Source organism: Typopeltis vanoorti, chromosome 24, assembly GCF_054136105.1.
Source record: "Typopeltis vanoorti isolate ZY-2024b chromosome 24, IOZ_Tvanoo_1.0, whole genome shotgun sequence".
In the NCBI taxonomy this organism is placed as follows: Eukaryota; Metazoa; Arthropoda; class Arachnida; order Uropygi; family Thelyphonidae; genus Typopeltis; species Typopeltis vanoorti.
The window spans coordinates 35,620,910-35,765,088 of NC_143572.1; the positions used below are offsets into that span (position 1 = coordinate 35,620,910).

The 144,179-nt window shown below is 36.3% G+C and overlaps 2 protein-coding genes across 3 annotated transcripts in view; one reads left to right on the forward strand and one right to left on the reverse strand.

Moving 5' to 3' along the window:
- The first annotated feature begins 978 nt into the window (after nucleotides 1–978).
- On the forward strand, nucleotides 979–73,312 carry LOC150093102 (uncharacterized). The gene is made up of 5 exons (XM_090413878.1): nucleotides 979–1,185; nucleotides 12,320–12,444; nucleotides 27,802–27,893; nucleotides 43,788–43,877; nucleotides 73,055–73,312. Exons 1-5 carry the CDS (start codon nucleotides 1,024–1,026, stop codon nucleotides 73,198–73,200), a joined length of 615 nt encoding a protein of 204 aa, XP_090270004.1. The 5' UTR covers nucleotides 979–1,023; the 3' UTR covers nucleotides 73,201–73,312.
- A 22,973-nt stretch (nucleotides 73,313–96,285) lies between these two features.
- Nucleotides 96,286–144,179, reverse strand: part of LOC150093103 (ras-related protein Rap-2c-like) — a 76,942-nt gene continuing 29,048 nt past the window's right edge. The window contains exons 2-4 of one of the 2 annotated variants that reach the window (XM_090413582.1): nucleotides 137,474–137,589; nucleotides 114,713–115,284; nucleotides 96,286–97,325 (exon numbers count right to left, since the gene is read on the reverse strand). In XM_090413582.1, the coding sequence (XP_090269708.1) occupies nucleotides 114,719–115,264 (546 nt within the window). In that variant the 5' untranslated portion in view covers nucleotides 115,265–115,284; nucleotides 137,474–137,589 and the 3' untranslated portion in view covers nucleotides 96,286–97,325; nucleotides 114,713–114,718. Of the gene's footprint in view, nucleotides 97,326–114,712; nucleotides 115,285–137,469; nucleotides 137,590–144,179 lie in introns of both variants that reach the window. The other variant, XM_090413581.1, reaches the window with a different exon arrangement.

Below are 144,179 nucleotides of genomic sequence, written 5' to 3' on the forward strand. Positions count from 1 at the left end.
TCTAGTAATAAATTAACGGAACTCAAATTATAAGACTCACGGGTGTTTTGTTGTCTGTTCAGTTCATCGTCCGATTCTGCCTCCAGCATAATCAGTTGAGTCGTGGGTGGTGGCGTTTCTTTGTTCTCTCTACAGTTTAGGCACTTCCATTCTTCTCGTTTGGCATTGGATTTGCGTTGCCAGGTTGTTTCAGAAAGTCCGGAACATGTAAAGTGAAGATTCCTATGGCATTTCCTGCAGGTTATGTAACATCCGTCGGACGGCAATTCCTTCTGACACTTGTTGCACTTCATGACTCTTCTTTCTTCCTCTGGACAGCTGCAAAGATGGCGACGTCCTTTGTTCTGTACTCGTTAGCAACTGCGATGTACGCTTCAATTTTTTTAGCACACTCAGATTTTGGATTCCACTTGGCCGATTTCGATGAATTATATGTCACTGTCTTCAGCGTGACAAGTAGAGTTTCTTTATGACACTTTTAAATTAAAAACAGGAGTTAGAACCACATGAAAACTATAAAAACGGGACGAGCGATACGACCATGCAACCGTTCGTATGCCTACACAGCGCCCTCTCTATATATTAATATAATAATAATAATAATAATAATAATAATAATAATAATAATAATAATAATAATAATTAAATTATTGTATTGTATCATTTTAAAATTATAACAGTAAAAAAAAAGATAAGATATTTTGACGTCGATAGTAATCTGTGGCTTACGAAATTTCAGAAGCAATCCATTTTGATCTGAGTAATAATAAAATTCTTTCTTACTTACTTATTTATAGTTTTCAAACTCAATGATTTTCCCCAGATTTTATATATTTATTATTATGGAAAATGTCGACATTTTTTTTTCAATTTATGAATATATTTTCCTGTACTGTCGAGAAAACCCGATCTTTTCTCTCTTCATAAAGTAACGTATGCTGTGAACTTCGCACCTATAACGTTATGCGTCTCATGAGCTGCTGCTTACATTTTAAATTTTACTCGGATTACTTACTGTTCGTCATGTCTGATACCACTTCTTTGAAAATTAGTCGAAAAGGACCATATGTTGCAGTTTTGTCTGTTTTGGTGATTATCAGTTATTTGCAGTTTACAAATTCTTCTTTTGGTAGGTTTACATGTCTTCATCCTCCAGCTGGAATGGAGAAATTTCAATACTCGCAAGTATAAACATTTTTTTTTTCAATGCATTGTAGTTAACTGTTAAGGTTTTATAGGATTAATTATGCAATGAGAACGTAGAAATGACGTCATATTAAAGCTATTAAAACGGTCGAGGTAATAATTTAGTAACAGCTTGTTAAAAGCTGTTACTAAATTAAGAAAGAAATTTTAAGAAATGTTAAGAAATTTTAAAATGCTATAATGAATTACTATTTATTTGCTTGCATAAGTTGATTTCATTAATTATAAGCACGGTTAGTTCGTTGTTTGCTATTGACGTCTGACGGGTATATTTTTTATAAGCTAGCTTATTTACAGTTGGAAGATAGCGTAGCTGAGACGATCTGTGTTAGGAGTGAACGTATGACGGTTGTGGATTTTCTTCTCGGTAGAACGTGTTAATCAAATATGAGAAACTCTGGTTTTGTAGTGTAGCTGCTAGATTAACTAGTAGAGACGTGATTAAAGTTATTAAATTGCGGATTATACTGTGTTTAAGAACAGCAGCACAGGTAAGTGGACTGTAATTGCAACGAGGGCGATTCGTTAGGCCTAACAGCCGCTAGAATCGCCATTGCTAGCAAATCTATTTCAGATCCATATACTTGCTTTAATACGCAGATCGTTAATGATGAATGTGTTAGATTTGGACGCCATCACAGATTCTCTGGATGAAGAGCCAGCGCTTATTCTTGTAAATAAACTTCAAAGGAAGTTTAAGCTCAAATGGCCATCAAACATGATAGATCCCGACATCATTATAGACTCTCTCTCTCTCTCTCTCTCTAGATAAAGGGCTGGCATTCAGCTTCATAAAGAAACTCCTTAAGAAGTTCGAGCTTGAATGGCCCGGCTTCCTAAATTTTTTACTCTTTACCCGAGACTGATGAAGATCAAAATGAAGACGCTCCTCAAATGGAGGAAAATTAAATCTAGTAATCTCGGACTCTACTCATTCAGATCAAGGAGAGACGCACGCTCGCAAAAAAGCGCAAAGCTCTCGCCTCGGAGTAAGCAAACGAAAATTGCATGGATGAAGATGCCCCCAACACAGATTCCTCTAACTCCACCAATGAAAAGGTGCCTCGAGTCATCCTTAGGGAAAAGCAGAGATGGACAGCCTTAAGAACCACCATGGCCAACCTGCAGATAAATTACTCCACTGTCAAGAACACAGAGGAGGGCATCAAAATTCAACCCGCTACAGTGACTGACTATAGACGTTTAACCAAGGAGATAGATGTAAGAGGTATACAATACAATACCATACCTCACACTTACCTCGGAGAAAAATTTAAAAGTGGTACTCCGAGGAGTATCAGAAGACACTGAAATAGCTGCTGACCTCAACATGCAAGATCTGCCTCCCATAAAGGTCAGTAGAATGTACAGATCAAGCAAGACTTCTATGCCTCTGGTATTGGTGGAAATACACAATATCTATAAAAATATTTATAACTTGCAGAAAATCTGTGGGCTTAAGGTCTCACCGGAGCCACTTAGGAAGAGGGCCTCTTATGGGCAGTGCCATAGATGACAAAAATTTGGTCATGCCCAGAAGTTGTGCAAAGCTCAATACAGATGTTTAAAATGTGGTGACACCCATCCCACACACACCTGCTCCAAGCCAAAAAAGCATCCCGGCTAAGTGCGCTAATTGTGGTGGCCCCCAACCCTGCAAATTACAGAGGGTGCATTTGCAACCCAAAAAAACAGGCAAACTGAGTTAATCAGTCAATCTACCTCATTATCAGAAAGGAGAGCCCCCAGAAACTCAAGTTCATCAGGCTCCTATTGGTTTGAACAAGATGACAGGTGTTCACCCACCATCGACTGATCTCCCCAAGAAAATAAATCTTCAACACCAAACAAGAACATATATTGACGTGTCTAACCTCCAAAAGAGGTCCATGATCAGAATATGCCAAATCCACATTCAAATATAACAGCCCTCATCACCTCTTCTCTTGTAAATATGTTACAGGATTTCAGTAACGCAAATCCATCACTAAGCACTACAAAAGGTTTCATGCAGCAAACACAGTCCATTTTATCTGCACTCTCCAATGCATAGGGAAAAATTCACCCCAAATTCTCTAACCATTATTGCATGAATGCCAACGGCCTTAAAAACAAAATACTAGAAGTGCAGGAATTCAATGCCAGATATAATCTGGATATATTATTAATTAATGAAACTCACCTGAGACCTGCTGACAATACTAAATTTAAAGGATATCATCTTTACAGGAATGATAAGCTGGATTATAGAGGTGGTGGTACAGCCATCCTCATCAAAAATCACATCAACCATCATGCTGTAGCCATTCCTACAACCACTAATCTCGAAGTCACAGGTATCAATGTCATCACAAACTCTGTCGGAAACATAAAAATCTATGCTGCTGACCACAGATCTGGATGCTATCCTCGGAGTTAAACTACCGGTTATTATCGACGGAGATTTAAACGCAAAACATCACGCCTGGAGTAGTAGGTCTATAAATAGGAATGGCCGCATCCTCTTTAACTACACAATCTCAAACTGCGCAGCTGTGGCTGGCCCCTCAGTGCCAACTCACCACAGTCCGACTGGCTCATCCGACGTCTTGGATATAGCTGTCCTTCAGAATGTCAACCTGCAGTACACCCTGGAATCATTGAATGAATTATCATCAGACCACAATCCTATTATGCTCCAAATGGGTTATCAGAGGGGACTTCCTCCTTCGCCTCACAACATCTTCATTCCCTGGGAAAACTATCCAAAATGCTTCCAAACTACATTGATCCCGTTCCTCATATTAATTCTAAGGAAGAAATTGATTTTGCAGTCAATAAACTTACTGAATCTATATAGAGACCGAGGTATTTTGCATGTGTTACTGGTTTGATTTCGGAACATTGGCAGGTATTTTTATTGTTAATGCAGCGGTATGTGTGACACTGTATCGATAGTGATGCGGGGCGTATGATTCTTGGGTTGTGTATTGTCAACATCTGTGTTTTGGTGCCGTTGATTAAATTGCGTTTTGGTGGAAGTATGTTGTGATTTCATTTAGGTCTTGTTGTGCTTTGCAGAGAGCTGTGTTAATGTCTGGGTGGATTGCTAGTAATGCAATGTCATCTGCGTATTGAAATATATGACTTCTTATGGATATGTTATGAACATCGTTAATGTATATGTTGAATAGAGTGGGTGATGATATGGCATCTTGAGGTACACCGTGTTTTATTTGTATACTCCGACTGTGACATGTACCCTATTTTTGTTACTTGTGTTCTGTTTGAGAGGTAGTTCTTGAACTATGTATGCAGTGTTCCTCTTATACCTATTGAGTATAGTTTGGTGAGTAGTATGTCATGTTCAAGTGTATCAAATGCTTTGGTTAGGTCCAGCAGTATAAGGACGGTATACTTGTTTTTGTCGAGAGCTTTGTTTATTGTGTCGGCGATGTCTTCTAATAAAGTAATGGTGCTTTTTGTTTTCTGAAAGCCGTATTGGTTTTGTGAGATGATGTTGTACTTCTGTAAATAGTTCTGTAGTCTGGTGTGTATTATTTTTTCTAGAATTTTTGAGATGACTGGTAGTGTAGCTATTGGTCTGTAGTTTTGAGTATCGTTTTTTTGCATTGTTTGTATATTGGCGTAATTACTGAAGTTTTTAGTTAATAATGCCTGTGTCGAATATTATGTTCACAAGTTTCAAAAGTATTGGATTTATTTTTAAAAGTGTGTTATAAGGTCTGTGAATCTTATTTTGTCTATTCCTGGAGTGGTTTTTGGTTTTAGTTGTAGGATTGCTTCTTTCAGTTCCTGTTTTGTTACGGGTGGAAAATACATCGTTTATTGTTGACTTTGTGTCGGTAGTTTTTTGTTGATCGTTGGTAGTTTGTCTTTTTTGAGTTGTGTGATGTTGTTTGTGAAAGCATGGTTGAATGAGTCTGCTAATTCTTCTTGGTTTGTGTCCTGACCGAAGCTTTTTGCAATAAAATCTTGTGCTGAAGTTTTCTTTTTTCGAGTTACTATTTCGTTGAGTGTAGGCCATGTTTGCTTAATGTTGTCTTTATATTCCATGAATTTTTGGAAATAGTAGCGTCTTTTTGCCCTACGAATTTTTGTTGTTAGTTGATTTCTTGTGTTTTTGTGTGTATTACTGGGTGACTTTTTAAGTTTTTTCCATAGATTTTCTTTTATAGTAACAGTATTTAGTATGTACAGACAATCCATTTATCCATGGATTGTTGTCTGTTTGTCGCCTCGTTTGTGCAGGTTTTGTTGCTTTTTTGTATATTTCTGTGAACTTTAGTTGAAAATTCTCGTATAATGTTACAGGATCATTTATTTTAAGTAGGAAATTCCAGTCTGCATTTTTTACTTGGTTATCGTCAATGCTCTTTAATATGATCGTGTTTTGTCGACTTTTGTGGTGGTGGGAGGGGGGGGGGGGAAGAAAACGTAATAAAACGAAGTTGAGACAAAGTAGTGATCGGCAATTTTGACGTTAATTACTGATGATGTACTGTATATGTATGGATGGGAGCCGGTATGTCGATATGATCAATGCATGATTTTGTTGGTGAGTTATTGAGTATTTCTTCTCTTGTTGGGGAGTTAATGGTAGGGTTTATGTTGTAATGACTTAGTATATCTAGATATGTGTTAGTGGTTGAAGAAGCGTGGTCAAGCGTATTTATGTTAATGTCTCCTATTAGGATGAGCCTGTGTGTTGTACGGGGTTCGATGCCGCTTAGCCATGTTTCTAACTCGTGAAGAAAACTGAGTGGATTATTATCTGGAGATCTGTATACTGTGTTTATTGTGTATTTGATATTATTGTGGCTATTTGTAATTTCCAAAATTAGTGTTTCCGCATGTTCGAAGTGAGTTAGTTTTTCAGTGGCAGCGTATTTTTCCTTGATAAATGCCACCTCCTCTTTTGTTTGGTCTACATAAGTTGTAGGTTTGATAATTATTTATGTTGTATGCGTAAATTTCTGTGTCGTTTATTGCAACTTCGGTCAGTATTAGCGCATCTATGTTTATCATGGTATAACTGAGCTGTGTTATAAATGTAAGCCAGTGCATTTTTATACTTATGTCTGCGTGTATGATAGTGAAGTTGGTATTGGTGGAAATGTTGTCTGACCATTTCTTCAAAGAGTCAAAGATCTTCTGACTGGATATTATTATTATTATTATTATTAGTGACACCTACCAAGGAGTCCGAAGACTCATCGCAGGAGGACACCTACTATACAACACTCCGTCTCCACTACTACACCGAACTTTTACTACCAATCACCTACATCAACGCCACCTACTGCCCACAACCACCACCACAGCTAGTATTTTTGTCTGTAAATTGCGTGTGTTCTAAAGGATATGTTCGCCTATGTTTGAGATCTCCATTATATAGTTTTTAAATGAGTTCTAATCTCATTCTTAAGGATGTGAAAAGTGGTGTTTTATATTGGTAGGCTGTGTAAGTCGGATTCACTTGTAATTATGTATACTCGAGTGTTTTCATTCTTTCTCATAAATATCTGGGAATTCTTTGTCCACAGGAACTTGTAGTTTTTCTCTGTTTTTGTCTTCCTTGCTTGGTATAAAAGATTTTTGAAGTATGGAGTCCAGCGTTCTGTTATATAGCTTGGTGTTGGGCATTTCTTATCAGTTAGGATCGTTGTTGTCGGCCTTGTTTTCTTGCTTGCTGTAATAATGGAGTCTCTCAGACTTCTGTTGGTAAAACGAGCGATGATTGGTGGCGGTCTCTCTTTGTTTTTTTGTAGACCTCGGTTAATAGGGGTGATATCTGTAGTTGCGATTTGAATTCCAATTTTGCTGCCGATCAGTTGCATTATGTTGCTTAAGTCTTCTGTATTTTCTTTCATTATTATTCCCTCAATTTGAAGTTCTTTTTTTCTTTCTTTTTGTAGCATGTGCTCCATTTGACACTTGAGTGTGTTTACTTCTTTCCCGCAATTCTTGATTTTTGCGCTGGAGTGTTTCTTGCGTTTCTATCGCTACCGCTAATTTCGTTTTTATTTCTCACACGGTTCCTAACATTTCTTCAGAGGTCTCGTTATTGAACTGTATGTAATGTTCATAGTCCTCAAATTTTTTTGTTAATTTGTTCCATGTGTGTATTTAACAAGTCTTCCACCATGAGTTTAAATGAATCAAAGTTATCTGTAATTTTAGGATCTGGAAGCGGCTTACCTTGATGCGCGTCGTTACTTTTCTTTGGTGTCTGTGTTCTTTGTTCTTCATTTTCTCACGGCACTGTTGACATCGCCATTCGGTACGTTTCACGGCTCCTTTTGCTTTCCACGTGTTTTCTGAGATCCCTGAACAGTGGAAGTGTTGTTTTTTGTTACATCCGGAACAATGCGGCCCGTCCCCTTCATCGCTTAATGGCTTATTACAGTTGTTACAGCTCATTTTGCTTGAACTTCGCTGTCTCGGTGACCTTTAGCCTTTCTTCCCGTTAGCAACTATGCGAATAATAATAATAACAATAATAATAATAATAATATTGTTTATTTGTTTATTTAGTTGTTAGATATGATCAAGAAGTAAGGTTCTCAAGTATTATATTTATTATTATTATTATTATTATTATTCGTGACACCTTCAAGGAGTCCGAAGACTCATCGTGGGAGGACATCTATTGTACAACTCTCCGTCTCTGCCACTACACCGAACCTCTTCTACCAATCATCTACATCAGCGCCATTTACTGCCTACCACCACCACCACAGCTAGTATTTTTTGTCTGTAAATTGCGTGTGTTGTGAAGGGCTGATTTGTCTGTATGCGGGATGAAAAACCCAAGTTTCCCGAAGGGAAAACCCTGCTACCTCCGTATGAGATTGGCTAACTCACCTTCGATTGAAAAAGTCCATATAAAGATTCCTCCCGTCATGACGAGACTCGGGCTTAGGCCTTTTCCAATTGAAGGGCGCAACGTACCGTCGTTCTTCCAATTGCGCTACTTGTTGAAATATTCTTAGCCCATTAACGGTACTATAGCGATATGTTTACCTTTCTTGAGAGAGATTATATATGATATTTATCAGCTGATGGCCATTATACAAAATATCCTATAAGTTCAGTTTCACAGAATTCTCTGCTCTTTGACAGAATACAGAAAACTGTAAACTGACCATTGTCTCTAGCAAGACAATGCACCGTGTCATAAGGCTGCTACTGTAACTGTGTGGTTTGTGGGCATGACGTCACCACAATTAACTGGCCTGCACCTGAAACACTAAAACGATGTTTCAGTTCATCTGTGGGATGAACTAAAACATAGCATGAGGTGAAGGGACGCTCGCCCCACAACGGTCAAGAACTGCATTACATGCCTACAGAAGAATGGTCCAAAATTCCCATTGATCGCTATCGTACGATTGTGAAAAGTATGTTCCGTAATACTGCTGCAGTCATCGCAGCGAAAGGAGGTTCTTCATTTTATTAAGGTGAGCGCCATGACTCTGTGTTCCGCACACTATGGTTTCCGTTGACTTCTTTCCAAGTAGTATATATATATGCATTGCTATTAGCAGAATCTAGCATATATGCAATGAATGTGTAGACCATAATATCCAACCATACAACAAAAAAAGAGATTATTTACAAAAACTGTTCATAGTGTTGCCCATTCGAATTAATTCATTTAGCATTTTTCTATTCTGGAAACTGTCCAATTACTTCTGGGCCATCATGTATACGAATACGATGCTATCATATCAACTTTTAACTATTGACATAGTAACAATAACAACAGCACAGCAATGTAACGGTGCATGCTTAGTAATGGGATGGCAACGACGATTAAGTTAAGCCTACTTAAACAACTCGTATTGTGTGCGAGTAAATACGGATTCTCTGGTTACTTTATTTTGCAGGAGAAAAAATGGAGGAGTTAAAAACCTGGTTTTTAACTCCTCCATTAAGCTGATTAAGGGGATATTAAATCCCACATAGTTTTAAAACCGAATAAGAAACTCAAAGATTGGAATCAGAGAGTTTCTTGCCGAATATAGTAAACTATAAAGTATCAATAATAACAATAAATATAACAATAAACTATAAAGCAAAGTCGGTAAATTCTGATCGCTATTCTTAGGTATTTTCCATAATGTAAAAACACATTTCCTAGGAAATGTATGCTGTTATTACATTATGGTGGGGAGGTCACTACCCAGACCGGTTTCAGCCTTTTTTGAGGCTTCATCAGTGAGTTGCTAGACCTAATCATTTAGGTCTTTGATTGGCTATCGGTGGAGATTGAACTGCCCATTCAGTCTCCAAAAGCTAGATAGGGTATAAAGGCCTCGCCTACTCCCTATAAGGGAATAAAAGGTGTTAGCTGATTTTTTTGATCTCCTACGCACCATCAACATCTCTCCCCTTCAATTTCTCATGCCATAGCACTGCTGAAAGTTGACTTCTCAGCTTGTCATAATCACCAACCTTGTAATTCCACATATACCCCTTCTTAACAGAATATCAGCGCATCTTACAATCTTCCAGTTCAAGGCCACATGACCGCTTTCCCCAAGTGGAGACAGTAAAGTAAACTTTCCCCAAGTATATTACAGTCATTTAAAAATGTCAGTTCCTTTGTCTCAGGAGAACTTGCACAACACAATTTACTCCACTTGATTCTATCAGTTACATTGGGGGTATGACTGTATAAAAAAGGCACGTTTCCTATGAGACTGATGGCACTTAACGGTGAAGTCTTGATGATCACTTGAACTTGAGACATTAGACAAACCAGATGTATCATCATATATTACACTAAAATTTCGATGTTTATACGAGTCAAGTAAAACAGGCGAAACAGATGACACATCAGAAGATGCGAAATGGACTGCATAATCCTTCGTTTCTAGCTTGACATCAGATTCAAGAGGTGATACCATAGACACCCAAGATGATAAAGATGTTAAGTAATCTGGATCGACATCCCTAGTAACTACAGAAGAAATGGTTGACTCAGATGACATATCAAAACTAGAAAATAAAGGATTGATGTCATCACTACCCAAGATTTTGATTGGCAGGTGAGAATTAACTGTAGCATCAGAAATTGAATGGAAAAATACACTGGTATGCACAAATTCACCTGAATTGATGAAAGGATTGTTGTCATCACTACCCAAGATTTTGATTGTCAGGTGGGAATTAACTGAAGAAATCAGAAACTGAAAGGGACAATATTGGTATGCACACATTCACCTGGTTTTTAACTCCTCCATTTTTTTAAGAGGAAATATAGGCTGCAATATTTGCAGATTCTCAGTTAGTTGCTTAAGTATGTGTTTATATTTTTGTGTGGGATATTGTTATTTGGTATAATTGGTTTGTAATTGATATAAGATTGTATGAGTATAGAATTGTTGCCGTTAAGCCTAATCTTACTATTGTGGTAGTGATTTTGTTAAGCCTACTCTTGCTATTGTGATCGCATTGTTATTGTTAAGCCTAATCTTGCCATTCTCACAGCATGTGTACTGGGTGTTAAATTGAAAACTATTGATTATTATATAATACTGAGATGATTATTTGAAGCAACGCATGTAAATTTTGTTAGGTATTTTTATTGTTTAATGGTGTCTGTGTAATGATGTGTTTAATGAAGCGTTTTGGAGATTCCTGCAGTTTTTTAGATAGTTAGGGGTATGGTACGTTAAAGAATCCTAATTTTCCGGTTAAAGAATCCTAATATGCGTATTTTATTTTAATCCTAGTTCAGAACTCAATATGATAACAAGATCACCGAAAATTTGCTTGAAAGGACACAATCACAAATCTAATATATTAACTGCTTTTGATAAATAACTTGCTAGTTAAAGTTTGGTGTGGATGTAACATTATCTTGTTAGGAAATTACCCTTAAGGCTCACAAAGTAGTTTCATCTGCAAGCAGCTCTCTTCTATACAGCTTATTTTTAGAGAACTCAGGTAATCATCCTGTTGTAGCATTTAGTGATATGAAGTTTAATGACTTCAGGTTAATGGTTCAATATATAGCAGGGTTTTTCTCCCAGAAACTCGGGTTTTTAATCCCCTCATACAGACAAATTGGCGCTTCAGAACACACGTAATTTACAGACAAAAAATACTAGTTGTTGTGGTGGTGAAGGCGGGCGGTAGATGGCGTTGATGGAGATGATTCGTAGTAGAGGTTCGGTGTAGTGGTTGAGGCAGTTGTATAGTAGGTGTCCTCCCACGATGAGTCTTCGGACTCCTTGGAGGTATCAGGAATAATAATAATAATAATAATATGTACCATGGAGAAATTAATATTTCAAGGGATATGCTTCCATCATTGTTAAAGGCTGTGGAGTTGCTAAAAATTAAAGATTTTTTGGAAGTTGCTAGTAAGTGCCATGATTCTGTGGAGGGCACACAGCAGGGAGCTTCAGGTAATAATTGTCAGGAAGCAGGGAAACCGAACATGCATAGTCATATTGTGTCTGGCCAAAGAAAACGGCATTCAAAGAAGGAAACACAGATAAGTAAGAGCCAACAAGGGGAATCGTCAAAAAGACCTGTGATGGACTTAGATCTGAACGTTACAAAGAGTCAAATTGCCAAAAACTGATATAGGCAATGTAAGGCAGACGTTGTTAGAGGTTAAGCATCTTGAAACGTTGGTTTCTATCCCACTTAGTAAAATTAAACTGGGTAAATATTTATAAACAACATTTGACAACTCAAGTGGCAGTGTTATAGATGACTTGGTATCATTATGTTAGCCTAGGCCCTAGTGGCTGTGCGCTTCGCAACCATATGCCTGGGTAAGGAGTGTCCTAGGCTCGAATCCCGTTGGAGACATGAGGAGCTGAAGGATCTTCCTCAGCCATAGCCAAGTTAGCCGGTCTTGGGCGTGGACAGTAGGGTTTCCCCCCAGTTTATTCTGGGTTTTTCATCCTGGAAACAGGTAAACCGGACCCGTGAATACACAGGATATAGGAAAGTAATGGGAAACCACCTTGCTCATAGTCACTTCCCTAGTATGGTAGCATAGCTGCCCCTACCATCCGTAAGGATGAAAAGGAAATCATTCCATTCCATGATTATGGTATACTAATCCAGCATTTTTTTTTTCTTCTAGTTCACCAGAACTTGGTTTGAAGTACAAAATTTTCAGCCTTTCTTTGAGATGATGAATTGTTCTACTGTTCAGATTAATCAAGATGGATCAAATTTGAGTGCAATAGTGAAAGGCATGGATTATCTGTAAGCATTTGTATAAAATATATTTCATTAAGTTTAATTTTAAAAAAGTAAATTCAGATTGTCGGTTACTTCTAGGGACGAATATTCAAGGTGTGCTACGTGTGTGATGCGCATCCACGGAATAGCAATATCAGCGATATATTTTTGCATTTATTCCCGTTAAAAACTCCCCGTTAAATTGTTTCCTGGCTTCGCATGATTCCTACAATTAAACACAATATACCAGAGCCTCATGAAGAGGACACTTTTCGACTCGTAAACATTGTATCACATTCATGTTTATAGCCGGGTGTGCAGTCAAAAATACACACACCTTTCAGCCCGTTGAACAGACGTACAGATGGCACTTCTTCAAGTGAAATGTCATCCCCTAGAAGGAGGTTGGCAACCATGTCACGGAACCTTTTTCTTTCTTTTGCTTCCGTTTCTCCATGATCGACTATAGGATAGAGGATAGTAACGTGAGGCCCCGATCTCTTCCATGTCTGCAATAGCCAGCTAACTTGGCTCATTCAGATTGCACAGCTGGTCAAATTCTTAGCGCTCCAGTGGTCTTAAACCGCCCAGAAGGCGATGAAGGGCAAACAATAGCATATCACCTAGAAATCAGTGGCTGTAATTGGTTATTGTGTTAACCAATCCAAATGAACGTTGTCATTTGTCATGAGTTGCTTTTTTTTTTTTTTTTCTGAGTTTCATCTGTTTTGCGTGCATGAAGTGCGAACTGGCGCTTTCAAGACACCGATATAGACAAGTAATTTTCTATAAATAATTTATAACTTTTTGCCCATATTTATAATGGGAAACAGTGTTGACGATTTACCAAATGCCCCGTTTTCTGCCATAGTTTTCGCGGCTTGTATGATTTTAGTCGAAGGAAGTTGGAACTTGTGTATAAATAAGTAAAACGAATTATTTCAGCCTTTCTTTGGCTTTGGTTCAATCCGGAGAAATAATAATTTCCCAATTGAATCCTTTATTCCAATTTCGGTGCGTATTATATGACTGTATTTAAAATCGTATCAAAATTCAAATTATTCGTGTCTTACTCTATCATCCAAAAGTAATGTCGTTTTTTTTTATATATTGTAGTTGTTCAAACGTGTCTCAGCTTGTCTAAACATAAATTTTTAAAGCTTTACAGGTACGGCTATGCTGAGGTGGCCTCATTCTAAGGAATTCTATCTTGCAAGAACATCATACATAAGTTATTGCTTAAATAACGTAATAAGTCACTGAAGAGCACATTAGACACATCGTGCTTTATGAATTCCAAAAAGGCAACAATACTCTAGAACTGTGAAAATGTGCAAGAAGTGTATGGCGATAATGTTTTGAATGTGCGAAAGTGTCAGCGATGGTTCCAAAAATTTAGACAAGGGGGACTTCAGCTTGAAATACTCCCGTCAATCTGGGCGCCCTGTCTCTCTCGATAATGATATGCTGGAAGCCACTATTGCAACAAATGGTAATGCAACTGTTGAAGATTTAGCAAAAGATCTTAATTCATCTTTAGCGACCATTCATTGCCATTTGTAAGAACATGGAATACGTGTAAACTCGGCAAGTGGGTTCTTCACGAACTGACGAACAACAATCGAAGACAGCGCGTCAACATCTGCACTGCTCTTCATTCTCAAGAGATTCAATCTCCATGTTTCAGTCTTGTAGTCACTGGTGACGAAAAGCGAATACTTTACAAGAATGTCAAGTGCGGAAGGTAGTGGGGTCATTCAAGGGAACAGACTAAAACTGAACTAAAACAAGACTTTCACCCTCAGAAGGTTTTGTTAAGCGTTTGGTGGGATATGGCTGGCATTATACACTTTTAACTCTTGCCACAAAACCAAACAATCACAACTAAAGTATACTGTTAACAACTCGATCGACTGAATGAAAAACTGATAGGAAAGAGGTATTCTCTGGTCAATCGAAAGGGTGTTGTTTTTCACTATGATAACGTACACCCTCATAGTGCAAGAATCATCTCTACCAAGATTGAGGAACTCGGCTGGGAAATGACCTTGCACCTTCAGATTACCACTTTTTCGAAGTTTGCAACATTTCATTAATGAAAAACAATACGATAATCAGAGGCACTGAAATTGAGCCACTGCGACTTCTTTGCCTCCAAACCTCCTGAATTCTATAGAAATGGCATTATGAAGCTTTGACAACGTTGGAAGAGCATTATTGATTCAAATGGAGAATATATACTTGATTAAATTAGCAAGTGATTTATATTTTATATCGTTTCAAAACTTAACTAGAAACGACATTATTTTTGGGATGACAATCTCACCACGAAGCGTAAACCCTTCTTTGTGCTTCTCACATAAACGATGGGCGTGAAGCATAGATATTACTCATTTAACCTTTATCCTTTGAAATTATATTTGAAATTATATCAATTGATAAATTAAAGTATTCAAAGTTATCCTACAATTACTTGCATTGGACCAATTAAGATCAACGCTGATGCGCTATTCACTCTGAAAACTTTCATATCAGTTTTACCGAATGAATGCATTAATAACAATGCTTTCATTCGGTAAAACTGATATGAATTTTGAAGCGCAGGGTTGCATAAGCCACACGACAGCACACTCAACCAAAATGGGCAAGCGACGCCGCTGATTACTTTAATTTGAGAACCGATCCTTCTCTAGCAGTTGATATTTGATATTTAAATACATTATATTATTGCTTGTTGCTTTTATTACAAGTCCTCATAATGCAAATTTTAGGTGGGGAACTTGTAGGACCGTTTGGTTATTGTTATTATTTATTAGAATTGTGTTGTCATTGTTCTTTTTATTAATGCAATTTACTTCAAACTTTTACTCATAACATTTATTTCAAATATTTATTTGCACTTTAATTATAAAAAAAGTATACAGACAAGTTTATTTATAATAAATTCCCAATTTCTCAGATTTCTTGCGAAAATGGGTATCTCTTTCCTACATCTCGTCACCGATTTCAGGAAATGGTGGCATCCTGGAACAATTACTAACAATAAGCTAGTTACGTGATTTTTTTTTTCTTTTCAAAATACGCAATGTAATCAATGAAGAATACACAGCTGTTACGACAGAATCCAAGCTGTAATGATTTCACGCATTTTTTTTCGTGATTTCTAGAACCTTCCCATTCTTCACATCACAATTATAAAAAAAGAAGGGAAGGAAATGAAAAACATCATATTAACTTTATTCATATTTTGTAGCATTAATAAGTAAACGTTTTCACTTTAACTTATTAAGGCTACAAAATATAAATTTATTCGGATGGTTGTTATTATTATTATTATTATTATTATTATTATTATTATTATTATTACATCGAGTCATACTCATCGATGAGAGAGAGAGAGAGAGAGAGAGAGAGAGAGAGAGAGAGAGAGAGAGAGAGAGAGAGAGAGAGAGAGAGAGAGAGATTATGCAGTATTCCATCTGCTGTTATCAAAATTCAAATCCTTACATTTAGCAACGTTAAAACTAGTATCCCAATTTTCTTCCCACATTTCTAGCTTATTCAGATCCTCCTGAAGTGCCACTACATCAACACCACTTTCAATAACCTTTCCCAGCCTCACGTCATCCACATACAATTGAATATCTCTTTGAATTTCAGTGACAGTGTCATTGATATAAAGGTTGAAAAAGTAGTGGACCCAGCACAGAGCCCTGTGGAACTCCACTAGTAACTTTCCTTTTCCCCGGATATTGCTCCTCCATACACAACCCTTCAATATCTATCAGATAACCAATTGCCAATCCACTCCACCAACTTAATATTCAAATCCATACGTTGAAGCTTAAATATCAGTTTATCATGTAGTACCCTATCAAATGCCTTTGCAAAATCTGCAAAAAAATTCATACAGTGTATGAATATTTCTCACCAGCGACTGTTGTTACTTTATTATAAAAGTTAACAAGATTACTGAAACAAGAACGCCCTTTAACAAATCCATGCTGATCTTCATAGGTTAATATTATTTTCATCTGCCCAGTTTTGTATATGAGCTCTTGCCAATTTTTCTAAAACCTTAACAACCAGAACCACCACAAACTGGTCTATATTTTGATGCTTCCATTCTACCACCACCCTTATTTAATGGCACTATCTTACCCTTCTTCCGGTCCCCAGAGACGTTTCTAGTTGCAAGGCTTTCATTAAATAGCCAAATCAAGGGAGCACTTAGTTCTTTAGCGCACTGCCTTTAGACTCGCGGCGAAATTTCATCCACTCGCAGAGCCTTGTTGATATCCAGAGTACTTATTATTGTAATTTATCGTAAATATATACTTCACTTACTTCTAATCTGTCAACCCTCTCCATCCTCTTTGGCATAAGACTCACATCCCCAGAATGAAATACTCTAATTAAGTAATAGCTCTACAATATCATTTACCTGGATCAATTAGGCCGCCTTCTTCATTTAGCAAGACCATCCGTCCACAGTTATTCCTTCCTTTGCTAGCCACATAACGAAAAATTTCCTTAGAGTTGTTCCTTGAATGAAGTGCTAGCCTCCTCCCATATTCTAATTATTCCTTCCTGACTATACTAGTCACATTTCTTACAAAGACATTGTATTCTTCATGCAACTGTTCACCACCACCTCTCATTCTATACTTTTTCTATAAACGCTTTTTAATCTGCAATTCTTTTTTAATCTCAGTGGTCATCCATTTTACTCCAAGTTTTTAAAATTTTTTTTTCACGCGTGGTATACACTTTGCTATTACTGTTAATAAATGGTTCTTAACTTCCATGCACCATTAACCTCTTTATCCTCCATCCATAGCACTGCCCCAAGTTGATTTCTATGACTATTAAAATCACCTGCCTTATAATTCTTTAAGACTTTCGCATGCCTGTGCACTCCCCAGATCAATACCACATGGTCACTTTCACCAAGAGGTGGCAAATATGATATTTCAGTCACCATCAAATCCTTTGACGCTTCAAGATTCGTGATTACCGCATTCCCCCCCCCCCCAACATGCTGTTTAAGACATTTGTTCCTCAAGAATTCCAAAAATTGAGTTTTCTTAATACCAAAGGTTACTTCCTTTGTCCAATTTATATTTCCATAATTGAAATCACCCATAACAATCACCTGCTTTCCACTCACCAAGCCAAATTGTCTGAACATTTCATGTGCATTCCTCTCTGTTCCTTGGCCTATAGCAACATCCAACTATATATCTGATCCTGCCAGTCTCTAATTCACACCATTCATCCTTAAAGTCATGCGCATTATATCCATGCTGGTTCTCTATTCTTAGAGGGTGCATCTCATCAGCTACCATAAGCAACACTCCTCTATCCCCGTTTCTCCCTCCTATCTTGCCGGAAAATAGTATATCCTTCTACCTCTGTTCCTGTCAAGACATCATCCTCTGTTAACCATGTTTCACTAATATCTGATTTAGGAGAGATTGCATTAATCAGTACTATTAATTCAATCCCTTTATTCCTATGTTCCTGACATTAGTATATAGAAAGAGGAACTTTTCCGTCCTCGCTCTCTATAAGCGTCAGATATCATTACTCTTGGCCCCTTATCTCTTTAATCATCTTCCCCACATGAGGCTCTACGTCCTGCTTCCAACCCTACCAATTCTAGTTTCCCTGTCCAAACACTTCCACTTGCTCAGAGATCAGCAACCTCTCCAAAAGCTTGTGTCCCTCCCTATTCAGATGAAACTCATCATTTGCACATATCGTTTTTCTACCATTAAATGCACTCCAAATATATATTCTAAACCTCTTTTCCTCATTCTTGGAATCATATCGTTCATTATCACTGCTCTTCTACTTAACTCTGCATTGTCAAAGCGAGGAAGTGCACTCACTATCCTATCCCTCACACTTTTCTGCTGCGCAGTCTCTAACACTGCTCTCAGATTCTTTGCCACCCAATTAACGCTGTCCCTCAAGTCATTAGTACTAACCATTGCTATCATCTCCTCCACATTCTGTTCTTTCTTCAATGCTAAAGTCGCCCTCTCCATTGTTCCGCCAGGAAAGCACTCTTCGAACATGTTATAATATATGGCGAATCATGGAATCGTCATATATCATACCTGTCATGGCTTCATTACTACTCGCACTAGCATCTTCTTTCACTCTCTCTTTTCCCATACTCTGTCGTATTACTCTCGCACTTTCATTCCTTCTCCTTGTTACTCTTTCCCTTTTTTCCGCACTTAGACGGCATCCTCACATTATCTCTCTCTCTTTCTAATGTTCTTTCATTCTCTCGACTTACTGTCACTTCCATTTTCTCTCCCTTGCTCTCACATCACCTGATTCTCTTTTTCTCTCTCTCTTTGACTCATTCTTGTTCTTGTCGCAGTAACTAAACTATACCCATGAGTCCTACTGTTTCTATTCATTGTCTTCAATTCAGCTCTCATATATTTCCCTTCCTTTCTGACTACATCCATTTCTCTTTCGAGTCGTCGCAATTGAGACATTGCAGGGCTAAAAATAAATGGTAGGTCATTTTCACAGGATTGTAGATCTGCAGCAAAAGTATGACATTTAGCACTATCAGTATTAAATGAATATATAACTGAAGCAACACTCCGCTTCAGCCTAGTCAGTGGAACTGAGAGTAGAACTGATTGGTTATTGAGTGCAGAGGCTTCTTGCTTCTCTTTACAAGCATCAGACTCCTTCCAAACACCTTTTAGTAGCACCTCTAACTGAGGCTTCTGTAAATCTAACCAATCATTACTTGAACTAGGAATAGCAGGCGATCCAGATACGCCGATATCATTTACCGAAGAGCTACTATCGTCACGTGAAAAACGAACAGGTGATATAGGAAGCTGTCCAAATGATATCAGAGTGCTTTGATGCATTCTATCAGAAGCTATACCATTTGTTGTCATAGAACAAGGAACTAATGCCTGGTTATCTTGATAAGGCTCTGCCGCACTATGATGAGACTGAGCATCTAACAATCCAACAGTAGGAGGGGGCGGATAACTGCATGTAACTGAAATAAACATATGACAGCGAAGAGGATTATCGGAATATATCGGCACATTTTCTGTTGTCACCGATATAGACATCAAGTCTGGTGTTGATAACTTTTGTTTTTGCATCCAGTAGAAGGCAAAGCTTGAAAACTTGAAGTTTGATTTTGCTGCATTACTTTCTCCTTTATAATATCCGAAACACCCCGTTCTTCATTCATGACGTCTTTTAAATCTTTCACCCTCAAATACTTAGCTGTTTTCAGGAGTGTAAAAAGTTGGTCCTGTGAAATCTTTACCTCTCCACTGTGCATGAAGTCTACAATCGTTTTCAGATCGATGTATTTCGTGCCACTGAGGAGAACAGTAGAATGTTTACAAGAATATTTCATAAATAAGCTGTGAAAGAAAGGACTACATGCAAATGGCACCATTTTGCGAGCTTTAAACTCAATCCATCACATGTTAATATCCATCTACTAGAACTTCATTAAGCCGATTAAAGGCGATCTCACTACACAGTACAAAATTTATCCAAAACAGTTGTAAGTATTCAATATCGAACACATATTTATAAATCATAACTGAAATACTCTTAATATAATCAGACAAGCATATTCCATTATTTCCTCTGTAATTTTTATCACACCAAAATAAACTCATTTATGCAAACAATCGATGTTGATCAGTTTGACATATACGACAACGTTGATATTTTTAAGCTTAGCAAAGCAACTAATTCAGATTGTTGAAACTAATTAAGAAATTTCACCAAATTAATTTAAAAGTACTCACATCTCAGCACAATGCTTATAATATTCACACGTAACAAATATAAACAAACTGACACTGACTTCTGCATATAAGAAGTTATATGCAGAAGTAAAACCATTACCATGATAACCAAAAATTATCACATATATAAATGTTCAACAGGCCTGTATAACTCAGTGGAAGTGGCGCTTGCGTCCTCTGTGCTTGGTCGCTCGAAATGAGACTTAGGTTCAAGTCTAGTCGCCGACTGGAGGAACTTTTGCTAACCCTATTTTCGACTGAATTAGTCGATCTCTGGCACGGGCAAGCGGGTTTTTCCTCCCGTAAAGTCGAGTTTTTCGTCCCTTAAACTCAAGAAAATCGACCGTAGTACCCACATTTTTTCCGACTAAGTTTATACCGAAGAACAGTATTTGTATCTCATTCGTCGAATGTGAAAGGAATCAATCCTCTGTTTCGCAAACCGAATGCCACATATTCATTTCAATGGATGTCAGACATTTTTAGATTTATTATTTTCTATATTTATTTTTCAGCTCAAAAAAACCAGCTAACGCCTTTTTTTTTTATTCCCGTATACTGTATATAGGGAGTAGGCAAGGCCGTTTAGCCCGTAGAACTCACATTATTTCAGACATTAAATACGCGTGTTAGGATTAGGGACCACGAGATGGCGGCACTTGTTGAGCCATTTCTCTTCACTGCATGCTGCTTAATTAGTGATAGCCTTGGGCTAGCTATCTCTGAATGGGTACCAGTGGAGATTGAACTACCCACTCAGTCTCCAAAAGTTAGATAGGGCTAAACGGCCTCGCCTATTCCCTATATACGGGAATAAAAAATGTAAAAAAAATAAAAAAGGCATTAGCTGATATTTATTTTTGCCAAACTTAATTTAATAACCACTTAAATAAAATATAATAATAAATTTATTATTTGTTTTCTGTCACTGCTTGCATGACTACTGGGGGATACCTATAATTAGTGATAGACATGGGCCAGCTATCTCTGATTGGCTATCGGTGGAGATTGAACTGCCTACTCAGTCTCTAAAAGCTAGATAGGGTATAAAGGCCTCACCTACTCCCTATAAGGGAATGAAAGGTGTTAGCTGATTTTTTTTTTTAGAAATGTTCAACCACATTCTTCGAAACCATTTTAACTTAGCCATAATAATTTTTCCCCCCCAAGGAAATTATTTTATATAGGGTTATTTTATGTGATGTGATTTATGCCGATCGTTATTCCCTCTATTCCCCAGTAGTCATGCGAGCAGTGACAGAATACAAATAATAAATATATTATTATATTTTATTTAAGTGGTTATTAAATTAAGTTCGGCAAAAATAAATATAGAAAATAATAAAATCTACAAATGTGTGACATCCATTGGAACGATATGTGGCATTCGGTTTGCGAAACAGAGGATTGATTCCTTTCACATTCGACGAATGTGAACTACAAATACTGTTCTTCAATATAAACATAATATTTGCATTGAATTTGCTTCCAAAAATGTCGCTGCACGATAAGGTAAAGTGCGCAAAGTTGAATATATCGCATTTGGTATCAAACAAACAGAGCCTCCATACCTCAGTCGATTTCAACGAAGCTCTCTGATTGGAAAGACTTGGGTTCGAATCTCATTAGGACGCGAAGAGCCTTTATCAGAACTTTTTAGTGAAGGTGAGTAAGTTAGCCGAGCTCATACGTGGATAAAAGATTTTCATCCAGCAGCCAAACAAGCCGGCTAAGAGAACACACAATGTACATATAAAATATTATTTAGGCACGAAACATATCTTATCCTAAAATTCCGGTCACGAAAGTCAATCTGGACAGATTGTAGACTAGGCGGTCCATACGTACCGTTGTGAACGAGACAGTAACGTTTTTTTTTTTTTTCATATTTCTTGGACGTCTCGTCGTTTTAATAAAATGTCAGTTTTGTCCCGTTTTTAATAAAAATTATAAATATACTTGAATATTGGTCAATCATAAATTATTATTCATAACCTATAATCGTATATCAATATCATGGGTACCAGTAATTTGCATAACCATGGAGTTGCATTGTTCGTTACTAAATATTAATAACTGTAGTGATTTATTCAGAGAAAATAAAAAAACACGTGTTTTCAACACTTGTGCGTCTCAGACGCGGGCGTCTGTTCTGCTGTAGCGTAAGTTTAAGTCTTATTTTAAAAAGTTTTATTCCTTATTTTTTAAAGCTTTAAGTCTGTCCTTGCAATGTCAAAGTGGCGAAACTGCAGTTTTAATGACAATCTCCAGAAAGAATTCAAATTTATTAAACTGGACAAGCTGTGTAGTGATGGAACAAAGGTGGTATGCCAACACTGTAATGTCTATTTTTCCGTTGCTCATGGAGGCATAAGTGACATATTAACCAACATCTATGTAGCCAAAAACATAAGGATGCTGAAAAGATAGTGATAGAGAAAGCGATAAAATTGCAGCAAGTGAAGTTCCTGTTGCTTATCATACTGTGCGTCACAGTCAAAGTTTTCGCACAAATGACTGCTTGTCGGCATTGATAAATAAAATTTATGAACCAAAATTTTATTCAGCACGTACTAAATCAGAATATTTCAAAGTAGCCATGATGAAAATTTTGTAAACAATTTAGAGTCCAAAAAAAGTGAAGTGTTTGTAACTACTGATGTCAAAAAACAACTGAAAATGTTAATAGATTCAGGAGAAATTAATGAGGCTAAGTTTTTTGAGGTTGTTGTGAATTTCTATGAAACCAGCTAGACTATGTCAACAAGTAGAAGCGCAGTTTAGGAAACACTGAGAAGTTCAAGTAGGTGTTACTGAGGAAGACACCTGAATGAAAAGAAATACAGGAGAGCCGGAACGAGGAACTCATCACAGAAACAGAAGAAACTCGTGTATTCGGTCAGTGGACCCTCATAATATCTATACTTGTGAGGCAATTCGATACATGGATAAAGAAAATATTCCTGTATCTGATAGATGGGTACAGATTTTTTCTGAAATGAGCGAAAAACGCCTAGTTTCAAGACTTTTGTAATATTGTAGAGTTTATTCTTTGTCTTCAGGAAGTATAGCACCTGTTGAGAGAATATTTTCTGTTATGAACAGCATGTGGTCAAAGGAGAAATCTAGATTAAGTGTTGAGACAATGAGGGCTATGTTAGTTGTAAGACAAAATTGTGTCATGGGGTGTGAGAAGTTTTGACAAGGTGTCGAAAAACCGAAATTTGCTGCGTAAAATCATTACAACGGAGAAATATTAATTTCACGATCGTGGTGAAATACAGTCCTTTCCCCCCCCCCCCCCTCTGTGTCTACCTAAATTTTTGTATGGATTCTGTCACTGAAGAATAATGGTAAGTTCAATATGTTTATGTTATGTTATGTCGGAATACAGAATATTATTACATAACTCCCGTCCCGTTTTTGTCTCAAGGAAATATGGTGAAAGAAGGCCTAGAAAAAGAAGCTTTTTCTAGGCCTGTTTTCATCCGATTTAAAGTTAGTCGATTGTTGGCATAGGGAAAATAGGTTTCTTTTTCTAAACAAAACAAAACAAAAAAAAAACAACAACTGTTGTTTGGAGTGTAATGGATAGTAGATGGCGTTGATGTAGTTGTGGTAATAGTAGAATAATTAAGTAGTAATGGAGACAGTTAGATGCGTGTAGGGGAGTGCTTGGAGGTGTCACGTAATAATAATACACAGGAAGAGTACAATATATAAAGGTTGGTCGATTGGTAGAGCCTCTGCTACTAATAGCTCAGTTAAGTAAGTTTGAGCGCGGTTAGTAGTTGGGAGGGGATACAAAAATCCCAAGTATGCAAACAATTAAGTTTGCATACTTGGGATTAGGAGTTAAAATAACCAAGTTTATAAAATTACTTGGTTATCCTAATATACAATATCCCCAAGTTAAAAAATTTATTACATCTATATCTCCTCCAGAGATTTTTATTAAAAATAAAAACACCTTGCAGCAACTTCTATAGGTAAAGATGATAAGGCTCCGTATTACTAAAACCTTGGTATTTAGGGTCTAGCTATTCACTGAGGAGACCTCAAGAAAGGTTGAAACCGATCTGGGTAGTGACCCCACCCATAATGCATTGCATTATACATCTTCTAGTGAGATGTGCTTTACATTATGGGAAAATACTAAGAATAGTGATCAGAGCTTTACCCACCTTTACAATGAGTTGCCCTGGTGTTGTAACATCTTTAGACTTGAACTTTGTTTCAGGCGCAAACTTAATTGTTTGCATACTTGGGATTAGGAGTTAAAATAACCAAGTTTATAAAATTACTTGGTTATCCTAATATATATATATATATATATATATATATATATATATATATATATATATATATATACACGAGGGTGTCTAGAAAGTTCTGATAAACACCTAGCACAATAATGATATTAAAGCAACTGATATAATCACAAAAGAAAGAACATACGATGATATAATAATATAAGAACATAAGTCCTTCATAACTCTGCTACTAGTATGGTCCTCTTTATAGCTATATCAGTTGTTCTAATATCATTTTGTTCTAGTAGTTTATCAGAACTTTCCAGATCCCCTTCGTGTATATATATATATATATAAGGTTATGATATATATATAAAAATAATCCTTTTCCCACCCACGGTACGAATGTATTATAGGTTTACATTATAGGTTTGTGTCACATTGAAATAAATAAATAAATACTAGTTAGAAGAGCTCTTGTTATCCAGCACATCAGGGAATGCACTGAACCTTAGCGATGGTGAGAGATGGTAAAAGGTTGCCAACTGATTTCAAAAGACAGTACTAAAAGAGTGATGCTTACTCCGTTTGGACAATGGAAAGAAGTTATGATATTTATTGCTATTTCTGTTTGTATGCGTTTGATGTCATGATATCTTCGTGCTGCATTCACAAAATCCAGTATTTAGATTAAAATTTGAAATTAGCCGTTCGGCCACTATGCCATTACAGCAGGGAACCATTATGGGTTAATGTAGATAAATGGGGGAGAGACCTCCACATAACTTATAAGGAATATAGGGAACCGAGGACTCTTGACGCAATGTTCCATCCCTAATTCCTTTTGATGCGCCTCCTTAGTAAGTATGCATTTGATATTGACTGAAATTGCATGTACGTTATGATAATACAACGTAATCAGTAATGTTTCGAACGATAAAATATAATCATCATCATCACGAACCATGGACTCACTACCGGTTGATGTCTAATGCCTGTTTCACTATCTTCTTCCACCTTTCTTTGTCCAGTGCACAGTGTCGCAGTTTTTGTACACCCATTCCACACCAGTCTTTTATATCGTCTATCCATTCTCTGTATGGTCTACCTCTTCTGTTTAAACCATCCAAAATACCAAACATAAATGTCTTTATCTTCCGGTCCTCACTCATTCTACAGATGTGTCCAAATAATTGCAACTTCCGTTTTATAATCTTCTGCATTAGATTCTGTTTTGGTTGTATCTTCTGATAGAGCTCTTCATTGGTGATTTTCTGTACCCATCCTATTTTTAGGATCTTCCTGTAACAAGTTCTTTCAAATGCCAAAATTCTTTTTCTTGATTCCTTATTTATTACCCAAGTTTCAGATCCGTACAGTGCACCGCTGAAGATGCATGTTTCCAATACTTTTAGTTTTGTTTGCAGACTGATCACTTTACTTTTCCAGATGTTATCCATGACCTTCAGATTTGTTCTTCCCTTTGCAATCCTGATCTTTATTTCTTTTTTACAGTCCAAGTCATATGTCAGTTTACTTCCCAAATATGTGGATTGTTCTACATTTTGTATATCAGTTCCATCCACTTGTATCTTTTGTTTCATGTTCTTCTCACCAAATATCATTGTCTTTGTTTTTTCAAAGTTCATAACAAGTCCAAATCTCTTCCCTTCCTCATTTAACAGTTTCAGTGTTTTTTGTAGTTCTCTTTCGTCTTCTTCAATAATACCAATGTCATCTGCAAATTCCTTTGGCACCTTCTTTCATTTTATCCATTGCTCTTTCTAAATGTGCGATGAAAATGCTTGGTGATATTGGGTCTCCTTATCTAGTACCTCTGCTTGTTTTAAACCATTTCCCCAAATCATCACCTGTTCTAACTGCTGCAACTGCATTCTGATAAAAATCTTTTAATATAGCTATTAGTTTTTTATCAATTCCATAGGATTCCAGAACTGCTAATGTCACTTTCTGGTCAATACTGTCAAATGCTTTCTGAAAATCAACAAAGCAAGTATATATGTTTTTGTTTTTTCTCTTAGCTTTCTCTGCTATTAACTTCATTGTCAAAATCTGTTGAATTGTAGTTCTATCCTTCCTAAATCCTGCTTGCTCGTCTGCAAGGTATGCTTCCAATTGTGTTCTCAATCTTTCTTTCAATATGACATCATCACTTTATCAAGGTGACTTATCAAGGCAATTGTTCTATAATTTTTACATTCTTGCTTATTTCCTTTCTTGTATAATGTTACTAATATTGATTTCACCCACTCCTCTGGCATTTTCCCTTCTTTCCATACCGTATTACATAGTTGGTGCATTTCTGTAACCATACTTTCACCACCATATTTAATCATTTCTCCAGTAATGTTATCGTTACCAGGACTCTTGTTGTGTTTTAGCCGTCCTATTGCTTTTTCTACCTCTCCTCTTAAAATGTCTATATCATGCTCATTACCTGGTGTTGATATCTGCTTCAATTCTTCAGTCAGTTTCCCAACGCTATCTGAATCTAGTTTTTCTTCATATAACTCACTACAGTATCTTGTAGTAAAATATAATACCAAATTTTATTTTCAACAGAATTTTTAGTCTCTCAGAGTATCAGATGTGCTAGTGGATTGTTGTTATTTACAATTACCGAAGCAGCCAATGCTATGAGACCAGTGTATTATGGTATGTTAACTGCATGTACATTTATGGTTGGTTTGCTTGTTTTACGGGAAGAAAAGTCGCCTATGTAAGATCGACTAACTTTACCTTCAGTTCTTCCTAGGTCGTTCTAACCCTAAATGAATCATTGGTACCAACTGATTTAGGAAGATTCTCTGTGGGAAAGAATATTTTTTAAGTATGAATCCATATAAGGCACTTTTATTCTCATTTTTCTCTATGCACATGGTGCTTCATTTAAAATGTACCCCTTGCTAGCCCAACGTTTACCCATCAATGGCAAAATACAAAAGAAAATAAAGCAGGTTGCACGTCGCAGTATTAATAGATGTGGAAATGATTCACAGGAGTCATATCGGGGGAAAATGAACGCTGTCTTTTATATTTTGAAGGTAAACCTGCCTTCCCACGGCTCTCTCATCATTAATAACCAATAATGTCATATAATTATGTCGAATTATACAACATATACTAAAAAACGCACTTTCTAGTACTGTAGTGCTGTGTTCATGTTTCTAGAGTGTAATAATGTTTCTAGAGTGTATAACTATTTTCTAAAGTTTATAACTACTTTACATAAATATGAGAGTAACAAAAATTACAACGCAATATTTACAATTATTTATATTATTTAGAAGTGTTCCAAGAGAACATAAATGTGAAGTTAAGTTCGCAGAAGATGACAAGCCATCAGAAATGAATTTCATTTTGAATGACCATGAAATCTGTAAGTAAGCAAAATGTTTACAAATTTTTTAATTTTTTGAAATATTCTATCACTTGTAGTTTTATTTATTATTATTGCAATTGTTTATCATACCACTTCATAAAATTCTTCATTGTTTATACACTCAAGTTCAATGATTCAACTCAATTTCCATTTTCCACGCAAAAGATTTTTCCCATCATTCCCTTACTTAATGCAATTTTATACCAAATAACAGCGTCCTGGTTCTTTCACCTCTTACTTTATTCTCCCCCCCCCAATATCTATCTAATTAAGCCTCTCTCAATCAATCCATTATATCAGTCTTTCTTTTCCAGTTTATTAACCTCCACAGATTCCATTCCCTCTATCATAGTTGACACATCTCAATCCAGACCTTATTTGCATACTCTGAGATTTATCCAATGAAGCAACATCCTTTTTCTCTTCATTTGTTAATGTTCCTATTACCACAATCCTCTGAGTTCAACTTCTTGTATATTATTACTTCAAAGTTTTTTGCCCTCCGTCTAATCAGTATTCATTCTGTTTTGAGCAACTTTTTGACTCTCTTCGGAATCCGGCTGTTCTCATTAATCAATAGTGTAAAGCCACTGTTAATTCATTACTTTAAAATGGATGGATTTCGCTATATGCGAAACCTCATTCAGTTCCACTTCTTTATGACGTTTTTCATTTATTAATATTCCAAATCTAGAGCCTCGAATTATTTCGCATGAATCTCTCGATTTTGAAGCCATCCAAAAAAATCAATAAAATCGTCTTCACTAATATGAATTGGAATGTGGATGGTGGTGAAACTCAATAAATAGCACCACCTACTCAGATTTCCCCACCTTTTCGTTGCCCACCATATTTAAACCACAAACGAGTCATTGGTGACTGAATGTGGGCGGTATAACTCTAATATTACTAACTGAGGAAATACTGTTAGAAATGCCCATCAAAAAGTTAGAAGTAGGTACTCACTGTCGAACTCATCGAACGACAGATCAGTAACCTGTCCCTGGGAATTTTTAATGAATTTAAAGTCTCAGCAAAAGGAATGTCAGACGGATTATAGTTCTGTAGGCTGGTTGTTAAGATCTAAGGTCTTAAACTCGGTCTTTTATAGGCCGAGTTTAAGACCTTAGATCTTTTAGATGAAAAGACCTATTTGAAAAGGCATCATTAGATGAAAAGAGCCTTATCAGTTCTTCGTCCTGGACAGGATTCGAACCCGTCTTTCAACCTGGCTGTTCATGTCGATGCCGACTGAGGGAGCTATTTTTTGGAAACCCACTGTGGACTGAATATATATGAGTCTTTAGGGGGCCGATTTTTGTCTATCTTCGCTTCTTGGACAGGATTCGAACTCGTCTTTCAACCTGAAAAACATTGTCGATGCCGACTGATGGAGCTATGTTTTGGAAACCCACTGTGGACTGAATATATATGAGTCTTTAGGGGGCCGATTTTTGTCTACTACATCAGTACTTGCTTATTAAAGTCCCAAATTGGCTTGAAAAATTACCAAATTTAGTCTCCAGAGAATAAAAAAAAAAAAAAAAAAAAACTCGACAGGCTCACCTCCTTTTGTAGGTTAGATTTATATAAAATATGGCGATATTAAATATAAGAAGTATTTTGATATGCCTTGTAATAATTTTCAAGGAATATCGAGGTAGGTGTTACAAAGCAGAAGCTGAAAGGCACAAAAGAAACAACTATATACAGATTTATATTGAGTTGAACAAAGAAGAAAGTTAAATAAACCATAAAGAAAAAAAAATCGCATAATGTAATTATTGAACAAAAGTTTATTAGAATACTGAAAATATTAAAATATCACATATAACAATAATTGGCACGTAGTGGTACATCTAAAGAGGAGAAAGAAAAAAAAATTCTATCAAGAACTGCGGAAGCAATTGATTAATCATCAATAGACATTGCTTGTTACCAGGGGAGAGATCGATCTGAATGCAAGAATTAGGCAATATAAAGATTAAATCAAATATAGGTAAATTCAAAGAGATCATGTATGCTTGAAATTGAAATACATACAGACTGCGATTTTGTGATAGCGAACTCCCTTTGAGGGATGAAAATGAGGATGTATTTAAATTTACATGGTCAATCAATTATATAAACTACTTATCGATTATATCATTATTACCACACAGATACACAGACAACTCCAAGGAATATGTAGACATCGAGGGAGGGCCTAAGTGTTATGTCAAACATCAACTAGCATTCGTACATTTATGTCTGTTATACTTAGCTTTAAATTCATTGGCCAATATGGCATTCACAACAGACTGGTAACCTATTTTATTCGGTCACTACTCCCCCAAGCAAAAAATTTCATCCTCATGTTCTTGCTAACCATACTCTTTCTCAATTTCCAGGGATAACCCCCTCGTTCCCCTCCACACACACACACACACACTAATCTTGTAATGAAAAATTTCCTCTGTATTAATCCTTTAAAAACCTGTAAGCAATTTGCATGTCTCCGTCATATCATCTATATTCTCCCTACCAGTTAGTTTCTGTAACCTACAAATCTTCAACCTATCATCATAAGTAGCACTCCGTAGACCTACCACTATCTTGGTCATTGATCTCTAGAAACTCTCCACTTGTTCCCCATCCCAAGGAAATCCAGGCTATCACATTTGTGTACAGTAGTCAAGATGGGTGGGGGAATAATCAAGGCCTTATAAACAAGTATAACAGCCTTTTTTCATCGCTGCTTGTCAGAGTTCTTCATTAATCCGGTGATCTATTTTAGCCACTTTTGCAATATGCTCTCTGAAATTAAACTCCCTATCCACTAACATCCCTTCCCTTAAGTCCTTAGCTTCATAATTCCCTGAAGTACTGTTCCATCAATGTATACCAGTTGGTAACCTTTTCACCGCCAAATGCATAACCTTATATTTTGTCACATTAAAACAACCATTCTCCTTTGTCCGCACTGACACTCTATTTAAATCACTTAAAGATTTCATCATAGTCTTTATTGATTATTATTCTACCTAATTTTGCATCATCAACAAACAAGTGAATATTTTCCCTCAAATAATTTCCTATATCATTAATGTGCAAATTAAATATCAGTGGCCCAAGTACAGAGTCATTCTGTATGCTACTAGTTGCAGACCTTTTATTGGACTCTACTCCTGAATAAACCACTGTCTGATATCTCTTCATGAACCACCCTCTTATCCACATCACAACTTCATATCCATCCGTATTTGCTGCACAAAATTCTGCAACAGAATTCCATGCCGTATGCTGTCAAGAACCTTTTCAAAGTTCAGCAGCATCACTCAGCTGCTACTTGATTATAAAAAGTGAGTAGGTTGCTTAGGCATGACCTACCTTTCACAGAACAATGCTGCCCTCCATATACATGTAGTATTTGATTCATATCCACACATTCTCAGATTCTTTTAAAATTCTTGAAATTAATATTGAACATTAGGGCATATCAAAGCTTTGAATTGACCTCTGATCATTATATGATGAGAGGTCAGTGAATTCATTACATGATAATGGCAAGAAAATTCTGTTTGAATCAAGGTAGCTAGAAAGTAAAGTGACACAGACATGCTAACACAGTTACAAAATTACTTTATTACAAAATCACTATTTGTCAAAAACATGTAAATGAAAAAATAGACGCAACAGACAAATCACATGACACAAAGGAGGAAGAATTGGAAAATCTAAAACGAATTTTAACAAAAGCAGCAACAGAAATTTAGGAAAGAAAATGCAAACAGATATGGAAAGGAGATCTGTATTAATGGTATAGAGAGATTAAAAAAATAATAAAAATGAAAGCGCTAAATAAACAGAAATAGTTAAAATGGAACAATCAAAAGAGCTTTTACAAAAAGAAAAGCAATAAAAAATAGTCGGAATATTTTATAACAAAATTAGAAATAGATCTATCAAAGCGACAATCGAAAACAAAAAATCGACTAACATCTTTCATTTCGCAATGAGAGTAGGCGAGTCCAATTAGTGAACGGCTATCCTCCACTCTTAGCCAATTACAAAATAGCTAGCTGAAGCTGATGACTATTAGTGATTTTAATTGGCATCCCGGGGAGCACGACAGACAATTGCCGCCATATCGCGGTCCCTAACCCTAATACTATATATTATTGATTGAATGAGAGGAGTTCTATGGTCGATTTTCTTGAGGTTCATGAGATGAAAAACGAGTTTCCAGGAGAAAAAACCACTACCACATGCCGGAGATTGACTAACTTGGGAACCAGTCGAAGAAAAGCACTGAGGAGAGTATAATGGGATGCCCAAAGAAAGACTTAGAACAGTCTTTCTTTGGACATCCTAACGCTATGGATGCAAACACTATTTCTCCAGGCCTACAAATAAAAAAATAAAAGAAAATGTAGACAGTATCAGAATGTGTAAATCCTTCAAAATTTATGAAATAATAGATAAATAAATCTCCCAAAGGAAGTAAATATCACCAGTAGTGATAAATGGAAACGGCAATTTGTAGCCAGTATGGACAAAAGAAACATGAAAATATTGCAGGAAGTTGCCTCATCTAATGGTTTTAATCATGACTAATATATCACTGAAATTAATATAATAATTCTACATTTTAGTAAGGGTTTAAAACCTGCTTTATTCTAGCAGGAAAAGTCCTTTAGTCAGTAATCAATTGAATCTATTCTAGAAGGAAGACCCTCTAATGTAGATTTCATTACCATAAGACAGTGCAAGCATACTTTTCGAAAGTTATGGAGACAATGAACATAATGGTAATGTTAAAATACATATGAAAAGAAGAATGCTCGAGAAAGAAATATTTTATATTAGAACATTACAAACACATGGTGACAGTCATTCTCTTTAGGAATTAGCTTCAGCTTTTGGAAGCTGATTGACCATTAGTGTTACTCTTCCTCATAAGGCACAACAAAGGGGAATTTCTAAATAGTATGCTAAATGAAAAGTGACACACACAGTAAACAACTCAAACATTGGACTATTAAAGTAGAATTCTTAAAATTGTTTAACATTTTAGAATATCCGAAACAAATCTCAAGTTCTTGGGGGGAAACATCTCAGTTCTTAATTTTCCGAAATCGATAAGCAGGCAGTCTTGGAAAAGAGAATGTGACAGTCAACTGTATCCATATCATATTCCATAACTGTAATCGATATGTTATTGTCTGAAATAGTATGTGTTCAATAGTTGGTTTTTCTGAGAAACCAAAAATACGCAGTCCTAGATAATCCAAAACATACACAAGAATTACGAACATGACATGACAACAGTTATCTGCTATTTCCTTGTCCTCTTTCATTTATTCACATCAATTAGAAATGTATTCAATTTGCTGTGATGAGGAAGAATAGATACTGACTGCAAAACAGGTTCCAAAAGTTAAGGCTAATTCATAAAGAGCATAACTGTCATCATTTCATGTTCCAAAATTCTAACAGGTTTATTACTTAAGTTCAGAGGGTGATTTTTCGGAGTTGCACTAAAATCAATGTTTTCGAGTTTTTTTAGGAAGGAGGAAAAATAAAAAAAAAATCCTCTGAAAACTCTGCGTTGCCAATGTGATGAAAGACATCTTTATGGCACTAGACTCTATTTCCCAATTATAGGAACTTTTGTAGTGATGTTCCAATTACTTGATCACTGGTGCAGGAAAAATCTGATCAAAAATGTTTGGAATATTTTAAAGTGAAAAATCGACATCAAAATGCCCATGTCATCGAATTATGTGAAGCAATCATGGAAAGCTGGAGTGAGATTTTGCCAACCAACTGTCAAAAGCTTATTGAGTCCATGCCATGAAGGATGAAAGCCATCATTCGGGCTAAAGGAGGAACTACAAAATACTGAGTTTGGTGATCCGATACATATCTCCCAATCAAAGAATGGTGACATACTTTTTTTCTTCAGTGTTTGATTTTTCATTCATCTAATTTCTGATTAAAACTAAAATATTTTTTGTAATAAATTTTATGTCATTTTTCCCCTCTGGGTTTTAATCATGCAACTGAGAAAATTTGATCTTAGAAAACAGTGTATGCCACAGGAATTAGGAATGTGAAATGACAACAGTTTTCTGCTGTTTTCCTATAGCTCTTTTCATTTTATCATTCTAGCTAGAAATGCACCCAACCATCTGTTATAATGAAAGATGGAGGCTGGCTATCAACTAATTTTTAAGAGTGAAGGCTGAAAGAGTGCTTTCTATACCGTTTGGATAAAGAAATGCATTTGATGATTTACCATTATTTTTGAATAACAATAAATCCTCCATAGTATCAAGATTACTTGTTGATTTCGAAGGAGCAAGGATTGTTCTATTCACTTTACTACCGTAAAGAGGCAAAATGACATCCTTATCTTTGCATGTGAAAGTTCCTTACAGCATTGTAATTATCTTTTGAGTTGTACTTGCAATCTTTGATACATGGCTGGCCCCGAACTTCAGCTTGCTTTCTACTAACACTCCAAGATCCCTAGCGTGATCCGTTTCTTCTGGCATAATCCCGCCAATATAATATATGAAATGGATAACTAATCACCCAAAGTGCATGACTTTACATTTACTGACATCCATTTTCCCATGCCCACAATTCCAGCCTATTCAAATCAGAATTGAAATCATTCTGATTTGAATGAGATACGAGGGTGGTCTGATACGTTTTCTGCCTCGACCATAGCTGGCAATATTATTGCCAAGATTTTCTTTTTCTAAGTTGGTATATCTGTCATAAGCATCCCTGTGAAACTACACTACACGATAGAATGACTTGCAATTCTATCGTGTAGTGTAGTTTGTTTTATACAGCTATCTAAGCAAAAGTGCTGTCTTTATCCCTTGAAATGGATAAAATTGAGTAGCGTGCGGTTATGAAATTCTTTGTAAAAGAAGTTTAATGCAAAATGAAATTCATTCTAAGTTTATAAAAGTTTATGGGCAATCTTCTCATTCGTTTTCGACAATTAAGAAATGGGCTACCGAGTTTAAATGTGGCCGTACCAGCCTTGAAGATGATCCACGTGAAGGACACGCAAAAAGTGTCCAGAAATCATTGATCAAGTGCACAATAAGAATTGGACGACCGGCGAGTCAAAGTGCGTGAAATTGCTGAGACTATAGGCATTTCAAATCAAAAGAACGTGTAGGATATATTTTGCATGACAAATTGCAAATGAAAAAGCTTTGCGCAAAATGAGTGCCGCACTTGCTCACAGCAAATCAAAAACGCACTCACATGAAAATCTCTGAACAGTGCTTGGAGCGTTTTAACAAGAAAAAAAACTGATCTTGTGCATCGATGTATTACTATGGATCAGATTTGGATTCACCATTACACACCAGAATCCAAACAGCAGTCAAAACAGTGGACAGATGCCGGTTGTTCTGCGCCAAAGTCGGTGTTTTGGGATGCTAAAGGCATTTTTTAAATTAATTTTCTTGAAAAGGGTAAAACAATAACCGGGGAATATTATTCCGATCTTTTAACCAGACTAGACGAAAAAATTCGTGAGAAAATACCCGGATTAGAGGGAAAAAATCATCTTTCACCAGGACAATGCATCTGCCCACAAAGGTGTTTTGGCAATGGAAAAATTAAGGGTTATGCACTATGAATTGTTGGTACATCCAGCCTATTCCTCAGATTTGACTCCCTCTGATTTCTGTCTCTTTTCACAACTAAAAATCTTCCTCGCTGGTCAGCGTTTTTCTTCGAATCAAGAGATGACTGCAGGCTGTAGAGGAGTATTTTGCAGATCTTACTGAGAACCACTACAGGGACGGGATAATGGCACTCGAATAAATGTATTAGTCTTAAGGGAGGAGGTTATGTTGATAAATAAAAATAATTTTGAAATTATAAATTCGTTTTTTCATTGTTAGGCCAAGAACCTTTCAGAGCACCCTCGTGTATAGCCAATGTCCATCTCATTCTGTGGTAAAATATTCAATGTCTGATATGTCAAGGTCAGTTGGCAAGTGTAATTTACTTTCAGTGGATACTGAAGTATCCATTTGTTTTGTGGGAATGTCTGATGGTTTCTCTTTAAGAGATATCATTGCCATCATTTTTTTTTTTTCACCAGTGGGAAAAGACCCAGCTTACAGAAAAAAAAAATCATCTTTCATCAGGACAATGCATCTACCCACAAAGGTGTTTTGGCAATGGAAAAATTAAGAGATCTGCACTATGAATTGTAGGAACATTCACCCTATTCCCCAGATTTGACTCCCTCTGACTTTTCTCTTTCCACAACTAAAAATCTTCCTCGCTGGTCAGCGTTTTTCTTCGAATCAAGAGGAAGATGGATGATCAGTGGGTTCTTATCGAATATAACGATTTTTGGAGTTGTCTCTGGAGTAAGACAGTAAGGCATGTGATTGAAGTGCTCAACAGAGAAGCACTCTGGATCATAAAGTGCAGGTATAGTGAAATTATCAGATGATTTAATAGACATACGAATTCGAGTTGCTGTTGGCATTTTCTTGATTGTTACCTTTTCAGAAAAATAGAATCTCAGAAAACTTGTGGTAGTGGCTAACTTTGTTTTTGCATCCTGATATTTTTTGTTCGGCTTTCATTTTGTCTCTTTCACCTTTCCACTTCTGACATGCATGAGAGTAAGCTGGATGAACTCCCTGAGTGACGCATTTAGCTGTTTTTTGCAGAACGAGATTTATCATGCTCTTTATTACCACATCGAGCATAGGTGGTAGAACCATACCAGGCAGTTTAGGAAGGCCCATATTTCTGATATTTAAAGCATCTTAGTGGATTATCGATGTATACTCTAACAAGACATTGAGATACCCTGCTTTTACAGCTGCTGGAGGCTTAGATGTATCAAAAGTAAGGAAGATCACCTGATTCCTGGTTGGAATTAGGTGACCAGCCCTACATATCAGGATGCTCCACACACCTGTCATTCCGTGATCTTTAAGTTCTGAACATATCTCATCAGGAACATCAAGGAGATCCCATTCTGATCACTACTCTATAGGAATTAAGGGATTTATGATGCATTACTGATTGGTATTCTACCCACTGATGTTGTTCCCAGTAGTTTCTGAGAATGTTGCTAACACAATCTTTCCACAAGGATATTACCAGAACATAATTTCTTAACAGGTTTGGGAAGTCTTGCCAGTCTTTCTAAACCCTTTTAATTAAAGAAGGGTGACATTTTCCCTACTGGCTTTTTACCTATTGCATATTGCATGATTAAAACACTGGTCGTAAAATGCTTTATCTATGGTATCCGTATTTGATTAGGACTTTGTTCTGGCCCCTAAAACATGTGAAGATGATGAGTTCATGCTCCAAGTGTTTTGTTGTGCCAGAGCTCTTCACCCACCACAGAGCCACACATTACGCCCACTAACCGGCAAGCAATGACTGTGCTTGAGAAACACCAGGGCTACCACAGATGCTGTACTGGCACAACAGCAATCCTTGGATCTTAACCCCCACACGGGGTGAGAGACTTGCTGCAATAATACTGTTCACAGTAACAGGCAAGCCCACTAGTCAATTGAGCCTGGCCAGACCATCCAGGACTGCCAGTCTGTCCAAATTAGAGGATCAAGTAGTGTAAGACTACCAGAACATCCCCTTTCCAGATGTTCACGGGTCGCACCGCACAGCAAACATGGCGGCAGGGCGTTGGATTCCAGTGCTGGTGGTCTGGAAAAATTATAATAAAAAAGACTCAGGAAAAAAAGTAAAGAAAAAGAGGAAGAAAAAAGAAAGTACCATCGCTGGGAGATCCCCTCCATCACAAACAAGTGCCTACAATGAAAAGCCTAGAGGAGAACATGGATTTAGACAACTAAATGGAGAAGGTTGATCCGCTGCAGTGCCACGAACGTCAGAAATATGGCCATGCTCAAAAATTATGCAGAGCTGATTACAGGAGTTTGAAATATGGAGAGAACCACGCTACTAACACCTGTGGCAAGCCTACGACTATACCACAAAATGTGCCAACTGCAGCAGCCCTCATCCTGCAAATTACAAAGAATATCGCTACTACACAAAAAACGAATTGGCAGTAAGAAATAATCAAGCTTGCTCTTAACCTCGGACAATTAAATGGAGCAGAATTTCCTCAAACTCAAACGAAATTAAAAAATCAAGAAGATACATATCAAATGAACAAAACGTGCTCCGAAGCTGCACGCTCATGAAAACAACATACCAGGATCAAACACATCCTAACCTAATTGTTATTACTGCCTCTCTCGTTACCATGCTTCATGATTTCAGTAAATCAATCCTATCACTAACTTCTACAGAAAGATTCCTTCAAAAAACTATGAATAGAAACAAATTTCTTCCAAACTCCTTTCTAATTGGTGCTTGGAATGCCAACGGCCTCTCCAACAACACTATTGAACTACAAGAATTTTCACTAAGATACAATTAAGATATTATACTAATAAATAAAACTCGCGTTCTGCGGACAATCCGAAAATTATATCTGCTCTACAGAAATGACAAACTTGAAGCAGTGACACTGCCATTTTTGTTAAAAACTACATTAAACACAATTCAATAACCAACTACAGATTTAGAGATTACAGGCATTGAAGCCTATACCAACACAACTGGTAACCTCAAAATCTATGCTGCTTACAACTCACCAACCAAAACGTTACTGTTGGCTTTATTGTTTATGCCGTTCTAGGCATCAGGGAATCCATCATCATCGCTGTAGATCTGAATTCTAAACACACAGCCTGGAATAGCAAAACCACCAACAAAAACGGTCACATACTCTGTACAGGATGGTCGAAAATGTACCTACCAATTTTAATGCTGTATTATTCTTGAACGAGGAGGCATACGAATTAAGGTCTACATCTTATGCCATTTACGAGTATATTACATGTTTAATGTTTACTTTCAACCTCGACGATCTTCCAGAATCGTATCACAAAATTGTACATCACTTTGTGGAGGATGTCTATTGAAATAGCCAAGATTTCGATCAAGATAGATGACTTTAGCTCCTCGAAAGCCTTTGGATTGTTCTGATTCTTTGTCGCTGAGATGGCCCCATAAAAAATCCAAAGGATTAAGGTCTGGTGAGTAAGGTGACCAGTCAATTTCCGCTTCTGGTACTGCTTTGGATCCAAAGCAATGACATTACCACGGAAATGTTCATTCAGAAGCTGGAAAATGGATTCTGTGCGATGGCGTCGAGCACCGTCTTGCATAAACAAGTGGCCAGAGCCATAGAAACCCTGAAGAAAGGAATGAAATTTGATTTCAAGCAAGTTTTGATATCTCAGTGCAGATATGGTCCCCGGAAAAACAGGTCCAAAAGTGCCACCTTTTGACAAGGCATACCACAGTCATGTTCTGGGTGAAGACTTGTAGCCGAAACATGCGGATATTTTCTGATCCCCATATTCGCCAGTTCTACCTGTTCACGAACCCATCAAGCTAAAAGTGTGCATCTGAAAACCAGATGAGATCAGGGTCAATTTCTTGGTTCTCAATTCTTCTGATCATTGCATTAGCAAAGTCCAATCTTGCTGCCATGTTCACCTCTGTGAGCGGCTGTTGGGTCTAGATTTTATGGAGAAACAAATGAAGATCTCCCTTGAGAATTCACTGGAGACTGATGCGGTCGATTCCTAACACCTGAGACTCTCCTGTAGACTTTTTCGGGCTTCATTCAAATGTTTTCCTAACTTTTTCAAATGTTTCTTTCAGTCCTTGTTGTTGAAAATTGGATTTAAACTTGGTAGGTACATTTTGGCCCACCCTGTAAGCACACAGGGTCAAACTGCATTACAGTGGCTGGTCCCACTGAGCTTACTCATCACGGTCCCCTTGGCAATTTGGATGTTTTAGGTATTGCTGTCCTACAGAACGTCAAACATCAATACCAATTACTAACTTTGAACGAGTAGTCATCAGATCACAACCTATCTTACTCAAATTAGGCAATCAAGAACAACTACCCGGCATCCAACATAAAATCAAAGGGAGAGATTGACAAAGCAATAGAAAGCCTCACTAATCAAATCAACAAAGCACTAGCAGCAGTCACCAAAAGTTCAACTATTTACAAGCTAAACAGTCTTCCAGAAGATATTACAAACAAAATTAGAGAGATGAATAAAGCAAAGAAAAGATATCATAACACATGTGATAAAAAAACTCCTCCACAAGATAAAAAACTGCTCAACAAATTGAACAGTTCAGTTAGAGAAGCTCTCAAAATTCACAGAAACCAGCAGTGGGAAAATAAATTATCTCTTAGTCCTGAAGATCATTCTATCTGGAAATTTAAAAAAAATCTCAGAAACAAACACATATCTGTACCCCCTATGCAATCTGATCAGGGTTTAGCACACATTGATGCTGGAAAAAGCAGAATCTATAGTAAAGTAATCTGGAAAAACAGTGCAGTCCAGCAAACGAAAATTTAAACATCAGTCAACTTCACAAGCTGCATCACATTAAATGCACATTAAAACAACCTAACAAAAATTCAAATCTGATTATTCCTACTTCACTAGCAGAAATAATTAACATCAAGTAATGCAACAATTAAAAAGCTCCAGGTCGGGATGGCATCACAATCAGTCATCAAATTGCTACCGCGCAAAGCTATAGTGCATCTTATCAATATCATGAATGCAATCCTAAGAAGACAATATTTCCCTCCTTCATGGAAAATTTCTGACATTCACAAGCCAGGAAAAGATCCACACCTGCTATCAAATCTAGGAAAAATTGCCAAAAAAATTATCCCTTCCAGACTTCAAGATTCAACAGACAGACAGATTAAATATCATACAATGTGAACAATTTGGCTTTCGAAGAGGAAGAAGGTTCACTAATGCTAGAAGCATTATTGGTGAGCAAAGGTGATGCATTTTTAACATTGGTAAATGACATTTAACCAAAAATTATTGATATTAGTGAGATCTGGCTAACAGAACAGGATGCCATGTGTGTCCACAGAAAATTTTCCGGGGGGGGGGGACGGGCAAAGCTTGGAGACAAATAATTACATCAATAAATTTTTATTAATTTTTTTTTTCACAAGTAGATCCCAAGGAAGGGGCAAGTGCCCCATTTGTCCCCTCTGCAGGATACCCTTACAGGAAGAATATGTATAATGAGTACTGTACATGTTGAAAGTTTATTTTTCACTTGGTTAGACTATAATAAATTTAGTTTAATCCTTTATCCAAGTGAGAGCAAACAAAGTTTGCACCTGAAAATATCTTCAGGACTGAACATGGTGTTGTATTATCTTACCTGGGTAAGTAGTACAACACCAGGCAACTCGTAGCAAAGGTGGAGCAAGCTACCAACACTTCTATCACAGTATCTCACATAATGCAAAACCCATCTCCTTGTGGATATGTATAATGTTATGCATTAAGGGATTGGCCACTACCCAGGCTAGTTTCGACCTTTATTGAGGTCTCTTCAGTGTTAGCCAGGCCCAGAGTTGGAGATACCAGGCAGAAGCGATAGCAAGGTCATCTTTACCTATAGGAGTTCCCAAAAGGTTTGCCACCTTTTTTTTTTTTTAAATTACTCTGGATTTAGAGAAAGATGTTGAAAGTTTATTTTTCACTTGGTTAGACTATAATAAATTTAGTTTAATCCTTTATCCAAGTGAGAGCAAACAAAGTTTGCGCCTGAAAATATCTTCAGGACTGAATATGGTGTTGTACTATCTTACCTGGGTAAGTAAGACAACACCAGGCAACTCGTAGCAAAGGTGGAGCAAGCTACCAACACTCCTATCCCAGTATCTCACATAATGCAAAACACATCTCCTTGCAGATATGTATAATGTTATGCATTAAGGGATTGGCCACTACCCAGACTAGTTTTGACCTCTATTGAGGTCTCTTCAGTGGGAAATCCAGAGTAATTTTAAAAAAAGGTGGCAAACCTTTTGGCAACTCCTATAGGTAAAGATGACCTTGCTATTGCTTCTGCCTGGTATCTCCAACTCTGGGCCTGGCTCCCACTGAAGAGACCTCAATAAAGGTCGAAACTAGTCTGGGTAGTGGCCAATCCCTTAATGCATAACATTGTTTTGCATTATGTGAGATACTGGGATAGGATCGTTGGTATCTTGCTCCACCTTTGCTACGAGTTGCCTGGTGTTGTACTACTTACCCGGGTATGATAGTACAACACCATATTCAGTCCTGAAGATATTTTCAGGCGCAAACTTTGTTTGCTCTCACTTGGATAAAGGATTAAACTAAATTTATTAGAGTACTGTACAGTGTATTCAGGAAGGATAGAGTAGAGAAGCTCATGACTGCAGAGGGATTAAATCCAAACAGAGTAGAAATCCCAAATGATTGCATATTGGTAGCATGATTAACCTGCCTTGGTTAATCACACTACCACCTGAAGCTGTTTGCTGTGAGGTAGAGGTTAACAGAACAAAATACACATTTACTGTTACAGGCCAGGCTCTTCTAAAGAGGACTGTGAACCATAAGAAATAAATCTTATGAATACAAAAAGAGCTATTATTATGGGAAATTTCAGTTATGAGGATGTAGAATGGAGTTATGAGAAAAACATACTAGACAAGAGAAAAAACTTATAAGTTACTGCTCAATAACCGTCATAAGCAGCACATAATGCAAGAACCTGGGAAGCAACATACTGGATTTAGTAATAGCATCTTAAATCTTTATATAAATGAGTAACTTTCTACCCATCCACAGTACTACAGTGTTGAACAACTTCTTGTGTGTAGGATAGCATTTTATGGCAATCCTATAAGGAATCACATTACGACATCAAACTCAGAAGGTGGAGATCTTTTACTTTAGAAGTGAAATCTGAGGTATGCTATATATATATATAAGTATGATGGAGGTTTGTCTATCATATTGCCAAGTAGATCAGATAAAAATTCCGAAAGCTTATAAAGTAGAGCAAACTAGTATAAATCAACTTCTGGCAAAACAGTATGCTTATTTTATGTATTTTTGAAAGTCCATATATCTTAGACGCTGACATGAAGTATTTAACCTTTTGATATTGTCAGCATCCAAAGAATAAACCTTGTCTAGCAACTGATTTAGCTCATTCACTTGTTCAGTGGTCTCTCATGATTCCCTCAGAAGTCTGACAGTTATCTGTTTAATTCCTATCATTGTGGCATTTCCTTTGTTTGCTCTTGCGATAGCAATGTTCCAGTTTTTTCTTAATAAGTGCAAAGCTCTTAAAAATCGGATTATGGAATGTGAAGTGATAATTTATTATTATGGGACACCTTCGAGGAGTCCAAGGACTTAATGGCGGTGGGCTGGGCCCTCCACTCCACTACATAATTCTCCAACTAAACACAACTCACAATCGCTACTACTGAATCCTGCAGCTTAAACACAATAACACGACTACTGTCACCATTAATGCCAAAACAGTATGAGTTGAAGGTGAGTTAGCCTATCCATACAAGATAGGCTAACTCACTTTCAACTGAAAAAATATAGAGAACAGGTACCACCAAAATGCCACTTTCTGTTTCACAGTTCAACAATAATTTAAGTACCAAATATAAGTGTTTTATTAGGAGGGGGGGGATATTAATACTCCAGTTATATGTTGTGTATATTCAGTTCATAATGTCTTTTAATTACATTAATATTAATAAGCAAATTAACTGCAATAAATACTTATTAATATTACACATCTATTAACTGGTCAAAATTATGTGCTATTACACCAAAACTATAAACTATGCTGAACATTTGTAAAAATGCAGTACTATGCTTATATAATTTTTCTTCAAGATTTAAAAACTTTGATTATGTGTGTTGTGGAATACAGAAAAGTAACATTTTTCAGGGAAGAAGTTTCAGTTTTTTGTTATTGATACTGACTACTTAACTTATGCTATTGTGTGGGCATGTTCAGAGTCCACAGATATCCATAATGGTAAGTCAAAAAATTTACTTAACAATAAAATTTTAGTTACTTACAGATTGCATTATACTGTTGTCTGAACTTTGCTTATTAATACTACTATCAGTGGTGGCTCATGGCTTGAAATCGTGTAGGTGCTGCAACTTTCGAAATATACATACACACTGTAAGTACAGTGTATACATGTTTGGATAAAATATCAAAATTATGGTAAAAATTTTAAAAAAAATTAAACATGAAAAAATATTGTTTATTATCGATAAAATTATACAGTTTGGTATAATTCAAAATGCCTTAAAAATAAAATCCATTATCATAACACCAATAATGTTCTAAAATAAAAACTATAACAAATGTTCTTGTTGAGAGGCTTATACGCTGGTTAAACATGATAACTAATATTTAAGGAATTGACAGCGTATACTAGAGATATAAATTAAATAAACTTTAATATATACTTTCCGATATTTCGGCAAACGTCACGTTGCCATCTTCTTGGGAACTTACTACAAAGACACGTGCACACAAGTACTAATAACAGCAAATGAGACTGAAGCTAGGAAGCTAATGTTTTCCTAAAGTCCTGATGGTGCCCCCTGGCGGGCTATATTGGTAGTTCTTGGCCTTTAGGCTGAAGTTCTTCTGATAAAAGTTTCCCAAATTTGGGGCAGTCTCATGCATCCAAATTTTGAGGTTTGGCATGTTCCTAAGGGCCGAGGCTGATTCCATGAATAGTCTTTCATACTTGAACTTGCTGCGGTGTATTACTGTGGCTTTCTTCCATCTTATTCTGTGGCGAGTATCCAGAGCGTGGTCTGCAAGCCCAGAGTGGCTGTACTGGTGAAATCGGATGTAATCCTTGTGTTCTGAGATTCTGATATTTGCTGTCCTGCCTATTTGGCCAAAGTAGGACAATTTACAGCTGCAAGGGACCTGGTATACACCAGGTAGGTCTAGGGGAAGTGGTTGGTCTTTAGTGGAGCGGATAAGGGATGCCAGTTTTCTATGTGGTCTGTAACAAGTGGACATGTTTTTTTAAGATTTTATTGAATTTTTCCGAGGTGCCTCGGATGTAGGGAATGGTGATGGATTTAGAGTAATCTTTTTTGTGAGGGGGAGAGGGTGGTGGGTTGTGGATAACTGGGTTAAGTATTTTTTGGAGGGGATAGCCATTGGCTGAGAAAGTGTCACGGATGTGATTTAGTTCAGTGGTTAGGGCTTGATCATTTGAACAGATTATTTTTGCCCTGTTGAATAATGTCTCAAAAACCCTATAACTCTAGACCCCCCTGCATATATGGGCTCCCAAAAATACACAAAGAAAATGTGCCATTACGTCCCATAGTGGATGGCATTGATTCCCCCACCTACAAACTAGCCAAGCATTTAGCCAAGGCGCTCTCACACTATACTGGCAATACATCATCACACATAAAAAACTCAGCCCACTTCAAAGCCAGTATAGAAAACTTTACACTCCAACATAATGACATAATGGTCAGTTTTGATGTCTCCTCCCTATTCACGAATGTCCCCCTCAAAGAAACCTTAGAGCTAATCCAAGCAAAATTTCCTCCCGATATCTCAGCCCTATTTCAGTTCACAATGAACTCAGGCTATTTCGTTTGGCAGGAAAAATTCTACAAACAGATAGAGGGGACAGCCATGGGTTCACCACTTTCCCCACCCTTGGCCAACTTCTTCATGGAGACGTTTGAAGAGAAAGCCTTAAACTCAGCCCCACAAAAACCTACCATATGGCTTCGCTATGTTGATGATGTTTTCGCTATTTGGCCACATGGCCCGGATTCACTCATCTCCTTCCTAACACACTTAAACAACCAACACCCTAGAATCAAGTTCACCCTGAAAAAAGAGGTAAACAATAACCTCCCTTTCCTAGACACACTAGTCACCCGCCAACCTGATGGAACCTTGGTTTTCTCAGTTTATAGAAAACCCACCCATATAGGCAGATACATTCACCAACAATCCCATCACCCCCCCCCTCACAACAATATGGTGTTATTAAGACATTATTCAACAGGGCAAAAATAATCTGTTCAAATGATCAAGCCCTAACCACTGAACTAAATCACATCCGTGACACTTTCTCAGCCAATGGCTACCCCCTCCAAAAAATACTTAACCCAGTTATCCACAACCCACCACCCCCTCCCCCTCACAAAAAAGATTACTCTAAATCCATCACCATTCCCTACATCCGAGGCACCTCGGAAAAAATCAATAAAATCTTAAAAAAACACGACTTGTCCACTTGTTACAGACCACATAGAAAACTGGCATCCCTTATCCGCTCCACTAAAGACCAACCACTTCCCCTAGAGTCCCTTGCAGCTGTAAATTGTCCTACTTTGGCCAAACAGGCAGGACAGCAAATATCAGAATCTCAGAACACAAGGATTACATCCGATTTCACCAGTACAGCCACTCTGGGCTTGCAGACCACGCTCTGGATACTCGCCACAGAATAAGATGGAAGAAAGCCACAGTAATACACCGCAGCAAGTTCAAGTATGAAAGACTATTCATGGAATCAGCCTCGGCCCTTAGGAACATGCCAAACCTCAACAAATTTGGATGCATGAGACTGCCCCAAATTTGGGAAACTTTTATCAGAAGAACTTCAGCCCAAAGGCCAAGAACTACCAATATAGCCCGCCAGGGGGCACCATCAGGACTTTAGGAAAAATTAGCTTCCTAGCTTCAGTCTCATTTGCTGTTATTAGTACTTGTGTGCACGTGTCTTTGTAGTAAGTTCCCAAGAAGATGGCAACGTGACGTTTGCCAAAATATCGGAAAGTATATATTAAAGTTTATTTAATTTATATCTCTAGTATACGCTGTCAATTCCTTAAATATTAGTTATCATATAACAAATGTTATGTCTTTAATTGTAATGTCCAAATATTTAAAGAGACGGAATAAACATGATAAGCACTACAAACACTCTACTACTGGTGCAAACTGCATATAAAGAACAGTGGAACTGCACAACGGACAGTGCCACATTACGCTCATAGCTTGAATCGCACCATGACATGCACATGCTTGCACGCATAGCAATATGACACTGTGGTAAACACAGTGCTGCTAGCTTCCTTCACCCTCCTACGTGCTGCAAGATGGATTTTTATTATTTTTTATACAAAATAAGAGAATTGTATAGGATTGTTGATGATAAAATTAAATATTACAAGCAAATATAAATAAATTAATAAATATATTTATTTATCAAGAATTGGAGGTGCTGCAGTACTGCAATGCCTATGCACGAGCCGCCCCCTGACTACTATGGTATGATATTAATGCCAGTTCATCAAAATTAAATAAATTGCAAATACTTATTCAATTCTGAATAAAATTATTTTGCAATTTCTAATCAATCTAACTGCAGTTTGTTAAATATTTTGATGTTGCAAATGCTCTTTTAGGGAGACTTCACTTGCAATTTGATTAAAGCATTTTTAATGTAGCTTTATCTTGTGAGTGGCTATTTTATTTCTTACTGAGATCATCAAGGATAAAAGGAATAAAAACACTTAGAAATACCACAGGTTTGAATGGAATTATTAGTGACTATTTCACTGACTAATGCATTTTGCAAGATGATATCTCCATTCATCCTCTGAATAGAGATATCATTCATATATCACTCCATTTTGTGGAGTAATATATTAAAAATACAAGATATGTAATGTGGTTAGTGTATCCACTCTCCAACCAAAAGGCTGCGGGTTCAAATCCTACATGGGCATGGATGTTTGTGAAAATACTAGTGGTGGGCAGTAGATGTCATTGGTGTCGTTGTGGTTCATTGTAGTTGGTGGAGTGAGTGGTGGAGACAGAGAGTTGTAGACGAAGGACTCATTGAGGAAGGGTGCCCTCCCTCAATGAGTCCTTGAACTCCCTGGAGGTGTCATGTAATAATAATAACATAACCAAGCGATATGATAAAAATATTGCTTGGTTTACTTAATGCTGAACACAATTATGTATTTTGTTATTTCTAACTAGATTAGCAGACTAAAAAACCACAGGTTTGAATTACAAAAAATGACATCCCATATTCAGTATTTGCAATATGGATTTACTATAAGTCACTTGAAGTATGGAAAACTCATTATCTTTTGTAAAATTGAATACCATAAAATGAAATAAAAATCACAAAATAAAACAAAAAATCTTGCTCTAGCATAAATATTTGTGAATGTTTTAGATAGACGACTTTCATCACCTGGTGTTTAACCACCACTTTGCTAATCTTGGAGGCTGAAACGACTTGACGATCTAATCTGCTGTCTACCCATAGTGCTAAAGGTTTATAACCTTTCATGGGTGAGAATGTTATAAAAAAAATAAATTTATTAAATATTAAACTTACTTGGGAAAAAATAAACTTAAAACTAAATTTTTTAATGCATATAATTTCCAAAGCAGGATAACATGATATCTGAAGGAGACTATTCTTAACAGCTACTTTCAATCTTTTCATGTAAATATGGCTTCTCATCACTGCTCAGTTTCTATAAACTTGAAAGGAGCTTCATTTCCATTAAAAGAGTACGGGAATAATTATTAAATAAGATCAGATTAAGAACAGTTATTCCCAAATTCACATTAGTAGTTGAGTCCAAATATTCCTTGAAGCCATGGTAACATATGCATTGGACTGTATGCTAGTTACTGTAGACAAAATCAAGGATTAAGATCAACGTTCTCTCTCTCTCTCTCTAAGCTGTGCACATGCACACGTTAAAAAAAAAAAAGTGCACATGCCTAGTAACTGCATGCACAAACCTTTTCCTTTCATAAGTTCAAATTTACAGGCAATAATTTTTGAATGTGGACTCATCTGGATGGGAGAGAGGTGGAAGCACAGGTGAGCAGAAGTTACATCTGTTGGTTTTTGTGAGGGGCCCAGAAGGCACGGCTACCATTTGGAAAAGAGATGAGTTTTCTGCTAGTGGCTTTTATGAAGTTGGATTTGCTGATAATTGTTTTACATTTATTTCATGCTTCCACATAGGCTGAGTATGAAGCTTGGGTTCTTGATGCAAGCCACTTGTGGTAAGCAAGTTTTTTGCCTTCTCCTGGACTCAACTCCTCTATAAACCACTCTTACAAAGTACAAGCAAGAAGGGTGATTAGTATGGTAAGAAAACCCAAATCAGATTATGAGAGAAAATTAGCTAAGCAGGCCAAAGCAAATCCAAAAGAATTTTTTTTTGTTTGTTTTGTAGGAAGAGAAAAATGACTGTGAAAAGATAACTTTAATCAATGCTAATGGCAAGAAGGTGACAGAGGCAAAAGAGATAGTTGAGTTACTGAGTGAACACTTTGCAAAGGTGTAGTATCATCCAGGTGGAGATTTTGTAGTTGCTATGTGACAGAGACTCATGTCAAAATTGAGATAGATCAACAGCAATGGTAAGCTGTATTCCATGAGTGAAGAGGACACAATTTGGAGTAAAGTGGATGACAAACAATATTAAACAAGAACTGCATGCAAAAAACAGGCCATGGAAGAGATACAAGGAGACAGGTGAAGAGAAGATGCATGAAGAATATAAGACACAGGCTAAGAGAGTGACTAGTATGGTAAGGAAAGCAAAACTGGAATATGAGAAAAGATTGGCCCTTAGATCCAAGGAAAATCCTAGGGAATTTTTTAGCTATGTGGAAGAATGACATTGTGGAATAAAATTGGGACTGATGCAGAGGACATAGTGGAATTGTTCAATGAACACTTTATTGGAGTATTTCATCCTGGAGGAGTCAATTTGAATACTAGAGGGACAAGGCAGGTTCGAGGTTTAGAGGTACAGGAGGAGAGTGTGTTTCAGATACTGAGTACTCTGGATGTCAGTAAAGCTTTGGGACTGGATGGTATTTCACCATGAGTTTTGAGAGAATGGTCTAAGGAACTGACAGTGTCTTTGACCTGGCTTTTCAATGAAAGTTTGGCTGTGGGAAAGGTGTCCATGGAATAGAAGGAAGGTAAGATAGTGCCATTGTAAGGGCGGTAGCAGACTGGAAGTGTCTAATTATAGGCCAGCTTGTGTTTCATCAGTAGTTAGTAAGATCTTGGAGAAAGTAGCGAGGGACCGTATACAGCATTGGGCAGATGAGGGTAATGTTATCTGTGAGAGTCAACATGGATTTGTGAAGGGGCGCTCTTGTTTTAGCAATATGCTAGCCTTTTATGATAAAGTTACAAGAGCATTAGATGAGGGGAAAGGCATATACTGCCATTTTCCTAGACTTAGCAAAGGAATTTGACAGGGTGCCACATGAGAAGCTGATATTTAAGTTGCAGCACATGGGTCTGGATGTGATTGGTCAACTGGATTCAGGATTGACTGTCCGATAGGTATCAGAGAGTTGTGTATGGTGGAGCAATATCAAAGAGGCAGAAGGTTACAAGTGGGGTTCCACAGGGCTGAGTACTGGGACCTATATTGTTTAACATTTATATCAATCACATTGTCTGTGGATTGCAAGGGGATATTCAGTTGTTTGCAGATAATGCAAAGCTGGGAAGGGTTATTAGTAATAGTGCAGATGTGATAGCCCTGCAAGAGGATTTGAATAAGCTAGATAGATGGGCAAATGAATGGGGTATCAATTTAATGCAGCAAAATGTAAGGTCTTGAGGTTTGGGATGCTGCATACTCTATGGGAGGAGTTAAACTGGAGGAAGTAGGGGAGACAAGAGATCTGGGGTTGATGATTGATAGAAACCTGAAATTTAGGGGACATATTGGAAAGGTAGTGAAGGTAACACAGAGGATTGCTGCAATAATGAGGAAGGACACTGACCTGCAGAAATAAAATGGTTATCATTCCATTGTATAAGACTCTGATTAGACCACACTTAGACTATTCTTCTCAGATCTGGTCCCCAGGATTTGAAGGGGATAAATTAACTGTGGAAAGGGTACAAAGGCAGATAAAGATGGTGTCAGGACTGTACAATGTTAGTTATGAGGATTGGCTGAAGGAGTGTAGACTGCAGAGTCTGGCAAATAGGAGAAGGAGAGGTGATATGATTGAGACTTTTAAACTGTTGAGAGGTGGTTACAGGGTTGACACTGGGGAGTTCTTTTTTGCTTGGTTGAACAGCGAGGAGTCATGACAAGGGGCCATCCCTGGAAGTTACGAAAGGAAACTGTGAGAAAGAGGGTGAGGAGTGGTTTCTTTGCATGGAGGGTGGTTAAACCATGGAATGCATTGCCTGATGGAGTGGTGAGAGCAAGAACGGTCAATGCGTTTAAGGAGTGGTATAATAGACTTTGTGTTTCCTAGTAGGGACCTCCCTCGATGAGTCTTGATAGACTTATGTTTCTTAGAAAGGACCTCCCACGATGAGTTTTTTTAACTCCATGGAGGTCTGAATAATAATAATAATGAACAGAGGTGCTTAATATATTGAAAAATATCAATTAGAATACAGCAGTGGTACTGGATAGTATGTCAGCCTGTGTACTACATGAATGTGCAAGAGAACTGGCATTGTCTCCGATGAAGTTGTTCAATCTACATCTCAGCTCTCATGAGGTTCCAAAGGAGTGGAAAGAGGGTAAAGACAGATCTATTACACAAAGTTATATCCAATAGAAATATTAATTAGAGACCAATTAATATTTCAGGAATAGTGTTTAACCATTATTCCTGAAATACTGGAAAGTAAATTAAAGGTAAAATCCAACAGCCGATGAATAGGGATATGATATTCTATAGTGGACAGAACAATTTGTTAACTGTAGATCTTGCCTTAGTAATTTATTCACATTTTATAACAGAGTGACAGCAAAGTTAAATAAGGGAAATGGTTACACTGTGATACTGCTGGAATTTGCAAAGTATTACAAAAGTTGGAGTATAACCATTTCCTAGAAGCTTGATAGAGACACCAAAAAGTTGTATGTGGTGGAGTACATTTTGGAGAATGAGTGTGAAGTACAATGTCCAGTACTCTTTAATTTAATTTGTATATGAATGATAGGGCAAGATTTTTTCTTTTTTTGGGGGGGGGGGATAATCAGTTGTTTTGATGATGCAAAACTGGGGAGAGCAATAGTTCATAAAGGTGAGGTAGATATCCTGCAGGATGATTTAAATAAATTGGCATTGTGGGTGAAGGATAATAATAATTCATTTAATGTTGCAAAATGTAAGGTTATGCACTTTACGAGGGGTGGTCTGAAAAGTTCTCGGCCTCAACCATAGATGGCAATACTATCCGCAAGATTTTTTTTTCTAAGTTGGTACATCTGTCATAAGCATCTATGTAAAATTGCAAGTCATTCTATCAAGTAGTTTGCTTTATACAGCTGTCTGAAGCAAAAGTGTTGTCTGTATCCCTCAAAATGGATAAAATTGAGTATCGTGCAGTTATAAAATTCTTTGTAAAAGAAGGTTTAACGCCAAAAGAAATTCATTAGAAGTTCATAAAATTTATGGGCACTCTTCTCCTTCATTTTCTACAATTAAGAAATGGGCTGCTGAGTTTTAAATGTGGCTGTACCAGTTTTGAAGATGATCCACATGAAGGACGTCCAAAAAGTGTAACAACACTAGAAATCATTGATCAAGTGCACGATATGGTACTGGATGACCGACGAGTCAAAGGGCGTGAAATTGCCAAGACTATAGGCATTTCAAAAGAATGTGTAGGATACATTTTGCATGAAGAATTGCCGTGCTTGCTCACAGCAGATCCAAAAAGCACTTGCATGAAAATCTTTGAACAGCGCTTGGAGCATTTTAACAAGAATAAATCTAATTTTGTGCATCAATTTCTTACTATGGATGAGACTTGGATTCACCATCACACACCAGAATCCAAACAGTGGACAGAAGCTGGTTGTTCAGCGCCAAAGAAGACAAAGTTGGTTCCATCAGCAGGAAAGGTCATGGCATCGGTATTTTGGGATGCATTTTGTTTATTAGTTATCTTGAAAAGGGAATATTATTCCGATCTTTTAACCAGACTAGGTGAAAAAAATTGTGAAAAAAGACCAGGTTTGCAGAAGAAAAAAAAATCATCTTTCATCAGGACAATGCACCTGCCCACAAAGGTGTTTTGGCAATGAGAAAATTAAGGGATTTGCACTATGAATTGTTGGAACATCCACCCTATTTCCCAGATCTGGCTCCTTCTGACTTTTATCTCTTCCCAAAACTAAAACTCTTCCTCGCTGGTCAGCATTTTTCTTTGAATTAAGAAGTGATAGCAGCTGTAGAGGGGTATTTTGCAGATCTTACTGATAACCACTACAGGGACAGGATAATGGCGCTGGAACTTCGCTGGAATAAATGAGATTATATCGAGAAATAAAAATAATTTTGAAATTATAAATTAGTTTTTTCATTGTTAGGCTGAAAACTTTTCAGACCACCCTCGTAAGTTGAAAAGGTTACATACTGTGAATTGCATTTATGGTACTGGATTCAATTCCTGTCTATGACATGAAGAACCTTTATCTGGTCTCTTTCAACTAAAAGTGAGTTAGCCATGTCTCATATGGAGGTAGAGGGTTTTTCCACTCAGAAACTCTGGTTTTTCATCCCTCAGAACAGCCAAACCAACCCCATGAGCACACACGGATCTACAGTCATTAAAAAATATATATACTTAATCCCTCATTAGGAGGGCTCAAACTGCCCACCCCAAAGGAATGGGGAGAAACCACATACAACTATTATTATTATTGCAGGATATTTATGAGGCTAGGGATCTGGAGATGATAATTGGCAAAATAACTCAGATTACTTGGATATCGAAGCATACACTGACAAGTACAGATGGGGAGGTTATTATCCCTCTTTATAAGGCCATAATTTGGCCATATGTTCACAACTGTGCACAGATTTGGTCACCTGTTTAAATGATTCTTGAGGATCAGGAGGTGGAAGAGGGATTCAGAGATGAGTGACCAAGTTGGTGACAGGTCAGTGGAATGCTCCCTATTAGGATAGGTTAAAGGTGTGTGGGTTGCAAAGTTTAGTTGATAGGCAGAAAAGAGGGGACATGATAGAAACTTATAAGATATTAAAGGGATTTTATAAAATTGATGTAGAGGAAATTTTTCATTATGTGACAAATAAAGAGAGAACTAGGGTTCATCCATGGAAGCTATGTAAGAGTATGGTTAGTAAACTCATTCATCACTCTCCATGCAAAAAATTTAGTGGCACACTAAATTTTTTGCATGGAGAGTGATGAATGAGTGGAACAGATTGCCAGAATTAGTTGTGAGTGAAAGTAACTGAGTTTAAGGAGAGGTATTATGGGTTTTGTGTGAGACCCACACATGGGTTTTCTCACAACTAATGTGGGTCTCCCACAATGAGTCTCTGGTGATAATAATAATAATACCTGCTCCGTCATCTCCTTTCTGACCTTCCTAAAAATGTAATACCATTTATGCTGGATTCCATTTACAACATCTGACTCTGATAGCCAGATTTCACTTATGCCACTGATCTTAGATCACAATATATTCAAAGCAACAACAAATTCAAAGCAACAAACTTAACGTTTGTTCTTTTGTTTTGGCATTTGTGTATAGATATAAGTTATAAGTTATCATTTGGCTTTTTCTTATACTTATATCTTATAATCCGATAGGCCTAGTCGGGCAATTTTCTCTTTTCCTTCCCTAGATACACTCAAAAAGTCCAAACCCAAAAAGTATTTTTCAGCCCTTTCATCAGATACATAACCATGCTCAATGACAATCGTATACCATAGCTAACTAACATACATTCTCACTATTCCTCCCATGATGATCTTTCCCTGACTCTCTGCAATAGGTCTCACACCCCATTAAGTAATTTCTCCAGGCTCCTGATGACAAATCCATTCAAGTGCAGGCCATCTTCTTATACAAGTCATTTCTACCATCAAACTCACTCCACATCCAAAAACTCATACCCATTTCTTCTACACAGCTTGTACATTGAATCATTTGCTATCACAGCCTTCCTTCATAACCCAGTACCTGATGTGTCTTGGTAATAATCCAACAATTTTTCACCCTCTCACTTTTCTTCCAATATCTTCATTTATACTAAATTTGATGCTTCTTAAATCATTAGTTCCAACAAGCACTACCATCTCTTTTACTTTACTTTCCTGTTTCTCTATTACATTTGTCATATGGCTGGCCTGGTTGGCCAAATGGTTAACGTATCCACTCCCCAGCCAAAAGGTTGCAGGTTCGAATCCCACCATGGGCATGGATGTTTGTGATTTTCTGTGAAAATACTAGTTAGTGATGGTGATCGGCAGTAGATGGCATTGGTTTAGATGATGAAGGTAGTTGCAGTTGGTGGAGATGGAGAGTTGTGGAGTAGGTGACCTCCCTCGATGAGTCATTGAACTCCCTGGAGGTGCAACGTAATAATAAATCTAAATAATAATAATATCTTTCATTTTTGTCCCTAGGAAGCTTGAAATAGTGATTGTCTGCAATATGGTATGGTGATTAGATCATGAAAAATTTCATGATCTAATCACCATACCATATTACCTCCCCCGCCTTATATTCTAAATTGACTCACCTTGTTGCTATTATTATTATCACCAACTTCAATGCTTTCTTGCCTCTTCTTGTTCTAATTTTTCTTATCCTGTCTAAGTTTCTTTAAATGTTTCTTGACTTTTTTAATTCTCTGGTTGATTGCCTAATAATATGTTTTAATGGGGATATTTCAAATGTTAAGTTATCCTCACTTAACCTCAATGTACCCTCATTTATGTACTTTGCAATGCTTCTGTTCAGAGAGACAAAGGTTCTCTTCACCAGCATTTACATTAACTTGTGCTTTTGACAACAATTTGTTTTGATAATTTTTGGTACCATTTTTAAGACCATCTTGAACTAATAATATTTATACAATTATATTACTAAATGCACTAAATACAATAAATTAATTCCAAAACTACAATATACTAAAGATACACCACTTAATCTAAAAAACATTCGATAAATAAATAAATTGGCAACCTAAATGGGAGCTCTGTTATGATACATCTACATTCAAGATGCCTTGAACCAATGCAGTGCAGGGGCCAGTATGAAAACAGAGATAGATGAACTGGAGGTGCTTATGATATTGCAGAATCATATCATAATGCAAATATAGGCATGGGTATTGGTCCATGCATTACGAAAATGTGCAAAGAAATTGGCAAAACCTCAGATAGGCTGTTCAGTTTAAGTCTCAGCTCTGGCAAGGTCAAGGAAAGTGGAAAGAAAGTAAAATACTTCTATTGCATAAAAGAGGCTCCAAGACAGAAGTAGAAAATTATAGATTGATCAAAATCACAGAAGTGGTTGTTAAGATATAAAATAAGTTTGTCAAAGCCAGAAATTGAGGAATGAGAGGACAGAGATATTTTAGGAAGCAGGAGAGAGGAAGTTGGATAAAGAAAATGGCACCACTGAATTTTATGGATAAGAGAGCTTGGCTGATAGACAGGGAACATAGGGAGGATAAGAAAATGAAGCAGCAAATTAAGAAACAACAAAGCATGGAATCTGGTAAGTTAGTGCATAACAAAAATCAGGTAAGTAATATTGATTGTAAAAATCATACCAGAAATGACGTTTTGATACAGTGACTATCATAAAACATGCTATTGATGAGCAGGTTATAACTTTAAGTTTTCCCAGAGCAAAAATTAAAAATATAACACATACAATTGAAAAAAAGAAAAGAAACGCAAATGAGATTGTAATTCTAGTAGGTACAAATGACTTAACTAGCGATAAGTTCAGTATGAGATAGGATATGAAGTGTTATTGGAAAAAGCGAGAGTGCAGAGTGAGAACATGAAAATCGTAAGTATATTACCTAAATACAATAGAAATGAATTAAAAAGAGCTATGATCGCAATGATTTGATACATAGGCTGTGTAGGAGGACTACATGTGAGTTTTTAGATGTGTGGAGTAACTCTGTGGGAAAAATAGATTTGAATAAAAGGGATGGTCTGCACTTGAATGGATTTTGTATCAGGAGTCTTGAGAAATTATTAATTGGTAATGAGACCAAACACAGAGTCAGGGAAACTAAATTATGATGGGATGAATGGTGACAAATCTCTGTGTAAGAGTGATAATGTTATATAGCTGTGTTGATGATGAGAATGGGTATTATCATGAAAACAGTTATAAGGAAAGAACAATTTTGTTTGTCTGGTTTGAACTTATCAAACATGTGCAAGAATATCTGCATGAGTATGGCACTAGATGAGAACACAGATCTGCAAGTTGTACAACTGTGTCATGCAGACTACACAGAAGAGTATACAAAAAAGCATGTAAGAAACTTATATCTGTACATGAATGCCAGGAGTGAATAACTTGAATCCAATTAGAGTTGAGATCTAAGACTGCAATACTAAATAAGTTTTTCATATAGCAGTGGGTTTGAAGCCATCTGGTGTGCAGCTGAGTACACCTGAGCTCTGGTGTGTTCAGGTGTGCACACCAGAGCAACCAGTCTGTAACAACACCCCATATGTTGTATTGGGGTGTTGTTACAGACTGGTTACTAGTCATAAAAAAATGCATTACCAAATAAAGATGGGTGTAAAACAAGTAATCATAATGGGGAGACTTGAATTATCTGAACATTGATTGGGTAGTAGTAAAATCTCATGAGAAGAATGAAACTCAATTTATTGAGTTGTTGCAAGACAACTTTCTCAAGCAGCATATGACAGAAGGAACTCATGGTCAAAGAGTGTTAGATCTGATTATAATGTTGGAGGTGATTTTTTTTAAAGATGCAAATATTCTTCTCTGGTGGTTGACAACCATCATGTAGTACTCATTTTAAGTGGCTAAGTTTATGAATGTTCTATTCAGAAAAGGTTATATGCTGAACTACAAAGCAAGTAATTATGACGAATTGAGGTTCTGCACCATGGTATCAGTTGTTGGATGGCAAGGATATCAAACAGTACAAGAGAGAAGTTTAAAAAATATTTAAATAATGCAATATCAAAATGTGTCCCTAGAGGTCAAAGAATAAACAGGAGTGAAATGGATGTATAATCTTTATTAAGCAAGAGATTTGTAAGAAAAATATTATGTCAGTTATGAAAATTATAAGGAGCAGGCCAGAAAGGTCACAAGTATTGTGTGGAAAGCTGAGTTTGAAAAGAAACTGGCTCTGAAAGCTAAACACAACCGAAGAGAATTCTATCATTATGTGCAAGTAAAAGAAACAATGAATATAAAAGAATAACTCTACTGGATGCAGATGGTATACAGGTGATAGATGCAGAAGAGATTGTTCAACTAATCAATTGGCCATTCTACTAAAAGCTATCAACCTGGTGTATGCAACATTGCACTCACTGCTACCTCTTCAGTGGATGAAGAAACTCAAGTGTATGAAAAGAAGGTACTAGATCTGTTGCACAAACTGAATAACAAGATACATCAGAACAGAGGAGCAATATAGAAGAAAGTGTAATGAAGTGAAAAAAGCAGTCAGAATGGATAAGATGAAATGGTTAGAAGCTCAATGCAATAATATAGAGCAGTACTATGGAGAGCACAAAACTAGGAAGGCGTACAAAATGATTAGAACCATTAATAGAAGGTGATAACCAAAACAGACCACAATTAAAGATGAAAAAGGCAGTGTATTGATGAATAAAGATAAAATTGTACAATGGTGGACAAGATACTGTGGTGAGCTATATGAAGAAAAACTAGATTTAGATGGAGGTGGGAAACTGATTGAAGAATTGAGGCAGATATCACCACTAAGTAATGAGTATGACATTGACATTTTAAGAGGAGAGGCAAAAAAAGCAATAGGATGGCTAAAACACAACAAGAATCCTGGTAATGATAACATCGCTGGAGAAATGATGTTGTTAAATATGGTGGCAAAAGTATGCTTACAGAAATGCACCAACTATGTAATATGGTATGGAAGGAAGAGAAAATGCCAGAGGAGTGGATGAAATCAATATTAGTGACATTATACAAGAAAAGAAATAAGTCAAGTCATCTTGGTAAGGTGATGATGATATTGACAGGAAGATTGAGAACACAATTGGAAGCATACCTTGCAAACAAGAATTTAGGAAAGATAGAGTACAATTCAACAGATTTTGACAATGCAGTTAATAGCAGAAAAAGTTAGGAGAAAAACAAAAACATATATGCTTGCTTTGTTGATTTTCAGAAGGCATTTGACAGCATCAACCAGAAAGTGACATTAGCAGTGCTAGAATCCTATGGAATTGACAGAAAACTAATAGCTATATTAAAAGATGTTTATAAGAATGTAATGGCAGCAGTTAGAATAGGTTGAGGATTTGGGAAAATGGTTTAGAACGAGGGAAGGTACTAGACAGGGGAACCCAATATCAACCACGCATTTTCATCGCACATTTAGAAAGAGCAGTGAACAAAATGAAGGAAGATACAAAAGGAATATCAGTACATAGGATGAGAATTAACAATCTGAGATTTGCAGATAACATTGTTATTGCTAAAGAAAACGAAAGAGAACTAGAAAAAATACTGAAACTGTTAAATGAGGAAGGGAAGAGATTTCGACTTATGAACTTGGAAAAAACAAAGACAATGGTATTTGGTGAGAAGAACATGAAACAAAAGATACAAGTGGATGGAACTGATATAGAAAATGTAGAACAATTCACATATTTGGGGAGTAAAATGACATGACTTGGACTGTAAAAAAGAAATAAAGATCAGGATTGTAAAGGAAAGAACAAATCTGAAGGTCATGGATAACATCTGGAAAAGTAAAGCGATCAGCCTGCAAACGAAATTAGAATGAGTACTAGAAACATGCCTTCAGCGATGTACTGTATGGATCTGAAATGTGGGTTCAGAATAAAGATTAATCTCATAATCTGAAATAAGGATTCAAGAAAAGAATTTTGGCATTTGAAAGAACTTGTGACAGGAAGATTCTAAGAATAGGATGGGTAAAGAAAATCACAAATGAAGAGCTCTATTGGAAGATACAACCAAAGGAGAACTGAATGCAGAAAATTATACAATGGCAACTGCAATTATTTGGACATATCTGCAGAATGAGTGAGGATCGGAAGATAAAGACATTCATGTTTGGTATTATGGATGGCATAAACAGAAGAGGTAGACATTACAGAGAATGGATAGACGACATAACTAGGGAGGCACTGGTGTGGATGCCTCCTTCACATCTTCTTCCACTTTTCTTTGTCCAGTGCACAGTGTCGCAGTTTCTGTAAGAAGGCATCGGACACCAACAGGCAGCATGCCCATGGTTCGTGATGATGAATAGGGAGTGATTGAATATCAGTACAGATACTAAAAGAGTGTTTAGCTGAATTGGCTATTACTTGATCAGGCTGTCTCAGAACAGGAAAGATTCAGCAGCAGTGGAAAGAACATAAAGAACACCATTGCACAAGGGTGGTGCAAAAACTGATGTATCCAACTATCAACCTATCAGTATCTCTGGAGTGGTGGTGAAGATTTTGTTGAAGTTTGTTAAGGCTCACATAAAGAAATGAGTTGACAGAGAATCTATACTTTGCAATGAACAGCATGGGTTTACTAAAGGAAGGTCATGTTTGAGCAACTTGCTCATATCTTATAATAATAATACTGCTGTTACATTAGACAAGGGGAATGGATACATCATGATACTTTTTGGATTTTGCTCAGGCTTTTGACAGAATACAGCACGTAAGACTGTTGCATAAACTGGAAAATATGAGACTTGATTATAAAATATTGGCATGGATAAGAGGATGAGATGGCTGACTGACATATTTTAAAAAATGGTATATGGGGAGCTGTGAATCTGCAAGATTTAAGCAAACAGTGGTGTACCACAAGGATCAGTCCTTGGTCCATTGTTATTCAATCTTTACATTAATGACATTGGGAAGGATTTGATAGGCGACATACAGCTATTTGTCGATGATGCAAAGATGGGCAAGGTAATCAAATGTGGCTGATATGCAGAACTTGAAGAATGATTTAAATAGGCTGGAACCGTGAACACGCGAAAATGGTTACCACTTTGATGTTAGTATATGCAAAGTCATGCACTTTAGTGTGATGAGTTATCCAATGTCATATTATATTGGTGGGACATACTAGAAAAACTGATCAGACTAGCGATTTTGGAGTTTCAGATAGGAAGTTGAAGTTTTTGGCAAAGAGTGCATGTTCAGCTCAGAGGATAATTGCCATGTCGAAACAAACCTTGACACCTAGAGATCCATGGTGTCAAACATTGATACTGATGTGGTTAAAGTGCTGGAGATGCTAATGAAAACCAGGCACCAGAACTGGGTTGGCAACAATGGTATTATCTTTGATGGACAGCATGGATTTGTTAAAGAGAGTTTGTATTTTAGTAATCTACTCACTACTTATTACAATAAGGAGACAGCTGTGTTGGATGAGAAAAATGGATATGCAGTGGTATACTTAGATATTGTAAAGACTTTTGACAGATTACCACATCATAAGTTGATAATCAAACTAGAGCAAACAGGGTTGAATATTAGCTAGTGCAACAGATTGAAGATTAGCTATCTGATAGGTATCAGCAAACTGTGTATCCCCATACACAATATCCCTTAACTTAAGAGGAAAGTTACTGGTGGTGTGCCTCAGGGGTATGTTTTAGGGCCATTGCTGTTTAACATGTATGTTAATAATATTAAGGTATGTTTGAATGGGATATTCAAGTGTTTGCAGATGATGCAAAATTGGGAACTATGAGAAGTAGAGCAGATGTTGTGGCCTTACAATAAGACTTGAATAGACTGAGGTAATGGACACAGGGGTGGGGATGCCAGTTCAATGTTGCAAAATGTAAGGTTTTAAAATTCGCAAACATACAGGGTGGCCATAAAATAACTTTCCCTCTTTGGAGGCATCTGCAGCTAAAACCCATAAACGGAATGAGACCAAATTTTATATTGAGACTTTTGACGGCATGGGGAGATGATTTCCATGAAAAAAAAGATTTAGTACAAAGTCACCGATAGGGTAAATTTTGGAGCTGGCCGAGCCAAAAACAAGCAGATAATTTTGTCATTCCTGCATTGCAGCAAAGACAATGTTTGGACTCCATAATTTTCATGCAGGATAGAGCACGGCCACACATTGAACGTTCAGTACAGCGGCTTTTACGCCAAAATTTCAGTAATGAGCAGTCAGTTCTTACCGACAGCATGGCCGCCTCGATCCCCGGACATCACTCCATGTAACTTTTGGCTGTGGGGGTATTTGAAATCTGTTATGTATGTTAGTGGCGTTCCCAACTTGCATGTCTTGAAAGAGAACATAAAACAGGCTGTTATGAATATCCAATCCAACTCCTTACGCTCAGCTGTAGAGCATGTTGCAGACCGGATGCAATTTGTTATACACAAGAAAAGTCAGCACATTGAAAATCGTGTATGTGGTCCAGGGGACCCTGATTTTGATGAATAAAACATTATTTCCTGTGAGTTCAATCCCTACATTAATTTCTGTGTGTATTAATCTCTCACAAGTTGTTGTTTTAGTTTAATTATTATTATTCTTATCATCATTGTAACGTGCCATATATCCAGCTGGAATGAGTGACGCGGCTGTTGCTTATACCGTCGAAATGTTATTATTCCATTTTATCTGCCTTTAATGTAATTATCCACTTGTTTTCGAGTTTCTGCCAGCACCAAAATTTCCCCTATCAGTGACTTTTGGTACTTTTTTTTTTTTTTTTGTGGAAATCATCTCCCCATACCTTCAAAAGTCTCAATATAAAATTTGATCTCATTCTGTTTATTGGTTTTAGCTAAAGATGCCTCCAAAGAGGGAAAGTTATTTTATGGCCACCCTATAGATGGAATGGGGTGTAGTATTTACTCTTGGTGGGGATATATTGTTGGAGATGGAGAAAATAAGAGATCTTGGAGAGATTGTGGATAAGGATCTAAAATTTAGAGGACACTTTGCAAAATTGTGAGGACAACACAACGAATTCGGGTAATTATGCAGAAAACATTGACTTATAGAGGCAAGGAGATTCTGGTTCCCTGCATAAGGTCTTGATTAGGCCACATATGGACTATTGTACACAGATTTGGTCACCTGGTTTTCCAAAGGATAAAGAGATTTTGGAAAGGGTCCAGAAGTGATTGATTAAGGCAGTTTCTTGTCTCTGGAGTGTTAAGTATGAAAAAAGGTTGAGAAGATGCAATTTGCAAAGTCTAGTGGATATGAGGAAGAGGAGTGATGTCATAGAGACATACAAGTTGGTGAGGAGTTGTTTTATAGGATTAATGTTGAAGAGGTTTTTCATAAAATGGTGGGAGAAGAAGAGGTCATTCCTGGAAGCTGTATAAACAGAGTGTGAGCAAGGAAGTGAAAAGTAATGCATGAAATATGAATGCAATACCTAAGTTTGTGATGTCTGCAGAGAATTTGAATGTATTTAAGGCACAGTATGATGAGCGGTGTGTATGACAAAAGGATCTTCTGAGATGAGTTTTTGACTCCAAGGGGATCTTGGAATAATAATAAGAAAGTCATTTTGCCTCTTTATAAGAACCTTGATAAGACCCCACTTGGCTTATTGTGCACGTGGTCTCCTAGTTTCTGTGGTGATTCTGATACTGTAGAGAGAGAAAGTGAAAAGGAGAATGTTAGAAGTGATATCAAGATTGTGGAATACTGATTATGTGCAATACTAATTATGAAGATAGACTGATAATTTGTAGACTGTTTTTTGGATTTAATGGTGCAAGGACATCTATGGCCATGCTGCACCAGGACATATGTAATAAATAAGGCATACAGAGGTCTAAAAACTATATATAAAAATCAAAATAATAATAATCATAAATGAAACATTTTTTAAAATTATACCAGGTAATAAACAAGTAAATCATCATAAAATCTGAGTAGAAAAAGAAATGTAAAAGATGGGTATAAAAGATGCAAAAAGAACTATAAAAGAAAGTATTAAAATTCATACAACATACATAAAAGGTTTTTAAAAGCATATTTACAATAAGTTAAACTAACAAGTAACATAATTAATATGAGATATCACAGATTAATACTCTGTAAAAATTTAAAAACCAGGGTAATGGTCGATGAGTCTGAAAAAATCTGCCCGAGTGTATGGGCTCAGATGTTATAAAAGTAGCTAAAATAATGACTGCACTTGTTAGTGAAATAAGGGCAGTCGATTAAAATATGAGTTGTGGACAGTCCGGTATCACAAAACTCCCATGTAGACGTCATCACCCCCTCGATAGGAAGGAAGGAACACATAATATGACTACGACCTATGCAGAGCTGAGCAAGAACAATTTCCTCTGTTTGAACCCTGTGCAAGCTAGATTACTATAATTTAATTTCAGACTTAAGTTGGTATAGCTTATTAGTAGTCTCTCTATTCCAAGACAGTTGTCACTGGGACAGAAGTTTTTGTATGTTAATCTGAGTATGGTGCAGATGGTGGATGTTTGAGGAATGAGTTGACTTAGCTGCTGTATCTGCAGCCTTGTTTCTCTTAATCCCAGCATGGCTTGGAATCAAACAGAAAGTACATCAAAGTGTAGATTCCATAACTGGAAGAGGAGGTTGGATTAGGGAGAGCACTTGATGTTTCTGAAGTGCTAGACTTCTTACTGCCTCAAGAGAACTTTGTGAGTCTGAATATATTATGCACCTTTGGTAGTGATGCAATCCACACTGAAAAGGATTGAACATTCTGTGCACAAGAAAGCTTGGGGGTATTTTTCAAAGATGCCCACTACAACAAACCTGACTGTTTTCAAATGTGCCTGAGCTCGAGCCAGATACAACCAAAAGGAATCCTTGATCCAATATACATCCATCATAAGAACAACCGATACTAAAGAAGTCTGGGACAAAATCTGGAAAGTGAAGGGCAGATATGCCACGCACTGGCTCTCTATCCTTGAACACAATGGTTGCAGTTGCTGATCCAACAGCAATTGCTGACACACTCTGCAAAACTATTCTTACTATTCCCTCCCCCTTGCCCAATAAAAGCAAAGCAGAAAAACAGCAAATCTACTTTTCTTCAAATGGCACTGAACACAATAGGTCATTCACAAAACAAAAAATGAAAGCTGCTTTGCTTAAGTGCCATCTGACTGCTATTGGACCTGACAATATCTGTTACAAGATGATAAGACATTTGTCACCATCATCCATGAATCAGCTGTTGCACTTTTACAACAGAATTTTTTGAGAGAGAACATTTCTAGATACTTGGCAAAAGGCAATTATAATTGCCTTCCCTAATCCAGGGAATGATCCAAAATTCCTAAATAACTACTATCCTATTGCTCTGATCAGTAGTTTGTGCAAGATTCTGAAAAAAATGGTTACCTCCTGTCTTTTGTGGTTTCTAGAGAGACTTTTTTTTTCTCCAGAACACAAACTTATGATCATCTAGTCCAACTGGAGGCATCCATTAAGGATAGCTTCCTAAAACACAAGCATCTAGTATCAGTTTCCTTTAATATGGCATATACTGCTGCTTGGAGATTTGGAAAGATTGACAGAAAGACTTACACAATTTTGGTTTTAGAGCAAACTCTCTCTTTTTATCAAAAACTTCTTATCTGACTGAATCTTCCAAGTCCGAGTGGGAACTGCCCTTTCCTGACCCTATAACCAAGAGAAGGGAGTCTCACACGGTTCTGTTTCAAGTGTCACTTTTTGCAATTAAGGTCAACTCGATAACAGAACAACTTCCTCCATCAGTAAGTAACGCCTTACATATGGATGACTTTACCATCTTCTATCATTTGTGTAATATGACGGTCAGAGAAAGACAGCTGCAGCAAGCCATTGACCACCTCAAAATGGGCACTTGCAAATGGGTCCAGATTCTCATAGCAGAAAACAATTATGTGAATTTGCCACAGATTTGGTCTTCAATCTGACCTAGAAATCTGACTAGGACAATACCTGATCCCAGTTACACCAGAAGACAAACCCTGAAAAGTGAAGGGCAGATATGCCACCCACTGGCTCTCTATCCTTGAACACAATAGTTGCACATTTTCAGGATCATTTCCTGGATTAGGAAAGGCAATTATAATTGCATTTTGCCAGGTATCTCGAAAGTCAAGTTCTTGGAGGCTAGTATTTGACTTCAAACTCACTTTCCTCCTTCACGTACGTCAGTTACGAGACAAGTACTGGAAAGGATTGAACACTGAGCTTCTCTGGCTGCTGTGCAATCGTCATTCCACTATGGTTTAGGGAAACATGGAACTGTTCAGATGTTTTAGGAATTGTATTTGTGGCTATTTGTATAATGCACCGTCACATGATTCACTACATCACTGATGGAAGAAGAGCTGACTGTTGTAGAATCAAATTCTGCTAATGATGAGAAGGCAAGCCAGTTAGCTTGCTCAATTTTCTGTGCACGGTTGCCCATGTAGAAAAGTAGATATTACAGGAAAGTAATCCCAAATAAATTTTCGTTAGTTTCCCACTTGAAGAGTGGGAAAAAGGAGTTATTGCTTCCTATGTTTAGGAAGGAGAGATTGTGGGGATGGTAACTGCAGTATGACAGCATCAAGGTCATCTTGAGAGAGCTCTGCAGCAGAAGGAACGTAGATGTAGATACTGTTAACAGAATTCTAAATGAGAGTTAGATAACAACTGCTTCTATGTTTGTATTGAGTGAGACTTGCTGGAAGTGGGTATGGTTGTCCATGAGAATAGAGATCCCTCCATCCTCTGTTCTTACAAATGAAAGTATTTTGTAATATTGGATAGTCTCTCAGCTTTAGGTATGTTTTATACAATAAGAAGCATATTGGTTTATACTTTGAAAGAGGGCCTTAATGTCATTGATGTTTAGATGCAATCCGTGACAATTGACTTGTAGGAATGTTTTCATTATTTCTTTTTTGGTGATATCATCTGGCTTCCTATGTTAAGTAGTTTTGCTTTCATTAGCCTTGGATTTTTTTTCTTTTTAGAGAATCGAGGATGAGCAGAATTCATTATTTTCTCTTCATCAGGAAAAATATCCAAAGCATCATCATACTGTACTAATTCAAGAACAATACGATGTCCTAATCTTAATTGGACAGACTGTATGCCTATTTTTAAGTTTTGGAAAGTGATTGCTGTAAATTGATGTTTAGAATTATTTTTTATATTTTTATTTATTATTTTTAAATTAATTAATTATACATCTATTCCCACGTCTCTGAACTCTAAGTGTTTCCTCTTACTGGACAGCTGTGACCAAGATACGTGATATCGCACATGCCGTATGATTCATTTCTGTATTCATATTCAGAATTTAAATGTTGTCACCCATTTTTCTGTCTTCTCCTTGAAAGAAGCTAATGATATACTGAGCAAAATATATAGTAGTAATAGATTATTTTAGTTTTTTCTTACATTTGCGAAGCCATTATTAAAAAATATATAGTAGGTCTAACATGCATGTCTCTATTAAACAATTAATAGATGAAGAATAAGAATCAAAAGAGCCAGTACCATCACTGTTAGGTCACCTCCATTACAAACAGGTGCCTCACAAGGAGGGGAATTTGCAGACTGCAGACACACTAGCAAACAAGAAAGAGAGGGGTGATATGATTGAATTTTACAAAATTATTAAACGGTCATACAGGATACCGACAGATGAAATTTTTCATTTTATGTTGGATGGAAAAAGGATGATAGGGCATCCCCTTGAACAGTACCGTCAACAGGGTGTAGCATAGAGACAGACTGCAGCATGGCTTAATAAGGACACTCATCAGCCATATTGCAGTTGCTGCCACACGCTATGCTAACATGAATTGTTAGCGTAGCAAGTGTGGAAAGAAGTTTTTTGAAGCTTAAACTGATTAAAAATTATTTGCGAACAGCAATGACCCAAGAAAGATTGGTTGGTCTAGCAACTATATCAATACAGGTGGATATAGCATACAATTTAAATTTAGAAGAACTTATAAACAGTTTTATTGTACGATATCCTCGTAGAACAAATATTTAATTAACATTATTATGTAATCGTTTTGCATTAATGTTTCTCTTGTAATAAAAACAAAATAGCAATTGGAGATTTTCTTATATTTTCGTCTTATAATCCATCAGGGGGGGGGGGATATTTAATTGTTTGCCTCAGGACACGATCTAATCTGGCAACAGCCCTACCCTTTGAAGTTGAGAATGCTGTTACGAATGGGGTGAGAGTGAGAGTTTTCTCTCATAGAATGGTGTGTGTGATTGGAATGGATTGCCATTGGATGTTGCGTGTAAACAGTATGAATAAATTCAAGAACAAGTATGACAGCTGGTACAGGTAGTATGTGGCCTACCTTGATAAGTCCCTAACTTCCTGGAGGTCTCTCTTAATAAAGCATGTGACTTATTTTAAGTAATCTTATATTTAAAAAAAAAAAAAAAATTGGAGAGAAACTGAGATATAATTAAGCAAATTAATTCTCTTCCTCTGTTGCTATATAATAATAATGCTAAATGAAAATTATTTAACGTGTATTATTTTACATTAAATAATACTGATATCTTAGTTAGCTTTGATATCACCTCACTGTTCACCAATATTCCCTTAAATGACACCTTATCACTTACGAAAAAAGTTTTTCCTCTCGAGTTTACTGATCTCTTTTCTATTGTTATCCATTCTGGATATTTCTCTTGGAAGCACAAAACTCAAACAGATATAGGGTATCTCTATGGGTTCTCCCCCTTTTGCCAATTTTTTATGGAATTTTTTGAAAAACAAGTTCTCAATTCTGTCCCTCGCAAACCTTCTATCTGGTTAAGTTATGTTGGTGATGATGATTCTTCAATTGGCCTCATGGCCCAGACACATCAGATTCTTTCCTCTCTCACATTAATAGTCTTCACTCTAGAATCCAGTTTACAATGGAAAAAGAAACTAATAATAGTTTAGCCTTTCTAGACATCTTGGTAACACACCTATGAGGGGGGGGGGGGCCTCTGTAAAGTTCTGATGAACACCTAGAACAAAAATGATATTAAAGCAACTGATATAGCACAAGAAAGAACATACTAGTAGTAGTAGAGTTATGAAGGTACTTATGTTATTATATGCTTATATCCTCATATGTTCTTTCTTGTGGTTATATATCAGTTGTTTTAATATCATTTTTTGTTCTAGATGTTTATCGGAACTTTATAGATCCCCTCCCCCCCATACCTACCCAATGGTGACCTGTTCTTTTTGGTATACAGGAAGCTCACCCACACAGGCACATACATTCAAACTTTCTCGTCTCCTCACTCTCTCAGCAATATGGTATCATTAAAACACTAACCAATAGAGCCTATAACCTTTGTTCTAGTGAGGTCTCTCATACAGCAGAACTTAATCATATATACAACACACATCTTATCTAATACTTACAGTTCCCAGAGTATCAAGAAAATAACCACACCTTCCTCAATCTTCAACCTTCTCTTCAAAAGATTTTAGTAATGCTATCACCATTCCATATGTCCGAGGCAATTCAGAAAAAAGAGCCAGAATCTTAAAGAAATACAATCTTTGCATATTTTCGAGCCCTACTAGAAGCTTGCTAAGTTTATATTGAAGTTTTATATTGAAGCCTTTCTACTGAAGATCATCTACCTCCTCTCTCTGTGCTGGAGTATATAAAGTGCCCTGTTCCTGCAAGTTGGTCTGCTATGAACAGACAGGAGGATCAGCCAACATCTACTTGGAGGAACACAGGAACACAAAAAATGCATCTGCAGTCATGACTATGGTCAATCAGACCTTGCAGACCATGCTTTAGATACAGTTCATAGAATTAATTAGAAAAAGATCACCATGCTCCATTGCAGTAATTTAGAACAAAAAGACTATTTTTGGAATCTGCAGCAGCTCTCAAAAATCATCTTAATCTAAATAAATATGACTGCATAAAACTTCCCAAAATATGGGAAACACTAATACTTCAAGATCTCAGTCTACATCCTAGGCTGCCAACAGGTGCCCACAGAGGGCATCCCCACTTAGTTAGGCCTCTAGTCTTTTGTCTGCATATTTCACTTAGTTTTGTGTTGCCTTTATGTGTGTGTCTTACAAGTCTCATATTGTAATCTCTGACGATGCCTCAGTGACTGAAATGAACTATTGGAAGAATTAAATAGCATTAAATAATTTCTTAGCGCTGTTTTACTTGTAACATGAATTCCTCCCAGCACTTAAGCATTAACACATGGAGAAATGTATACATTCTACTCTACAGTGATTTTTCATGTGATATATGCATAATGAAGATTCTCTGTAGTAAAATATATTTGGAAGTAAAGGAGAAATAGAATTCTTGGGAATTAGAAATGTTCAAGCAAACTGTAAAATAAGAGCTCTATGTCAAGGTTGATTCATTATAGATGTTTCCCGAAAGGTAAACCTATAATAAAAGTTTTATATTGAAGCCTGCTGATGTAAGTAAGGCATGTTTATCCTATTTGTTTTCAAGTTTTAAAAAAAAAAAAATTCCTCTTTGAAAATGGATGCTTGATCAAATTAAAGCTTTGAAGATTTGAACTGAGTGCATGTATATATGATTGTAGTGGAGAACCAATATTTTGTAATCTTTAATTAATTAACAAAGGATTTTTCCTTTGTTTGTTAAATTTGAAAATTTTTAAATTACTTTTTATGGAAATAATTATACTTGTATAATTTAAATTTTTTATTAATTAAACAATGCTATTTTTCTGAATACTACAGTTTATTTTTGAGACTAAGATAAGCGAATGTAATAAATGAGATTTAAGATTTTGAGGGAGAAATATTCTTTTTCTTAAGATAAATAAATTTAGATGCCAGAAAGAAACCAATTACTGATAGTAAGAGCCTTTTAGGAGCAGTAAAAATAAATAAATAAATAAAATAAAATAAAATATATATAGTTCACCCATAGATGCAAGACCCCTCGACACTTCTGCTTCTGCACATGGCAGAAGGAGAATCCATTCTGATAATAGGGTAATCAATCCGGCTTGTGGGATGAGTTTGTTTATTATTACAATGAATAAACATGAATATTCTAGTTTTTAAAGTGGCAACTATTTTGCTTGTATAACAGTTGAAAAATTTTATGTATAAAGCAATGATTTCGCATGATGGTGATGAATTCGTACACTGTCTTATTCCTTTCTACCCTTCAACAAGAATTGACTCTCCTTGGCACTGTGCCAGCTAAGGTTCTATCAACTTGCCAGCCTGGTTGGCTGAGTGGTTAGCATATCTGCTCTCCAGCCAAAAGGCTGTGGGTTCGAATCCTGCCGTCGACATGGATTTTTGTGATTGTCTGTAAAAAATACTAGTGATGGTGGTGGATAGTAGATGGCATTGGTGTAGATGATGCAGTTGGTGGATGAGGTTGAGTGGTGGAGACAGAGAGTTGTATAGTAGGTGCCCTCCCTCGATGAGTCTTGGACTCCCTGGAGGTGTCATATAATAATAACTGTGGGTGGACTATATATTAAAAAAAAAATACAGAATGGGTGAGAATGACATTTGGATCGGTGCACTATGATCCCCACTCATTTGATCCACCGTGCCTTGTACTTTGGAGTTCAGAGAAGGAGAGATGAGGGCTACAATTCTGGGGTACTTCAGAAAAGTGGAAGGGACAAGCTTAGGATGCATGTTGATGAGAACTGACTTTCAAATGATGTACTGCACAGCTAGTGAATGCAATATGGATAAGGAAGTGATAATTGCATTATACGCATTGCAGAGCTTAGCTAACTTTTATACTTGGTACTTCCTTAAAATGGTATTAATTCCCCCCCCCACACACACACACATATACCTTCCAGAATAAGTCCAAATGAACAGATTTGAAATGAAAGTTAACTATTAGCATGCGTTTTTTTTTTTTTTTGAATAATATACAGCTAAATAAACTTTTCAAATATAAAGCATTGCTGCAAAGAATGGGCTTCTTTTATGTTATCAATAAACTTAAATTTTAAAAATACATTTTAAGTGTTTATAAGAACATATTGTAATTTCCTTTCTAAAACTGCTGAAACTATTATGAGTATGAATTCTATAATTCTGTAGGACAAATGAACTCTAAACTGAACAAAAAAAATTATTTTTTAAAAAAGTGTTTCATGTCATCAATATGCACTCCACCCCAAACCTCCATTCATGTTCCCACTTTAGAAATGGAAGAACCATGTGTCAGACCACATCTGGATTACTATTCAGATTTAGGTAAAATCTGCACAATATTTTGAAGAAATGAGGAATTGCTGGAGAGAGTTCAGAGAATGGTAATGAAGGTAATATCAGATATGAGGAGAGGATGTAATCTTGTGTTTACTGAGTAGAAAGAAAAGTAAGATACCAAAGACCAACTTTTGAGCAGTTTACCAAATAACAGATACACATTGCTGAATCTTTCAAAGAGTGAAAAAGAAAGGTGTGGGAATATGAACAAATGGCCACACTCAGAAGTTGTATAAGTTGTATGTATGGTAAGAAGGTAATGAGGAGTAGATATTTTGCACAAAGAGTGATAAGTGAGTGGATGCACTGCCTGAGCAAGTGACCAGGACTTAGATGATGAATGAATTTAAAGTCTGATATAATAGAAACTGTAGCAGTTTGGTACAGTCCTCATGCAATGAGTATTTTGACTATGGAAAGTCTAGCTGTAATAATAAGTATAACTTTACTGTATTGTTGTATCTCAAACAATAATTCTTACTGTATCCAAAGGTTGCTAAAATCTGAGCTGATCTTAGATTTATTTCACACTTCTGAACATGAAATAGTAATTATTCTATTGCAATATTTCACTTGAACATATACAAGTCATTAACATTTTAGCATAATTTTCCATTCCTTTACTTTTTATTATCTGATCTTATTTTTATCAAAATGGGAAAACAGAGGAATCGCTTTAATAGTTAACAGGAAACTCACAAGCAGACAGGGAAGTGGCAGCTCTGTGGTATAAGGCCTTGGTCAGATCACATTATTTTATAGTTACTTCACATATCTTAATTTCTTAAAATTTTTCCACCACAATAATTAATACTGCATTTTAATAAATTTCTTTTGCATTTCAGAAACTGTCATTATCTATTCACGATTACCAACTGTGGGTGATCTATTGATGAAAAGGCTTAACAAGATGCTTCATGACTTGGGCCTCATTCATGAAGAATTACCTCCAGTAATGACTCAGCAAGAAGGCTGCCCTATTGTTGTTTAAGACACTACAATGAATGAAAGCTGTTGCAGATGTTTTGTATATAAACAAATGTTTGTAGAAACATACTGTTTTAAAATATAAGGACATAAACAGATATTTATATTACACTATATCATATATCCACTGATTCTCTAAATCATTTCATAGACAAATATCTCTCTAGAAGCTAGATGACAAATGGAAATTCAATCAACTTCAGTATAAACCAAAATTAACAGCCCTATCAAAAGTTAACATCAAATTATTCCAATAAAATTTCCTGATATAAAGACTAGAAATCAGGTGCATGATTTCTAACATTAACAGACAAACAATGCAATTTACTTAATAAATAAGTATATAAAAGAAACAATATTATTTATTGACAATATCTTTCAAGCAACAACAAAAACATACAACTACTTTTAACACCTGGCAGATGCAAACAAAATTCTTGCCATGGAAGCACAGAAGTATAACATCTTGATACTATGAATGGTATGTCACCTGATAGTTCTTTGACAAACATAAATTTGTACTTTAATAAAAATTTGACAATGTGTCAAATTAATAAAGTATACTATATATGGCATGCAAAAGTTATAGCATGCATTTATTTTTTTATGATGATTCACACTCAAAATGATAGGTCAATTTGAGTCTTGAAAAACAGAAAGATAGATGGAGTGGTAATTAAAATGAAAAGCAAACAATGCAATGCACATGGGAATGGATATATTGTGATTTAACTAGCCTTTGCAAAGCATTTGATAAGAATGCAGCATGGAGGGTTATTGTGATGCAAGGTTGAAGATGTGGTTGCAGCAGCACAAGGTGATGGAATGTATAAAGATGAGGATGAGACAGGTAGGAATGGAAATCAGAGTAAGGATTAGGAGAATGGGAGTGGTCTGAAGAAAGAAGTGTGGTATATCAACTAGAACAGAGAATGCTGGTGGTAATAGAATGGCCTCAAAGACACAGGAATTATTATGTTTGTATACAAATGTAAGGAGTATTTGAAACAAGAGAGCTGAGTTTGATGCGCTGACTTATTACATGATAATTGGAATAAGTTAGATGGCTGTCTGAGGAAGATGTGATGTCGGAAATAGAAATGGAAGGATATATAATATTCTGGAAGGATAGGAAGATGAAAAGAGGGAAAGTGCTATTAATGGTTGCAGAGGGAATTGTGTCTACAAAGTGTGGAAGTTGATAATACATGCAAAGATTTTGAATCTGTGTCGTGTGAAGTTGAAATCTTCATGCTAGTATATCTGATAGGTTGCTGGGAATGTAGAAAATACCGATTGTCAAATGTTTAAGCAAATTGGTTGGGAATGCAAAAAGAAGATGATCCTGATGGGAGACTTTAATTACAGGAATATACAATGGAAGGAGGCGATAGTGTATGGGAACAAGGAGAGTGAGCTTGTTGAATTTCTGCGAGATAAATATCTCAAGCAGCATGTTACTGAAGCAACTAGAGGCTTTTATGTTTTGGATTTAGTGATAACCTCACAGGATGTAGTTGTTAATGAGGTATTAAAAACTGCCACCAGTTGGTGACAGCAATCATGAGGTACTTGTTTGGGAATTGGTGAAACAAGAAAAGGTTACTGCCAAAACAGATATAGGTGGATGGGAAGCTCTATTGTCAATTAGCATTAATACATTGGGTAGATGAGCTGAGCAGAAAAGATGTTGACAGTGCATGGAAAATCACAAGGCGGTATCTTCTGAGACAAGCAATGTATAACTACATACCAAAGGTTAAGTGAGTAAACAGAGTAAGAGTGAAATGGATGAAGGCGAAATCAAGCAACTTGTGTTGGAAAAGAAAATGCTATGGAAGGGGTACAAGACAGCTGGTGGTGATCAGATCCCTGAAGACAGAAGATTGGCTGGTCAAGCAAATTAACTCAAGGGAATCTTTCTGCTATATGGCAAGTAAGAGAAAGAATAATTATGGCAGGTTGACACTGGTGGATAGTCATGGCAGCAGGATGGCTGTTGCAAGGGATATAGTGCAATTATTGAACGAGCAGTTTATCAATGTATATCATACTGGTGTAAATGATGCCATGCAATATATAGAAGGGAAGCAAGTATTTGAATTGGAACCGAAAGAATCAGAGGTGTATCAGGTGTTGATTGGGTTAGATGTTAATAAGGCTGTGGGAATGGGACATATCATCATGTATTTTTAAGGAATGTGCACAGCAGTTAGCTAATGCCCTTGACCTAGTTATTTAATGCATCTTGCAGGGGGGGTAGGATTCCTAAGGAGTGAAAAGAAGGCAAAATGCAAAATAGTACCATTCCACAAGCATGGTTCTAGGACAGAAGTTTCCAATTATAAATCAGTCTGTATAACTGCAGTTGTGGTCAAGGTGTTGGAGCGTTTGGTTAGGAATAGAATACAGGATTGGGTTAATGGACAAAGCATTAATTTCTATATATTATGATGGCCAGCATGGATTTGTAAAGGGTAGGTCTCGTTATAGCAATTTACTTGCATTTTATGATATATGAACTCTCCCTTAGATAAAGGAGAGTTCATATACAGATATTTTTGCACTTTGCAAAAGCATTTGATAGATTACCACATGATAAGTTGGTGTACAAGCTGCAGAGTTCGGAAATAGATAGTATATTTGGTGAATCAGAGATTGGCTCTCTGAACGATACCAGCAGGTTATGTATGATGGAGTAGTGTCTCAAAAAAGGAGAGTAACCAGTGGCATGCTCGAGGGTTCTGTTCTTGGGCCCCCTGCTGTTTAACTTGTTTTTAAATGATATATCATGTGGACTGACTGGTGATCTTCAGTTGTTTGTTGATGATGTAAAGTTGGGGAGAATATAAAGTAGCACTGCTGATGTTAATTCCCTTCAGGAAGATTTCAATAGACTTTTGATTTGAACAAAGGAGTGGGGTTGTAGTTTTAATATTAATAAGTGCAATTGTTGCATTTTGGAGTGCAGAAATATAAGGCTGTGTACTATATTGATGGTACAGCACTACAGGAGGTGGATGAGATTTGGAAGTGATGGTTGACAGCAAACTGAAGTTTAGAGCACATATTGCAAGTGTTGCAAAGACTGCACATCGCAGTGCTGTGATAAGAAGTACTCTAACATATACAAATAAGGAAGTGGCTGTGCCACTGTATAAAGGACTAGTCAGACGCACAGGCTTTGACTATTGTGCTCAAATTTGATCACCTGGTTTTCACTGTGATGTGGAAGCATTAGAGAGGGTTCATAGATGAGTGACAACGACAATATCAGCACTTTGGAATTCTGGCAATGGAGAGAGAGAGAGAGATTGAAGAAATGTGGGTTGCAGAGTCTGGTGGATAGGAGGCAAAGAGGTGATATGATAGAGACATTTCAGTTAGAAGATTTTATTGGATTAATCCAGATGGGATTATAAAAAGAGTAGAAGGTGAGAGGGGGAAAACCATCCCTGGTAGTTATGTAAGAGTGTGGTGAAGAGGGATATGAGGAGTAGATTTTTTATATAGAGAATTGTCTGTGAATGAAATGCATTACCAGATGTATTGTTAATGCAAGGTGTGTTAAGGATTTTAAGATTTGGTATGATAAATGTTGTCAGTTGAATGAACCTGCCATGATGAGTCTGCTGACTCAATGGAGAATGTAATAATAATAATAAACTAGTATTAAGGATAAGAGGATAGTCAATAGTTATCAGTAGTAGTAGTGTATGGAGAACTTGAGAGACTGAAAGTGATTGAGTTACAAGAGGATGGGCAAGACAAATTTGATTACTGCTGTTCAGTTTCTATGATGATGATGATTTTGGAAAAGGCTTGAAGGATGAGGAGTAAGATGAATTAGTTAGAATTATGGTCAAAGCAACTAAGGCTATGCAGCAGGTGTAATTTGTCTGAAACAGAACACACACACACACACAGTAAATGATGTGTTCTTCTGGACAGTGTGCCTGTGTTGCAAGGTGAAAAATCCAGTTTTTCTGGGTGGGAGTATCTAATCAATGCTATGTTGGATAGGGTGATGCAGAACATTTTCTGATATTCATACTCTACAAAAGTTGTTGAAGAGAATAGTGATAATGGATTTTCTTCTGTCAGAATGCAAAGTTATGCAAATTCTGATGGTAATCATATTATTATTATTATGTGACACCTCCAGGGAGTCCAAAGACTCATTGAGGGAGAGTGTGCCAACAACATCGAACGATTGATTCCCCTTCCAATTAATAGAGATTTGCACAAGAATCAAGTAATACTCAAGATCTCAAATTGACTGCAGACAATGAGTCAAAGTTCAGGAGCCATACTGCAAACGCAGTAAAAACAACACAGCAGACAATATGACATCCATACTGACAAAGATGAAATGTAAGGCTAAAAAGCTGCATCACTTTACAATGCCCTGATCCAAATGCATGGACTACAGTGCTTCAAATATGTCCCTAGGTTCTGAGTTGTTTGGGAAACAATAGAAAGGGCAAACAGAGATAATCAGGATATCACTAATATTGCATGCTGAGTATGAGGAAAGATTAAGTGAATGCAAATTATAGACTGGCAAACAGGCAAAGGGAAGGTGAAATGATACAGAAGTTGATTAATGGAATTTATATATACAAGGTGCTATCAAAAAGAAACTGGAGTAGGTTAATGAATTCTTTACAACTAATCTAATTTAAATTTGGAATCAAACCCCTCCATGCAGCGATCCCACTGTTTTGCCATGTTCCAAATGCTTCCAGGAAGGTATTTTGTTGAAGCGCATCAATTGCGATTCATCTTGAATCTCCTTAATGGTGTCAAACTACTGCCCCTTCAGTTTCAATTTCATATTTGGAAACAAAAAGAATTTACAAAGGGCTAAATCTGGCGAGTAAGGAGCATGTGGTATGACTGCCATGCTGTTGGTTGCCAAAAACTCCCCCACTTTTAAGGTGCTGTGGGAGGGAGCATTGTTGTGGTGGGGGTTCCAGTTGCGGCTTCACCACAGTTCTGGTCTTTTGCCATTAACATCTTCTCTCAACGCCTTAAAACATTGCAGTAGAATCCTGCATTGATTGTCTAACCAAGTGGGACAAATTCTTGGTGCACAATCTTAATGTTGAAATAGATGATCAACATGTTCTTTATTGCACTCCTGACTTGCCACATTTTCTGGGGGGACTCTTCCACTGTGACAATTGCTGTTTTGTCTCTGGATCATAGCCATAAACCATAGTCTTGTACCCTATGATGAAGGTTGGGTCATCGATGGCATTTGACAAATATCTTGACATCGAAAGTTTATTTTTCACTTGGTTAAACTATAATAAATTTAGTTTAATCCTTTATCCAAGTGTGAGCAAACAAAGTTTGTGTCTGAAAGTATCTTCAGGACTGGGGTAAGGTGGTACAACACCTTAGGTATAGGTAGAGATGACCTTGCTAATGCTTCTGTTTGGTATCTCCACTTGGGCCTGGCTCCCACTGAGGAGACCTCAATAAAGGTTGAAACTAGTCTGGGTAGTGGCCCTTCCCTTAATGCATAACATTATACATATTCGCAAGGAGATGTGTTTTGCATTATGGGAGATACTGAGATAGGAGTGATGTTAGCTTGCTCCACCTTTGCAGCAAGTTGCCCGGTGTTGTACCACCGTACCCCCAGTCCTGAAGGTACTTTCAGGCGCATACTTTGTTTGCTCACACTTGGATAAAGGATTAAACTAAATTTATTATAGTCTAACCAAGTGAAAAATAAACTTTCAACATCTTTCTCTAAATCCAGAGTAATTTAATAAAAAGGTGGCACACTGTTTGGCAACTCCTATAGGAAGAGATGACCTTGCTAATGCTTCTGTTTGGTATCTCCACTTGGGCCTGGCTCCCACTGAAGAGACCTCAATAAAGGTTGAAACGAGTCTGGGTAGTGGCCCTTTCCTTAATGCATAACATTATACATATCCGCAAGGAGATGTGTTTTGCATTATGGGAGATACTGAGTTAGGAGTGATGTTAGCTTGCTCCACCTTTGCAACGAGTTGCCCGTTGTTGTACCACCTTACCCCAGTCCTGAAGATACTTTCAGGCACAAACTTTGTTTGCTCACACTTGGATAAAGGATTAAACTAAATTTATTAAAGATCTTGACAGACATTCACATAGTCAGAAGTTGAGAAATAAGGAACAAACTTGGCAGCGACATTATGCATGTTCATATCTCTTGTCTCTCTGGATGGTGATGCATTGATCTGCATGGATGATCTGATGAATTTTTTAGACATTTTCGTGGGTTATGCTGGTAGACAGTCAGCTTCTCATATTCCTCCAAGGTGGTTCTATCCTTCTTAAAATACGAGTGCTACTCAAAACAATGAGTTTGGCTTATGACTTTGTTTTCATATGGCTTATAAAGTAATTCAGGAGTCTCTGTGGCAGATTTCCCCAGTTTTACACAAAATATTACATTTGCCCTTTGTTCTAATTTTGTGTTCATGGCGAAATTGGAGAATGGCAGAAACACATGATAAGAATGTTGAGTGTTACAAGAGTTCCAGTGCACACAACTAATGCCACATGGCAGACTGACTCAACAATCTCTATGCCACTGACACCTGATGGTGTGAGACTAACTCGATCTGTCGCCAAGTATCTGGCACAGGTGTGCACTGCACACCCAGAAAATTTATGAAGAAATAATTTGAACAGGTATTTATTTGAAATAGTTGTGAACTATTACAAATATTGAGGCATTCATAGCGTGAGTGTAAATCAGTATAAATAATCTTCAAAGAATACACTTCCAAGTATAAGCAAATAAAGTTTGTGTATGTGCAGTATCTTCACGACTAGGCTACTTATACATAGTGGCTAATGAGTTCATATCAACTGCTTTAGTATCCCATAATGCAAAGCGGATGTCCTTTAAGGCATATATGATGCTATGCATTATGAGGAAGGCCACTACCCTGATGAGTTTGACCTTTATTGCAGCACTGTTAAACTGTGGGGTGGGGGAATCTCTCCAAAAACTCTGCATGATCTACAAGATCATGCTAAATCTCACTGAGTGACCTTAAAGGATCGCTACTAAACTCATCACTCCTGACTGGAATCCCTCCAGAATAAGAAAATCAGAAGTGGCTCCACTCCTCAGGAAGCAAACCTTAAATGTGATCAGTGAGAGCCAGATCCAAAACAGACACCGAATTTGAATTAATGCACAAGTCAAATATTTCCCATATACAAAGAGCAAAAAAGTATAGTTGTGAAGATACTTATATGCAACTCTAAATTATCCTTATCTAAGTGTAAGCAAACAAAGTTTGCTTACATTTAGATAATCCTTTAGATAAAGGATTAACCATGCTACTGATCAAGGTTATCTATCGAAAGTTTATTTTTCACTTGGTCAGACTATAATAAATTTAGTTTAATCCTTTATCCAAGTGTGTGCAAACAAAGTTTGTGCCTGAAAGTATCTTCAGGACTGGGGTAAAGTGGTACAACACCGGGAGACTCCTTGCAAAGGTGGAGCAAGCTAACTTTCAGGCACAAACTTTGTTTGCACACACTTGGATAAAGGATTAAACTAAATTTATTATAGTCTGACCAAGTGAAAAATAAACTTTCAACATCTTTCTCTAAATCCAGAGTAATTTAAGAAAAAGGTGACACACCGTTTGGCAGCTCCTATGGGACGAGATGATTTTGCTAATGCTTCTGCCTTGGTATCTCCACTTGGGCCTGGCTCCCACTGAGGAGACCTCAATAAAGGTTGAAACTAGTCTGGTAGTGGCCCTTTCCTTAATGCATAACATTATACATATCTGCAAGGAGATGTGTTTTGCATTATGGAAATACTGAGATAGGAGTGTTGGTATCTTGCTCCACCTTTGCAAGGAGTCACCTGGTGTTGTACCACTTTACCCCAGTCCTGAAGATACTTTCAGGCGCAAACTTTGTTTGCACACACTTGGATAAAGGATTAAATTAAATTTATTATTAAGGTTATCTATCATGGATGCAAAGTGCATATTAAAATTGTAATACCATTGATATTACATTGAAATATATGATGGATACGAAGCATATGAGGATGCGTATTTTATCCATAATGGCTGGTTAGGTGGTTAAACAAGAATGTAATTTCTTGGCAAATTTATTTTATAACCAAGTGAAAAAATTTCTACAACCATCTTTCTGATTCACAGAATTTTAATAATAATGTGATACATCCTTGCACTACTTGTATATGGAACATATACAAGTTCTGCATTAATTCAAACCTTGGTATCTCCTGTGGGTCTGGCTTCCACTGACCTTGTAAGGGTCAAAACAATTCTAGGCAGTGGCCCTTCTCTTAATGCACAGTATTATACATGTCTGAAAGGAGGTGCATTAACACTGGACATATATTAAGAGACAGTACAGTGATTACCTACACAGAGCTTATGCAGCACAAACAAGTGGATGCATTCACACAATGAAATTTGTGCAAGGGTTATAGGATAAGCTCTCAAGTGCACAGGTAACTTAGATGTACTCAGTAATGCAAAATATTTTGTGTACATCTTCAACCTGAGAATATGAGGTCAAGTTAGAAATTGTTACAGACATAAAACCATGTCTGTGTCTTCCAAATTTACACAGCATTTACATCTCAGAAACAAAGAACTGAACAGATGTATAAATAGAATGGAGTTTTTTTTATATAAATGTAATGATTTTTTAATAATACTGCCTTACTGCAGCACATGGCACACCCATCATGTGCTAATGGCAAAGTAGGATGACTGGGTGCAGACCTCCATATAGCCTTTTAAGCAATGCAGATGACCAAGCAGAGCTTCTAACCTAATGTGCAATCTTTACCTTCTTGTGATGCACATACTGTTAGTAAGTGTCTACCTGGATATTGAAAAAATGAGGATGTGGTTTTGGATTTAGCCAACCAAACTGTCTTTTTTACTGACAAACTATAACTATAAACTACAATTATAACATGATGGAACATCATAGAGCCTCCATAGCTCAGTCGGTATAGATGAAGCCCTTTAGTCAGAAAGACATGGGTTCGATTCCCGTCCATGATGTGAGGACCTTTATCTGGTCTCTTTCGACTAAAGGTAAGTTAGCTGGTTTCATACAGAGGTAGAGGGTTAATTCACCTGGAAACTCAAGTTTTTCGTCCCTCAGAACAGGCAAACTGGCCTGTGCAATTGGATCTACAGTCATGAATATACTTAATCCCTCATTAGAAGGGCTCAACCAGTTCTAAGGGATGGAGGAGGGACAGGGGAAACATATGAATAAATAAATGGTACAATATAACAGAATTTCATGCTGCCTGGAATATTATCCATCAACCCCCCCCCCCCCTCATTGTTTTCATCAGGGAACCAGGTGAACAGCAAAAAGTCAGCTACTGGAACTAATCTCAACTCAACAGAGTTCAAGATTGGCCTCATCAAAAGAAACAGAACTAGCAGAAGACAGATAAAAAAAATAAATAAAATAAAATAAAAAAATGGAAACCTAATTTTCACCTTTCCTCTTCATTCTGTTTAAGTGCACATACTACCTTAAATTAACCTAGATAACACATTCTTGAATATCAACATTGTCAAGTTCTTCCTTCATAATATCTTAATTTTTAATATGATTCTGCTACTGTTGCCATCTATTTAGGCATCTAATTTTCTCAGAACACTCATATCTGTGGTCTCTAAACTTTGATTAATATAGATCTTTATCTATAGCTTTTCTCATTAGCTCTCCACCATACCAGCTCTTTGCTTTTTCTATTGTCTATATCTGAATTTAATTTGCCATCTTCACAAAAACTGTGCCTAAATAGCTGAAAGATTTTTCTTGTTTTATAAGTTCTCCACTCAGAACATAGATGAAGTTTCGTATGGTCCTGCCTTTTTTCACAATTTTAGCTCTTTTTATTGCTGATTTCCTTGAAGTATGGAGTAATTACTTCGAAAAATTGCTAAACGAAACAAGTAGTGATGACAGCACAGTGGTAAAAAACACTGACCAGGCATATCAGGAATACATGTCCATACTTGATCAGGAATACATGTCCATACTTGAAGTAGAAAAACCATCAAAAGCCTGAAAGTTGGAAAGGCAGCAGGAATAGATGATATTTGACCCGAAATTCTCAAGTATGGAGGTATAAAAGTCTTACAGTGGCTGCACTGCATAGTTCAGAAAGCCTGGACAGAGGGACGAATTCCAGATGATTGGAGTAGAGCTCTCATAGTACCCATATATAAAAAGGGAAATAAAACTGAATGTGAGAATTACAGAGTTCTTTCATTAGTGAGTGTTCCTGGTAAGATATATGCAAGTATACTTGAGAAACGGTTGAGAAGGATTACCCGAGAAGCTTCGTGAAGAACAAGCTGGATTCCAGCCAAATAGAAGCTGTCAGGATCAGATTTTCACTTTACGACAGATAGTTGAGAAATCATGGGAATATAACAAAGATCTGTATTTAAGTTTTGTAGATCTAGAAAAGGCATATGACAAGGTACCAAGAGAGATGCTATTCAAAATGCTACAGTTGTTTGGTGTCAGTGGAGCATTATATCAAACAATACTTAGTCTTTATTTGAGTTGTAAGTCACAGTTAGAATTGAAGGAAGTACAGGAAGGTGGTTTAATGTGAATTAAATCTGGGATCAGACAAGGATGTACATTATCCCCCACTGTTATTCATTATCTATATGGATCACATTATGAATGAAAGTAGTATTAAACCTGATATCAAAATTGGAGATGTTAATCTCAGCTCTTTGCTTTATGCAGATGATGCTATACTTCTAAATAAATCTGCTACAAGTCTATTAGATTCCCTGACAAAATTGAATAACTGTTGTAATACATATGGTATGAAAGTCATCATTAAAAAGACAAAGTCAATGAAAACAGGCAGAAACATTGAAACTATCAACTGCACTGTGAATGGAGAACCTATAGAACAAGTGAAACATTTCAGCTACTTGGGCATGATTTTTAGTGAAGATGGTAAATTAAATATGGAAATATACATCAGAATCAACAAAGATGGTATGGTAGGAAGTCAACTGAATAAATTTATATGGAATAAGAGAGAAATTAGCCAAACACAAAATAAACTGTATACAAGACAGTGTTCAAACCAATTTTAACTTATGGATCGAAGAGCTGGGTTAGAAGTAAAACACCAGATACGAGTCCTGAGAAAGATTAGGGACATAAATAGATGACATCAATGGCAATATTATATTAATAACGAGGATATTAGGAAAGAATTTGACACTGTCAGCATCCATGAATGCATTAGCAGAGCTAATCTCAGGTGGTATGGTCACTTAAACAGAATGGGAGAGGAAAGATTAGCAAAACAAGTGTTCTCTGCTAGGTAGGCAGGAAAAAGACCCAGAGGGAAACACACTGGAGATGTTATAGGTGGACTGATACAGTAAAAAGTGCCTTAGAAGACAGAAATATAAGATCTGATAATATTGAAGTCTTGACAGATAACAGATGGATTTGGAGGAAAATTGTAGATAGGAAGTTAGTAATGATGTAAATTTTTCATGTAGTACTATCATATCCTGTACACCCCTTGAGAGTGTATATTAGGAATTTGTTGATGATGATTTATTACTGTTGGAAGTTTTTTTTCCACTTGGTTAGACTATAATAAATTTAGTTTAATCCTTTATCCAAGTGTAAGCAAACAAAGTTTGCACCTGAAGTATCTTCAGGACTGAGGCAACTCATGGTAAAGGTGGACTAAGTTCTCATCACTTGTCGTAGTATCTCCCATAATGCAAAGCATATCTCCTTGCAGACATGTATAATGCTATGCATTAAGGGATTGGTCTTATGGATCTGGCTCCCAGTGACGAGACCTCAATAAAGGTTGAAACCAGTCTGGGTAGTGGCCCTTCCCTTAATGCATAGCATTATACATGTCTGCAAGAAGATGTGCTTTGCATTATGAGAGATACAAAGTCAAGTGATGAGAGCTTAGTCCACCTTTACCACAGTCCTGAAGATACTTCAGGTGCAAACTTTGTTTGCTTACACTTGGATAAAGGATTAAACTAAATTTATTATGATTTATTGCTGATTTTCATGGCATATTTGTTAAAGCTGTTATTCAATTGTCAGAAATTCTAGAGAGATGTACTAAATGTGTTTAGGAGTATATCATCTGCATACAGTAAAGAGCTATAAGTTTGATATCTCCAATTCTAATATCAGGTTTAATGCCACTTTCTTTCATAATGTGATCTGCATACATGATGAATAAGAGTGCAGATAATGTACATTCTTGTCATACATGTGATTTGACATCAAACTATCTTTCTGTATTTCCTTCAATTCTAACTGCTAACTTACAACTTAAATATAGACTATATATTGTTCTGTATAATGTTCCATTTACCCCATAGAAATGTAGGGTTTTCAAAAGCTCCTCTAGGTGCCTTGCTGTATGCCTTTCCCAGATAAACAAAACTTAAGTGCAGATCCCTATTACATTCCCATGATTTCTTAATTATATTTCATAAAGCACAGGTCAGATCTTAACAACCTCTATTTGACCTGAACCCAATTTGTTCTTCTCCAATTTTTCTTCTACAGTTTTTCTTAGCCTTTCCAAGACCGAGTGGTTAGTGCATCTGCTCTCCAACCAACGGCTGTAGATTTGAATCCCACTGTTCACATGGATGTTTCTGATTGTGTTTAGGTGTGAGATGAATTTCATCATCTCACACCTAAATTTTCACACCAGTATTTTCACCTGGTGTGAAAATACTGCCCTGCTTATTGGAGGCCTGAAGTGGTTCAAAAAAGTTCCATGTATGATCTCTGCAGCAGGGTTTCTGGACTATGTAAAATATAAGTTACAAAAATATAAAATAAATAAAAATGGAAAAAAATCCTTAGCCCATCCACAGTACAAATGCATTATGCTTACAAATAAACCTTTCTTGGGTGAGAGCCACATTAAAAATTAAAAAAAAAAATAAAAATAGTATGCTTGCATAAATCTTACCTGGAATACATAGTATAGAAATTCCTCTGTAATTCTCAAACTCAGCATTCCCCTTTTTATAAATCGGTACTAAGAGAGCTTGACTAATTATCTGGACTTTGACTTTCTGACCACATCTCAGAATTAGCCAGGGTAGCCAATGCAAAACTTTTATACCTTAATAAGTGAACATTTCTGGTCAAATATCATCTGCTCCAGCTGCCTTCCCACATTTCAAGTTTTTGATGGCTTTTTCTACCTTATGTATTAATATGTACTCCTGTTTACATTTGCTTGAAAATTTTCTACTACTGTTCTGTTACTGATTTTAACTCTTTCAAAGTAATTATGCTATATATCTAAGATATCCTTATCTTCAGTTTTTATGTCACCTTTATTATCTTTGATTCCTTTTAGAGTACTCTTTCCACCATTTCTAAGTTTTTTCAATAATCTCTACAATACTTTGCCACTTTCCTGATATTTATTTTCTATTCTTACTGAAGTCTTGCCATGACTTTTGTTTAGCTACTTTCAAACATAGCTTAGCTCTTACATTTTTCTCTGTATTCTTTTAAGACATCTACCCACCTTATTTTCTAGGGACTTTTGATATGCTTTCATCTTTTTCAGAGCTGCTTCTTTAACTTGTGTCTACTTTGGTGTTATTTTTCTGTCTCCTCGCAGACAACTCCATCACATGCCTCCCTAGCTGAATCAATCAAATGTGTTTTGTTTAGTTTGCTGCTGAGACTCCAAGGTTTTTTTTTTGTTTTAAAACTATTTTTATTTTTTAAAAATAATATTTGTATAGTGAGTCTACAGGTTACCTGTAAAAACTGCTCAACTTTAATTCTTTTTAAAGGTTTTTTACCTACTGGTCTTTTATGTAATATTCATTTTTATTCTACTTAAAACTAAGTGATGGTCACTTTCAATTTCAAATCCTCTGCACTCTTGTATCCTGAACCAGCATTTAGATCTCCAAACAAGGACCACTTTTTACATTTTTCATTATATCAGCTGCCTGCTCTAATGAATCAAAAAATTCTTCTACTTCTTTAGGTGAACCTTCTGTGGGACCATAGGCACAAATAAGTTTCACTGTCCATTTTCCCATTTTGAAGTTTGTCTACATAACTATTTGAAATTGTCCTCCAATCAATAAGTATAGCTTCATGTTTGGTGCTGAATGCTATCACTACTCCTTCCTTCTTTGTTCATTATTGCCTGAATATAACTTCCTATACTTACTATTAAAAGCATGCTACTTTTCCAGTTCTTCTGCCAAGTTCAATTTCCTTTCCATTAATACTCATGTTGATGGTTACTATCTTCAATTCTACTGTCTTTCGGTTTGTTCTTCTTCCAGATGTTGAGTTTGTCCCAGCAGCTTACTTTTAAATGTCTGCCCTCAATCCCTGATGAAAACAGCAGGAGCCTTGTCTAACCAGGAAATGCCCAGCCTGAAATCATCAATTATGTAGAAATTTCATCATGTATACCATCACATGTATTTCTGATTAAGCCAATAAAGAGTACAATTTAGTCAGATAAGTCCCAATTGCAGTCCATCCTAGTTTGTTCAGTACCCAGCAGATTCTACTGATGAGGTGCACCAAGTGAAGGTGAGCACTGGACATTAGCTCAAAAGTAGCAGTTAGTTCTCCACATTCCTTAAAGGTAATGTGGAGGTCTCCTCCCAGTTACTTGGTTTTGACCCTTAAGCAACCCCAAGAAATTAGTCAAAACACTAAATTGGCTGCATGTAAGACAATGGTCAATTCAATTTTAACCTATGGATCTGAGAGATGAGTTAAAAATAAAACACTTGATCAAAGACTGATCAATAGTAGTATCTTATTAAAAACGAGGATATTAGTAAAGATTTGAACATTGTTAGCATTCAGGAATGTGTTAACAGAGCTAATCTTGGTATGGTCACTCCCACATGATTAATTTCTCATTTCTGGGGATGCAGTAAGATAAAGTCAGATAAAGTAGCTGATTTGATTTGCCCATATCACAGATTGCAAATTACAATAAGTATCAGTTCAATGTTACTAAAATATTAGGCATTTTGAATAAAGGATATTACATATTATATTAATGAGAAATTGTTAGAAGTAATCAATGATGCTAGAGAGGGAGTTGTGGACAATGAAAGTTTTGGAGTCCCATTGCTAAGGTGGTTAAAGTCATTCACTGGATAACAGTACTGTTAAAGTGAACACTAACTTGTAAGAATAAGGAAGTGATTCTCCCACTTTATAAGGCTTTAATAAGACTACATCTGGATTACTGTGCACACAAGTTACCTAGGAGATGGAAAGACATATGAAAATATTTAGTGGTGAGAAACCAAGATAACTGGCCAATGGAATCATGCACATTATAATAGCAGGTGAGTTTGTGTGAAGGCATTCATGAGGTGAGTGAGTGCGAGAATGACCAAATACGGAGCAAAAATATTGAATAGGGTAGTCAATTCAGGAAGAAAAGTTGGTTGGTAGCATAAAGGGATGCTGCAGTTTCTATATACTAATGTCAGAAGTATCAGGAACAAGAGGGAGGAGTTTTTGGTATTGGCTAGGGCAACCTTGCCAATAGTTATAGACATTAGTGAGACTAGGTTTGTTTGCACCTGAAGTGGAAGTAATGGAGAGGTCATATTTACCTATACGAGTTGTCAAAAGGCGTCTCACCTTATTATTAAATAACTCTGGATTAGAGAAAGAAGTTTTTTCCCACTTGGTTGAACTATAATAAATTTTGTTTAATCCTTTATCCAAGTGTAAGCTTACATTGTTTGCTTACACTTGAATAAAGGATTAAACTAAATTTATTATAGGCTAACAGCAGATGATGAGTTACAGGGATAGAATGTGAAAGGTTTAATATTTTCAGGGAAGATAGAGAAGATCGGATGAGGGGTACTGCTGATGGTAGTGGATGAACTGCAGCCAAAAAGAATAGGAGATGGGCAGGAGGGTGGCTGTTCATTTGAAGCAGTCTGGTGTGAAATCAAGGCCAGTAAGACAAAATATAGTTGGTTGTTGCTATAAGCCAGAGGGTTTCATGGATGATCTAGAAAACATGTGACGGCAAATTAGTACAATGAATACAGGTTGAGTGATTATTATGGAGGACTTCAACTATGGAGATACAGACTGGAAGGAAGAAAGATCACATAGCAGAGCAGGAAGGAAATGGAATTTATACATAAACTGAGAGATAATTACTTGGGGCAACATGTGATGGAGGGAACTAGGGGCATGAGAGTATTGAACCTGGTCACAATCAGAAGAGATATCCATAACCAAGGTGGCCAACGCTGCTTCCGATTGGCCAAAGTGACCATGCAGTCTTGACTTGGGAGATTGTAAAACATGAGGAATATACTATCAAGAAGGGGTATATGTGGAATTACAAGGCAGGCGATTATGACAAGCTCAAAGCTGTGCAGGGGCATGAAACCCACCCTGCAAGGAAAGGATGTTAGCAGTGCATGGGAGGTGGTTAAGGGTCATCTTGAGGAATTAATATTAAATTGTATACCTAAGGTAAGAAGGGTTAATCAGATAGGAGTAAGGTGGAAAAGTAATATCATTAAGAATGAGCTGCAGAAGAAGAAAATACCATGGAGGATATATAAGGAGATAGGTGACCAGCAAACTCATGAACAGTACAATGCTCAGGCAAGAAAGGTGACCAGCATGACAAGGAAGGCAAAATCAGATTATGAGAAGAATCTAGCCCAACAGGAAAAAGGAAACCCCAAAAAGTTCTTTCATCACATGCCAAGTAAGAGGAAGAATGACTAAGGAAGATTAACCTTAGTGACTGCTGATGGTGACAAGGTGACAAAAGCAGATATAATTGAGTTACTGAGTGACCACTTTGCAAGGGTATATATGATCCAAGTAATACCAAGAGGTTACCGCTGTCACATATGTGACAGACACTGATGTGGGAACAGAGGTGGTTGAATTAGAAGTTTTTAGGATATTACAGAATCTCAATGTAAATACAGTTGTGGATTTTGCATAAATGTGCAAGGGAACTAGCAATGCCTTTGACTAGTCTCTTTAAATCTCGGCAAAATGATTCCCTCAAAAAAAAAAGGAGGTTCTAAGATTGCAGTAGAAAATTATAGACCAATCAGTATCTCAGGCATGATAAAAGTATTGGAAAAATTGGTCAAAAAGAGAATTCAAGAACAGGTGGATAAAAATATGATACTGTATGAAGAACAACATGGATTTGTGAAGGATTGGTCATGCTTTAGTAATTTACTAATATTTTATAATAGAGTAACAGCTGAGTTGAATAAAGAAAATGGTTACACGATGATTCTGCTGGATTTAGCAAAGGCATCTGACAGAATACCACAAGGAACTCTGCTATGTAAATTAAAATAAATGAGGATGGATACGACACTGGCTATGTGGATAAGAGGGTGGCTGCTGGACAGATATAAAAAAAGTGGTATATGGAGGTAGAATCAAGGTAAAAACAGGTGACTAGTGGTGTGCCACAAGGTTTAGTGCTGGGAATATTCCTGTTTAATTTGTACATAAATGATATAGGAAATAACTTGATACAAAATATTCATTTGTTTGCTGATGATGCAAAATTGGGTAGAGTAATAATTAATCAAGGTGATGTGGAGAGGTTGCAGGACGATTTAAATAGGCAGTCAGTTTTAATATGGAGAAATGTAAAGTTATGCATTTTGGGATAAATAGATTACAAGCTGTGGACCACGTTGATGGAACTGTACTATAGGAAATAAATAAAGCTAGAGATTTAGGATGGTGGTAGACACAGAGCTAAAGTTTAGAGGACATATTGCTAAGGTAGCCCATAAAATTACTTGGCTATTGAAGAAAGCACTAAGAAGTTGAGAGAAGGAAGTTGTTATTCGTTTTTATAAGGCCTTGATACATTTACATCTGAATTACTATATACTCAGGTCTGCTGGGTTTTTTGGGGATGAATTTTAAGTGCTTAATGGATTTTATAGATATATTTCAGCACTTTGCTAGAGACCATCTCTGGAAGTTGAATAAAGGTGTGGTTAGCAGGGATATAAGGACTAGATTTTTTGCTTGGAGAGCTATGAAAAAGTGGAATGGGTTGCCAGAGTCAGTTGTGAGGGCTTTGTCTGGACAGATATAAAAAAAGTGGTATATGGAGGTAGAATCTATCCTTGCCTGGCATTCTCCATTTGTAGAAAACTCACACATACTGGTAGATATATTCACCAATGACATTGGATAGACTGTGTGGATAATTTGGGTCTCCCACGATGAGTTCTTTGGATTCCATGGAGGTGTCCATACAAAAATAATAATAATAAATTGAAAGAATGTGGTCTTAAAACTTTGAAGAACAGATGAAGGAGAAGATATGATAGAAACATACATGTTAGTAACCAGATCTTACAGTACAGACACAAGTGAGATTCTGCAGCTTATGAATACTGAAGGTAAAACCTGGGGTCATCCCTGGAAGCTGGCTAGAAGTATTTTTAGGAAGCATGTGAGATCCAGATTTAAAGCCAATATAGAAAACCTTGCACTACACACTGACATAATGGTTAATTTTGATGTCTCCTCTCTATTCATTAATGTCCCACTCAACAATATCCTAGACCTCATCCAAACCATATTTCCTTCTGATATCTCAACCCTGTTTCAGTTCACCATGAACTCAGGCTACTTTGTTAGAGAAGACAGTCATGGGTTCTCCACTTTCTCCACTTCTTCATGGAGACCTTTGAAGAAAAAATCTTAAACTCTGTGCCACATAAATCCACTGTGACAAGTGGGTCTATGTAGTGTAGCCAGAACTATGTTACATAGATGATGTGTTCTTCATTTGGTTACATGGCCTCGATACACTCAACATTTTCTTAACACATCTAAACAATCAACAATGAACCCAATATCCATTTTACCTTAGAAAAGGAAAACAACAAGTCTCCCATTCCTAGACAACAGCCTGATGGATCCCCTGGCATTCTCCATTTGGAGAAAACTCACACATACTGGTAGATACATTCACCAATAGTCACACCACCCTCTCTCCCAACAATATAGGATTATAAAAACCCTACATAACAGGGCAAAATTAACCAGTTCTGATAGCAGTGCCCGAACTACTGAACTTAACCATATTCTCAACACTTTCTTAGCCAATGGCTACAATCCCCCCAAAAATATTAAAACTCTAACTGCAATCCTCCTCTCCTCCTTCAGAGCATAGATTACACAAAATCTATCACCATTTCATATATCCATGGCACATCTGAAAAATTAATAAATATCCTAAGGAAATACAACCTCACAACCACATAAAAAAAATAATAATAAAAATGGCATCCCTTATCCACTCCACCAAAGACCAGCCTCATTCCCTAGACCCACCAGGTCCCTTACAGTTGCAAACTCTCCTACTACAGCCAAACAGGCAGAGCAGCGAATATCAGAATTTCTGAATACAAGGACTACATCCAGTTCCACCATTACAGCCACTCAGGACTTACTGACCATGCTTTGGACATCCCCCCACAAGATACGCTGAAAGTAAGCCACTCTATTACACAGCTGCAAATAGAAATATGAGAGGCTATTCCATGATCAGGATTAAAAGACATCATTAAAAAAATAAAAATGACAAAATGGAGATGGGCAGGACATATTACAAGACAGGGAGACAACCACTGGACAAAATTTGTACAGAATGGCAAGCATGAGAAGGTTCAAGAAGACCTGGCAGGCCATCAGCAAGGTGGAGAGATGAACTACATCATTCAATGGGAAACAACTGGAGATTATGGGCCAGAGACAGAAAAATGTGGAGGAGATCATTGTCCAAGCAGTGGATGATGATTCCTTGATCTGCCTCAGCCCTGAGAAACTTTCCAAACCTCAACAAATTTGGGTGCTTGAGACTGCCCCAAATTTGGGAAGCACTCATCCTCAGTCCAACAGCCAAGACCATTCAATTTAGCCCACTAAGGGATGCCATTTGGGACTCTAGGACTAGGCATGTACTTTAATTGCCTTGCTTCAGCCTCATATGCCCAGTGTTAGTGCCTGCATGCACATATCATTGATTTTGTGATCCCTGATGATGGCAATGTAACACTGCCAAAATATAGGAAAGTATTAATTAAAGTTATTATAATTAATATTTTAGTATATGTTGTTATTTCCTGATAACCAACATCTACCAGAAAGTTATTTTAATTAATTGTATGCAATTATTTGTTCTCAGCTGCCTTTACTGTTATTGGCCAGGCCAGGAAAAGCCCAAGTGAGTGGCAAAGTTCTAGTTGTGGGCTATATAATTTATGTTTGTAATATGCAATATGTGAATTTATGTAATAATTCTCTGCTTTTGTTGAGAATGATGAAACAGTGCCAAAATCTTAAGTGGAGATTTTGGCATCATAGTGCCAAAATCTCCACTTAGGACTGTCCTCCAAACTAGCATTCTTTATGGTTCACTACTAATATTTACCTTGCCTTTAGTCTAGAATTGTCACTTTTCTTATATATTGTCCTAGCAAAATTCCAGCAACTCTTGATTAACCAAAAATTTACAACAGTGCTAAATAATCTGACTTTTGTAAAGGCTCCAGAAATGTAACACTTATATAAGTCAAGTATATGCCTATACATTAAAATGATTGTCACCACCATTTTGGTAAATATTTGTCACTGTGTTGAAAAAGGTAATATAAAGATTTTTTTTTTCTCTTCCTCCTTTTGGAAAGAAGAAACCTGATATCATGTATGCGAGTGCTTGGATCCTAAAAAAAAAAGTCCTGTATTGTGATGGTGATCACATTAAAAATTAATTAAATAAATAAAATAAAATAAATAAATATATATATATATATACATACATGTATCCCTTGCTCAACGTAGTGAAATTAATTGTGACAATCCCTTTATATAAGCGACAAGAGTTTTAATTAACATGCCTTTAAATTTACCACGCTCACGAGTTCGTGAGCATGATGACATCATTCCACAATCGGGTCATTCAATGAAAAAAGAGGAGGAAAGTAATTACTTTAGATACAAAGCTTTACAAAATTTAAACATGGTGAAAGTAAAAGTGAGATTGCAAATTTGGAATTTGCAAATTTGGTTTTAACGAGTCTACAATATGAACTATTTTATCCAAAGCCGAAGAGTATTGCAAGCAAAGAAAAGTTGCATCTGCAAGTACGCAATGCACACGTAACCGAAGTGCTATGATGGTTGAAATGGAAGATCTGTTGATTATTAGTCTGGATGACTGCAATCCAAAAAAAATCCAATTAGTGCCTATAATATCACGGCAAAGCTCCAAGCCTCTTTTCAAGAACTTAAAGAGACTTTAGTCTCTTTTAAATATAAAGAAGATAATTCAAAATTCGCAGCTAGTAAAGACTGGCTTGAAAATTTTAAATCTAGGGGCTGGACTAAAGAATGTGAAAATAACAGGTGAAACTGCTGCATCCACATTTCCTGCTGAGCTGCAGAAAATTATCGAAGAAAATGGTTACGATTACTGCCAAATTTTCAACATAGATGAAACTGGTGGGAACAAATGCCATCTAGAACTTTTATATCAAAAATAAGCAGCAAAGCCTAGCTATAAAGTATCAAAAGATCGCTTAAGTATTATGCTTGGAGAGAATGCTAATGGAGATTTTAAATTGAAACCGCTGCTTGTTTATCGAACTCAGAATCCAAAGGCTTTAAAATGATGTAACAAGAACTCTGCCTGCAATTTGGTGGGTGAATCAGAAAGCTTGGGTTACCCAAAGCCTATTCAAAGATTGGTTTAAGTCTTATTTTTGTGCGGCAGTTGAAGCTTATTGCAAGAGAAATAACTTAGCATTCAAAGCTCTTTTGCTTTTAGATACAATGACGCCTATGTCTAACCATTGACATAGTCGTCATTGCAACTTTCAAAGCCTATTTTCTTAAAAAGACATTCTCAAGGGCAGTAGAAACGACAACGGGAGAAAATGCGATTACACTCCATGAATTTTGGACAAATTTTAACATTAAACATGCAATTCAAAACATTCGTGACTCATGGGAGCAAGCGTCTTCTAGCTGCATGAGAGCTTTTTGGAAAAACCTTTTTTGCCAGAACGTGCTAATGACTTAGGTGGTTTTCAGAATGCTTGAACAACGTGGTTGAAGAAATCATTGTAATTGGTGAAGACCTTGGTTTGGATGATGCTGATGCAGAAGATGTTAAAGAATTGTTGGCTTCAAATTGAAAAGATTTCAGTGACAACAATCTTCTTGAAATTGAACAACAACGCACATATAAAGCTCTTTTGGATGTGAAGATGAGGTTATCTCCTCTGGAACCAAAGAATTCGATGGACTATTTTGCAGTTTAGAATCGCTTAAGAAGAAAGTAATGTATATGGATCCAGATGTTAATCAAAGAATGCTTTTTCCGAGGTCTAGAGAGTCGCTTTGCTTGTTATTGTAGAATTTATGCTAAGAAAAAAAACTGAAACTGTTCAAACGATTCTTGATAATTTTTTGATAAAAAATTGCAGAAACTAATTTAGGTACAAGCATTTATTAAACATTTACTTTGCATTCATTTTTTATCTTTCCTAAAAGAGTACCATAAAAAACGAATTATTAATACAGTAATTGATCATGGATAAATTATAATTTTTACCATATTATTATATTTGATGAACGTGATTTTGATATATGCGGTAACAACGAGGGATTAATTAATCGCATTAATCAAGGGATACCTGTGTGTGTGTGTGTATATATACACAAACACACATTTGTTGTAATATGGTACATTTATTATGAAAAAAAAAAACTTAGAGAACTCAACCATTGTGGTAATCTCCATAAGTTTTCTTAACGAGTCAAAAAAAAAAAAAAGGCTACTATAAAAGAGAATCTAGTTATAAAATTTTTGCTCACAAAAGTGCTATTAAAAGTTTATATATATATATATATATAATAAAAACTAACAAGACAGGTCTCGACATGAAAGAGATCACACATCTATTGTGTTACTCCAAGGAGTTTACTAAAATTTATTTTGGAAACTTAAGAAATGTTGCTACATACTAATAAGTATAAACTCAAGTTAATTATTTAGGAGTTTCTATACAAGCTCAAATGTATGGCTAATAAACTATTCAAATGAGGTAAAAAATTCTTTATCGAAAAGTACAACTGGCAAAAATATTTTTTCTTGATTTCACTTGACTGAAGACTTGAGATATGTATTGATGCATGCTCAAGTACAAATGTGCGAGAGAAATACCTTTTCTAAAGTATACAGTGAAGAGTCCATGTTAGAAAACATAACTAAAACTGTGTGTGTGTGTGTGTGTGTGTGTGTGTGTATACACACGTTGTATACATACAACAACACAACACACATGTTGTGTTGTTGTATACAACACATATATCTTGAGAGACATAAAATACAATTGATATAGTACATTCACATACAATGTAGCTGACCTTTGGTAAAGTGATTTTTGCCTTTAAAAAGCACCTGGAGTGTTTTTATCTTCCTGAATAGTCCTTTCTTCCACAAGAAGGTTTTTTTCCATAACATTATAAATTATATTTGAGCAAAACAAGCCATAATGCTTACAGAGACTTTTTTTTTAACTTAGGAAAATATTTCAACTAGTTTTAAAAAGTAAGATATTAATGGCAGTGTAAAACAATACACAAAAAGTTATAGTATCAAAGTTCGCAATAACTGAAAAATTTATAAATGCTTATAAAAAAATTATAATTATTATAGCTATAGTACAAAGCACTGGTGACAATTTTAAGCCTCTGCAGCTCTCTCTGACTGCAATTTTTTCATGGGTCCTACCTCAATACTGAAACATTAACAGATTGTAAAAATAATTCTGGAATATTTTGTTTTTCCAAGGCAATGTGGTACTATTGCACAGGAACAGTTCAGCCGAGTGAAATCACTACCATTTTCATAAGGCAAGTGATAATGTCCATGATAAATATACACCTTGGAGAAGTTGGTCCAATATGTTTCTTCCAACGTTACCACAGCAAAATTTCCTAAAAGAGCAATTTTCATTAAATAAAATATACTGTGATTAAACAATCATCGAATAACTATAATCAATGTAAGAGCCAAAAAGTGAATGATAGCCTTTCAGTTGTAAATTATAACTAGAAGTCTATCATTCAAATTGCCAATAGATTCCATGAGAACATGCAACACAAACAGTATATATCAAGTATTTTTACCAAGATATGTAATCAGTTATGTATGATATGTTCCTTTTTTTTTTTTTTTTTTTAACATCAAAAGAAAACAACATTTACACATCAAAAGAAAAGAAGACGGTTCCATCACCACTTCCGTCTTTCACAAGCCTACATTCTCAGGTTGCTACATTCACAATTCTTCTGCTCATCATCCATCTCAGAAATCTGGCATTATTAAATCACTAGTTTCCAGAGCACACAAATTCTGCTCCTCTGAAGAATCTTTAAACCAGGAATTAGAAGTTATCAAAAATACAGCCATCCTAAATGGATATAATCCCAAAACAACTCAAAAAATCATCAGTCACTTCTGCATACATCAAACCAGACAGGAAGAAGTGCATAGGATTCCCATAACTTACTTTAAAGGCATCTCAGAACGTCTTTCTAAAATTATGAAGAAATACAATTTTGCCACTACTTACAAACCTATCAACCAAATTTACAACTTATTACCTTCTCCTAAGGACAAATTCTCACCCTTGATGTTACTGGTGTTTATGAGATTCCATGCTCATGCAAATTATTTTACTTTGGACAGGCAGGTAGGTCTGTTCAGAAACACATCTCAGAACATCAAGACCACATTCGTCTTCTTAAACCGCAGAAATTTGGCCTCTCTCAACACGGAATTGAAAATCCAAACCATAGGATCCATTGGGAAAAGGCTAAACTTTTACATAGATCTAGATTTAAACATGAACGTTTATACAAAGAAAGTTCTGAAGCCCTACTACACAGACCAAACCTAAACCGCAACGACGTTCTTACTATTCCTAAAATATGGGAAATTATCATACAAAACTGTGTTAAATAATTAACGTTTTTTTTTTTTTTTGTACTACTTTAGCACGTTATGCACGTTTTCATGAGATTCTATTGTAATCATGCGCCCTAACTGTATGTTATTCCTAATTTTTGTTTAAATACTGTACTGATGATGTCCTAAGATACTTAGGATGAAATATTTACAATTAAATAATTTTCACTGTGGTTTATACGTGTGTTTCTTCTAATTATGTTCCCTTGGCAGCTCATGACAAATGTTACACATGAATACTTGCCAACTTTTAAGACTGAGAAACTGTCAACTTATTGTAATAAGTAAACAGATTACTAAAAACTGACCTTCCTTTAGCAAATGTGTGCTGTCCATCAAAGATAATATCAATATTTTTAATCTCATTCTGGATCTTGGTCCTCTATAGCACTTTAACCACAACACCATGGTGATATACCATCAAGTCTCACAGCCTTATTAACATTAACAACAAAACACCACTGTTCCTATTCACCATGTCCAAGGTACATTAGAGAAAATAGCCAAAGTACTAATCATACAGTATATGGCCTTCATACCACATTCAAACCACGTGTTAAATTAGCAAATCTGATACACTCTTCTATAGATAAACTCCATCCCTTATCACATCCTGGAGTGTGTGAAGTTCCTTGTGACTGACTTAGCCTACTATGGACAGACAAGAAGATCTGTTAACATCTGCCTTGGAGAACATAAAAAATACATTTGCTACCATTAGTATTATGCAAGTCTGGACTCGCAGGTCATGCCTTGGTCACCCCTTCATGCAGGATTAGATGGAAGAAAACCAATGTGCTATATAGAAGTTGTTAAGTCAAAAGATATTTTTAGAGTCAACAATGACTATGAAGCATTCTCCTAACCATAACAAGTATTGCTGCATTAATTTGCTAAAAATTGTGAGACTGTTATCCTAAGATCAATTCCTAATACTTCTTTTTTGCAATATTAATGGGTGCCAAATTAGCATTTTAGATCTTCTGTCCATTGTAATTCGAACTGTTTCACTTGTTCATTGTTACATGTAAACTGTAACACATTGTTTTGCTCTGAAGATGCTGGTTTGAAATCCAGCAAAATATCAGTCAGATTATAAAAAGATGTTAATAAACATCTTTTTATAATCTGATATAATTTAATTTATAAATATAAATATAATATAATTTATAATCTAGTTTGTTTGGTGTTATAATACAATTAAATAAGGTATGAACTGTTTATTTAGCTAATAACTGCATGATCAATGTTGAAATGGTGATATTAAATGTTAAATTCACAGCACTGAACGTTAATAAATTTTTAGTCTTTCAGTGGTTATGCGGAAGTAAACTTGAATAAGACTGAATTTTTTATTTCAACCTTTTGTGGCTGATGAATGCATAAACTATTGCATTAGAAAATCTTCAAAGCATTATGAGCATTTTTGTTATAGAAATTTTTGCTTTATATAAAAGTTGAAATTTTCATTCTAATCCTCTTATTATTCAAACCTAGTTTTAATTTATAATTTCTATTTACACACACACATATATATCTCAAAGATACCAAACAATTTTAAATAAAACTTGGTTTTAATCTTATTTCCAAATTAAGCAAACAAGTAAGTCAAGTTTGCGCCTGCACGTAGTGCAAGTCTGGGCGACTCTGCACATAGTGCAAGTCCAGGCAACTCGTGGTAAAGGTGGAATAAATAAATATATATATATATACACGCATGCATTATCTACCAGCTCATGCAATTTAATTAAGTGACTTCTGATTTTTGGCCTGTCCTATCCACAGTTGATAAGATATTTTCTTGTTGCTTGTTTCCAAAATTTCAAGGTTTCCTTAAAGAAAGTAGAAATTATATTCAATTTTCATTGGAGCCACTGCGACCTATAGGAACTGAGCTGTTAGAGATAAACTATGGCACTTCAGATCTGGAAAAATTCTGTTACCTAAAGACTCATATCTACAATTTGTATGCTTGAAAAGGGAGATGCTGCCCCACTCTGCCAACCAGACTTTCTTTGATTCATTGAATGGCAGATAACTGATTTTTGCTATCTGTATGTAGAATAAATTATCTTCATGAATGATTAAGTGCCTTGTTTTGTTTATCATTGGTTTATTCAGCACTGCTGCAAGTCATTCCTAAAAAGAATCACCAGGGAACAGTAACAAATTTAGTACGGTCATCATTCTCCAACCAAATGAAACAGCAAACAATTTACAAATACTGAAATAATTTCCTTTTATCTTGGAAAAAAAAATGCATTTTTTAAAGAGACATGGTTCTGTGGGTTGTTCTTTCTCTGAACTTTCTTTAAATTAACACGAAAAACACAAGGAATAAGTAATGGTATTTATTTAAGGTCATATATTTCAACCTGAATGTTATGGGCCATCTTCAGTGGCGATAATAGTTAATTACCAAATAGAATGCAAACAATGGACTGATTTGAAAAAGTAAGAGTTGCATAATGTTATAATATAAAACAGCACAATAGCATAACTGAGGGATTATTGATATTAATTATTCATTAGCTATTAAAAAAAAAGTGTGATTAGAATGACTTTCCCATATCTTAGATAGAGAGAGGCAGCTGTTCTGATTTAAGTTCAGATGGTGAAGTAAGGCTTCAGTGCTTTCTTTAAACAAGCACATTCTTTTCTCATCCATACAGATAGCGTTTTTGCTATCTGTATGGATGAGTCTACATCCACAAACTAAATTTACTATGGAAATTATCCTTTTTTAGATATTCTACTGCTCTGCTCACCATTAGGTGAATTGGCCTTTTATGATTTCAGATATGGATTTGCTGATAACTGTTATGCATTAATTGCATGCTTCATTATAAGCTGTGTATGAGGCTGGGATTTCTGTTGCAAGCCACTTGTAGTAAGCTGAGTTTTGTTCTTCAACTGCTTTGGTACACCTGCTTTAGCTCTTTGGTCTTTTCAACTATATTGTGACAGAGGAAGTGAGAGAAGACGTGCCTTGAACTATGTTGTATGCAGATGACATTGTGCTGTGTGCAGAATCAAGAGAAGATGTGGCAGCCAAACTGGAAAGTTGGAGGAAAGTACTGGAAGAGAGAGGTATGAGACTGAGCAGAAGTAAGACCGAGTATGCGTTGCAAAGTGGATGGCAGCCAGGAGACAGATCTTGAGCTGGAAGGAAATGTCATCAGGAAGGTCAGTGACTAGATACTTAGGTTCAACAATGAAAGAGGATGGTGAGGCTGAGAAGGAAGTGGGATGCAGGATACAAGTAGGATGGAGGAACTGGAGAGAGATGGCTGGAGTACTATGTGATAAGAGGGTGCCGATCAATCTAAAAGGCAAAATTTACAGGACAGTAGTGAGACCAACTATGACGTATGCTTTGGAAACTGTGGCCCTGAGGAAAAATAACATCAGCAGGATGGAGGTAGCAGAGATGGAAATGCTTAGGTGGATGTGCGGTGTGACCAGAAAGGATCATCTGAGAAATTACTATGTAAGGGGAACGGTGAAAGTTATGAACTTAGGAGCAAAGATACAGGAGGCAAGGTTGAGATGGTTTGATCGTGTGATGAGGAGGGAGGAAGAGTATATGGAAAGAAAGGTCATGCAGATGGATGTGCAGGGGAAGAGGAAGCGCAGACAGCCAAAGAAGAGATGGAGGGAGATGGTGGAGGAGGACTTGAGGATGAAGAACTTGGATGTGGCTACAGTCCAAGACAGGAAGTTGTGGAGGAGACTCACCACAAACAGTGACCCTACTTAAGTGGGAAAAGCTGCAGAAGAAGAAGTCTTTTCAACCAAGGCTTGGAATCCATATCCATATGTTTACTGGGCATCCACAGATGCTGTAAGGTCACTCCAATGCTCGGTGATGTTCCACACCAGGCCTCGCCACATAGTCCTGTTGTATGCTTTTCTGGATGCTTCAACTCTCTGAAGAGTTGATGATAGCTATCTGAAGATGCCAAAAAATTATATTTAATCTTTAAAGGTACCTGTGGCATGACTATAAACAATAAATTACATGATAACCACAGTCTATTCTTCCAGTACCCTTCTATTAGATGTAGCCACCATTCAAAAAATTACTGATAGATATCCCTCATGTTCCTTGGGCATCTCTGCCTCAACTTTGGCCTCAATCCTATTATCATGATCTTCAATAAAATTTTGCTTGCATGAGATAAGGCTAGGAAAGTGGATGAAAATTTTGGTTAAAATGAGGGAATAAAGGACTTTGTGCCAGTGAAGATAAGTTCTGTGACTCACTCTGAGCAGGTGTTTGGGACAAAAGAGCAGAAGCAGTAGTCTGGCCATCGAAAGGAAGAGTAGAAGGTCTGTAGGTCACATGCACAGAATTCAGTCAATCTATTCTTCCAGTTCTCTTTTATTGGATGTAGCCACCATTCAAAAAATTACTGATAGATATCCCTCAACCACAATATGATGTAAATTGTTTCCATGTTCTACCTTAAAGGAACATCGAAACAAACAGTACAAGTTCTTCACAAGTATAATCTATGCACCACCTTCAAACCAGCTTGGAAAGTGTCTTCTTTTCTACCATCCACCAAGGATAAATCACCACCTCTCCCTGCCTGGTGTCAATCAAGTACTCTGTTCATGTAAACTATTTTGGACAGACAGGCTGTTTTACTGAAATAAGAATCCAAGAACATCAGGAATACATCAAATCAGGAATACATGAAATATTACCTTGCTTACTATGCCTTTGACACTAGACACATACTTCTTTGGAATCAAACCAAGATTCAGTTTAAATTTGATTGTCTGTTCCTTGAAACTTGTGAAACTTTATAACATCATCCAAATTTTAACTATTCTGATTGTTTTCTCAGCTGGACGTCTTGAGACTCGTATTTTGAATGTTGTCAACCGCGCTTCTCTCACTGATGACATTCTTGTAATAAGGAAGAAATATATAGAATTTAATAAATTCTGTATGTGTCAACCATTATTAATATTATACTAGAGAAAAATACTGTTGCTTTTCTGTATACAGGAAGCTAACCCACATAGGCAGATATTTCAGTACTGATTTGTGATGCCAACACCACTAAAACTGACCATAAGCTTCGATTTATTTTTAAGCTGAGATTTTGTATAGTAGCTTTAAAATGCAATTTTTTTAAAAATATAATTTAATAGTGCCAGTAGATGGAAACAGTTTTGATTAACTGCTTTACCAGTTTGTAGACTCGACTAGCATTAATATAATCACAACTATGGGCTACAGTGAAATATTTAGCTGATTAATCCTATAGTGTTCCCATGTTAAACATATCTATCTAGTTATCTAACCTGGCACTTTTCAAAATCACTTATGAACTTGGAATTCGGAAATCAGGCCTAGCATATAGATACTGTGATATCTGGTTTTTAGATGGCTAAACCTGATAGCCACCTGAAAAGAGACTCAGACTTCCTGAGACAGAAGATCCGGTACCTACATTTTTGATAAATACCAACAATGCATGGGAAAGACTTACATTCTCCAATGTAAACAAAATCTACAGAATCATAATATAACAGTCCAACCAAAGTACCTCATTAGATAATCCTGTTTCATCCCAGCAAACACCATTTCACTGGGACCTACGATATCACACTAGAGCCACCAAACCTGATGCTGACATTCAGTGGAGAATATGGCATAATGCACTTCCCCCCACCCCACTATATTATACAAATTCAACCCAGAATTTTCAGATAAATGTTTCTTCTGCTACCAAGCTAGAATACTGCAGCATATCTACTTAGTGTTCTGTGAATAGCAAATTAATCCATTAGTCTCAGAAAATGGCAGCCTTGTGTTGTTTTCATTCAGAAGCGGAATATCTCAATCTTGCACATGCACACTCAAAAAACCATTCGATAGCCAATCTGCAACTATCTCTTCATCACTGTGAAAGCAGTGATATACAGTTTATCTTCAACACACAATTAATAACTTACTTTAATAGTGTTAGCAATACCAAAAGAACTATTTTATAAAAAAAAAGATGTTTATTAAATGGCTTATATTTTGCAGAATTTCAAATCAGTATGTTTCAGTTTATATGCAACAATGAGTAAGTGAAACACTTCAAACAGGCAAAACGCCTCAAGTCCTAATTTGGTGCCCTCTAATGCAAAAAAAAGTATTACAGCTATGTAGGAGTTGATCTTAAGAAAACAGTCTCCCAAATTTTTGGCAAATTAATGCAACCATACTTGTTCAGGTTAGGAGAATTCTTCATAGCCATGGCTGACTCTAAAAATAATCTTTCCAATGTGTAATGACTTCTAAATAGCACTTTACAGGATACTAAGGCAACTGATATGAAGATACCTCACAAGCAAATCCTGTTTGTTTACACTTGGGTATAAACTAAAACAAGAATATAATTTCTTGTCCGTTACAATTTATGTATCTGATCCACACACGAAAGGCCACAAGACCTATAGCACAATATTAGTGCCATGTGTGGGCAAGAGGAATAGAAGGAGGAATCTGTTCACTTTTTGCTGGAACAGCTGAGGGTTGTAATCTCTGAGGAAGGCAGAGTTGGGGAGACTGTTCCAAAGGACAGAAGTAGATGGAATAAAAGAGGAGGTAGTGAAATTGGTTCGGTGAGTTTCAAGATGGACTGAAAAAGGTGTTGGTGAGCAGTGGCTCTTGTTTTAATGACTTTGAAGGAGAGTGGAGGAAAATAGTAGCCAATTCAGCAAAGCACTCTATGAAAGTATTTGTAGAAGAGGCACAAGGTAGAAAGTGAACATCTGTGTGTGTGTGTGAGAGAGAGAGAGAGAGAAGGATCATTAGTCTAACTGTACTCTTCTGGATAGAATCGAGCAAACTCAGAGAGGATTTTGGTACTCCATCCCAAATATGGGAGCAATATTCCATGGCTGGGTGGATTTGGGCTTTGTATAGAGTTAGCTGCTGTAAAAGTGTGAAGTAGCATCTTGGGCAAAAAAGTACACCAAGTTTTTTGGCAGCTGCAGAAGCTATAGTTGAAATGTGGTTGTGCTAGGAAAGATCAGAGGTGCAGATCAGTCCAAGAAGAGAATGCAACGAGAGTGTAATCTCTACTAAATCACAGGATTAAGCAGAATCAAACCAAGATCATCAACAGAAATGGTTTTAAATCTGAATGATTATTCAAAAAATTACAATACTCTCTGCCAACAATGCAATCTAAATCATAATGGCATTTGAATCGTACCAAAATTGTGAGATATTACCCTTTTGACTGCACATTCCCTTTGTATTTGTCATTTAAACTATTGGTCTGTTTCCTTTGAATTCTAACAGTAGTTTCTTACAAAATATCCAGCAGCAGCAATACTCAAAGACGCGAGCTATGTAACTTGCATATTTTTTTCTATACATTTTTAGCTGAACATAATTCACCTCTTTATACTTTTTGAGAATGAAATAGTAGTTATTTTCATTAAGTTATCAAACTATTGGACTGGTTGGTTGATTGGATAGTATACTCACCCTCCAACCAACAGGTTGTGGGTTTGTGTAAAAGCCTGTTCTAGATGAGCATGTATAGCTCTTTGAAGGCTTTTTTTAAAACTTGATTTGCTAATAAGTATGCATAATAACCCAGTTTAAAGTACAGTGTCCAATAATCAAATTAAATGATATTTTATTTATTTATTTTGTATCCAAACACAAGTGGTACAGAAATAAGTAATTGGTGCAACATTATTTACAACAAATTAGGATACATTACAAATGAGAACAGCTTAAATTTAATAGGTCAATTATATAGGGAACAATAGGTAAAATATGAGGGGGAAAAGAAACTAAATATAAGTTATGCACAATAAATATGGTCAGATGTTCCTCCAGTATCTTGTGCAATCAACTGCTTTTTCTGTGCAGGATGTATGGTCCTCTTTTGTGCAAGGTGATTGAAGGAGGCAAGAAAGAAGGTGTTCCGTGGACTGGGTTGCCCCACACTCACAGTTATCTGGTACAGTGAGGTAGCCCCATTTGATGAGGTTTTGTTTGCAAGGTCTTATCGTTCGTAGTCTGTTGCGGTTTTTCCAAGTATTCCAGTCCAAGTGGACACCACATGGAAGATGTTCAGTGTTGGAATACCAGCATTACTCTCAGGATATACTGCAAACCATTGTTGTAGTCTTGTCTCTAGAGGATTTTGGGGGGGGGGGGTTTCAATGGTTACTAGAGAGCTATGTCAGGATCTTAGTCTTTGGGGCACTGTAGTCTGGCCAAATAGTGGATGGCGCTCATCATTCATTTGTCTGCTGTTTTTGTCAGCTGAGAATGCAGAGCTTTGAATTGAAGGGAGGTGCAATACCAGTCAAAGTATACAGGTCTCTTAATAGTGTTGGTTTCAGACATCCTGTAATTAAGCATCAGCTTTCAGCCAAGTTTTTCAGCATAGCAGGATCTGGTCCATACAGGGAGGCATATTTCTTATATGAATAGCAAAGGGTCAAGGCAGAAGATCTCAGTGTGCAAGGGTCTGCATCCCCATTTGGAGGAAGTAAGCTTTCTGCATCTGCTTCTTCAGCAAATACTTCATTCACATTACATTTACTTTCAGCTGATGCTTCCATAAAAGGACATCCCCATAGCTGAGAAAGCTCCATACCTTCAGTTGTTACAACTTCTCTTTGGTGTTCTAAATCCGTTTTTGTTTCCAACTAGAAGAAGTGGTACATTATCTGTATTTTTTACTATAATTATCTGTTCTTTCATGTTTTTAATGTCTTGAAAAGTAAAAGTCTGGTAACTTGTAATGCTATACACAACAACAAATCCCTGACCACTTCCCAAAAAATCTGTAGCTTCTTGTTGGCTTCCTCACTGTTAAGGTGGAAAAGGCCAGTTTGGGTTTTCAAGGGGTTTAGTTTTAATTGATTATTGCTATTGTTACACCCTGATATCTTAAGAATGTAAAATTCTCAGTTATCATGGTGTAACATGAAGAATAAATAAAATAAATTAGAACCCTGCATAAAAGATAATAGTTGAATTAATAAAAAGAAAAATTCTTGCATCCAATAAAATATATATAATATAAAGGTTTTGTTAAACTAACTAACAAAAAGAAATATGTTAATATTGTGATATGAATTAAAAGAGAAAGTTTAACTAAATAAGACAGAAAAGGATTAGTCATAAGAGGTGGTATGTGAGAGGCTAGAGATTAAGTTATTAAGTAAATTCATAGAAAAATTTTGGAAAGGGGATTAAGTTAGAGGCTAGCACAAGAAAAACAACAGAAAATCGCTTAGGGTCAATTCCCGGATTGAGAAATCGTTATGGGCTCGCCGATCAAAGGACGTTTGGTAGAAAAACGCCACCCTAATTGGTCGGTGAAGTAAAAACAAGTAGGGGGCGGAGAAAAGAAGTTAGAAAAAGTGCCGTTAGGAGAACAGGTATAAAAGGGTTGGAAACCCCCCCCCCCACGAGGCTTTTTTGGTTTTGGTTTTGATTCTGTTCCAGGAGAGTCCTTCGCGAGCTCTTTCAGGGGGATTTCATGGTGTTTTCCTGAGTGGCGAGATAGGAGGTTATATCTCCACGTCACAACACGGAAACGAAAGTGAGCAGAATTTGGGTTCCGTATTTCCTATGTGAGAAGCGAGAATAAAGTCAAAGAAAAGGAAACATATTCTTTGTGTTTCAACTTCAGTAACAACTACGAGAAGGGGAAAGAAGTAAAGAAATCGATGTCCACGTGGCGAGTTGCACAGCCGATATATAGATGATTCAGAGTGTGTCTAAGCATAGTTCAACTCAAAAAGGAACGTAGGAGTAGCAGATTATCGGTGAGGTTATATCAAGATAGTTCAATCAGAAGAAGGTAAAGGTCCATATGAAAAACCCAAGAAAGAAAGGTGCTGTAAAATATATCTAATGTTAACTAAAATTTGTCTGTGATAAGTATCATTATTCTAATACGGAACTGTTGAAGTGACCAAGGAAAATTTATACTAGGACTTTAGTATCTGACAGAATATATTAAAAGTAAGCTGGCTAGTGTTAATGTTATGTGAAAAATTAAGTGTCCTGAGAATTTTGCATGTCTATTGTAATGTATTGGAAAGTTAAAATGTCATAGTTGTGTGTTAGTGCAGAAAAGGGTTTAGTTAATCTACTTAAGTATGAATAGTTAAATAGTGTGAATTAATCTTATTTGTCCATGTCAAGTGAATTTATGTGTTGAATTGTTATTGCGGCATGATCGTAATACCCATCGAAGGATCATAGCCTAATTACTTGTAATAAGTTAAGGTTAGTTTGTAAGTATTTAGTTTAGTATTAAATTGAGTAATCACTAAAAATTGAATTGTACCATGTTAGGAAATTTAATAAACCTTTGTTCAATGATAAAAGAGTTGTCTGAAATTGCACCACTTGAAAAATACGAACCTAATCACGCGGGAAATTAATGTTAAGAAACGAGATAAAGTGTCACGACTGCAACACAGTTTCACTTTCAGACATATTTGAGTTCTTTCTCCTTGTTTTTGTATATAATATCTTAAACTAAATATCCCAAAAGGCGCAGTATAAATACAAATATTAGGGGTACTAAGGGGAGAAATAACTTAAGTATTAGTAAAATTTTTGGTGATATCTCGTGCGTAGATAATAGAAGAAAATAGATAAGCGGGAATGATAAAACAGAATAAAGATCGTAAAATAGGTCACAACACTATAATATGTGGTTAGACTATTTAAGGCAAGTGATAGAGTAGTCTCAATGAACTTGAACTTATTTGACCGAGTAGCTGTGGCAAGGTCATCAAGCATAGCTAAAATTTCTAGTTCCTGGAAAGATGGAGAGATCATTGATGTAGATGTTGAAAAGTAATGGACACACTTTTCTGGAGGTCATTTTTTGGAGGATGCCAGCGGCTCTTCCTACCCACAGTACAAAAAAAAAAAAGTGTTTGTTTTCGAAGAGTGATTGGATCAGGAGGACAGTTATTCCATATATTTTATTTCTGAGTGTGAGATAGTTTATGGTATCGTATGCTGCAGTTTGGTCTACAAAGATTGCACTTGTGGCCAGTTTTTGCTCATAATCATTTTTTATATATTGAATGAGGTTGAGAATTTGTAATGTACAGGATTTCACTGATCTAAAATCAGCCTGCTCAGCAATAAGATGGGGTTCGATTAGGGGTTGTAGCCTATTCAAAATTAATCATTCATAGAGTTTAAAGAGATTGCTGAGTAGTAATATAGGTCTGTAATTTTTTGCATTGGTTGGAGTTTTCCCTGGTTTCAGAAAGATCACCACTTTAGCATACCTCCAGATAGGTGGTATCCTTAGGATTCTGAGGCAAGTGTTGCATAAGTTTAATAACCACTCTTTAGTCCTGGATCCAAAATGTTTAATTTGTTCATCACAGATATCAAGGTCTGCAGATTTTCTAGACTTTAATAGGTTTAATGCAGCATTGAGTTCAGTGATTGGGAAATCTGAGTTAATCATATTTTGTTCCTCACTTGGAATTCTAAATATCTTATTTTTTGGGTGCTTTTTTAGGGAATTTTCCATTCAGCAGCAGCTAGTGAGCAATTTGATTAGCTGTTAACTGTGAATGCTCTTTTGGCTTAGTGAAATCCTTCCTAATTCTGTTGACAAAGTTCCATGCCTTTCTGCTACTATGAGTCGTGTCAACCGCTTCTATTTCTTTTTTCCATGAGGAACAGCTTTCCACTGCCATCTCAGAGCATAATTTTTCTTCTGCATGGATAGTCTCCTCTGAGAAGGAGGTTGGTATTGTAAAGTTGTAAGTTACTAACATACTGGGCTTGTATATCATTGGAAAGGCCAGGAATGTAGTTTGTGCAGCATCCTCGGGGGATGTGTTTGGTGGAGATTTTCCTCAGCATTTTTATGAATTGGGGATAATCTTGAGGGTATGGAGGTCAAGATCTTCCATGAAACCCTTCCAATTAGCTTTTTTGAAATTAAATCATCATCGTCTGTAAGGGACTGTGTTAGGCACAATGGCTGGGTTGAAATGAAGCATTATAGGTCTATATTGAGTAAGTGGAATGAGATTTAAAACCTTTTTAAAGTAAATGTTGTACATTTTTGAGCTAAAACTCTGCCACTTGGACTCTCTGTAACCCCAGTTAATATTATGGCTGTTAAAGTCACCTAATACAACTTTAGTTTTGAGGAGGATGTTCAAATCAAATTGATGTCTGATTATTGTAGAGTGAAAGACATGGTATATTGGTTTCTATGGGATTAGTAACACTCAATTTCTTTTGTTTTTTTAGCAATGCATGCACTTAATAAGGTATTTATGTAGTTATCCAAAACTACATGAAAATCAGTGAGATTAGATTATTTTTGACAAAACTTTGAAGGTGATGATAATAGTTGACAATTGTTGTGTGATATTTGCTTAGTATCTAGTTTTATTTTTGCAGGCATGTTTTTTGTTTCCAAAATACATATTTTGAATTATAGGAACAAAATTTGAATTGTGGATGAGTTACTTAAAAGTCTGTTTTACTACTAATCACACATAGGTTTAAATTACAACCCAATACAGATTTTGTATGAGATAAGATGTTAGCACAAGAAATGTGCTACTGTTTTTTTTTTTTTTAAATCAAAACACATAACTGAAAAATAACAGTTTCCTGAAAGCTGATTTAGAGTCTGAGAAGTTTCAATTAAGCTGCCCACTAGATTAATTGAAACAGTACTCTGCTTTCACCACTGTGAAAGCAGAGTATTGTTTCAAATTTGTTTCTATGTAAGAAATCTTTCTATGAGGAGGAATTCTTGTCAATACCAGGACAGCTGAATTAAACCTTGACACAAACTCACTGGTATATCAGCAAGCACAAAAAAATTGTCTGCTTTTAAGCAAGCCAAATATCAAAATTAATGATTATTAGAAATGAAACTGGATCAGAACCCGCAAGAGACCTGTTTGCAGGATTCTGAAAGAGCCCAAGTTTAAATGCAATGCATTAGGGCAGTGTTTCTCAACCTTTCTAAACCCAAGGAACAGTAAAATGCCTAAAACAATTCTACGGACCACTAAGTTATGTAATTTTTTTTTAAAAACCTATGTGGGGATTACACATTTATGACATAATAAATCTAAAAGCATGTTTTGAATAAATATGGACACATAATTAATTAAATTGGAAGTAAACGATTAAAGTGTATCCTCATTAAACAAAGTATTAATTTAAGTTAAGGGGATAAAAATCCCTTATTGTTTTTCAGCCAGTAAGCGAAACTAAGATCGAAAACTACGATCTGAACGTTTCATGCCGACGAACTGTTGGCGGATCCAAGCGTAAGTGACCACACCAAGGCAACTCATTGCAAAGGTGGAGCAACTCCCTCACTATTCTCACTATGGCATTCGTATAGCGAAAGTATGTATCCTCATACTCTGATATTCTAGGTCTAGCTACTCACTGATGAGACCTCAAAAAAGGTTGAAACCGGTCTGGGTAGTGACCTCTCCTCATAATGTAAAGCAGTACTACATCTCCTAGGAGCTGTGTGTTTTTACATTATGAGAAAATATCAAGAATAGTGAAGGATCTTGCTCCACCTTTGCAACGAGTTGCCTTGGTGTGGCACTACCAAGTGGTCACTTATGCTTGGGATCCGCCGACAGTTCGTCGGCATGAAACATTCAGATCGTAGTTTTCAATCTTAGTTTCGCTTACTGGCTGGAAAACAATAAGGGATTTTTATGTAATTTTTTTTTAAAAAACTATGTCCCCTTAACTTATCAACCTTGCCAGAAAAATAGCCGTTTGGCTTTTCACCAAAGTTTTAATTTGTATTAAACAAATAAATAATATGATATAATTATGTTACCACTTACTTTTAATGAGATGGTTGAGCTTCTCGGCCTTGCAGAGTTGCTGGATATCTGGCTTAATATTGGTCAACTTCAGTCAAAGATCGGCACACACACACTAAGACGATTTCTGTATTTTGTTCTTATTTGAAGGGGCAATGAAAATTCTTTCTCACAAACATAGGTTGTAGAAAACTGCATGACGATTTTCAATGCTTCTTCAGATAACTCGGGAAATTCACTTCTCACTGAAGGCGAAATCCAGAATCGAGCCAAACCAAGATAACAGAATTGCATTTTAAGCCCACTGTTACTTGAAAGCTCAATTAACTGTTCTTTTTTCGATAACGAAAGGTCATTCTCGTAACTGTAAGCTGGAAATGGATCACAAAATTTCTTATAAAAGTTATTCGGAAAATATGTTTCCAAATTCTGTTTCAGAGTTTTGAGGTGGTCACAAACCCTTTCCAGAAACTCAGAATCAACAAAAATATCATTTTCCACTAAAAAAGAATTTCAATGCTGGAAAAGGTGCAAATTGTGTGTCTTTTACATAACTAATCCATAACACCAGTTTTTTTCCTCGAATGCCTTTATTTTGTTGTAGGCATCGAAACAGTTGAAGAATTTCCCTGAAGGGAGAGATTTAGTTCATTTAATTTCGAAAAAATGTCAGAAAGTTAGGATAATGTTGACAACCATGCTTTGTCAACAAGGAGTGATGCAAAATCAGAATCGTTCATTTACAAACAATAAAATTCCGTGCCTTAATTGAAATAACCTTGTTAGTACTTTGCCCCTGGAAAGGCCATAAATTTCAGAATGAAGCAAAAGTTGTATATATTAACTGCCCATTTCATCGCAGAGTACTGAAAATAACCTGTTATTTAATGGTCGAGCCTTAATAAAATTAATTAGCTTTACAGCGTTGAATAGCACAGTTTTTAAATTCTGGTGGCATTCCTTTGGAGGCTAACGCTTCCCTATTTATGAAACAACGTACCCAATTCATATCCAGAGCTACTTCCTTGACCTTAGAAACAACCCTACTATGCCTGCCTGCATAGTGGGGTTAAGTCTGTAAGGACACGAGCTCCATCTGAACAAAAGCCCGTACATTTTTCTCGCTGGATCCCTTTGTGTATTATGTAATTTTTGAGAGTGTGAAATATTTTTTCTCCAGTTGTTCGGAATGACAAAGTACTACAAAACAGAATATCGTCATGACTGTTGTTATCATGTGCATATCTTACGTAGCATATCTTAACTGCGCATCATTTGTAACATCAGTAGTCTCGTCTTTTTTAACACATAATAAGGGCTCTTCTTAACTCTTTCAATTAACTGAGATTCTACATCATCTGCCATATCATTAATTCTGCGACCGACAGTATCATTTGAAAGAAGAATCAAACCAACATCTTTTAGAAACTTGTTGCCAAACATAGTTTTTACCACATCTTTTATAGCTGGAAGTAGTAAATTTTTCGCGATAGAATGAGGTTTCCCTGTTTTCGCTATGCGCAAACTTAAGAGACAGGATGCTTCCGACTTGCTACTAATCAAACCCATGGCAGAAACTACATCTTTCTCATGATTTAATGTCCCAAAGCATTGCTAAAAAAATTCAATTGGCTTATTTTTCACATCACAATGTTTAGTTTCTAAATACCGCCGCAGTTTCGCTGGTTTCATGCACTCATTCGACAACACTTCATAACACAAAACACATTGAGGTTTATGTTAACTTTCATCTCCACACCAAGTAAACCCAAATTCCAAATATGGACTGTTATATTTCCTACTGTATTTTTTCTTTGAACTGCTTGTTTCTTCTACTTTAATAGTATCAGATTTACTTGCATTACACAATTATGGTTAACATCACCTGTTTCATTTGCTTTTCTTTTCAAATTCCTAGTTCTAAGCCACTTTTCCATTATTAAAAAAAGTTTCCGAAAAATATATAAATACTGGATTAACTCACAACACACTTTGTCCAAATATCACTTAGCACTTCTGAAGTGCTAAGTACTATACTGAGCCTTGGTTGAAGGAGGAAAACCTTGAACAAGCAATAGGTTGAAATGTATATAACATGTTTACCTCAAAGCTGACAAAAGAGCAAGGGAAGGCAGAAGCAATAAAACAGTACTGTTGTTCACTACCCCCTTCTTTTATTACTCGTCGTTCTGCCTGCTACAAATTATTGTAGCGGCAGAATGTTCATGGAATGAACATTCTGCCGCTATTTGTTGTTGTTGTTTTTAAGTATCCATTTTATTTCAATAATTTTTACTTGTTTATTCAATTTTAATTTGTTTTGTTTGGATAATTAAAAAATATATATTTATTTATTTAAGTCTGCCTGCGGACCACCTGCCCCATCGTTGCAGACCGCAGGTTGGGAAACACTGCATTAGAGCATTAAAAATAGGCATCTTATAATCAATACAGAATTCAGTATACTCAAACAAATATAAAGATGAAAACTACAAAAACTTACCATTTTTCAAAGTATAATACAACAGGAATAATTTTGCTTCTCTTTTGGTGGTGTGTAGCTCATTTCACGCACTATTTCAGCAAATACTTCATTCACATTACATTTACTTTTAGCTGATGCTTCCATAAAAGGACATCCCCATAGCTGAGAAAGCCCCATACCTTCAGTTGTTACAACTTCTCTTTGGTGTTCTAAATCCATTTTGTTTCCAACTAGAAGAAGTGGTACATTATCTGTATTTTTTACTCTAATTATCTGCTCCTTCATGTTTTTAATGTCTTGAAAAGTCTGGTGACTTGTAATGCTATACACAACAACAAATCCTTGACCATTCTTGATGTACAAGTCCCTCATTGATGCAAACTGTTCTGTACCAGCTGTATCTAAAATTTCTAATACACAAGGTGCTGAATCAACTTCTATCTCTTTCCTATAAAAGTCTTCAATAGTTGGATCATACTTTTCCATAAAAGTTCCAGAAACAAACTGAACTGTCAGTGCACTTTTTCCAACCCCTCCACTTCCTAAAACAACTACTTTGAACTCCCTCATGATGTTTCTGTGAAGCCAGTCTAAAGAAAAAGTTAAAAACAAAATAAATTATAATAATCCAGTTTCTAAAATATACATAATAAATTATGTAATTCTGGCATTTGATGCAAGTTTTCCAAACACTGCTTGGCAGATTAGTATAGTAATTTTCATATTCATATTTAGTAGAAGTGAGAAAGTAGTCTGGAATGACAGAAGAAGAGTAGTATATAGCAGTACAAATGTAATTTCTTCAGTCTATACTAAATGTGCTCCATGTTACAGAATTATTTTACGTGCGCTGCATTTTCTGCTAAACTTATAATAAGATCAGCAACTTGTGTCCCAATCAGTGGCAGCTCGTGGCTTGAAATCGTGGGGGGGGGGGGGGTGCTGAAAATTTCGAAATATACATAGACACTGCAAGTACAGTGTATACATGTTTGGATAAAATATCAAAATTATGGTAAAAATTTTTAAAAAAAATTAAACAAAAAAATATTGTTTATTATCGATAAAATTATACAGTTTAGTATAATTCAAAATTACTTAAAAAGAAAATCCATTATCATAACCCCAATAATGTTCTAAAATAAAAACTACAACAAATGTTATGTATTTAACTGTAATGTCCAAATATTTAAAGAGACGGAGTAAACATGATAAGCACTACAAACACTCTATTACTGGTGCAATGGACAGTGCCGCATTAACGTTAATAGCTCACATCTCACTATGACGTGCATATGCTTGCAAGCATAGCAAATACTAGCAATATGACACTGTGGTAAATACAGTACAGTGTTGCTAGCGTCCTTCAGGCTCCTAAGTGCTACAAGATGGATTTTTATTTTTTATACAAAATAAGAGAATTGTATAGGATTGTTGATGATAAAATTAAATATTACAAGCAAATATAAATAAATTAATAAATATATTTATATATTGAGAAAAATTGGGGGTACTGCAGTTCCACAATGCCTATGCACGAGCCGCCCCTGGTCCCGACATTATTATTACGGGCAACTCCAAGGAGTCCTTAAACTCATCGAGGGAGGCCCAACATCATGTCAGAACGACTATTCAACATTCACACAGTATCTATTATACCTCACCTTGAACTCATTCACAGTCATGGCACCCACAACAGACTCTGGCAGCTTATTCCACTCATTCACCACTCCCCAAGTAAAAAACCTAGCTTTAACACCCTTGCTTACCACACTCTTACCAAGCTTCCATGGATGGTCCCTAGTCCTCCCACCACCAGTCCTATTCTCAAAAATATCTTCTGAATTGATCTTATAGAAACCCTTCAGTAATTTGAATGTCTCAATCATATCACCCCTTTTCTGCCTATCAACCAATTTTCTGCAGCCCACAAATCTTCAACCTGTTCTCATAAGGTTCATTCCATAGTCCTGCTTTGGTCACTCGTCTCTGGATCCTCTCCACCTCCTCCCCATCAAGAAAAAACCCTGGTGCCCATATCACAGTAGTCTAGATAGGGTCTTATCATCAAGGCTTGATACAGAGGAACAATAACTGTTTGTCTCTGTTCGTTAAAGTGTTTTTCAGAAACCAAGTGATTTGATGAGCTGATTTTGCCACTTTTGTGATGTGTCCCCTAAACTTCAACTCCCTATCCACCAACACTTTCAAATCCCTAGCCTCGTCAATCTCCTCGAGTACAGTTCGACCAATGTGATATACTGCTGCTAATCTTTTCACCCCAAAATGCAAAACCTTACATTTTTCCATTCATTCTCCTTAGCCCAGTCCTCCAAACTATCCAAATCATCCTGCAAAATTTTGACATCCTGAGCATTCACTATTGCTCTACTCAACTTTGCATCATCCACAAACAGATGCACAGTTCCTCTCAGATACTTTCCTATATCGTTAATGAACAAATTAAACAGTAGTGGTCCAAGAACAGAATCCTGCGGCACACCACTAGTCACAGGCCATCTTTTGGACTCTATTCCTGAATAAACCACTCTCTGATATCTCTCCATCAACCACCCTCCTATCCATCTCACCAACCCTATATATATATCCATTCTCATATGCTGCAGTTTACTGATTAGAATTCCATGTGGTATCCTATCAAAGGCTTTAGCAAGGTTCAGTAGAATCACTGTAAACCCGTTATTACCCTTATCCAGTTCAGCCGTCACTGTGTTATAGAACGTGAGCAAGTTACTGAGGTATGATCTATCTTTCACAAAACCATGCTGTTCCCCCACACAGTATCCCATTTACATCTATCCAATCTTGTATTTTCCTCTTGACTATTTTCTCCAAGAACTTGACAACAATTCCTGATATGCTGATCAGCCAGTAATTTTCAACAGCAGTCTTGGAACCTCCTTTATGCAGTGGAACTATTTTCCCCTCTTTCCACCCCCTCGGGACTAACCCAGACGCGAGACTCAAATTAAACAAAATGGTCAAAGGCACTGACAATTCTTTAGCCACTTCTCGTACGACACAAGCTGGTATACCATCCAATCCCACAGATGAATTGACATTGAGGTTTTGTAATCCATTTATGGTTTAACTGATCGTTTAATTTTCCCATTGCCAAAACACCTTTGTGGGCAGGTGCATTGTCCTGATGAAAGATGATTTTCTGATTCTGCAAACCGGGACTTTTCTAATGAATTTTTTCGTCTAGTCTGGTTAAAAGATCACAATATTATTCCCCGGTTATTGATTTATCCTTTTCAAGATAATTAATAAACAAAATGCCTTTAGCATCCCAAAACACCGATGCCATGACCTTTCCTGCTGATGGAACCGACTTTGTCTTCTTTGGTGCTGAATAACCAGCTTCTGTCCACTGTTTTGACTGCTGTTTAGATTTCGGTGTGTAATGGTGAATCCAATCTCATCCATAATAATAAATCGACGCACAAAATCAGTGTTATTCTTGTTAAAACGCTCCAAGCACTGTTCAAAGATTTTCGTGTGAGTGCGTTTTTGATCTGATGTAAGCAAGCACAGCACCCATCTTGCGGGCAATTCTTCAATTTTGCAATTCTTCATGCAAAATATATCCTACACGTTTTTTTGAAATGCCTATAGTCTCAGCAATTTCACGCACTTTACCTCACCGGTCATTCAATACCATATCGTGCACTCAATCAATGATTTCTGGTGTTGTTACACTTTTTCAATGTCCTTAACGTGGATCATTTTCAAGGCTGGTACAGCCACGTTTAAAACTCAGCAGCCCATTTCTTAATTGTAGAAAATGAAGGAGAAGAGTGCCCATAAACTTTTATGAACTTCGAATGAATTTCTTTTGGCGTTAAACTTTCTTTTACAAAGAATTTTATAACTGCACAATACTCAATTATATCCATTTCGAGGGATACAGACAACACTTTTGCTTCAGACAGCTGTATAAAGCAAACTACTTGATAGAATGACTTGCAATTTTACATAGATGCTTATGACAGATGAACCAACTTAGAAAAAAAAATCTTGCGGATAGTGTTGCTATGGTTGAGGCAGAGAACTTTTCACACCACCCTCATATATATAATACAAGGCTCAACAAATACACTTGCTCACTGCCTGTGGTAAGTAGATTCTCCAACCAACCACTATAAATTATTTTGTGGAATTCCTATTAACTTATTGGGATATGCCATTAAACTATTAGGTGACCTTGGGCAAGTAAATTTTTTTTGTTATTGATAAGTATTAAGGGTCTCTTGCATAATATGTCGACGTGTGCTTGTGTGTATTAGGAAATTAGACAAATTTCTAATAACCAATTATTGGAATACAAAGTATACCTTAATTACACAAAATCTTGAACAATGGTTACAATAAACAAGACTGTTCTATATCTCAAAGCTAAGTCTAGCATTTATTTGCAGTCAGTAGTAGAAAAATGTTGATTAAATGTTAAATTGCCTTACTAGATTTTTGTTTTCAATAAAGGTAGGCTACACATCACTGACATTAGTTGTCATATCTTTTTTTTTGAATTCACTCATGGTATTTGAACTCACCCTCGAAAGGCAAGCCACTGCAATGATACAGCAATGCATGATTGTAATGCAATCATACGCTGCTCTATACAATCATACACCCTTACAATCAGTGGTGTACTGGAACCAGCTCACACCAGTTTATGCAGGCCTGTTAACAGGTTTTCAAGATTTTGTAAGCTAGTTGTTAAACTGTAGAGCAGAACACACTTCAACCCACAATGGCTAGTGGCATTGCAAATTGAAGTGACATGGAAAATACAACTGGGCACACTTATTCAGCATCCTTTATGCTTTCTTCCTTCATACCCTTCCCTATGTGGTCGAACACATAACGATTATCTCTGTTAGCAATTTTACAGGAATATGATTTTTCAATAAACATCTACATTTTGCCTAGTCACTTCTTCTTCTTAAGGTAATGACATTATCTTGCTTAACATCAAAGATTTTATATTTCTAGAACTATTATAATCCTAATAAGATCATTATCCTAAGAATGAAGCAGCATAGGCAAAATTATTTGGATTTTTGCTGATAATGGAATCTGATTATACTTTTAGAATTACAACCCCCCTAAAAGGCGGATTGTAATTCTCAAAAAGGAAGAAACTGCCATGTTTTATTATTATTGCATACTCCATGGAGTCAGCAGACTCATTGTGGGAGGGTCATTCAACACAACATATTTATCATACCAAATCTTAAAATCCTTCACACTGCTTGCATTAACAACACATTCTGAAAATGCACCTCAATTCACTAACAATTCTCCATGTAAAAAATCTACTCCTCACATCCCTCTTCACCACATTCTTACACAACTTCAAGGGATGGCCTCTGGTTCTTCCCCTCTCACCTTCTATTCTTGTTATAATCCCATCTAGATTAATCCAGCAAAATCCTCTCAATAACTTAAATGCCATTATCATATCACCTCTTTTCTTTCTATCCACCAAACTCTGCAATCCACATTTCTTCAATCTCTTTCTCCATAGCCAACATGCCATAGTTCTCATAATGTCTTATCCACTCTTTTCTTGATCCTGTCAATGTTTCCACATCGCATTGAAAACCTAGTGACCAAATCTGAGCACAATAATCCAAGTGTGGTCTGACTAATGCTTTATACAGTGGCACAACCACTTTTTATCCCTACATGTTAGAGTACTTTTTATCATAACAGCACTATGATGTGCAGCCTTTGCAACACTTGCAATATACCCTCTAAACTTCAGTCTACTGTCAACCATCACTCCCAAATCTAGAATCTCATCCACCTCGTGCAGCGTGGTATCGTCAATTTATATGGTACACAACCTTATATTTCTGCACTCCAAAATGCAACATATTGCACTTATTAATATTAAACTACAACCCTACTCCTTGGTCCAAGGCAAAAGTTTATTCAAATCTTCCTGAAGGGAAATGTCAGCAGTGCTACTTACAATTATCCCCAACTGTGCATCATCTGCACTATTTCTTAGTGAGATGGTTGTTAAAAATTTATCAGCACATTCCTGCTTACAAGTCAATGTCAATTCAGTGTTGCACCCTCTTTCCACCTTCTATTAAATGAAATATTTTCTATCTATTGGTATCTGCACATAATAATCCAGATGAAGCTGTATCAAGGCCTTATGAAAGGAAAAATGACTAACTTATCCTTACAAGTCAATGTCATTTCAGCACTGCTATTATCCTCTGGATTGTATTTGTAATCTTTGCTATATGACCCCTGAAACTCAGATTCTTATCTATCACAACTCCAAGATTCCTGGAATGATCACTTTCTTTTAGAACGACCTTACCAATATGATATGCCACTGGAGATCTCATCATACCAAAGTGCATAATAACCTTACATTTACTAACATTAAACTGGTATACATTTTAACTTGCCCACAATTCTAACCTATTCAAATCATTCTGATAGTGCTGCATATAGGGCATTCCTAAATACCCTGCATATGTGTGTCTCATCAACAGACATCTATATTTTCCCCATTAAATCCTTCCCACTGTCATTAATGTAAAGAATAGATACCAATAGACTAAGGACTGATTCCTGGGATACACTACATTTTGGTAGTCGAATCCCATATCCTCCAACTTATGCAACAGTCTTGGCATCCTGTCAAAAACTTTAGTAAAATCTAGTAATATCATGATGTATCAACTTCCCCTGTCCAACTCAATCATAACATTATTACAGATTGTAAGTTATTCAGGGGAAATCGATACATCATGATCTTACCAGATTTTACTAAAGTTTTTGAGAGGATGCCGTATACAAGACTGTTAATTGCAAAGCACAGATTCTATGCTAACTCATTTCTGTATGCAAGCTCTTGTTTTTCCAATATCTTCATCACTGCTCTGGAGATATCGATAGGTCAATAATTAGAAATATCATTTGATATTCTTGTGAAACAGGATAATCATACATTCTTTCCATTTCTGTGGAATCTCCTCTGTGCCAAGACTCAAGTTATATAGGTAAGTCAAGGGCACAGACATTCTTCTGAACATTCCCTTGCCATCCATTCTAAAATCCCATCAACACCTATAACTGAATTCTTATTTAGTTTATGCACCAGTTCTAGTACCATCTCCTCATAGGCCCTCATCATATCTTTCAGTGTAGATGCAGCACTGAGTTCTATATCATTTACTTCAGGTCGATAGCTCGTAGTAAGTGGACACTCATTAACTGAACGATCTCTTCTGCATCTCCCATCAGCATAATAACCTGATGTATTTTTATTAGTATTTTTAAAAACAATAGTATTTTTATTGTTTCTTTTACTTGTGGCATAACAATAGAATTCTTCTGGATTGTCCTTGATTGTCAAGAGGAATTTAAATAAGCTAGAATGGTAGGAAAATGAATGGAGTTATTAGTTTAATATACAGCTAAATACACTGGTGTCCAAGATTTTTTACATCAGCATGGAGAATTGTCAATGAATGGAATGCATTACCAGAATGTGTTGTTAATGTAAGGAGTGTTAAGGATTTCAAGATTCTATATGATAAATATGTTGTCAGTTGAATGAACCTCCCATGATGAGTCTGTCAACTACATGGAGGGTGTAATAATAATAATAATATATGTAAAGCCAGTTGCTTTTCATATTTAGACAGCTTTCCACACAATATGTCTAACTTTTCTGACCAGAATTTTGTAATTATTGCAACTGACACCATCCTTAAGTATAGTATTCCTTTCATATCATAATTTTATTGAAAATCACTTGCTAAACAAGATCACACAAATTACACTGGTGACCAGAATCTAAGGACGAAACCATTTCTGAAAATTACAACTGCAAATTACTCAATTACAGTGAGATATTCAGTTCTTTGCAGTATGATAAAAAGTATAAGGGGGGAGAGAGGATATTACTAATAGTGCTGAAGCTGTGACTTTGGGAGGATTTGAATAAGCTAGAATGGTAAGAAAATGAATGGAGTTATTAGTTTAATATACAGCTAAATACACTGGTGTCCAAAACCTAAGGACGAACACTATTTCTGAAGATTACAGCTGCAAATTCAGACAAATCAGCTTATGGCGATTTGTATAACTGATGATTTTGAGTAGAAAGCGGGTACACGTTCAAATTTTCAAATCACACACAAAGGGGTCACGTGGTAGCACTCAACAGGATAAAAAGCAAAAAGGCTGTGCTAAGCAAATTATGTTTGAAGGAAGCTCATTTTGTAAAGGAATAAAGTTGCAAACTTGAATGTCTTGCAATGTCTCAGAGACATCATCTAGATCAGGGCTATCCAACCTTAGGTAATCTGATGGCCACATTAGAAAAAAAAATTACCCAAGGGCCGCATCACAATGCATATCTAGTAATTTGGTGAGCAGCAGTGACACAACCTTGAACGCTGTACAAACGAATAACACTAATTGCGCACTAATCGTGCGCTTACGTTCCCTGTGAGCACCTGGAGCATGCACGTTGGAACAAAACAGTGTAAGAACGCTTCTTTGACACATCTAATATTTGAAAAACATGTGGATATATAGTGATGCAAAAACATCAAATAAAATTATCAACATCGAAATTATTGATTAGTGATAGAATTAAAATATCTAAGATGCATTCAATTCAAATTGTTATTTTATTTTTTTGCTCGTGAAAATCAAAACCCACATGCGGGCCTCACAAAATCACACTGAGGGCTGCATGCAGCCCACGGGCAGTACTTTGGACAGCCCTGATCTAGATGATTTCACGCAGTAAAAATTATTGGAAAGCTTGAAGGCCACAGAATTACTGATATTGCCAGAGAGCTTGGAATCTCACATAGTATTGCATCCAGGCTCTGGGCAATGTTTCAAACCAATGGAATGTGTTTCAGATATTTGCTAAGAGGTCGTCCTCGCTCTACCATGGAGCATGAAGACAGAGTTTTGGTTATAAAAGCAAAACATAATCAACGAGTGGCATGTCAGGTAAGCTTTCAAGTCAGTTCAGTTTCATTCAGATATCTTGACAAACTGTGGCAAGAAGTATGAGACAAGTAGGGCTATATGTCAAAAGGCCTAGTCTGCATCTCTTTATGCACAGCTCATCATAGTGCATGTTTTCAGTGGTGTCGTATCCACAAATATTGGACAAGACACCAATAGGCTAATGTACTCTTTATAGACAAGTCATTTTAGTCTTTCCTCCAATTCTAGACAACACCTGATCTGGCATGAAAGGGATAGATACAGTGGTGCTAGGCTCATGGTGTGGGGAAGCATTATACTTAATGGATGCATAATGGAAAAAGGGAATGTGACTGGTGAACGATATTGCAACAAAGTTCTTCAATGTCACACCACACTGTACACGAGCATTGGAGATACTTCCAGAGACCAAGGATATTAATCGAATCAAGTTGCCAGCATGCTCCCCAAAGGTCAACCCCCCCCCCCCCACAGAACACATTTGGGATGCAATAGGGAGATGCATTGCTGCTCAAAATTCCCTCTCCAGAAAACAAAGAAAGCCCTATCCTTGCTTTGAAGGAGGAATGGGCCAGTTTGCCTCAAGAACTCCTGAATTACTTGGTGCTAAGCATGGTACATTGCAGTTCAGGGAGGACATATTCCATAATGAAATGTCTCTCCGCATAGTTTTCTGTAAGCATTGTACATTAATTCCTTAACTATGTTCTTACGAAATTCGCAACTTTGGCCAAAAATGTATTGCAATTTAATTTGTACAAAATTTCTCACACATTTTTTGTGTAATATAATTTATTAGTATAATGGCAATAAATTTATGTCTGCATTTGGCCGTAGTCCTGAAAATTTTTTCATATAAAATTTAAGGTAAAAATGTAGTTTGTCCTTGGATACCAGTGTATTTATTCTTTGTATATTAGGAATGCATTTTGATACCACACCATTTATGTTCAGTTGTTCTTTTGTTTCATTAATTTCTTTTGTTCCAGAAGCATCTGGAACAAAAGAAATTAATTTTTAGCATTGGTATATGATATGGGTCCAAAAATTACTGGCATTAGCAAAACCTGCCTAATGGAATAGATATCCTTAAAGGAACAGAATGTGATGGGTATGGTGTATTCAGGGAGGACGATAGGCAATATAGAAAAGGTGGAGGAGTACTGATGTTAGTGACTAAGGGGAATTAAAATCAACAAGTGTAGAGATGGTGAATGGTGGTAGTATAAATAATACAAAGAATGGGTTTGAAGCTGTTAGGTGTAACATAGAGGTTATTATGCTCTTCTGAAGAGGACTATAAAGCAGAGAGATAAAGCTTATGGATACTAGTAGAACTATCATTAAGAGTAATTTCATCTGGGAATAGCCCAGAGCTAGAAGAAAGCAGACAATACAATGGAAAAAGAATCAGCGTTATTGAGGAAGAACTACCTTAAGCTACAAATGATGAAAATGACTTGCGGTGCAATCTCCAGTTAGAAGTAGAACATCTAGTTACAGAATTTGAGAATCTGTATACACATGCGTTAACTATTCTGACTCTAAACGGAGAGAGTGATCATGTAGTTTTAACTTGGAAGGTAGAAACTATGCGAGAGCTTTGAATTAAAAGGGATATGTGAAATTATAAGACGTGATTATTACTGATTCCTTCACCATGAAATGTTTGGGTAGTGGTCAAAGGAACTAGTGCTGAAAGAAACTAAATCTAACTGCATCCCTAGAATGAGAAGAATAAATTGCCTGGGAGTTAAATGTTTAAATGTGTGAATAAGACACTGAAGCAAGAACTGCATAAAAAAGAAATACTGTGAATCCAATACTGAGAAAAAGGTAATCAACACACTTAGGAGCAGTATAAAAAAAACAGGCTAGGAAAGCAACAAGCCATAATAAGGAAAGGAAAACTGGATTATCAAAAGCAGTTAGGTTTAGAGCAAAGGGAAATCTGGAGAGTTTTTTTCACTTTGTGACAAGTAAAAAGAACGACCGTGAAGAAATAACCTAAGTGGATACAGATTTGGAAGGAAGTGTCAGATACTTCAGAAACAGAGGTGTTAAGTAATTGCTTTAATAAGGTATACATCTCAGACAGATGCATTAGTTGTCAGGATGCTGAGGTAAAGCTAGATTAAAGGAATAAAGGTGGATGGAATGGAGGTATTAAAGCTAGCACAAGAGTTGGATTCGAACACTGAAGTAGGTTGGGATAGGATGTCCACAAGAGTACTGAAGGAACATGCAAGAGCAGTGCCTCTGCCTTGGTTGCTCAGGTTGAGCACAGTTCCTAATAGTATTAAGAAACCAAGATAATTCCATTATATATGGGTGGAGCATTAAGGTACTGGAAAAGTTAATTAGGATCTACATCTAGAGGTGGCTAGTAGCACCTTGATCCCTTACAGAGAACAAAATGGCTTTGTTAATAATGGCAAGTTGTTAAAAGAGTGAATGCTGACTCAATACATTTTGTTTCTAAATGTAAAATTATGTTAGCTAGTTCACAACTATTTGGCATTTAAGGAACAGGAGAACTTGCAGGAGAGTGTTGATTATCAGTCCACTTTTCAGTATTTTCAAAAGTAACACTAATATGCTAATTTTAAGTTACTGCTACATGGATTATAAGTTTCATATAGTATGAATTCTGCAGTTTTGCATCATATCTCAAGCACTGTCTGCAATATCAATGGGTACAATAAAACATTTTCAGTGCATGTGTGTGGGGGGGGGGATGCAAAGTCGGTTAAGGAGACTGTACATTCACCCTTTGTTGGGTGAGCATATGGGCTACAGGGCCAAATGGGTTTTAAGTAGTACAAATCAGGGCAACTCCAAGACCAAAGCTTATATTCTCACTGTTCTCTGGTAAATTTCTGAAACTTACTTTCTATATTTGGCTATGAAATATAGCTGGATCCATAATATGTTGTATTTTAATATAACAAAGGGATTTCCTCATAAGCTAATGCATAATAGATAACTGTCATAATTATTTTATTTGTTTCTGCCTTAAGTGCAAGTTGTGTCTTGTTTGTTGTACTTGTAAACAAAATATAAACTCTAAATATGTCTGAGAAATGTAAAAGTAATGTGAATACAAGTATTCACAATAACAATAAGAGGCACATTATAATCATTGAGACATGAAAAAGGCAATTAGTTTGTAGACATTGTGCATGCTTACAAAATGAATGAATCAAATGTTAGAACTATTATAAAAGATAGAGTTCACATTATGCAGCATATGAAAAGTTCAGTACCAATGCAATCCATGATCGCTTCTAAGAAAGGAGGCATATTAATAGAATAAATGGAAAATTATTGGCAATTTTGACTGAAACTGTGCAACAAATGCTGATAAGTCTTATGATTGTACAAGAGAAAACCCAAGATGTTACTGCAGGCTATAAACCAGTATTTCCCAAACTTTCAGTATTTGCTTCCCCCCTCCCAGGCAAAAGATATTTGGGAGAAGCCATAACATTCCATTCGAACGTGAATAATTATGAAGATGTATCTTAACATTTGCATTATAATAAATTTAAAAAAGGCGTTCACAAGTTTTTAATTATTAAATATATTTTACTTATACAAATCCAATACACACACACACAGCAAAAACGAAAATCAATAAATTTTCAATAACAAAATAAAGTTTGTAAAAAAGTTTAATGAGATGAATGAAAGTGTTTCTGTTGGGAAGACGTTAGTTTGATAAAATCTGGTTCTATATTTGCTATTGTTAGCCATAGATTGGGCTCCACATAAAAAAAAAAAACCTTCTCGATGTGGAGTGACACATTAAGAAGTTTTTCTTGACACAAAAATGATTAAAATGTAGATACACACACAAATGGTGAAACAATTACTGAGGACAACGCTATTTAAGACTATTCCAAAATTTAACAGAGAGTTCCAACCCCATGTTTGAATTATCTGATTTTAAACTTTTATTGCATATTTCAAACTATGTAATTGGAATGCAATCATGCCATCAACCAGACGTGGCCCCAACAGAGGTCAATCAATACATGCCAAAAGACACTTTTGTCTAAAACTTCCATTAGATTTTTTTGGTTATTGAAAAATTAATTATAACGTAAATCTGCACTCATTTGTGGCAATAATACAGCGACAAAAATGTAAAAGTAAAAACAAAATAATTAATTTTAAAAAGTGCCTTGTACCCCCCTAAAGACCTCTTATGTTACCCCTGAGGGGATATGCATATCAAATTTTGGGATACAAATGCAATAAACTCATTTAAACTGAATGAAAAATGTAAATGATGGTTTCAGGAGCAGATGTGTGAATGCACAAGAAAGGATTAAGAGAGTAGAATATAGGGGTGACATTTAGATCTGGGGAGGGGATGTAATATCAGTATAATAAAATGTGATGATGTACATGTGAGAATGCAGAGGAGTCATATCCAAGAAGTGGAGTTAGTGGGACTTGTTATAGAAACAGAAAAGACCTAGTATATGTGTTTACAAATGCTAGAAGTATTCAAAATTATAGTGCTGATAGAATTTACTCACCCAAAAATGTTGGTATAAATGAGACATGGCTGAACAAGGATGACATTATGAAAAGAACAGAGATGGAGGGATATGTAGATATCCCACCATAAACTTCATCCCAGTAGCCTCCACTTCATACCAGATAGCCTCAAACTCCCTGCTATGTGGAACATTATTACTATTATTGCTTTCATGAGTTTTCACCCTAAATGGACTCAAACATCTGATTTTATTAGTAGCATCACCCCACTCCTATCTCTTCTGTCCTTCCTAAAAATACTATATCCTTTACAATCAATTCCAGTTACTACATCCTCTGAAAGCCATGTTCAACTAATACCAACAATAAGTTTCAGTAAGAAAATACCGTGAGTAGACATATTACTATTATAATAACGGAAATTTACGTGAGTCAATTCCGTTATTATAATAGTTAGTAATAATACCAACAATCTTAGGCCATGTATTCACCAAGGCAACCAAATTAAACCCCTTTGTCCCTGATACTCCTGGCATGCTTATAGACATAAATTACCTTCTGGCTTTTTTTTCATTTATTTTTTAATTCACTAAATGCTACATTAGTGGTGGTCTAATCAATATTTAAAATGAAGTCTGAGGTTTGTTATTGGCATATTAATAACTAGAGTCAGGATTGCTGGATATGTACTGTGCTATTTATTATGGCCTGTTAGAAACAAAAATTATGCAGATAAAATGTATACCATCCATATTCTTGAGATTTATAGATGGCATCATTATTACAGGTGGTTGATCAGAATTTCATAAGCTTCTATAAATTTGCATTCATAAAAGGTTTTGGTATAATGTAAAGAACATGCACTTTTTCAATCAATTCTGTATAGAGCATCCAGGGCATGATAAGAGGACTGATTTTCCACAATTATTAAATTTGATGTCATTTGTGTTTTTTTTTTTTTGGATAGGAATCATGCATACTGTTGCACCTATATATATATATATATATATATATATATTATTATTATTATCATTATACAGACAGGTATCTCCATGGAGTAAGAAGACTCATCACAGGAGATCCATTATTAAAACAATACCTATCATACCTTCCCTTTAACTCATTCACTGATTAAGCACTCACAACCACCTCTGGAAATCCAATCTGTCCACTAACCAGGCTCTTACACAATTTCCACAGATGACCTCTTGTTCTCTCCCTTCCTGCCATGTACTGAAAAAAAAAAAGGCTTCAGTTTCAATCCTATAAATCCCCTTTAACAACTTATATGCATCTATTTTTTTGACAGATTTGGCCACCTCAATTTTGTGGGGATGAAGAGGTGGTGGAGCATTCCATAGACCCACAACAATCTTTGTCACACCTTTGGATCATCTCCCCCACCTCTTCATCCCCACAAAATCGAGGTAGCCAAATCTGCACACAGTAGTCCATATGCGATCTTACAGGGGAACAATAACTTCTCTATCCCTGCTTGATAGATTTTGGTTACTTTTGCAATATGCCCTCTAAACTTCAACTCCCTGTCCACAACCACCCCCTAGTCCCTAGCTTAATCAGTTTCCTGCAGTTCAGTTCCGTCAATACAGCATGTGATCTCTTCTAGCCAAAGTGCACCACCTTATGCTTGGTCACATTAAACTGGCAGTCATTTACCTTTTCCCATACTGTTATTCTATTTAAGTCTTGCAGGATCAGTGCATCACCTTCATTTACCATAGCTCTTCCCAGTTTAACATTATCAGCAAACAATCAAATATTTCCTGTCAAATTATTTCCTATATCACTGATGTACAAATTAAATAACAGAGGACCAAATATCAAATCCTCCATAAACCGCTCTTTGATATCTGTCTATCAGCCAACTTCTAATTCAAATCACCAGATTCACATCCATCCCTATTTGCTCCAATTTATGCAACAGAGTTCTATGTGGAATCCTGTCAAATGCCTTTGCAAAATCTAGCATTATTACTGAGTAACCATTTCCCTTATCCAACTCTGCTGTCACCTTATAAAAAAACAAGCAAATTACTAAGACAAGATTTACCGTTCACAAAACCATGTTATCTTTCTAAGAGTATCATATTCCTATCCATCCCATTCTGAATTCTATCTTTCACCAATTTTTCCAACACCTTAACCACCACTCCTGAGATGCTGATTGACTATAATTTGCTACTTCTCTCTTGAAGCCTCCTTTATGTAATGGGACTATTCTGCCCTCTTTCCACTCCACTTGCATCTTCCCAGTACTGAGGCTTAAAATAAACACTTTGGTCAAAGGAGCTGATAATTCCCTTGCACATTCTCGTAATACAGGGGCCGATATACCACCTATTCCCAAGGATGTGTTTGTACTGAGGTTATGAATATTTTAAGTATTTCCATTTATTTTCCCACCAGTCAATTACATCTGGCATTGTAACATAACTGCCTAGATGGTACACCCCTGCAAAATGCTCACTTAGTAATTCAACTATTTTGTTTGCTTCTGTTACCTTCCCGCTATCAGCACTTTTTAAAGTTATCCTTCCATAGTCAATTACTCCTTTTACTTATCACATAGAAAGAACTCTTTAGGATTTCTTTTTGGCCTCATAATTAGCTTTGGCCATCTTTACCATACATGTCACCCTTCTTGCCTGTACCTTGTATTGCTCATAAGCATGGTGATCGCCCTTTTCTTTATAATCCCTCTACAACCTTTTATTTGTCTGCAACTCCTGTTTAATGAAATTATTCATCCATCTAACTCCAACCTGATTTATTCTTCTGCCTCTGGGTATACAGTCTGATACTACTTTCTTCAAAAACTCCTTGACCACCTCCCATGCACCAGCATCTCTCCCCTCCAATTTCTTATGCTGAAAGCTGACTTCTTAGCTTGTCATAATCACCTGCTGTATAATTCCAGATACATCTCTTCTTAACTCAGCATTAGTAAGGTAGGGTGTCACAGACTCCAAAGATTTTAAATTGACTATAACTTTTTAACAATGTGTAGCAGTGAGTCGTGCCTCAGTATAGCCTCCCTTCCTGTAACCAGCTACTCGACGCCATAGGTGACAGGCTGTTGAACGCAAGCAAGTTTAAGTTTAGCAAGCAAAATATGTGTGTCTCGATCACATAATTCCAAGGTGCCCCAACTGTGCAATTACAGAAAATGAAAATTTTCAGTTAGTGATATCATTGGAATCTCAAGGCTAAATGTTTATTATTGTATTAGCCTCTTATGATGTATATGTTCCTTTTGTAAACAAATACCAAAGTGCCTAAAAAATACTGATTTATTTAGTTCGTTCATTATATAAGCTAGGAAGAGTATATTTTTGTTGATAAATAAAGATGTTTAATTAGTTAAGTATTTTGAGGTAATAAAAATTTAATTTTGTGGATCTGCATTTTTATTCTGTAAAATTACAGGACACTTAAACAATACATAATCTAATATTGATTAAAAAGATATGGATTTCTATAATACACTACATTATTTCGGTGGGACCCCACCTTACCACTTTTGTTACATTTTCCCATCTCACCAGCACCAGGTTAACAAAAAAAATTCTACATGTCTGGCAATCTCTCAGGTATAAACCACATGATCACTTTCTCCAAGTGGAGGCAGCATAGCTAGATTGCTTACTGTTAAGTTCTCTGATGCTATGATCAGATCCAGCACTCTCAAACCATGTATCCTCTGCCTTACATTCTGCTTCAGGTAATTACCTCTCAGCAGGTATATAAATTCCATTTCCCTCATTACCTGTGTCTATTCCTCTTCTCAATCTATGCCTCCATAACTGAAATCTCCAATAACAATTCCTCCACCTACACTCATTGTGCTAATTTGCCAGTGAATGTTATCTACATTCTCCCTTATAACCCATGCATTATATCAGCAATCAATTACACATTTCATCTTGTTGGCCTCTATCTCACATACCAGATAGCCTCAAATGAAATGCTCTCTGCATCCCCATCCCCCTGATGTACTTTATTCTTTTTGGCTTCAATTCATCTACTATCATTAGCAAACTCTCCCCATCCTGTTCCTTCTGTCCTCTCTAAAGATATTACAGCCTATTCCTATGACAATATCATCCTTGATCAACCCAGTCTCATTAACGCTTTTCATTTTTGGCCAAATTGAGCTAACCAATATCAAACTCTCACCCTAATTTCGAATACTTCTGGTATCAGCATACAGAAACCGAAATACACAAGACACCAAAATTACATTAATCCCACAACCTCCTTCAAACCTTGTGTTGCTTAGCTCAATAAAGTTAACCTCAGATGATACATTTAGCATCATGTGACCAGTCTCCCACTTACTAATCTCTAGGTTTCCTGGCCCTCCTGCAATCCCTCTAAACATTCTATTTCCCTGACTGTGCACTTTGGAACTCTCACTGAACAACACTTTCTCAAGACTACTGACTCCTAAATCCATTCAAGCCTTGTATTGCTCACTCCACACATCCAACAAACTTGAACAAAAATTGTTCAAGCACATAAAAATAATAGCATTTCACAGTATATTACTCTTCAAGTAGGTGGTTTTCTGTGATCCAAAAATTCATACTCTATTTATTCATAAAGAGTATGTGCTTTTCATTATATTTCATTTGAGATATTTCATTATATCTCAAATAAACTTTGCAGATTTTTCTTTAAAAAAAAAACTCGAATTTTCTCTCTTTTGGTGATGAAATTTAAGATGACAGAATGTTTTGTGGTCTCTTTGAAGTTTTTAGAAGAAAATTCTTCAAAGCATGTGGTTTACTGATGGAGATGTAATGAAACACACTTCCACACTCTATGTGAATAAGCAGAGTATTAATGTGAAAGGTCACAGAAAACTTGCTTGAAGAGTAAGAGATAGTGTGATATGGCATTAATTTATTTATGTGCAGGATATAGGCAAGTGCTGGTAAAGAAGAAACCCACTAAAATTTTTCTAAGCTAGAGGTTGTAGTTGTTTGGGGAAGAAATGTTCTTGAGACCAGAGGTGGCAGAATAAAAGAGGAAAAAGAGAAGCAGATTTGGTGAGTTTGCAATCCTTTTCAGGATGATAAGCAGCTCTTCTTGTGTTTTAATTTTAACAGGCCTAATGGAAATTGAAGAAATCATAAAATAATTATATAAATTATTATTTATGTCACTGTATATAAATTAATATTAATAATATTATAATGGTACTGAGTTAAGGAGGATGCTGATAGCAAATGATTTCATACGCAGGCTGTGCAGAAGATATGGATGCGAGTTTTTAGATGTATGGGGTGTGTTTGATGGCAGAAAAGACTTGTATAAGAAGATTGCCAGCACCTGAATTAATTTGGCATCAGAAGCCTGGAGAAATTACTTCATGGTATGAGACCTAATGCAGAGAGTCGGGGAAACTAGATCATCAAGCGAAGAATGGGAAAAATGTGTGTGAAAGTTCAGATATGGTATGCAAACATGATAAAGATATGAATGTCTTTGAACATGGTTATATATGTGGGGAAGGGATGGAAAAATATACAATAAAATAAAGAGCTAAAAGGCTTCATTTCGGCGATGCAAAATTATATATATCAAGTGGATATTAAATCCAGTATTATTTCAAAGATGAATGCAGAAACTATTAAAGTTTCGTACGAAATTTGACCAAAGAGCTTACGGGAATATACTCACTGGCACTTGCAAATTGCCCTAGTGCAGACCTTATAGGACACGACTGCTTTTTTTTGTTCTTTTAAGGTTTCTGCCTAGTCTCAGGCCAGTGAAACCATATCAAAATGGACCAATAGAAGGCAAATATATGGATGCTTGGGCAAGTGATCATGTCTCCTATATGGTCCATGCTAGGGCAACTCGTAAGTTGCCCTAGCATGGACCATATAGACCATAGAGCTTACAGGAACACACTCGCCAGCGAGTGTGTTCCTGTAAGCTCTATGGTCAAATTTCATATGAAACTTTCATGGTTTCTGCATTCGGCTTTGAAATAATGCTGGATTTACTAAAAATAAAGAGCCAATAATGTTTCAAACTCATTGATTTCTGCCTGATCCCTGATGAAAACCAATGAGTTTGAAACAGCTGTCGGGTCAGTGAAACCTTATCAAAATGAACCAATAGGAGGTGAACATATGGGTGCTTTAGCGTTCAATGCCACCTATTAAGTTTGGCTAGGGCAACTCGTAGTATGGCAGTGGTCATATTTCCATAAGCTCTCTGGTCAAATTTTACATGAAATTTCTATAGTTTCTGTAGTCGGCGTTGAAATGATGTTGGATTTAATATCCACTTGATTTATATAATTTTGTGTCACCAAAATGAAGCCTTTTGGCTCTTTATTTTAGTAAATACTTTATGCACCAACTGAGAGTTTGCTTACCAAAAATACATCTCTCCAACACTGAGTTCCTTAGTACTGAACGAAAGTTTTTGCTCACTTAAGATTTCTGCCTAGTCTCTGAGGAGAACCAACCAGTTCGAAACAGTCGTCAGGCCAGTGAAACCTTATCAAAATGGACTAATAGAAGGCGAATATATGGACGCTTGGGAAAGTGATCATGTCTCCTATAAGGTCTGCATTAGAGCAACTCGTAAGTGCCAGAGAGTGTATTCCCACAAGCTCTCTGGTCGAATTTCATACAAAACTTTCATAGTTTCTGCATTTTGCTTTGAAATAATGCTGGATTTAATATCCACTTTATTTATATAAATTAATATGCATTTTAACCAACTTTAAATATAGAGACACTACAGTGAATGCTAAATATACCGTATTGAATATCCTTCCACTTAAACAACTATATATTTACAGGATGCTACTTTTCTTAAAGACTGATAACCAGTACGTAAGTATTAGAAAAGATACTTACTTCTGCAGAAAATATTTTATCACTAAAGTGCAAAAAGAAATAATACAAAAACACAATATATATTTGGCTCCAAAAATCTTTAACAGTTTACCGCTCTTAATACGAAAGGAAAACAGCATGAACACATACAGAAATCTGATTAGACAGTACCTAAATTTTTATATTAAATACTTGTTTAGAATAATTCTATAAAAAGTAATTAACCAATTTATACCAAGATAAATTAACCAAAATTACCAAGAGAAATTAACCAATGGAAAATATTCAAGTAATTACTGAACTGCATTGTTCTTATTCTACGTGTACATATGAATAGTATATAGACACACACACATTATTCTCTAAATATATTGTCAATATTTTGTGTACTATTTATGCTGTGCAATTGTTACACTTCTTGTAATAACCCGGATGAGCTCATGCTCTTGGATTATACATAGGATGTCATTGTTTTGCAATTTTATCATTTTGAAAAAAAAAATCTAAATGAATAAGATGTAATGTAATGATATGCAAAAGATAATGTAATGTAATAATAAGTAATGATAACTCAATAAATGAAAAAAGATGTAAAATTGGACCACTGGATATCGTGGTCAGTGTCTACAACATGCTGACAAAGGCCAGATTTTTCAGGTTTATTGTTGATATAAGATTGGTGTTCTCATAATCATTTCTCCACAGAACGTCCTGTTTGTCCTAAGTATGAGGCACTCATACTGAACCTCGTAAATACCAGGGAGGGAGAGAGGGGCTATTCATCTTTTAAGTTTATTTCAAATTACTTAATTTTGGCTTTAATTGTAACCTTATTTTATTTTGTAACCACTGACTAGGTGGCTTTCCAGCACATGCTTCAGCTCTGTAAATAGGATTAATATTCTTTGTTCTAGCTTCACCTTGTGATTATACTGATACACTGATGATGACCGGTTAGTTTCTGGTCAAAATATTTGCAGTAATAAAAATTATTTAATCATTTATTGGAGTGATGCTTGGAGGAGCTTTCCAGCAATCTAAGAGATAAGCTTAGGTGTTGAAGATTATTCATGACTTATTTTTAATGGTATTAACAACACCAAATGAACTATTTTATAAAAAGATATTTTATTAACTTGCTTATATTTCACTGAATTTCAAATCGGCATCATCATCAGAGCACAACACAGCATGTATACGTGCCAGCGAGTAAGTTCACTTACTCACTGTCACGTATACATGCTGTGTTGTGCTCTGATGATGCCGATTTGAAATTCAGTGAAATATAAGCAAGTTAATAAAATATCTTTTTATAAAATAGTTCATTTGGTGTTGTTAATACCATTAAAAATATGTCAGGAGCTTTCCGGCAGTTGTATTCAAAATGTAATACTAAACTTGAATTGCATCTGTCTAACAAATCTCTTAATCACAAACATCTATTGTGTAAGCCACTTTGACCAGTACTGAGTTTCACAAATTGGCACACATCACATCCACAGTCTCCTCAGTGCCTCCATAAAACTTGTCCACATCTGTTGAAGATGCTACTTCTTGCCTTTACATCTCATAAATCTGCATATCCAAATTCTGACCAACATTCTCAAATGATCCTCTCCCAGACATCCTCCAATTACTTTTTCATACACGATCAATTTCTGTATCACGTCTTATTTTAGGTCAAACATTATTAATATTACGTCCGCGCGGTTAGCCTAGTGGCTTTGCGCTTCGCAACCATATGCCTGGGGAAGGAGTGTCCTAGGTTCGATTCCCGTCAGAGACGTGAGGAGCTGAAGGATCTTCCTCAGCCATAGCCAAGTTAGCCGGTCTTGGGCGCGGGCAGTAGGGTTTTTTTCCGCCAGTTTATCTGGTGTTTTTCATCCCGCAAGCAGGCAAACCGGCCCTTGAACACACAGGGATACAGCCAAGAATACCTTGAGGCATAGGAGTGACCATTCTATCCTCGTATTTCGGTTACGAAATCCAAGCATGCTTGGAAGGTTGTGGGCCTTAAAGGCCTGTTAAAGCCTTGGGATAGATAGATTATTAATATTACAGCAAACTCTACAGAGTAAAATTCATCATGAGAGGTTCGCTTCACTAGAATTTATATTATTTCAATTTCATAAAATATTTCTATAACATGAAGTTTTGTCCCTTATAAGATATGAACTAACGATTACTATATTTCCATTTCTGATTTCGAATTTTTCTGTTTTTAACTTTCTCTGTCAAAACAGATAAAGTTGATTGAAATCCTCGTAATTTCATTAACAAGTTTCACAAAAAATTTAGAAATTTTTTGTAATAAGTATTTTAATAAAATACGTGTTAACACTATTACATACCCACCTACTGTAAATTTTGGTGGTCCTATGTCATTATCCAAAGACAATCCATAAGAACATGTATACAGTTGCTATTACAATTAGTGATGGAAAAGTAGTGTTGAATCATTTGTAGAGCCAAAACCTATAAATATTATTACAGTACTAAATAAAACTATTATATTTCTTAATTCATCAAAATAAAGCACATTATATTATTAGCAAAGATTTATATATCAATAGCTACTTATGATTATAAATCAGTAATGTCTAACCATTTTTTACAAATAGTGCCATTTTATAAACTTACTTTTGGAAGAGCAACATTCAACTATCCTGTTTTGACTGAAGCTACTATATGGTAAAAACTATGATTTTTAAATTCAAGTCAAAGAGTATGATAGAATAAAAAACAATAAACTCTCATTTTTTTTATTAACAACATATTCAATGGATTAAAGATAGCAATCTTCAAAATAAGAAATATCACTAGAAAAGAGATGAGCGGAATTGCAGGAATACAATGTTGACATTACTGGTGTTATAAAAAGAACTCATAAACAGGTCAGATGCTCCTAAATAATTTTTAAAAGATGGCACATTCAAGCAACAGTGATTGGGAAAAGGAAGGAGTAGCTGAAGTACTTGGCAAGCTATTTTGAGTACTCCAGCTACTACTCCTTGAATGCAGGCAATTTCAGTAGAGTGATGCAGGCATATTTCAAAATGGGCCCACAGAAGATTCTAATATGGAAGAAGCAGAAGATTTTTCAAGTCATTAGAGAGGATAGCTGACATAAAACAGGATATTCCAATTTTTGTTGGAGACCTAAACAGCAGAAGAATGGAAAATTTATCCCAGATATACAAAAATGTTTTAGGAAAATATGGAGGAAAAAACAAAGCTAACAATAATGGCAAATACCAGATAAATTTCTGTTCGGGACATGGGGAGTCATTACTAACACCATCTTCAAACATATGCACATAATGTGGCAGGAAAGAGATGAGGGGGAGTGGGAGCATGTTTGCATGAAATAAGAAGATCTAGGTGATTTCGGTAGTAGTATCTTAGTGGCACTTCAGGTTTTAGTGGTGCAACATGAATGGGTGTTTGCTAGGAGCATGTGCTGAGTAGTATAATCAAGGCTGGGGGGGGGTGAGTATGAGGGGCAATAGGCTTGACATTAGGTAGTGTAACTAGAGATAGGGAAGACATGAAGAATGGTATTGACTGTATCAATGATCTTGAATGAGGGTAGAATGGTTGGAGATAGGGAAGACATGAAGAATGGTATTGACTGTATCAATGATCTTGAATGAGGGTAGAATGGGAGATAGCAGTACTGAGAGAGGAAGTGAAAGGTATGAAAAATAAGTTGATTCATGTGATGGAAAAGATTAGAAGACATAAAAGGCTGACTGATGTCAGATAAACTAGAAGTGTAAGAGAAAGTTATGAAGAGGAGAGAGAATTTGTGAAACATGGAAAGAGATAAATATGAGAGAGTATAGGAACAAAGGATAAAAAGATGACAGAAAAGAGGCTCACTTCCATCAAGAAGAATCCTCAGCGGTGACCTTGCCGAATGGCAAGCTCACCCCACCACTGAGCAGAGCCACTCATATCTCAGGGAAAGCAACCACATCAACCCAAAAGCACATCAGTGGGACCAGACCCAGAACTGATACCAAGATTGAAGTAGTGCAGAAGTCATATTTCCATATACAAGTATCCAAAAGGTGTCACACCTTATTACTAAAGTACTCTGGATTAGAGATAGATGCTGAAAGCTTTTTCACATAGTTATACAATAAATTAAAGATGCCATTATATTCTAGTTTAATCCTTCATCCAAGTGTAACCAAACAAAGTTTGTGCATGAAGTCACTTCACAACTGGGTTACATGTATATAGAGGCTAATGACTCCACATCAATTGCCTCTATATATACAAGTTACCCAGTTGTGAAGTGAATTCACATGCAAATTTTGTTTGCTTACACTTGGATAAAGGATGAAACCAAGAATAATTTCTTGACATCTTTAATTTATTTTACAAAAATAAACTCCTGAGTGAAGTGAAAAGTTCTACACCAGTTAATACCACAGCTATTTACAACTTTTATAGACTGTAGTTATCTAATTTTTTTATGAAAATTATTATAATTTTTTGCTTGTGTAGCTGTCATAAATACAACATATATTTACATCAGTTATACTAATACTGTGCATGGCTGCTTTAAAATGTTATCAAACCATTATATGTATTTGGAGAAAGTTTTTTCACTTGGTTATTGGTTATAAATTAAATTCAAAATACCAAGAAATTATATTCTTGTTTAATCCTTTATCTAAGTGTAAGCATGCAAAGTTTGCACATGAAGTATCTTCACAATTAGGATGTTTATATGTTAACATAGTATTTGGCGTTTAGTTGTAGTAGTTCCTCGGCACAATTTGAATGACGCAGCTGTCGCAGCTCTAATTGCAAATGCCGTGTCACCAAGTCCTCCCCATTTAAGGACTCTATTTTGTGTAACATAATATAGGATTTTGTGGCATGTGGAGCTTGTGGTATGTATGCATCCCAGCAGTTGGATATGTGGCAGTTGAGAGAAAGGAGAGTGCATATATGAGCAAAATGTAGGCAATGGGAGGAATTTAGTGACTTAGATATTATGATAACCGACCTCGTTGCATCAGGGGTGAGAGAATTTCAAGAGATGAGTGTGATAGAAGGTGAGAATAATGAGTGAAATATGAATGAAAAAATAAGAGTAGGGAGCGTGGAAGGCTTGAACGATTGTGAAGTTTTCAGAGACGGTCTTGACTGGGAGGATGAATGGCGAGTAAGAGTGGCTAACTTGCACAGAGAGATAGATGAGCTGAAAGAGGAGATGGAATGTCTCAGGAATGAGATCAGAAGCATAAAAGATGAAATTGGGTGAATGGAAGAGATGAATGCAAGGCAAATCGGAGTAGGAGTGAGAGAGAGAGAGGTATGGGAATGATAGAAGAATAGAGAATAAAAGCAGTAGAAGAGAGGGAATGAGAGAGAGAGGTAAGAATGATAGAAGAGGAGAAAATCGGAGCAGCAGAAGAGAGAGAGAATGAGAGACAGGTATGGGAATGATAGAAGAGGAGAGAATGAAAACAGTCAGAGAGAGGGAATGAGAAGAATGCAAGAGAGTGCTGGAACCAGGGAGAGAGAGTGATGCCAGGACAGCAGGTAAGTAGGGAAACACAGAGTGAAAATGTTAGAGAAGAGAGAGAATGAGGGATGCAGGTGAGCAATCAAGGAACAGAGTGGTAAGAGCTGTGATGTATGCAGATTCGATTATCCATGGTGTGCAAGATAGGATGCCAGAGGAGTGTTTGCCTGGAGGAATAATAGAGTGTGGCTATGGCAATTAAGTGGGGTGAAACGGTGGCCTGTGATGGTGGGCAGGAATGAATTGAGAGACAACGTACATCAGGTGGCAAGAGATCTCAGATTCTTGCTTGAGGTTGTACAAAAGAAAACACAGAGAGGAAAGATTGTGTGTGTGTATGTGTGTGTGTTGTCCAGGTATGATAGTGATGCGTTGAGCAGAAGAGCAGTAATAATAAATAGAATAATAGCCAGAATGTGTTGACAGAAGATGATATAATAACAAGCATGTTTTTTCTTTACGGTCAGAGCATTGATGAGTGTCGATGCTCTGACCGTAAAGAAAAAACACGATTGTTATCTGATGCCTATACAACCAACAGCTACAACATGCCGGCTCGGGCATTGCCCTGATAAACAAGGCCTGCGATACCGAAAGGAAACAGAAACTGAAACTAACAGAACTGTTATCAGTAGGAATGTGGAATGTGCGGACACTCTGGATGTCAGGAAAATTAGAACTACTTCGTGAGGAAATGAAGAGATATCGGTGGGATATACTAGGATTGGCAGAGATGAGATAGACATCATCTGGAGAGATCAATGGATACGAAGTAATATGGTCAGGACATGACACCATGCACGAAGCAGGAGTTGGCTTCCTTCTCAGCAAAAGAGCTCGAGAGGCACTATTAGGCTACAAACCAGTTAATGAATGAATCATAGTAGCAAGATTTCGGGCAAAGCCATTCAACATATCAATAGTCCAGATATATGCACCCACATCTGACAGCACAGATGAGGATATTGACTTATTCTACAAAGATCTGATAGAGATAATAGAAACAATACCAAAGCAAGATGTGCTAATTATTGAACAAGATTGGAATGCCAAAGTAGGAATACATAATGATGGTTGGGAAAGAGGCATAGGAAAATATGGTTTTGGAGAAAGAAATGAATGAGGTGAAAAATTGTTAGAATTTGCTGTGGACCATGAGATGATGATCTGTAACACAAGATTCCAACAAAAGGAGTGTAGAAAATGGACGTGGCGATCAAATGATGGGAAAACCAAAAACATGATTGATATGATTATGATTAAAAGAAGATGGATAACATCAGTACAGCAATGTCACTCTTTTCAAGGAGCGGATATAGACTTGGACCATAGTTTAGTGATTGCAAACATCAAGATGAAATTAAAAAAGAAATATCAACCCCAACATCAGAATAGAAGAGATACAACACGAATAAGTGAAGCAGAAATACGAAGAAGGTACAGAACAGTGTTAGCAGAGAAACTTAAAAGTGTGGAAAAAGAAAAAAACTTGAATTTAAGAGTGAAAAGAGTAATGAAAGCGATAGAAGATGCAGTTGAAGAAACAGTACCAGAAGAAGAGAAGATCAAGAAGGAATGGATTACACAAGAAACACTGAAGTTAGTACAGGAGAAAAGAATGTTGAAGATAAGAAGAGATACATCAGAACAAATAGAAGAGCAATATAGAAGAAAGTGTAATGAGGTGAAAAAAGCAGTCAGAATGGATAAGATGAAATGGTTAGAAGCCCAATGCAACAATATAGAACAGTACTATGGAGAGCATAAAACAAGGGAGGTATACAAAATGATCAGAATCATTAATAGAAAGTGGCAACCAAAACAGACCACAATTAAAGATGAAAAAGGCAAAGTATTGATGAATAAAGAAAAAATTGTACAGCGGTGGACAAGATACTGTAGTGAGTTATATGAAGAAAAACTAGATTCAGATAGCGTTGGGAAACTGACTGAAGAATTGAAGCAGATATCACCATCAGGTAATGAGCATGATATGGACATTTTAAGAGGACAGGTAGAAAAAGCAATAGGACGGCTAAAACACAACAAGAGTCCTGGTAACGATAACATTACTGGAGAAATGATTAAATATGGTGGTGAAAGTATGGTTACAGAAATGCACCAACTATGTAATATGGTATGGAAAGAAGGGAAAATGCCAGAGGAGTGGGTGAAATCAATATTAGTAACATTATACAAGAAAGGAAATAAGCAAGAATGTAAAAATTATAGAACAATTGCCTTGATAAGTCACCTTGGTAAAGTGATGATGATCATATTGACAGAAATATTGAGAACACAATTGGAAGCATACCTTGCAGACGAGCAAGCAGAATTTAGGAAGGATAGAACTACAACTCAACAGATTTTGACAATGAGGTTAATAGCAGAGAAAGCTAGGAGAAAAAACAAAAACATATATACTTGCTTTGTTGGTTTTCAGAAAGCATTTGACAGTATTGACCAGAAAGTGACATTAGCAGTTCTGGAATCCTATGGAATTGATAAAAAACTAATAGCTATATTAAAAGATGTTTACCAGAATGCAGTTGCAGCAGTTAGAATAGGTGATGATTTGGGGAAATGGTTTAAAACAAGCAGAGGTACTAGATAGGGAGACCCAATATCACCAAGCATTTTCATCGCACATTTAGAAAGAGCAATGGATAAAATGAAAGAAGATGCCAAAGGAATATGTGTACACGGAATGAGAATTAACAATCTGAGATTTGCAGATGACATTGTTATTATTGAAGAAGACGAAAGAGAACTACAAAAAAACACTGAAACTGTTAAATGAGGAAGGGAAGAGATTTGGACTTGCTATGAACTTTGAAAAAACAAAGACAATGGTATTTGGTGAGAAGAACATGAAATAAAAGATACAAGAGGATGGAACTGATATAGAAAATGTAGAACAATTCACATATATGGGAAGTAAACTAACATATGACTTGGACTGTAAAAAAGAAATAAAGATCAGGATTGCAAAGGGAAGAACAAATCTGAAGGCCATGGATAACATCTGGAAAAGTAAAGTGATCAGTCTGCAAACAAAACTAAGAGTATTGGAAACATGCATCTTCAGCGGTGTACTTTACACATCTGAAACGTGGGTAATAAATAAGGAATCAAGAAAAAGAATTTTGGCATTTGAAAGAACTTGTTACAGGAAGATTCTAAGAATAGGATGGGTACAGAAAATCACCAATGAAGAACTCTATCAGAAGATACAACGAAAACAGAATCTAATGCAGAAGATTATAAAACGGAAGCTGCAATTATTTGGACACATCTATAGAATGAGTGAGGACTGGAAGATAAAGACATTTATGTTTGGTATTTTGGATGGTTTAAACAGAAGAGGTAGACCATAGAGAGAATGGATAGACGATATAAAAGATTAGTGTGGAATGGGTGTACAAAAACTGCGACACTGTGCACAGGACAAAGAAAGGTGGAAGAAGATAGTGAAACAGGCATCAGATATCAAAGGACAGTGAGCCCATGATTCGTGATG

Excerpts from the sequence above, each read along its gene's own strand:
- LOC150093102 (XM_090413878.1), top strand. The coding sequence starts at position 1,024 with ATGTCTGATACCACTTCTTTGAAAATTAGTCGAAAAGGACCATATGTT. Across the intron at positions 1,186-12,319 it reads AGAAATTTCAATACTCGCAA|TTCACCAGAACTTGGTTTGA; the intron begins GTATAAACATTT and ends TTTTTCTTCTAG. Across the intron at positions 43,878-73,054 it reads GTCCACAGATATCCATAATG|AAACTGTCATTATCTATTCA; the intron begins GTAAGTCAAAAA and ends TTTGCATTTCAG.